A 144,179-nucleotide genomic window follows, 5' to 3' on the forward strand; every position below is an offset into this window, starting at 1 on the left:
TCTCACAGACTCTGGCAACACTGCCTGTGTGTGCTGAAATAGAACGCCGGCTAAAAACGGCACGCCGGTGACGCCGAAAGGGGTCAGCCTGTCAATGTGTCACCAGCTATTCCAGGAATGTCAAAGCCAATTGGAATGTTCGACATCATCATCAATGCATGTTCTTCTGTGTTTCCATCCCCCTTGCCCCCACATTCTTCCGTTCATTGCATCACACACCACACCGCCAAAAAAATGAAAAACAACAATAGACCATGGTCTGATTTCTTACTAGGTTTAGGTTGGGTTCGTGCCTTATTTGGTCATGCTGTACGGAACCAGGTACATGGTACGCCAGCAGTGGTGGAAAAGGTACAAGTATACTATAATGTAGAAGTACGCTGTCACAAGTAAAAGTCCGGAATTCAAAATGGACTTGAGTAAAAGTACAAAAGTATTTTGATATCAAAATGTAGCCTACTTAAAGTACCAAAAGTTAAAGTACAAACATTTTTGAAAATAGCAGATCTACAAGCGCTTTGTAGATCGGCTATTTTCAAATAGCCGAGGTTTAAAATAGGGCTAAAGTGGTTAATGTATGTTTTATATAATTTAATAATTTATATCTGCAAAGTAACTAGTAACTAAAGTTTTAAAATAATTGTAGTGGAGTAAAAGTATAATATTTGCCTCTGAGATGTAGTGGAGTAGAAGTAAAAGTATAGACAATTGGAAACACTCCAGTAAAGTAAAACCAATACCACTGATGGTAGGCCTACACGAGTGATTCAACGCAGTTATATGTTAAGCATTTGTTGTTAGTAGTGCTTTTCAGAAAGCATGTGTAGTCTGTTCAGACAGTGTGTCAAAAATGGAAGATGGATAATTGACTACTTTATTATATTCCATTATGAGCTACAGTATTACTACCCTAGATCAGTGTGTCTCAACCTTTTTAATCTCAAGGACTCACAGCTCAACATTAGGCCACGGTGGACCCCCACCATTTGATATGATTATTTATCACTGGGACCCCATTCCACACTGTGAAATCCTCATTTAACTCAGCGTGTACAACCAAATGGACCTGTAAGCGTCCGTTTGGGGACCCCTGGGGGTCCCAAGACCCCACACTGAGAGCCAGTGCTCTGGGTTATGTTGATAAGCAAGCACTTGTCCGTTGGTTCTCAAAGTGGGGTCCGGGGACCCCCAGGGGTCCTTGGGGGGGGGGTTCCAGGGGGTCCCCAGCAAAATGTGTTAATATAGCATCACAATGATTTTAACCACTTTATCCTTTTATAATTTGGCTATTCAAAAATAGCAGATCTACAAGCTCGTAGCGCGGCACCGAGTGCCGCGCTACGAGCTTGTAGATCTGCTATTTTTGAAAAATCGTGAAAATGTGTGCAAATCTTTGAATATAATATTTTTTGAAGCGAACATTTGTAACTCAAATCTTTGCTTCTGGGGGGTCCCTGGAACTAAAAAAAATTACATGGGGGTCCGCGGCCAAATACATATCATTTTGGGGGGTCCTTGACAAGAAAAAGCTTGAGAACCACTGCACCAGTCTACATACATAAGGGATTCTGTCTCACACTATACTGTAGTTTTGCTCACATTAGAACAATGCATTCAGAATCAAAGTGTCCCTTTAAGCACTGATCTGTTTTGACACACCGGTATTTGTGTTACACTATAGTATTACATTTCAAGTATTACACCATTTCATACGCAGCATGATACATTTTAGAGCTATTTCCAGTACCGGTGAGTCACTATAAGAAACGGGAACGTCTCCCTCCTGATCCTTAAAAGCACCATGTCTCTGAGGATTAAGAATGTTGTCATTATGTTTTAGGTGTCACAACACAGCACATGTTGTCTCTGACATGGGGTTATGTCATTTGTGGGAGGCAAAGGGTATACTAGCCAGGTGAGCAACTACTTTTTCAGAATAGGTGTCGCCAGGACATGTCCCCAGCTAAATGACTGATAGTTCATCTTCACCGTTATGTCATGTTCAAGTAATATACAACCATTTCTATCAGAGTAAAAGTGCAGACAGTAAATGACCAAATGACAGACCATATCAGACAAAATCATGCCTAACAATACAATGGTCTTGGAATATGGGTTCAGAGATAGAATTCTTATCAAATGGGGGTCTGCGACTGCAGCCCAATGCATATAAAATTGGGGGTCGTTGAAATTAAGAGGGTTGAGATTTTTTTTGAAAATGTGTCCTAAATAGGGACACAAGGGTTAATGTGGTTAACATCGACATTGACTATCAAACCATGTAATGGGCCAACCTCCCACAGTTTGTTTTTTGGGTGTCATCTCCATAAGATGGCATATCTGACGGAATTGACATCTGACGGAGTCTGACGGAGTGCTATGTTTTTTTCATTCCACAGCACAGTCGTATTGTGTTGACAATTTATTTTTCAAAGTTGCTTTGGTTCTACTAATGCTAATAGAATTGCACTTTTTTTAATGTATTTTTTTTATTGTTTTTTGTTTGGATTTAGAAGGACTGATGGAGTTCACATGTTATGGTTGGGACACACCAGATAGTAATATTATTTAGTGCATTTATCAAAAAATAAAAGCTTACCAGATTGTTGACCAGATTCAAATATGAATCCTTGTCTTAGACAAGGCTGTTTTCTGGCAGAGTGCAAGTTTAGATGTAAAAGAAAACAGAAACCAGACCAAAACATTGTATACATTTTATGTAATTCACATATATAATTATTGTAACTTTTTTTCTCAGTTACAAACCCGTAAGGGGCCATTTGGAACCCCCTCAAGGAGCCATGAGGGTCCCTGGACCACACTTTGAGACCCATGGTGTAGCAGAGTGTTTCCAGTGAGCCAACATGCACAATATCAGCACCCTGACTCTGTTTGACCAGAATAGAGCTTTAATTAGTATAATTGGTAAGACCTGTGTCTGCATGTGAAGGAAGTAGCTAAGGAAGAGGCCCAATGTCTTTCCAATATGGCTGCTGTGCATAGAGCCTATCAGTGTCTGGTTGGATATCTCTTGGACACTGATTAATGTTGGGAGAGAATTGACATTTCATTGATAACCTGTGTTTGGAGAAGGTCAACTCACTGTCTGTATAGCCACTGGATCTCTGTTGTTGTTGAAGTGTGTGAGACTGTTGGAATGTGAGAATGTCAGGCAGCAATTAAGTTTAAAAATAAGGGAGTCTTGGCTTTTTAATCATTGTTAACCAAAGGTAACGAGGTTGTCTGTGCATGAATGGACAATTGGTAGATGAGCAACAGGTGAGCTGGGTTTGAATTAATAATTAATTTGAACTAACTAGCCCCATTACAAACACCATCCTGTCCACGCACACACACACACACACACACACACACACACACACACACACACACACACACACACACACACACACACACACACACACACACACACACACACAGTGATCAGAGCTGTAATGCCCATGATCATGATCTGACTTAGTGTAATCATTTCCTGCTTCCAAACCATATACCAATGCTGCCCTCATGTGGACAAAATATGTCACAACAAAGAGCCATGGCCTATTTAAACACAGGACTGTATTATCTTTCACACACAAACCCCAAATGTGACTAGATTGACACATAATCATGAATGTATAATAAAACATACAGTTTTCTTTTTCTTTTATTAAAGATGCACATTGACCCATTCAAACTTGCAGTGCAGGGAATGCGTTGGATTAGTGCAAACAGCCCAGTGTATGTTGACGATGCCCTGAGTCCAGTGGTGGAAAAAGTACTCAAATGTTTTACTTGGTATGGTATCAATACTGCAATGTAGAAGTACTCTGTTACAAGTAAAAGACCGGAATTCAAAATCTTAACCACTTAAACCCCACATGGATAACCGGAGTCCCTCGGGCTCAATACTAGTATGTTTTCTGTTATTGTGGGGAAAGCTTTCGCTGAAAATAGCTGATCGATCTGCTATTTTCAGCTAAAGCTTTCCCCACAGTACAGATGATGCTGCATGGGGTTGAAGTGTTTAAGGTTTCTCAGCTAGACTGACCCGGAGCAAAGCCCCAAGGGTGCTGGTAAAGTTTACCAATACCGGGTCATCGGTGTTAGGAAAGAAAGCTCACACACAGACAAGCCAGTTTGAAATGTTTAAAGCTGTAGTACTGAAGACCAGTGGTTCTCAACCTGTAGGTCGGGGTCCCCACATTTTTTTTTGGGGGGGGGTGGGGAGGGGGGGGGGGGGGGGGTAACCAACATACTATAATATAAAAACTGGTCAAACATTGGCCAAATTGCGAAATAACATAAGAAAGAGGCAAAAATGGTGACGTGCTTGTCAGCGTGGGGGCCTCCCAGTTCAAATATGATTCTTTTTGGGGGGTCCCCAGTTCAAATATGGTTATTTTGGGGGGTCCCCAGTTCAAATAGGATTATTTTGGGCGGTCCTCACTTCAAATCTGATTATTTTGGGGGGTCCTCACTTCAAATATGGTTATTTTGGGGGGTCCTCACTTCAAATATGGTTATTTTGGGGGGTCCCCGGTTCAAATAGGATTATTTTTGGGGGTCCTCACTTCAAATCTGATTATTTTGGGGGGTCGAGAAGACTGTTGTAGACATACATTGCTTGTTTGTTGTCTGTGTCCAACAGCTTCAGCAGCAAAACAAGCAAAACTGAAGAGAACTCTTTGATGAATAAGATAAAGGGGTAAATGTGTCGTTATGTAGCAGCCAGTAACAGGATACAGATGTCGATAGAGTCAAAATAGAAGCAAGAGGCGTTTATTCTAGGTTGAAAATGTTAATCTGTCAAACTGCAAAGCACAACTAAATCAATATAATTGTAATACATATCACAGTCTCTGAGCAGGGGTTCTGCAGTGCATTAAGTACAGTAGCCAGTGTTGCCAGATTCTGTGAGAGAAACAAGCAACCAGGTCTAGGAAAACCAGCCCAAAAGAAGCGACTATGGGCCACATGAGTAGCCTACTTTAACATGTATATCAGCTATTTGAAAATAGCAGATCTACAAGCTCACAACGCGTCGCGATGCGACGCGTTGTGAGCTTGTAGATCGGCTATTTTCAAATAAAATTTTGCGGGGAAATTATAATAAGCAGATCTGGCAACCCTGACAGTAGCCTATATCTGTGCAAAACAAAATAGATGTTTTTTATTGAGATGGATTGGAATCGGATGAACAATTTAACCGCATGAACCCCATGTTCATGTGGCTCCCTCAGGGCTCTATGGTAGTGTGTATTTTCTGTTTTCTGTTATTGTGGGGGAAGCTTTCGCTGAAAATATAAAAGCTTGTCGATCTGCTATTTTCTGCAAAGGCTTTCCCCACAATATGGACACTGGGGTTAAAGTGGTTCGAATCAAATGGCAGACAAGTATAGTTTTCAGGTTGTCAGTCTAATGACTGGGAATAGTGTGCAGTGATATTGATCAACTATTAATTATTTTAACTAGATGTCAGGGCCAGGGCAGATATGCTTATTATAATTTCCCAGCAAGATTTTATTTGAAAATAGCCGATCTACAAGCTCACAACTGGCCTCTCCTCTCCTCTCGGCTCCGTGTGGAGGTGTCCATGCTCTTCTGAAGTCTCTGTCCTTTTTTTGTGGTCCTTTTACGCTTTACTCTCTTGCTTTTGCAGCGTGTTGCGTTTCGATGTTCTCCTTGCGCTTGGCGTCTCGGGTCCGACGGCCCAGAGATGGTTTTCTTTTCCGTTTTCTTTTGTCATTTATAGTAGACCTTAGTAATAGACTTCCTGTATCTGGTTGCTATGGCAACCTGCCAGATCAGGCTGAGGGTCTGATAGGCAAATCAGAGAATCAATCAAGCCGAGAGTCTGATCACTGATCGAGGTGGGTCACTCTGCACACACGTCATGCGAAGTCCGGCCCCTCTGGCCTCTCCTCTCCTCTCGGCTCCTCTCCTCTCCTCTCCTCCCTCCCCGCTTTGCTTTGCGGCCCTAATAGCCCTCATGTGATAAAGAGGTCAGACTTCCTGTATCTGGTTGCTATGGCAACCTGCCAGATCAGGCTGAGGGTCTGATGGGCAAATCAGAGAATCAATCAAGCCGAGAGTGTTATCACTGATCGAGGTATGCCTAAAACATAGCCAGAGCTCTGATCAACAGTCTGTGGCGGGTCTTGGAGGCATGTGGAGTGATGCTTGCGAATCCCGGACGAACTTTCTGAGCTTTTGTCAATTATATAGTAATAAGATATATATTTTTTGCATTCTATAGCAGAAAAGAAAAGAAAAAACATCAAAGCTTCTAGTTTGAGTTAAGAGTCAAAGATGGAGCATAATACAGTACCAACTGCAGCCTCAGTACAAGACATTGATCGCTCGCTCGCTCGCGCGCACACGCACGCACGCACGCGCGCACGCGCACGCACACACGCGCACGCGCACGCGCACACACACACACACACACACACACACACACACACACACACACACACACGCACACGCACGCACACACACACACACACACACACACACACACACACACACACACACACACACACACACACACACACACACACACACACACACACACACACACACACACACACACACACACACACTCACACACACACACACACACACACACACACACACACACACACACACATGCGCACTTATTCTCAGCCAACTGCTCATCTGCCCATGTATGTTGCACGAGACAGCGGTTGTAGAGAATGACATCATTGAAATCTGATGCCTCACCCAATTATACCTTTTTCCATCTCTCTCTCTGTCTCAATCTCTCTCTGTCTCAATCTCTCTCTCTCTCTCTCTCTCTCTCTCTCTCTCTCTCTCTCTCTCTCTCTCTCTCTCTCTCTCTCTCTCTCTCTCTCTCTCTCTCTCTCTCTCTCTCTCTCTCTCTCTCTCTCTCTCTCTCTCTCTCTCTCTCTCTCTCTCTTAGTCTCCCTCTCTGTCTCTATATCTACTGTATATCTGATATACAGTAGATATAGATACGGTTGGCCTATGTTTATATGTATAATATGTATGTATGTATGTATGTATGTATGTATGTATGTATGTATGTATGTATGTATGTATGTATGTATGTATGTGTATGTGTATGTGTATGTGTACTGTATGTGTATGTGTATGTGTATGTGTATGTGTATGTGTATGTGTATGTGTATGTGTATGTGTATGTGTATGTGTATGTGTATGTGTATGTCTGTCTGTCTGTCTGTCTGTCTGTCTGTCTGTCTGTCTGTCTGGTCTGGTCTGGTCTGGTCTGGTCTGGTCTGGTCTGGTCTGGTCTGGTCTGGTCTGGTCTGGTCTGGTCTGGTCTGGTCCGGTCCGGTCCGGTCCGGTCCGGGCCGGTCCATCCATCTATCTATCTATCTTATCACTCAACAAATAATCTTTCAGTTTATGCTTGTTCTTCATTCATGATATGAAACTATTTAAACTATTCATCAAGTTCAACACCTTGTCAGTAGAAAGTTCAATCATGTTGGAGGTGGTATAGGAACTGAAATAGATGATCCCCAAGATAGAAGTTTAAAAAAATAAAATAAAATAAAATAAAATAAAATAAAATAAAATAAAATAAAATAAAATAAAATAAAATAAAATAAAATAAAATAAAATAAAATAAAATAAAATAAAATAAAATAAAATAAAATAAAATAAAATAAAATAAAATAAAATAAAATAAAATAAAATAAAATACATTGTCGGGGTAATATTTAAATAAATAACTTATTCTGAGATGGGAGCTGCAGTTGAAACTAAAGTCCCTCGAATGCAGTTGCAATACGTCACCTATGGCAGAGTGTAGTGCTGATAAATAGCAGATCTACAAGCTGTGTGCTTGTAGATCTGCAATTTTCAGCGATTGAATGACGCCGTAGTGTGGCTTTAACTCACACACCCCTCCTTGGGAAAAAGTCAATGACATCACTGCGCGGAGAAGCCAATGAACGAGCAGCATGCCCCAAGCCGAGAGTACTATGCGTGTGTGTTCGTCATGTAGATTGTGTGTGTGTGTGCAGTTGTTGGTTTGTTGTGTGCGTGTGTATGTGTGTGAGTGTGCGTGTGTGTGAATGTGTGTGTGCGTGGCCGTGGTGTTGGATGCGTGTGAACAAGTTGATTACAGTTTTTTTTTTTTTTTTTTTTCCTGATCATTCTTTTACAAAAATCACGTTTTTTTGTCATTTGAAGTAAAAGTCTGGGGGAGTGAGATCTGAGACTGATCACCCGGGTTGAGAGCGACCTTTAACGGACACGATCGCAGCGAAAAAACTCCCCAGGAACGCTCAACAACAACAAGCCACTGATCACTTGATCACTTGATCACTCGATCACTATGATCACTGCCCGGGCAGGGCAGCCAAAAAAAGATACGTATACACGCTTATCACGCTGTTACAACGCTGTTATAACGCTGTTATGACAAAGTAACGGATTTTCAACAAGACATTTTCTCTATGTAAACGAGGTCGGATCACGGATTGCTTGCATGTGGCCGACAAAAGTACAATCGGCTGCCTTTACAGCACTTTGTCCAAGAGAGCTGTTTCATATTTCCTTTGGTATGATGTTTTGAGCCTGTGTGTTACAGATATCAGGCTGATTATGGCTGTTTTGCGGCAGTGATCAGAGTCCTGCATGCCTTTTTTTCTTATTTATTTTTTTACGTGCGAAGAAAGAAAGTTGTCAATTTTTAAATGAGTTGATTGTGTGGTTGTCACCTGGCTTCAGCCCAGTTTAAGAGCAAAAGCAACAGAACAACTGTAAGAGGATCATAAGCCATACAAGCTGATAGTCAGGAGGGAGGAAAACAATGCTGAAGACCTTGACTAAGAAGTTGAGAAGACACTCACTGAATGAGATTCACCCCTTTCAACTTAAGGTAAGTTATTTGGATGGGATATAGCCCAGTGTTTCTCAAACTTTATCATTTCAAGGACCCCCCCCCACAACTCTGAGAGTTACAGACCAGGTAAGGGTCCATTTGGAAGCCAGAGAGTCCACTGTTATAGCCTACAGTAGGCTAGAATAGATCAGTGGCTCTCAAGCCTTTTCATGTCAGGGACCCCCAATAACACGTAGGCCTGTTTGGCCTTGGACCCCCCCAACTGAAAATTACAAGATGTGTGTTGTTAAAGATTTCACAGTTTCCCCCAAGATCTTTTGGAAAATATTTTTCAAATAGCCTTATGCATCATAGGTTTAAATTGTATACAACTTCTTTGGATGCTATATTAGCCTATTAACTCGTTTAGCCGAGGACCCCTTGGAACCTCCTCAAGGACAGGCTGGGGGTCCCCGGACCCCACTATTTGAGAACCACAGGGAAAAGATCTTCATTTCATTGCTGCAGCGCAATCAACTCATATAATGAGCTCTCATTGTCAGCAGCAGCCACATGTCACATAATAAAACAAAAGAAGATGACCATGCCAGTGGAAGGTGTGTTTATCTTTGCCTTGTGATTTTAAGGCTATATAGACGTATTACACTAAGGCCATAGACGTTATTACATTAAGGCCATAGACGTTATTACATTCAGGCCATAGACATTATTACATTAAGGCTATATAGACGTTATTACATTAAGGCTATATAGACGTTATTACACTAAGGCCATAGACGTTATTACATTAAGGCTATATAGACGTTATTACATTAAGGCTATATAGACGTTATTACACTAAGGCTATATAGACGTTATTACACTAAGGCCATAGACGTTATTACGTTAAGGCTATATAGACGTTATTACATTAAGGCTAGGCAGACTTCAGTGTATTCTCACTATGATCATTGCATTGGCCTTGAATGAAAGTGTTTGTAAGAGTACTGTGTGCACGCACGCACGCACGCACGCACGCACGCACGCACGCACGCACGCACGCACGCACGCACGCACGCACGCACGCACGCACGCACGCACGCACGCACACATAAACACACACTCACAACAAGTCTGGAGCATCTGAAATAGTCTGTGTTTTGGAAGTATGTGTTGTGTTCTTCTCAGGGAGTGTATACGCCTTCCAAACCATCTATTACGGTGGTATAAAAAGGAATTATACTACATGCCTTTTTGTAGCCAGACATTTGCAAGAGGAATGCACCGAATTATACAAACAATGCAGTGAAAACATGAATTATACCATTTAAACATACTCTCTCATTCACATACACAAACACAAACACACACACACACACACGCACACGCGCACGCACGCATACACACACACACACACACACACACACACACACACGCACACACGCACACACGCACACACGCACGCACACGCACACACATTCGCTTACACAATTTATTACACATCTGTTTCTCCTCAGAGGGGAAATGTGGAGTTTTTGTGTGTGTCTCTATACAGTAATGTCTCCACATTATGTTGTTCAAAGTGCTTTTGTACGCATGCGTGTGTGACACACACACACACACACACACACACACACACACGCACGCACGCACGCACGCACGCACGCACGCACGCACGCACGCACGCACGCACGCACGCACGCACACACACGCACGTTTGTGAGTGCTGTGTGCGGTCTTTGTGTGTGTGTGTGCATGGGGAAGCTTCATAACTTCAGCATATGTAATTACACAGGATGGATATCCAGTCTTAAAAAAACTAAGTTTAGTAAAACTTAAGGAACTAGAGTTTTCTCGACCCCCTCTGACAATACATGATGGGGGGTCAACTTAAGTCCCTAACAGTTGTTTTCTGAATGTGTTTACGGCTCTGTTTTGCATAAGGCCCTTTTTTGTCGGCAGAAGGGTGTATTCACTGTATTGCATTGCATTGTGGTATGGGTCACTATAACTTGCCCCATCCACACTACCTTTGTGTGCCAACCAGTTGGGGAGTTGCACACAGGAGCCATTTTGTGCCACAGCGGGCCGAGTTCAATGGCCTTGCTAAGGATACAGGTGGAAGTGTGCCATCTCCACTCTCTGGCTCTGCTGTTTATTTATGTGTTAAGTGGGGTCCGGAGTCACCCACAGGCCGTGTTGCGATGGATTGTGAGCTTCTAGAGCTGCTATATCTTTTTTTTACAAGTAAAATAAAATAAAATAAACTGGAAGAAATTGAAACATTTGGAATACGCTTTAAAACGTTTAACGATATAAATCTGCTCTTACTGTATATGTGGGACCCCGGCACAAAATCTTTGCAGATGATGGGGGTCCGTGGCATAATAATGCATAACCATTTCGGGGTCCTTGAGATGAAAATGTTTGAGAACCATTGATTTTACATGCTGTGCAGCTAACCAATCGGACTCCCCCCCCCAGTATATGTAAGCCATTAAGATGGGGAAAGCATCCATGTCATTTTAAATTTCTTTGGCTATTCAAAAATAGCAGATATACAAGCTCATAGCGCGGCACCGAGTGCCGCGCTATGAGCTTGTAGATCTGCTATTTTTGAAAAATCGTGAAAATGTGTGCACATTTTTGAATATATATATATTTTTAAAGCGAACATTTGTAACTCAAATCTTTGCTTCTGGGGGTCCCTGGAACAAAATATTTTGAGATGGGGATCCGCAGCGAAAATTACGTGTTCCTTGACATGAAAAAGTTTGAGAACCACTGATATAGCAACAAAAAAAAAACTGTTCGGATTTAGAAGACATTTGTAGAATCGGCCTCAGGTCTTAATGGGATGTGGCTATATAGTGTGAAAATAAAGGGAATTGTATGCAAACAGCATGGCCTGCATCCTACCTTGGTGTGGCACACATGGAAAACTACCGGTATGTCAGTAAGTTCTGCATCCCCAATGGCTTCCACAAAGAGAGGCAGCTGACAAAACCCCCGGCGCTGTAAAAAAAAATCCCCGTGTTCATTTAAACTCTGACGGTGTACAAAATGGAACCATTTCAGAGTTAAACGAACACTGAGGGTTTATGCGGTGCGTTTATGAAGTAACTTAGACTAACCATAGTGGTATGCAGCTGTCATTTCTTCCAAACAAACTCCTGATTAAATCAACACAGCAGTTGTGAAAAATGGGGGATTTCTGTCTTCCTCTGCAAGGTAGCAGCGCTAAGCACTGTAAACCAAGCTACCATCCTGTATATACCATTGGTTCTCAAAGTTGAGTCCGGGGACTCCCCAGCAAAATGAGTTAATGTAGCGTCACAATCATTTGAACCACTTTAACCATATTTTATACTTTGGCTATTCAAAAATAGCACCATTGATTTTACATGCTGTGCAGCTTACCAATAGAGTACAGAAGTCCTGACGTCACTCGTTCATCCCCAGGTTCGTCAGGAGGGGCATAACATTGGGTCATCTTAGAATCGTCTCATATAAGAATTGTGGTCCAAAAATAAACAAACTGTCTCGGCGATATTGTCAGGAGGTTCTGTATCGTTTATGGTAGTCAGTCACTTATATTTGATACAGTCTGTTTCTGGCGAAAATTTTACTAATTCGGCGGAAGTAACATTAGCGTTTTCTCACCGTCAGGTGATGCTTCATATTCATAAGAGTAAAACCGCCGGGGTCATTTGTTTATTTTTGGAACACAGTTCTTATTTGACGCGATATTAAAAACGTCTATGGGGATTCAGAATGGGGGTGAGTCGAACTGACTTGTCTTCAACCAGTGTGTTGTTTTACAATTGACAATTTAGGCCTTTAGCTCATTTGTCAACTAGCTGCTCTTATATATGTCGTACAGAATTTACTGTATGTCGTTTTCAAACATCTTCATCTCAAGGACTCCCAAATGGATTATGCATTTGGCCACAATCTCCCATTTGGAATAGATGTTGTGCCAGGTACCCCCATAGAAAGATCTACAAGCTCACAATGCGTCTCAGCGATACAGACTGAGCTTATAGATACAGCTATTTTTGAATAGCCGAAAAATGCAATAGGACATTACGGGTTTTAAACTGTTCCTCATTTTGCTGGGAATCCCCCAGAACACCCGCGAGGGCCCATTGGGGGGTCCCCGGACCCCACATTGAGAACGATTGCTGTAGTTATTGTAAGGTGTGTCTTATCCTTCCATGGATCTCATGAATGAGGGAAATGGAAAATGCAGTGATTTTATTTTTGTTTTGTTCAAAAGCGGTGCGGTTCTTCAGAGGTTCTTTACTTGTGCTTAATTTCAGACGAATAACATGATACACCACATTTATTGGTGTAATATTCTATGCATCTGTGTGTAGTTGGCGACTTTTGGCCTAACTTTGACCCTAACCTATTTTAACCCATTAAGACCTGAAGCCGATTCTACAAATGTCTTCTAAATCCCAAAATATTTCTGAAAAACGTATGTCTCTACATCAGTGGTGCTCAAACCTTTTCATGTCAAGGACCCCCAAAATGATATGAATTAGGCCGCCGACCCCCATCTCAAAATATTTAGTTCCAGGGACCCCCCAGAAGCAAAGATTTGAGTTAAAAATGTTCGCTTTAAAAGAATATATATATTCAAAGATTTGCAAATTTTCACGATTTTTCAAAAATAGCAGATCTACAAGCTCATAGCGCAGCACTCAGTGCCGTGCTATGAGCTTGTATATCTGCTATTTTTGAATAGCCAAAGTGTAAAATAATGCTTTTTAGCTCAAATAAAAAACTATACAGTACAAACCTAAATAATCATCAATTATCTATAATGAGTAATAATCAATCATTCGTTTGTACTGGAGAGGTGACCGTGTTCACCTGAATACGCTCCCCACTGATTACATGTAGCTACTTTCTGGCAATAACCAAAGTTTCCTCATTTCCTTCAGAAGGAAAAAATGGAAGGGTTTCCCTGCCTTCATGTTTGAAGCAGTATTTCCGGTGGGAGATTCAATGCCAACGACCGTTGCAGATGGCGTTGCCAGATTGTGTGAGAGAAATAAGCAACCAGGTCTATGAAAACAAGCCCAACAGAAGCAATATACATAACATCAGCTATTTGAGCAGCTTGTAGATCTGCTATTTTCAACAACTGGTTTAAAATACATAAGTAAGCAAGCCCAAAATAAGTAACTACACTTTAGAAACAAGCCCAAAAAAAAACGCAACCGGCAACTAACTAGCAATATTTACAAGCGACTTTCCAGAAAAATAACCCGAAAGTCGCTTATAATAAGCGGACATGGCAACACTGGTTGCAGTGTAGTTTTCAAGTCTGGTCTGACCGTGGTATATTTCTGCTCCTGAGAGCTCGTACGCTAAATGAATACTATTTACACAAGTCTAGGATGGAGATCCCTTTTTGAGTGCTACAGTAGGAAGAGCAAAGCTGCACCGTGACCCTGCAATGGGTTTGCATGAGTGTGGGAGTTTGTCAGAGGATGAGGGGAATGCGTTCATGTCAGTGTGTAGGACAGTGCTGTGTGTGTTCGTGTGTGTGTTCGTGTGTGTGTGTGTGTGTGTGTGTGTGTGTGTGTGTGTGTGTGTGTGTGTGTGTGTGTGTGTGTGTGTGTGTGTGTGTGTGTGTGTGTGTGCGTGTGTGTGTGTGTGTGTGTGTGCGTGTGCGTGTGCGTGTGTGTGTGTGAACTGGACAGCCTGTAGGCCTGTATACACTGACATTGCGAGTTCCAAGATTTCCATTGATCCAGCTTAGCAAGCTGCTCAGCGAATGGCGAGTGAGTGACAAGGATTTCATTCAAGCGCTCCTGACACACTAACATGCAGCAGCCATTCTCACTCCAGGCAGTTCTTCATTTGACCCATCAGCTTGTCTCTCCTGCTGTGATCCTCATTAACCCAAATAAGACCTGAGGCCCGATTCTACAAATGCTACAGTTCTACAAACTTTTTTGTGCCAAGGACCCCCAAATATATAGCGATATTAAGTGAATTGACCACTTTCAACCTGTTGTCCCTGTTTGAGGCATTTCATTATAGGTGAAAATTCTCACAAATAACCCCTTAAAAAAAGTTTTTTTATTTAAAAGCTCAATCGAGAGCTCAACATGACACCATGACTTTCATGTGCTGCACATGTTTTTTTGTAAGCTAGCTACTAGGCACCAGACACTTGGGAAGTAAGCCATCCATTAGTGCAGTGGTTCTCAAACCTTTTCACGTCAAGGACCCCTAAATTGATATGTATTTAGCCGCGGACCCCCATCTCAAAAATAGTTTGTGAGGGACCTCCAGAAGCAAAGATTTTAGTTAAAAAATGTTTGCTTTAAAAATATACATTAAAAGATTTGCACACACTTTCACAATAAAAAAAAAAGTGTGTTGTATTGTCACAGAATCCATTGACTCGATTAGGAACTTTCTGAACGCACAGCAGCCATATTGTAAAGAAATTAGGCCCCTTCCTTACTTCCTTCACAGGTGTTACCAATGATACTAATGAAGGCGCTGTCCCATTCAGTGTAGCACAGTGGTTCTGAAACTTTTTAATTTCAAGGACCCCCATAACTCTCAGAGTTACGCATCCGTAAAGGGGCCATTTGGAACCGCCTCAAGGAACCATGAGGGTCCCTGGACGGGCCCCACTTTGAGACCCACTGGTGTAGCAGAGTGTTTCCAGTGAGCCAACATGCACAATATCAGCACCCTGACAACACCCCTGTGTTTGACCAGAATGGAACAGAGCCTTCATTAGTATCATTGGTAACACCTGTGAAGGAAGTAAAGAAGAGACCAATTATTTCTTTACAATACGGCTGCTGTGCGTAGAGCCTATTCCCCCATTCAACATCCACATTTACTGGGCAGATGTACATGCAAATTCTACAATGCATTTTGTCATACGGTCTTATATGACAAAGTAGGAATTAGGCTTAAGTCTGTGGTGGAAGGTTGGTTGGGCAGTTGGATGCTATTTGTCTGAAGACCTGCTGTACTGGCTCCTGCTAACACGTGTCTCTCTTGCTTTTAGTGTCATTTATTACACTTTAGTGACAATTATGAAGTGATTGTATGTCCGCACATCCAAAGCCAGGTGCCGGGTGAAAAATAATCAAATAGAAAAGGGGAAACAACTAGACTCTGCTACACACTACTGCTACAACAACATTCAATACATCAAATGATCTTCATCTGGTAATTACCTTTAGGCTTCCTCTTCCACTTATTAAATGCTACAGCATATGACATAATAACTAAGTTACAAACATGCGACAGTACAATGACATACACTCTATGCCTGTATATAAAGAGTGCCAAATCTCATACCAGACAATACACATACACAGTTTAACAATCATTTATCAAAATGGTGATGATCATTCATGAACAGAAAAAGTCCAGTCCATAGTCCACAAAGCCTAGCTCATATTTTATGGAAAATATAAACGATTACAGCATTGCCTCACAACGTTTATTTTGATTGGCTGAAGTTGATTTGATTTAAGGTGGGGCTGCCTCATAGTCGATTAATTGATTAATTGGTTTAAATCAGTTAGGTCGACCAAGACTTTGTTAGTTAATTAGTTTAATGCTTTTTCCATGCACACTATCATGTAAACTCTAGATATAATATATTATATAACCCTTTAATTCTGCCAAACTATAACTTTCATAGTCGTGTGAATTGCAGTTCTTAACCTCACCGACCTGAAAAGGCAGGTGTCTGTGTGATGCAGCAGACACAATTTGACTGATTTGTTGATTCCATCAACTAACCGAACACTGAACACCACAAGAGACATTGCTGCTTAACCACTTGTCCCTGAATCTGGGGGTGAACATTCTGCGAACTTTGCCAAAATCTACAAGCTTGTAGATGGGCTATTTTTGGCTAAGAGATTTTGTGTGGAGTGGACCTTGTATAGAGCTCTGGGGGATCTCAGTCAACTAAGATAAGGTTGAAATGGGTGAGGTGGAATATCAAATTGGCAGGCCACAGTACAATATATGCAGTATTGTCTGACCAAACCAAAGCCAGATCCGTACTGTACTTTGTCGCACGACGGCGTTGCACACCGAATATAGCCGACCTACAAGCTCACAACACGCCACGGATGAGACGCATCGTGAGCTTGTTGTATAGGTCTGCTACAGTACTTTCAGCGCGCAACGCGGCAGCTCACGGTTAGCATAACAGTAGCAAACTTGCAAATGTGGTCCGACTTCTGTCACAATCTTTAGCAATTGTTTCACAACAATACAAACGTGTGTGTGTGTATAGCGTCGTTCAGTTTTGTTTGCGGTTAAACAGTGGCTCAGTTTCTGAGTCAGCCTCCCAAACAAACACCTTTCAATTTACAGTGCCTCAGTTCCCTTACTCAACAGGTTACCAGGGTATTATCAATACTACTGCTGACCAGTTGAGTAACAAGTCTGTTCCACAATCTGATGAACCACCAGGCACGCACACAGTGGTATGTCACTGGGCCGTAAAAACAAAATAAGAATATGCAAATCTCAACTGGGTGTGTATGTTAAAGGTGTGTGTGTGTATGTACAAGTATTTGAATAGGTTTTTCTCCCATAAAAACAAACTGGCAGGCCGTCAGTCAAGCATGGACTAACTACAGAACATCAACACAAATGTGATTTTTTTTTAAAACACCATACTTAACACATTAAGACCGGGAACGCATCTGTGTCATTCTAGATTACCATTATTTTATACTTTAGCTATTTTTTCAAAAATCATGAAAGTTTTTGCAAATATATATTTTGAAAGCAAACATTTGTAACTCAAATCTTTGCTTCTGGGGGGTCCCCGGAACAAAATATTTCGAGATGGGGTTCAACGACCAAATACATGTAATTTTGGGGGTCCTTGACATAAAAAAAGTTTGAGAACCACTGATATTATTACAGCAACATACGGTTTTCAGAAAACTGTTAGGATTTAGAAGACATTTGTAGTTGTGTCTGTACTGGGCCTGTGCACATTCTTCTTCTGCAAATATCATTACTGCATATTGCAAGGGGCACATGCTGTGGTACAGACACAGCATGTCCGTCAGCAAAAATGAAAGAGAAAAAAAAGAGAGAGCTTTGCATTTGCTATTCGGTGAGGCACAACTGATTTGCTTACTGTTTTAGCAAGGTACTTCAGTTTCTACTAGACTTACAGCCCTGAATAAAAAAACAAACATGTATAAAGCTGTGCCTAACCTGCCTAAAACACAATGGTTCTCGAAGTAGGGTCCGAGAACCCCCAGGGGTTCCAGGGGGTTCCAGGGGGTTCCAGGGGTTGCTCAGGCAAATCATTAAAAACCCTATTTAATACTTCGGCTATTTAAATATATCTCAGACCTGCTGTTAGAAAAAAGAAAAACAAGAATAATAACAATAAAAAGTAAAGAAGTAAATTTACGAATTTTATTTATAATTATTAAATTTTTCTACAAAGCTATTTATTGTAGAGTGGAAAAAATGGGGCCTAATATAGGCTAGAATAACTTTCAGTATAAAATAGGGTTAAAGCAGTTAAACTGATTTTGATCCAACGGTATATATTAACTCATTTTTGCTGGGGACCCCATGGAATACCCTCAAGGACCCCTGGGGGTTCCTGGACCGCACTTTGAGAACCAGTGCCCTAAATAGACCCACCTGAAAAGGGAGGAATGAGTACAACAAAGTAGACGTATGTCAATCCAGACAGTAAATACTTGTGTGCAATATTATCAGAGACTTCTTGCACTTTCTGAGGAAACTGAGATCAGACTTTGAAACGAACCGCTATCCTCGGGGTGTTTGAATGACCCGCACTGACCTCTCATGGATCCAAACATCTAACCGTTTCAGCTCAGAAGAACTGAATTGATTCTGCAGTCAACACAACACAGACTTAGCATTTATTCAATTATTCAATTATTTGTTTACTTTTTCTTTTGTTAACAACTAGTGCTTTCTGGAATGAGATGCGAGGGTTTGTTTTATTTTACAGTTTTAAAAATTTTCAACTAACTAACCCATCTAAAATTGCTGGAGGAGTGGACATAGCTGGAGGAGAATGCAATGGATTCCTCCTATCACTATGTTCACTTTTTGAATGTGAAGAAAATTCTGGAGTAGACCAGCAGGTCAGGCCGAAACGCCAAATAACCCATTAAGATCCGAGGCGATTCTTTAAAATGTTTTCTAAATCCCCCCCCCCCCCCAAAAAAAAAAAGAATTCGAGATTTTTCAAAAATAGCAGATCTACAAGCTCATAGCGCTATGAGCTTGTATATCTGCTATTTTTGAATAGCCAAAGAAACCTAAAGTGACACAGATGCGTTCCAGGTCTTAATGGGTTAATAAAAGCTGCATGTAGAGCCAGAGTGTGCGACACTTTTCCCTTCGCTTTAAGTTTGTTCCCGGGGGTCATCACCTCACCACAGCCTTTGGTGTGCGTTAGCGTTACCTTTCCCGCTGCGCTTGCTGAACGTGAGCATGGGAATCAAGGATGTGTCCTTGACTATAAGATCTGGAGCGTGTTAGTTTAGCCCTGAAAGTGTAATGGAAAAACAGACCTGAGCCATTTGCTGTGCAGCATGTGAACCAAAAGCGCCACAGGTCCATGAGTCTTTCTGAGGGGGTGTTAATGTACACCTGCATTCAACAAAACCATGTTTACCACTTCATCACAAACGTTCACATATACACACACACACACACAACGCCAAGGCATAAGACGCACAATCTACTTGTGTGAGCAAACCCAAAGGACCACCCACCACCATCACCTGGAATGCACACACCCACTTGTATATCAAGCTGGAGAAAAACGGTTTTAACATGACCTTTAAAAGCTAATTATGACAAACGTATGACAACAACTTCAATATTAGAGCACTTATCATCAAGGAGAGGCTGCTAATTTGCTCTCTCTCTGCCTAATAATAGGCTCTATGCACAGCAGCCATATATATCCTTACTTCCTTCACAGGTGTTACCAATGATACTAATGAAGGCTCTGTTCCATTCAGTGTAGCACAGTGGCTCTCAAACCTTTTAATTTCAAGGACCCCCGTAACTCTGAGAGTGTACAAATGGAACCAAATGGACCCTTGCGGGTCCATTTGGTTCCATTTGTACACTCTCAGAGTTACACACCCGTAAGGGGCCATTTGGAACCCCCTCAAGGAACCATGAAGGTCCCTGGACCACACTTTGAGACCCACTGGTGTAGCAGAGTGTTTCCAGTGAGCCAACATGCACACACCGTGACTCTGCTTGACCAGAATGGAATGGAACCTTCATTAGTATCATTGGTAACACCTGTGAAGGAAGTAAGAAGTGGCCCAATTTCTTTCCAATATGGCTGCTGTGCATAGAGCCTATTGTTGGCTGAGATGAAACTAAATAATAAGTAGACGATCCCCCTGGCATTCACCGTTTGCCTTCAGTTTACCCACACACAGGCGTAGCTGGTGCATTCAGGCCGAGGTCAGCAGCAATTGTGTCTGGCAGCCACGCTTCGTACATGTTTCACATGGCAAGGTCCTTAAAAACCCTATATACTTATACTTATACAGTAATTGGTCCCCACTAATGCTCATCATAAGATTGCACTATTTCTGTCTACTCACTCAGTGTCTCATTTTTGGGCTGTAGACAGTTCAGAAACCTGCCTGCCAATGACATCATCGACATCTTCCTGGAAAGTTAGCATACTGAAATAGAAGCCATTGTTCTTGCATTAATTAAAAACCTGTTTGAAATCGTGTTGCCAAATTACCAAACCTGTCTACCGACGATGTCACTGGTAGGCAGGTTTCTGAACTGTCCACAGCCCTCCGCCGAGGCACAGAGGGCGAGTAGAGATAAATGGTGCCATCTTATTAATAACATTAGTGAGGACCAGTTATATGAAGATAGGTTGAAAACAGGTGAAGTGCTCCTTTAACATGGAAGCATATTGCAGAAGAGTCTTGTAAAAACATTTGAGTTGGGAATCATGATAATGCAGTCTGCCCATGTCAGGGCTTTGAAGCCTTGGATCCTTTCTCCTCTTTCCCTCTTTGTGAAGTTGCCAAGAGGAAGAGGAGGCGTGTGTGTGTGTGTGTGTGTGTGTGTGTGTGTGTGTGTGTGTGTGTGTGTGTGTGTGTGTGTGTGTGTGTGTGTGTGTGTGTGTGTGTGTGTGTGTGTGTGTGTGTGTGTGTGTGTGTGTGTGTGTGTGTGCCTCCATGCACACACGAGCACAGATGGCAGCTGCACGGCCGGTCCTCAGAGTGGTAATTACCAAGTGTGATGCACATTACTTAACTCTTAGCATTGCAGTCTGCTGGGTTTCATGGGTTCAATCGAGGAATTGATTTTTTTTTTAAAGAGATAGTGTGGTTCAGGTTACACAAAAAAAAAAGGTTACCGTAGCTTAACAGTTGGCTTCTGAGTAAACACATTAGCTAAAGAAATGCAAGTACGTTTGGTCGTCATTGGAAGCACATCACATTCATGTGTGGTAGTTCAGTTCATGTGTAAAAAAGCAGTGGTGTAAAGTAACTAAGTACATTTACTCAAGTACTGTACTTGAGTACAATTTTGAGGTACTTTTACTTTACTGGAGTATTTCCAGTTGTCTTCTACTCCACTACATCTCAGAGTCAAATATTGTACTTTTACTCCACTACAATTATTTGAAAACTTAAAGGGATATTTCACTTTCAAATAAAATAAACATTAAAAATAAATATTTTAAAAAAATGAAAAAAGTTATGGCAAAATCACGGCCCCCTCACACATTAGTAGGACACTCTAATGCGTGAGGGGGCCGTGATTTTTCCATTACTTTTTTCATTTATTTTTTATATATTTTTTAAATGTTTATTTTATTTGAAAGTGAAATATCCCTTTAAGTTACTCTTTATATTGCAGATATAAATGATTGTATTATAAAACATACATGAACCACTTCAGCCCTATTATATACCTAGGCTATTTGAAAATAGCCGATGCGTTGTGAGCTTGTAGATCGGCTATTTTCAAGCATTTTTGTACTTTTACTTTTGGTACTTTGATTACATTTTGATACCAATACTTTTGTACTTTTACTTAAGTAAAACAGAGTACTTCTAAACTGCAGTATTGATACTTTTACTTAAGTAAAACATTTGAGTACTTTTTCCACCACTGGTAAAAATGTGGGTTCAGAAAAATACATTGCAGCTTTGTGCAAGGTTCAGTATGATTTGTGCCAGTATTTGTTATGTTTTGCAACTTCGGTTTAGCCGCTTGAGTCATTTGTATTCGAAATGAACTATCGGTCATATATAGTAGGCATGGCTCCTGTAGGTAGGCCGTTTGTGGTTTAAAATCTTTAAAAGAAACTGCAAATCTTTTCATGCAAAGACTCGGCTCGGCTTCAATATTCAAAGCGAGAGACTTAAAGGGATACTTCACTTTAGGAACGGGGAAACATTTAAAAAAATTATTAAAAATAAATGAAAAAAGTAATGGAAAATTCATGGCCCCCTCACGCATTAGAGTGTCCTACTAATGTGTGAGGGGGCCTTTATTTTGCCATAACTTCTTTCATTTTTTTTTAATATATATTTTTAATGTTTATTTTATGTGAAAGTGAAGTATCCCTTTAAACTCTCCTTCTATCGTGGCTTTGTCTCATTTAGCGGCGCTGCGGCTCCTCACCAAAATAAAGGATGTCATGGTTAATTTAATGGGTCTTGCTTCATGCCATATCTGACCTCTAACCAGTGGTGTAAAGTAACTAAGTACATTTACTCAAGTACTGCACTTAAACACAATTTTGAGGTACTTTTGCTTTACTGGAGTGTTTCTAATTTTCAGTACTTTTACTTCTACTCCACTACATCTCAGAGACAAATATTGTGCTTCTTACTCCTCTACAATTATTTGAAAACTTTAGTTACTAGTTACTTTGTCAATTTGGTAATTATTACAAAACATACAATACCCACTTCAGCCCTATTTAAACTTTGGCTATTTGAAAATAGCCGATCTACAAGCTCACAACGCGTCGCATCGTGACGCGTTGTGAGCTTGTAGATCGGCTATTTTCAAGAGATTTTATACATATGATACCTTGTAAAACAGGACATTCTGCATTAGTGAGTACTTTTACTTTTGGTACTTTACGTACATTTTGATAACCAACACTTTTGCACCTTTACTCAAGTAAATATTGAATTCCGGACTTTTACTTGTAACAGAGTACTTCTACATTGCAGTATTGATACTTTTACTTGAGTCAAACATTTTGAGTACTTTTTCCACTCGCCTCTAACCCCCAATCCTCTTGCAGATCTCCTACCATGGCAGTGGAGAGGGAGGGGAGAGTGACGACTCGGAGGGTGAGAACCAGGAACTTGCACAGATCGACAGAGGTAGGTGCCTTTCCCCCATTATTATTACAACATCACGTCTACAAAGGAATGTTACTGCTCGCTCTTTTACTCTTGGCACGCATTGCTTATTATGGTCATCCTTAATAAAAAATCATGTGAAAATTGTTGTTTTATTACATACTCACATGGCAGCTTATGAAGCTGAAATATGTGCATGTTTACAGTATCCACAAAATAAAATGAAAGTACACACTTTTCTAATTAACCCATTAAGACCTGAAGCCGATTCTACAAAATGTCTTCTAAATCCCAACAGTATTCCGAAACAAACGTATGTTTCTATATCAGTGGTGCTCAAACCTTTTCATGTCAAGGACCCCCAAAATTATATGTAGTTGGCTGCGGACCCCCCATCTCAAAATATTTTGTTCCAGGGACCCCCAAGAAGCAAAGATTTGAGTTACAAATGTTCGGTTAAAAAATATATATATTCAAAGATTTGCACACATTTTCTCGATTTATCAAAAATAGCAGATCTACAAGCTCATAGCGCGGCACTCTGTGCCGCGCTACAAGCTTGTAGATCTGCTATTTTTGAATAGCCCAAAGTGTAAAATAATGCTTTTTTAGTTCAAATCTAAAAATGACACAGAAAAATTGGCCGGTTACACTCAGCAAAGATGCTTTTGCGCTTGGCATCCCGTCTCTCATGTTGCATGCACACACGTGCACACACCCACCACCTGTTTCTTACATCAGTGGTTCTCAGAGTGGGGGGGTTCCAGGGGGTCTCCAGCTAAATATATGTATAACTCTGAGTATACAAATGGAACCAAATGGATCCTTAAAAGGGATAGTTCACCCCCAAAATGACTTTTTTTCCTATCGATTACTTGCCCCATGGAGACTTGAATTCATGGAGATTTTTTTTGTTTTTGTCGCATTTCTAAGCCAATAATTTGATGACCGGCGGCGGCTCCGGTAGGAGACTCAGAGTGTCAACTTTGAGTCTCCTACAGGAGACATTAGCATCTTTCTGCCTATCATCAAATTATTGGCTTAGGAATGCGACAAGAACAAAAAATAAACAAATTCAAGGCTTCATGGGGTGTGTAATTGATAGAAAATAAGTAATTTTGGGGGTGAACTATCCCTTTAAGGTAGGGCTGCAACTCACTCTTATTTAATTAGGGACAGACTATAGTGAAAAAAAATCTACAAGCTCACAACGCACCGTGGATTAGCTAATTGCACTATTTAGAAAGTTTTAGATTATATATTTTTTCCGCATAATGACATGCCCAAAATAGGGATGCGTAATGCGTGCTGAACGCGACATTACAAAGTCTATACCAGTTGCGCTATAAACACGCCCCCTTCTGTGGCCAACGCGGAAGTGCCTCTGCCTACAACAACTGCGGGCTATTTCTTTAGCCCGTATAGTTTTGGACCGCAACGGACTGAGGCGCGCCGTCTCAAGCGAACTTGAGCCACGCGAGGCACGGCCGAGCGAGCTAAAGCGAGCGAGTTGCCGTGCCGAACGTTGCGATGTTCGCTTGGGCCGACTCAGCGCCGTTCGAGTTACGTACCGATAGGGACAGAATAGTAAATCATGTTTTGGTGAGAGAGTTTGCCCCAACTGCCACTCAAAGTGGCTACTGGCCAATCACAGCGCGTCCTTGCGCAAGCTTTATTGGCCAATCATGCACAAGTGGTATAGAGATTGCGATGACGCGTGCTGAACTGGGAGGGTTCCTTGATGAATGAACTCGCTCTCTCTTCCATCTCTCGTCAGAGAGGCGGAGGAACGGCGCCCTCACCCCGCTGGCGACCAGCCAGCAGCACAACCAGGGCCCTCCCTCCCCGGCTCGGCTGCGCCGCCTCCGCCTCCTCCTAGACGCCAACCTGGACCGCCACTCCTCCGAGGAGGAGGAGCTGGAGAGGATCGGGGACAGCAGGAAGTGGGCGTCGGCGTTCCACCGTCTCCACGGCGACCATCAGAGCAGCGCGTCCAGCGACGAGGAGGTGCACGACCTGTGCGGCTGCGGCGGCGGGTCTCCCGCCCCCGCTAGGCCGCAGCCGGTGGAGGCGCCGGCGCCGGCGCCGGCGCCGGGGCCTCGACTGGCCGCCGCCGCCTCCTCTCCCAGCCCGGTGCTCTTCAGCTCCAGCCCCCCGCGCAGCCTCAAGGCCCCTCCTCCTCCCATGCGCTTCCAGCTGCAGGTCAGTGGTGGGAAAAAGTACTCAAATGTTTCACTTAAAGTAAAAGTATCAATACTGCAAAGTACTCTGTTACAAGTGAAAAGTCCGGATTTCAAAATGCACTTGAGTTAAAGTGTAAAAGTATTGGTATCAAAAATGTACTTAAAGTATCAAAAGTAAAAGTACTCATTATGCAGAATGTCCCATTACAAGTTTTCAAATGCACACAAATCTTTTGAAAATAGCCGATCTACAAGCTCACAATGCGTCGCATCGCGACGCATTGTGAGCTTGTAGATCGGCTATTTTCAAATGGCTGAAATGTATATAGGGCTCAGAATCAGAATCAGAATCAGAATCAGTTTTATTGTCACATCACAGGTTTACAAGGTAAAAAGTGGGTGAAATTCTTTTTTGTACATCGTTCCCATCGCAACGTTAGTTTCCATAGAAAGAAGAGGGGGGGGGGGAGAAGAAGAGGGTGGGGGGCAGGTGGGAAGGAGATCAAAAACAAGAGAGCAACAGAAGGCCAGACAAGTTATCTACATATTTACAAATTACCTGAGATAATAAAAACTAAAAAACTAAACTAAGGTGCCTGAGCGTAGCAGCAATGTATTGTACTGTGCATGTTATACTTATACTGTGCATGATAGACAAAGGACGTTAAGGTGCTTAGAGGAAAAGGTGCTTAGAGGAAAAGGAGCACAATAAAAAGACCCAAAAAAAGTCAGTGCGTTATACAAGGGATTAAGGTGCAAAAGGTCAGTGCGTGTCCACCTAGAGTGGACTGACCCTAGTATAATCCGCATGTAGCTCCATGAGGGAGTGCAACAAAAAGTCATTTGTACCTGGTGTAGTCCACAGGTGTGTCCGAGGGGGGGCTAAAGTCCAAGTCATTGTCCCTGGTATAATCCACAGGTGTGTTCAGGAAGAGCCAGAAAAGTCTGCGCCGCCTGCTGTCAGCAGCAGGCAGGCTGAAGTGGTTAATGTATGTTTTGTAATAACAATGAAAATATGCAAAGTATTTAGTAACTAAAGTTTTCAAATAACTGTAGTGGAGTAAAAGTACAATATTTGCCTCTGAGATGTACTGGAGTAGAAGTAAAACTATTGGAAATTTGGAAATACTCAAGTAAAGTACAAATACCTCAGAATTGTACTTAAGTACAGTACTTGAGTACATGTACTTAGATACTTTCCACCACTGCTGCAGGTGGTGCAGCAGCCGGCGGCGCGGCCCATCATCCTGACCCACTTTGACCAGTCGGCGGCCCCCTACAGGAGGTACCACCGGCACGGCTACGGCGGCGGGGAGTCCGTCAGACCCAGCCTGGATCTGGAGAAGATGCAACAGGTTAGTAAGCACTGGGCCTCCCAATCAATGGAAAACCCCAGTTGGTCCCCGGCATCCATACTCTGGGGGGGGGGGGGGACGACGACAATATTATAACTATTATAACATTCTTTTTTTTTTTACAACTTTATTTATAGGATTTTCAATTATTGAGCCATATAACCCCAACATATACCCCACCCTCCCCGGTTCCCTCACAGATGATACAATTACAACAATAAAACAACATTTATAAATGGGAGAAAATAAATAAAATACGGGAGCAGTAAATATTTGAAGCAGGAATTGAAAATAAAATAGACAAAAAATAAATGAAACTATTATAACATTCTGACGCGTTGTGAGTTTGTAGATCTGCTATTTTCGAAAACATTCGACACAATTTGGGAAAAAGTTAACCTTGGTACCACAAGCATGCCAATACTTTTGAACATTTATTCAAGTGAAATATTTAATGCAGGCCTTTTACTTGCAACAGAGTATTTCTACATGTGTGAGTACTTCTTCCACCGCTGTTAAGTTTAATCAAAGACCAAACATATCGTTATTTCTTTATGGTCGTATTAAACCTTGCACACTGCCAAGGCAAACTATATGGTTCATCACATAGAGGACAGGATTAGACCCCAAACTATAATGATGCCCCCCCCCCCTCCCCCAGCCTTATACCCTGTATGCACACACACACACACACACACACACACACACACACACACACACACACAAACACACAATGCGACAAACCCCCCCTGCCCATAGCCCTGGTCGCCTGCCCCACCACGGTGGTCCGCGGGCTGGAAGGAGATGAAGGCGAGCGGAGGCACGGCGGACGGCAGATGTCCCGTCCTGGGTTTTCTCAACAAAAGCTAGGGGGGGGGGGGATGGAAGAGGAGGCAAAGGAGAGGAGGAGGAGGAGGAGGAGGAGGAGAGGATTAAATAAACAACAGGAGAAAAAAAACGACAGCCACTAATGAGTCATGGAGAAGCTGCTGCTCGGCGCTGATCGTTGATGATGAAGAAGCCCCCCCCCCCCCCCTCCCCCAGCGGACTTGTTGGCTCTGGGCTAGTAGATGGGGCGGGGGGGGGGGGGGGGTTGAATATGCAGTGGTGTAAAGTAACTAAGTACATTTACTCAAGTGCAGTACTTAAGTATAATTTTGAGGTATTTTTATTTTACTGGAGTATTTCCAATTGTCCATACTTTTACTTCTACTCCACTACATCTCAGAGGCAAATATTGTACTTTTACTCCACTACAATTATTTGAAAACTTAAGTTACTAGTTACTTTGCAGATATAAATTATTACATTATAAAACACACATTAACCACTTTAGCCCTGTTTTATACATAGACTATTTGAAAATAGCTGATCTACAAGCTCACAACGCGTCGCATCGCGACGCGTTGTGAGCTTGTAGATCTGCTATTTTCAAACATGTTAGTACTTTTAAGATACTTTAAGTACAGTTTGATACCAATGCTTTCGTACTTTTACGCAAGTTCATTTTGAATTCCGGACTTTTTACTTGTAACAGAGTACTTCTACATTGCAGTATTGATACTTTTACTTAAGTAAAACAGTACTTTTTCCACCACTGAGTGTAATAATAATTATGTGTGCTCTCGTGGAGACTAAACTACAGGTTTCAAAGGTCCATATGTCGGTGGGTTTTTTTTTCACAGAGAGCAGATGATCAACACACAGCAGGCAGTGAATGAGAGCTGGGGGGGTGGGGGGGCAGAAAGAACTAACTGGAGCGCGTATTCTTTCTTTTCTTTTCTTCTATCTTGCCTGCCTGCCCGTGCATGCATGGAGATATAGTGTGTGTTGATCTTTTAAGTATTTTTTTTTTTTTTGTTTGCGCTTTATCATTGGGTATGAGCAGTGGTCGAAAGTAACTAAGTACATTTACTCAAGTACTGTACTTAAGTATACAATTTTGAGGTACTTTTACTTTACTGGAGTATTTCCAATTGTCTATACTTTTACTTCTACTCCACTAGAGGCAAATGTTATACTTTTACTCCACTACAATTATTTGAGAACTTTAATTACTAGTTACTTTGCAGATATCAATTATTACATCATAAAACATACATTAACCACTTTAGCCCTGTTTTATAACTAGGCTATTTGAAAATAGCCGATCTACAAGCTCACAACGCGTCGCCATGCGACGCGTTGTGAGCTTGTAGATCTGCTATTTTAAAACATTTTTGTACTTTTACCTTTGGTACTTTAAGTACATTTTGATACCAATACTTTTGTACTTTTACTCAAGTTTTGAATTTTAGATTTTTACTTGTAACAGAGTATTTCTACATTGCAGTATAACTTTTACTTAAGTAAAACATTTGAGTACTTTCTCCACCACTGGATATGAGTGTATCTGTGTTTGTGTGTGTGTGTGTGTGTGTGTGTGTGTGTGTGTGTGTGCGTGCGTGCGTGCGTGCGTGCGTGCGTGCGTGTGTGTGTGTGTGTGCGTGTGTGTGTGTGTGTGTGTGTGCATTCAGTCAAGTGGAATGGGAGGTGCTGTGAGGGAATACAATAGGGGGCCTACAGAGGTAGAAAGGCAGACGGTGCTCAGCTCCACCATTAACCCCTCATATAGCTCAGCAACGTCCACACAGTAAAGTCCTCCGTGTTTTGTGTTTTTTTTAACCCTCAGGGTTAAATTAACACTGAGCATTTTGCCGTGCAGTCACCCAGCTCGCCCTCTGCTAATGGACCATGTCCCTGAAATGTCCTTCGTTACACTATAACAGTATCCTTCATTAAACTATAACCAGTGGTGGAAAAAGTACTCAGATGTTTTACTTAAAGTTATACAATGCAGAATCCCAAATAACGATTTTTAGCAACCTCTGCTGGTCACTACCGTCACTGCATACAATTTCCGTAATCCTCGATTACCCAGAATTCCATTCGTTTTCACCGGAAGCCGGAAGCGTTTCAAAAAGCGATCTTTTAATTGTTTTATACTATCTACGGATCGTTTCTCTTAGCCAGTGGAGCATTAGTTACCATGAGCTGTGCTTTCTTTTTCTGTTCTTTTTCGATCTTCCAATCCTACATTATCTTAACATCAGCGTGAGGTTCCTTTTTGTTATAGCGCGGTAGTTCCTGGCCAAACAGGAAACCGTTGCGGTAGTTCCTGGGGACGTCGGCCACGACGTCATGACGTTGGCCAGGAACGTCATTTCCCCGGGAAAGTCCCCCCAGTCCACTTTCAATAGAAAATATATAAATAAAAGGCTTCCGGGGGTGAAATTCACGGAGTGGGTGTTGTGAAACTTTTGCCACTCGCAAAAGATATACAATTTAACTTTAGTTTTGTTGAAAACGTTACCTAGTATTACTTTAAGTAAAAGTATCAATACTGCAATGTAGAAGTACTCCGTTACAAGTGAAAATCCTGAATTCTAAATTGACTTGAGTAAAAGCACAAAGGTATTGGTATCAAAATGTACTTAAAAGTACCAAATGTAAAAGCACTAAAATGTTTGAGAATAGCAGATCTACAAGCTCACAACGAGTCGCGATGCGACGCGTTGTGAGCTTGTAGATCGATTTCAAATAGCCTAGGTATAGAATAGGGCTAAAGTGATTAATGTTTTATAATATAATAATTGATAATTGCAAAGTAACTAGTAACTAAAGTTTTCAAATAATTGTAGTGGAGTAAAAGTACAATATTTGCCTCTGAGATGTAGTGGAGTAGAAGTAAAAGTATTGGAAATACTCAAGTAAAGTACAGATACCTCAAAATTGTACTTAAGTACAGTACTTGAGTACATTTACACCACTGCTATATAGGTTTGTCAAAAAGCAGAACAGGAAACAGCAAATTTACACTTTATCTTATCCAACCTGAAAGGCTTCAGGACTGGCTCTCGGGGAGGGAAAAAGGTTGGAGTTCACAGCCCAAATGTAGGACACGTCCATACAGCCAGTGTGTTTGACAAACATGAAGTGCAGCCGTGGCCCCGGGCGTGCGAGAGCAGCGTGAGCTTTCAACCTTGTTGATACATTTATTTATCTGATAATATTCTTAAAAGGCGCGGTCAAGGGGGCCAGCGGGGGCTGTTTTCTTTCAGCCTCTGTTAATCCATCATGCATGCTAATCCTCGGCCCCAATTGCTCAGATGTGGGCCCTCCATTGTTTTGTCGGCCTGATTATCATGGATGACAAACAGTTTGCGTGGCAGATGTCCATTTTTTTTTGCTGATCGGGTTCACAAGTTTGGGAGACACTGATCTTGTGAGTGGAAATGGGCGTGTCCACAAGGGGGCGGACACTTGTTGCCAAAGTCATCAAGTGGCTAGGTTTGATTGGTCAATGACGATTGGACGAAAAAAATGGAAATCCCCCGGTTGGACAGCTTGGGAAAACAATTGGCACATACGGAGCCCGTTGTGATTTCATACGATACGCCACAGGTTGCTCCTGGGCAGGGGATGACATCGAGCTGCAATCTGGAGCCTATTTTAATGACTTAAACGTGAGTTTTAACCCAGTGGTTTCTCAAACTTTTTCATGTCAAGGACCCCCAGAATGATGTGTATTTGGGCGCGGACCCCCATCTCAAAATATTTCGTTCCAGGGACCCCCAGAAGCAAATATTTGAGTTACAAATGTTCGCTTTAAAAAGCGATATATTGAAATATTTGGGCACATTTTCACAATTTTTCAAAGATAGCAGATCTACAAGCTCATAGCGCCACGCTATGAGCTTGTAGATATTTTTGAATAGCCAAAGTATAAAATATGGTTAAAGGGGTTAAAATGATTGTGACGCTATATTAACACATTTAGCTGGGGACCCCCTGGTACCCCCCCCCCCCCCCCCCCCAAGGACCCCTGGGGGGGGGGGGGGGGAACCATTGGTGAGAACCAGTCTGTATGGTAGAGTATGCTAATGCAATATAACTAGCACATCTGCAGTGGTTTGAGGTGGGCCTCCATTGACACGTAGACCCTGGTGTCGGGGTGGGACGGATGGGTCTGAAGCCCATAAGCAAAGATATCTCCCCGTACCAAGCTACGATTCCTTCCGGAAGAGTGGTAGACATTATGGGTTTCCCATGTGAGAGAGGGTTTTTGAATTCCAGGTGGGACATGAAACCTACGGATTGCAGCTTTAAATAAACTGTAGTTTACATGAAGGGACTGTCTAAGCTATGAGAAATAGCTTAGACATGTACAAGTACATGTACTCAAGTACATGTACTCAAGTACTGTGTGTATGTGGGGGGGGGGGGGGGTTACAAGCGTGAGGGCAAGTGCACACGCGCACACACACACACACACACACACACACACACACACACACACACACACACACACACACACACACACACACACACACACACACACACACACACACACACACACACACACACACACACACACACACACACACACAGGCTCTCCCAGTTTGGCAGCAGCAGGGGTCTTGTGCTGGCCTATTCTTCCCAGGGCTTCCCTTCCCCCTTTTTTTGGAAGCCTAGTAGTACCTCCCCGACCCGAGACAATTCCTTGATTGTGAGCCGCCTCCACACACCCCCATGAGCATGAGCGGGTGCTGCGTGGAAGGCCAGGGGAGCCTATAAAGACAGGATATTACATAAGCCTCATTGACCCACTGTTTGGGTTTTAGTGAGACGGCTGGAATCGCGGAACTTCCTCGATCAACCCTGATTCAGCATTAGTTGACGTTCAGTGTTCAGTCCCCTGAACCACGCACCGAATACACGACATGTACCCTGTTTGATGTTCGAAATTACCAGTGGTGTAAAGTAACTAAGTACATTTACGGTCATTAAGTACAATGTCGAGGTATTTCTACTTTACTTGTCCAATTTCCAATATTTTTACTTTTACTCCACTACATCTCGGAGGCAAATATTGAACTTCTACTCCACTACAATTATTTGAAAACTTTAGTTACTAGTTACTTTTCAGATACAAATTATTATATTATAAGACATACATTAACCACTTTCGCCCTATTTTATACATAGGCTATTTGAAAATAGCCGATCTACAAGCTCACAACACGTCGCATCGCGACGCGTTGTGAGCTTGTAGATCTGCTATTTTCAAATATTTTAGTACTTTTACTTGTGGTACTCTAAGTTTTTATGCACTTTTGTACTTTTACTCAAGTAAATTTAGAATTCTGGACTTTTACTTGTAACAGAGTTTTTCCATATTGCAGTATTGGTACTTTTACTTAAGTAAAGAATTTGAGGTCAGTATGTCGCCTACTTAGCCCATTCAATGGTCTGATAAAACGGGATAATCTCCCATTCAATGCATTGATAGCATCCGAATGGGGTGCACGAAGCCTAAAAGGCAAACAGGGATGTATATTTTGTCCCAACGTTCAATGCCAAAGGACAGGATATATGTAGAAACTATATCCATGGTGAATATATGAATTAATTCACTGCATGTGTTTTTTTTTGTTCCCCCACAGAAAATGCTGCTGAAAAAGAACTGCGGGGGGAAAACACGCACAATAAAGATTCGGGTGAGTTCAGTTGTTATTGAAGCCGTTACACGTTCCCACATGAATAAAGCAACATGTTGTATATTGTACTAAAGTACCATACATGTGCCTCATGTACTGTATACTGTATGGTACTTTTTGATCATGCAAGTGGTATTAACCCTTCTGGATTTCTTCAGGCTATTCAAAAATAGCAGATCTACAAGAGCTTGCAGATCTGCTATTTTAAAGAAAAAAACGTGAAAATGTGCAGATCTACAAGCTCATAGCGCGGCACTCGCTATGAGCTTGTAGATCTGCTATTTTTGAATGGCCCAAAGAAATCTATAAAACGAAAGATGCTTTCCCGGTCTTAAAGGGTTAATCTGAATACTCTCACTCACTCACACACACACACACACACACACACACACACACACACACACACACACACACACACACACACACACACACACACACACACCACACACACACACACACACACACACACATACACACACACACACACACACACACACACACACACACACACACACACACACACAGAGTGAGTCCCTTTCTTTTATGCAGTGCCACAATAGGCAGTCCAGATCTAGGTATCCATTACAGTGGCGATAAGGTTGCAAGGTTGACTCGGTTTCCGCGAACAGGCCAGTCTAGTACCTTGATGCCCCTCCAACGGCATGCTGGGAGACAGTATCTGGCAATGATGTTTTGTTCCCATGCCCTTCTGGTGACAGAGCCATGCTTGAGACATGTGACAGTCCGTCGTGAGTTTGCTTTCGCACACATCAAAGCCAAGCCAAACAATGCTACGATACAATGTCTGACAACTGTCAGGCATTATTGCGTCTGACAGTTATTACACTAGCTTTCTTGCGAGGGAACAGGAGTACATTCATAAGCCTCTAATACAGTGGTTCTCAACCAGTGGTCCGGGGACCACCAGTGGTCCTTGAGGGAGTTCAGGGGGTCCCCAGCTAAATGATGGATAGGAACCAAATGGACCCTTATGGGTCTGTAACTCTGAGAGTGTACAAATGGAACGGGTCCATTTGGTTCCAATTGTACACTCTCAGAGTTACATTAATATTGATTTTATAATATAAATTGGGGTCCCAGAGATAGAAATACCATTAAATGGGGGTCCGTAGCCCTAATGTATGTTAAACTGGGGTCCTTGAAATTAAAATGGTTGAGAATCACTGCTAGAGCCGTAAAAAAATCTTCTCTTATCGGGGGTCCCCGGCATATCTTTTCAAATGGGGGTCCGTGGGCTAATATGTCTCAATTTGGGGGGTCCTTGACGCGAAAAAGGTTGAAAACCACTGCTCTAATATATTCTCAGACTATTTTCTGAGTGTTAATTGAACTAAAACGACTACTTCTTACACTTGCAGAGTTAAATTAAAGCCGCAATCTGGAAATAATTTGAATTAACAAAATTTGGCACGTCTGCAGCGGTTGGAGGTGGTCATGCTGCTCTATCATTACGAAATGCAGACCTGGCGTCGGTTAAGACGTCTACCGTTTGACAATTGGTACTGCCTGAAGCTTAGGAGCAGTATATCAACCCCCCCAGGCCAAGTGAAGTGAAGTTTGGTCTCTGCCAGTGGTGGAAAAAGTACTCACATGTTTTACTTAAGTATAAGTATCAATACTGCAAATTGTAAAAATACTCTGTTACAAGTAAAAGTCCCTGAATTCAAAATGTACTTGAGTTAAAGTACAACATTATTGGTATCAAAATGTACTTAAAGTACCAAAAGTAGAAAGTACTCATTATGCAGAATGTCCACTTTCACAAGTTTTCAAATCTTTTGAAAATAGTAGATCTACAAGCTCACAATGCGCCGCATCGCGACACATTGTGAGATTGTAGATCGGCTATTTCAAATGGCCAAAATGTATATAGGGCTGAAGTGGTCAATGCATGTTTTGTAATAATAATCCCAAATCTATAAAGTAACTAGTAACTAAAGTTTTCAAATAATTGAGATGTAGTGGCGTCGATTTTTTTCTGAGCCACAGAAAATTGGAAATACTCAAGTAAAGTACAAATAGCTCAAGTACAGTACTTAAGTAAATGTACTTAGTTACTTTCCACCACGTGGTCTCTGCACTATCATAACCAGTACACACAGGATGTGCACTGGTTTGGTTTTGTTCGCTGGTATAAGGGAAGCGGGTTGGAGAGCTCACATCGGTTGGAAGGAGCCTGCCTGGGTACCTTGGCACAAACCATGGCCGCTCCAGAAGGACATGCTGTGTTGGTGGTGAGAAAAAAAGCGACGTTATTATCACGTTGTGTGGGACGGTGTCTGTTGAAGCTTATGACGCCCCTTGTTTGTGTCACGGACATCCGTCTGTGCAACCACGAACACGTACAGTACGGTATACCGACAGCACAACCTCGGGTATACCAATCCAGTCGCATCCAGTTGACCGAGAGGCACCACTTAATCCATCGAGACCGCGAAAGCGTCATGAGTCATTTTAAGATTTATTTGGCAATTACAAAATAGCAGATCTACAAGCTCATAGTGCGGTAGATCAGTGGTAGAAATTTCTTGAAAATCTTTGAATATATAGCGATTTGTTTTTACTCAAATCTTTGCTTCTGGGGGGTCCCTGGAACAACATATTTTGAGAGGGGGGTCGCGGCCAAATACATATCTAAAAATGCTTTCTTAATCCTAACAGTATGCTGCTATATCAGTGGTGCTCCAACTATTTCATGTCAAGGACCCCCAGATTTAATGTATTTGGCCGCGGACTCCCAGCTCAAAATATTTCGTTCCAGGGACCCCCCAGAAGCAAAGATTGGAGTTTAAAATGTTCGCTTTAAAGAAAAAAATATATATTCAAAGATTTGCACACATTTTCATGATTTTTCAAAAATAGCAGATCTACAAGCTCATAGCGCGGCACTCGAGCAGCAATGAGACAGAGAAGAGCCGGAAGAAGAGGAGGTATAGGGTGTTATGCGGTCCCTTGTGGCGCATTCGCCAGGATGAAGTCATTTTCCATTTTTAGCCCCTGCCGGCTGCTATAGCTGTGTTGCTCCGCTGATACGGTGGAGATATTGCTCATTATCTCCCGTTCCTGCTGGTCCTGTTAGTAAGCGTTGTTGTCGCTGTGTCAGTGACGTCTATGGGCGGCTGGCCACGTTCCAGCTGAGACATTTTTCTAGGTCTGGGGGGATGAAGGGGGGCTTCCACCGCCGCAGTGGTGGAAAAAGTTTGCACATTTTTTACTTAAGTAAAAGTATCAATACTGCAATGTAGAAGTACTCTGTTACAAGTGAAAGTCTGGAATTCAAAATTGACTTGAGTAAAAGTACAAAAGTATTGGTATCAAAATGTACTTAGAGTACCAATAGTAAAAGTACTAAAATGTTTGAAAATAGCTGATCTGCAAGCTCACAACGCGTCGCGATGCGACGCGTTGTGAGCTTGCAGATCGGCTATTTTCAAATAGCCTAGGTATAAAATAGGGCTAAAGTGGTTAATGTATGTTTTATAATGTAATAATATATATCTGCAAAGTAGCAACTAAGGTTTTCAAATAATTGCAGTGGAGTAAAGTACAATATTTGCCTCTGAGATGTAGTGGAGTAGAAGTAAAAGTACTGAAATTGGAAATACTCCAGTAAAGTAAAAAAATACTCTGAATTGTACTTAAGTATACGGTACTTGAGTAAATGTACTTAGTCACTTTACACCACTGATGAGCCGTGTGGGGCCCCCAGGGGCCCCCCCGGAAACCTCTGTGACCCCGTTCTCTTTTGTGCACTGTGCGCTGTGATATGCCTCTCTCTCTCTCTCTCTCTCTCTGCACACTTCATCCTCTCTTCATCTCCCCCCCGTCTCTCTCTCTCTCTCTATCCCTCATAACTTCACCCGTTCTAGCTTCTCCTTTTTTTGCCGTCTTTTATCTGTCAGCCCCCTCCTCAGTTTCCTGGCCACAGTCCAGAGGAGAGACACCGGATCATGGAAGGGGGCGAGGGATGGATGGATCGATGCCCCCCCCCCCCCCCCGGATTGGGGGGCAGGGGGGGGCGTCTCAGAAGGCAGCTGGGAACGCAGAGGGATGGGAGTCGTTATGGGGGCCCGTATAGCAGCGGGTGATGACAGTGGCGGTGGGGTGATGATGGTGGTGGCGGTAGCAGGGGGAGGCAGCGGGAGTTAGTGGTGGAAAAAGTACTTGAATGTTTTACTTAAGTAAAAGTATCAATGCCGCAATGTCGAAGTACTCTGTTACAAGTCCATAATTCAAAATTGACTTGAGGGCAAAAAGTAAAATTTAGTACAAAAGTATTGGTATCAAAAATGTACTTAAAGTACCAAAAGTAAAAGTACTAAAATGCGACGCGTTGTGAGCTTGTAGATCGGCTGTTTTCAAATAGCCTACGTATAAAATAGAGCTAAAGTGGTTGATGTATGTTTTATCATGTAATCATTTATATCTGCAAAGTAACTAGTAACTAAAGTTTTCAAATAATTGTAGTGGAGTAAAAGTACAATATTTGCCTCAGAGATATAGTGCAGTAAAAAGTAAAAGTACAGAAAATTGGAAATACTTCAGTAAAGTAAAAAAAAAAAAACTCACAACAGTACTTAAGTACAGTACTTGAGTAAATGTACTTAAGTTACTTTACACCACTGGCGGGAGGACAGTGCAGAACCTTGGCTGGTGTGCTGCGCTGTAGGGGTTTTTGGAGATGAACGGCAGGGCGTTCACCATAGGATGTAGCAGTGGAGGGTGATCCTATCTACTTTCAGCCAGCATGGGGGGGGGGGGGGGGGGGGGTGGAGAGATCGTTGGTCGAGACAGAGCATGAATGGACGTAAAAGCCGGTGAGATAAAGGGATAAAGCAGAATGAAATCGATTGTTTGATCTGCACTATCGGGCCCTGGAGGTATAGTTGGGAATGCTCCAGATTTCATCAGGCTGATAGAAAATGTATTCCGTTTTCAAAAGTTTGCGGTTTGAAAACGTTCCAGGTGCCGTGGGTTAAACAAGGTACTTCAGTGCAGGGCTGGGCAATTAACCGGAAATATACCAAAAAACCGATATTTAGGACCAATAACCGACTTATAATAATCAAGACGCAAGATTTTTTTGGGGGGGATATTTCAACTAAATCGATTAGTCTGATTAACCATCAGACTAATCGCCAGGCTACAAGTTCACAACGCTACACGTTGTGAGCTTCTGCTAATTTCACCCATTTTTCTTTTCTTCTAATAATCGCTCATTAACCCATTGAGACCTGAAGCCGATTCTACATGTCTCCTAAATCTCAACAGTTTTCTGAAAAACGTTTGTTTCTATATCAGTGGTGCTCAATCTTTTTCATGTCAAGGACCCCCAAAATTATATGTATTTTGGCCGCGGACCCCATCAAAATATTTTGTTCCAGGGACCCCCAGAAGCAAAGATTTGAGTTAAAAATGTTCGCTTTAAAAATATGTATATTCAAAGATTTGCACACATTTTCACGATTTTTCAAAAATAGCAGATCTACAAGCTCGTAGCGCGGCACTCGGTGCCGCGCCTATGAGCTTGTATATCTGCTATTTTTGAATAGCCCAAAGTGTAAAATAATGCTTTTTAGCTCAAATCTAAAAATGAGACAGTTCCAGGTCTCAATGGGTTAATCATGATCGAGGCAAAAGTTTGAAGTAATCGTGATATTGATTCAAAGTCCCAATCGCCCCAGCCCTACTTCAGTGTCTCAAGAGCGAAAAACAGCACGACAGGCTTTGTGGGTGCTTGATTAGCGACCAGTGGGCTGGACTAAAATAGGTTAATCCAAGATGTCCTCTCGAGCTATAACTTGTTGACACTAGAGACCGTTTTCTCTCTCAAACTAGTTGAGAAACAAGCTCCGTGCGAAGAACGGCAGGAATGTTGCGCGCTGCGTTAGCACAGACACACATACACTCCTTCAGCCTTTCATCTGGCTCTTATAGTGTGTAATTAGCAGTGGTGGAAAAAGTACTCAAAATGTTTTACTTAAGTAAAAGTATCAATGCTGCAATGTAGAAGTACTCTGTTACAAGTGAAAGTCCGGAATTAAAAATTACTTGAGTAAAAGTACCAAAGTATTGGCATCAAAATGTACTTAAAGGGATACTTCACTTTCGGGTCGGGGAAAACATTTAAAAAATATATTAAAAATAAATGAAAAAAGTAATGGAAAATTCATGGCCCCCTCACGCATTAGAGTGTCCTACTAATGTGTGAGGGGGCCTTAATTTTGCCATAACTTCTTTCATTTTTTTTTAAATATATATTTTTAATGTTTATTTTATGTGAAAGTGAAGTATCCTTTAAAGTACCAAAAGTAAAGTACTAAAATGTTTGAAAATAGCAGATCTACAAGCTCACAACGCGTCGCAAGCTTGTAGAGCGGCTATTTTCAAATAGCCTATGTATAAAATAGGGCTAAAGTGGTTAATGTATGTTTCATAATTTATATCTGAAAAGTAACTAGTAACTAAGGTTTTCAAATAATTGTAGTGGAGTAAAAGTACAATATTTGCCTCTGAGATGTAGTGGAGTAGAATTAAAAGTACAGAAAATTGGAAATGCTCAAGTAAAGTACAAATACCTCAAAATTGTACTTAAGTACAGTACTTAAGTAAATGTACTTAGTTACTTTTCCACCACCGGTAATTAGCAGTTGGTCTGCAGTGACTCGGCTACGCGTCTTGAACTCGGTCTGAACACTTTGGGCCTTACATGTCTGTCAGTGTGCGGTGGTGAGTACACAGGACGGCTCTGTGGGGAACGGTAAACATGCTCAGTGGAACACGTGAACAGGGATATCCAGCTTTAAAGAGGTGCTCCTCTTTTCCCAAAGCAATCGTATTGACTTACAGCTACAGTACCATAAGGAAAACATCTTAACCAGTCATGTCTATGGGGCTGATACCATCGTTAACTCTTCCTTAGCACTTTAAAACCTGGCCTCGCTGTGTTTGAGAGGTCATTTAAGCCGTTTAAACGGGGGAACGCATCTGCGTAACAACTTAAAACCATTATTTTATACTTTGGCTATTCAAAAATAGCAGATCTACAAGCTCATAGCGCGGCACTCGGTGCCGCGCTATGAGCTTGTGGATCTGCTATTTTTGAAAAATTGTGAAAATGTGTGCAAATCTTTTAATGTATATGTTTTTAAAGCGAACATTTTTTACTCAGTTCTTTGCTTCTGGGGGGTCCCCGGAACAAAGTATTTTCAGATGGGGGTCCGCGGCCAAATACAAATTTGGGGTCCTTGACATGAAAAGGTTTGAGAACCACTGATATAGTAACATGAGTTCTTCAGAAAACCGTGTAGGATTTAGAAGACATTTTGTAGAATCGGAAACCTCAGGCCGCCTCAATGGGTTAAAACGTGAACGTCGTCAAAAACAGCAGATGCACAAGCTCCACAACGCGGCCGCGTTGCAACGCGCCGTGAGCTTGTAGATCGGTTGCTTTCGCTGTCCCAACACCACCGTATGACGAAGCATGAAATAGGGCTTTAAGTGGTTAACCCATTAAGGACCGGGAACGCATCCGTGTCATTTATTTGACTATTCAAAACAGTAAATCTACAAGCTCGCAGCGCGGCACTCTGAAAAATCATGAAAAAGTGTGCAAATCTTTGAATATATCTTTTTAAAGCAAACATTTTGTAACTCAAATCTTTGCTTCTGGGGGGGGGGGGGGGGGGGGGGGTCCCTGGAACAAAACATTTTGAGATGGGGGTCCGCGGCCAAACACACATCTAAAAATGTTTTCTAAATCCTAACGGTATGTTGCTATATCGGTGGTGCTCCAACCTTTTCATGTCAAAGACCCCCAAAATGATATGCATTTGGACCGCGGACCCCCCCCCCCCCCCATCTCAAAATATTTAGTTAGAAGCAAAGATTTGATTAAGAAATGTTCGCTCTAAAAATATATATATTCAAAGATTTGCAAAAAAAAATCAGGATTTAAAAAAGGAAAAGAGCAGATCTACAAGCTCATAGCGCGGCACTCGGTACCGCGCTATGAGCTTGTAGATCTTCTCTTTTTGAATAGCCAAAGAATAGTGTTTTCAGAATGACATCGTCGGCATCTGTGATACACCTACTCCGACCTCGGTGTGTCAGACACCTCTTAAATGGCACAGGGAATTTGTTGCCGTGCTTGCTGGCCCCAGTCGTCAGCATCGAGTCCCTATTGGCTGAAGTCAATAGCAACAGCGCTATTAGCCTTGTAACATAGAAGCTGCCTACGGCGCTGCTGTGCCCACATATGGCTCTGTGCCACCCCGGTACTTTTCCTATGACCTGCGCCCAGCGCTTCACAAACAGCAGCGCTGCACACAGCACGGTGCAGGAGCAGCTGCAGGTGAGCGAGGTGCATGGACAGATGGCACTGGAAATCAGCATTTCTCTCTCTCTCTCTCTAAATAAGTGCATGTACTCAAGTACTGTTTTACTTCTACTCCACTACCTCTCAGAGGCAAAGTGTACTTTTTACTCCACCACAATTCTTTGAACACTTTAGTTACTTTGTAGATTTTGATTATTATTACAGAACATGCATTAACTACCTCAACCCTATATTCATTTTTTGACCATTTGAAAATGGCCGATCTACAAGCTGTAGATGCGACGCATTGTGAGCTTGTAGATCGGCTATTTTCAAAAGATTTTTATACATGAAGAAAACTTCAAATGGGACATTCTGCACAATGAGCACTTTTACTTTTGGTACTTTAAGTACATTTTGATACCAATAGTTTTGTACTTTTAAGTACATTTTGAATTCCAGACTTTTACTTGTAACAGAGTATTTCTACATTGCAGTATTGATACTTTTACTTTCTGTAAAATAATTGAGTATTTTTTCCACCACTGTCTCTCTCACACACACACACACACACACACACACACACACACACACACACAAACATGTAGGGTCAGTTTCTGATTATTACTACTGATCCATCTCAAGGCCTCAATCTCTCCCAGCCCACCTTTCCACAAGCCCCCCACCCCCCTCCCCCCCTCTCCCGCAGCAGGGAACGGGGGGGGGAAAGTGCTACTACCTCACTGTGCCAAATCACACAAAGCCATTTCCTGTCGGGAGGGAAAATGACCAGGGCTAATTTTAGACGGTCAGGTCCTGCAGAGAGCTGCTAAGAGTGAGACTCTACCGGGAGGGGAGGAAGAGGGGGGGGATTGGGGGGGGTTGGCTCTGTGAGTGGAAAAGCATTCATGTCACTGAACTTACACCATGAATGAAAAGTCCACTATTGTAACAAGAAGCACTCGTTTTTTTCCTCCCCCTCGGCGTGTACTTGTTGCTCTGCTATAGTGTCGTTTTCAGGCACTTTTCCCGCATTCTCATGACTTTGACTGTTAAGCCTAAAGACGTGTGCTATCAAGAAAAAAGGATACAAAAAAAAAAAAAAAAAAGGGCACTACACGCAGTGTTGCATACCTAGCAGCAACAGTAACCCAAGTGCTGCTGACCTGTAAATGAGCAGTAATGATGTTGACCTGCCGTTTCGGTCCATGTTAGGGCCCCTATTCTGGGACAAACATTCGGCGAAAATAGGTGATCTACAAGCTCGCGTCGCGTTCATTGTGAGCTTGTAGATCGGCTATTCTCGGCAAAGGGATTTGGCATAGAGGGAGAACGGGAGTGGACATAGTACCAAGCCCTGGGGGACGCCGGCCAACTAAGGGGTTATGGGGTTAAGTGGTTAACCCTTGGCCTCCCACTTTTTGACCCCATCAATCGGTCTCATTAACCCATGTTTTTCCCTCTCCCCTCCCTTGTCTCTCTCCAACAGAATCTGACCGGCGCTCGTCCTCCGCCCAGGTACACCTACGATCCCTCCATCTTCGCCTTCCGCTCCCTGAGCACGGCGCCCCCGCGTAGCCCCATGACACCTTCCGACGATCCTCCCTGCGCGTAAAAGGAAGTCGCTGGCCGGATAGAACCCCCCCCTCCATCCAACCCCCCCCCCCCCAACCCCCATTTCGGGACTGCTGCTTTGTTGCAGCTTCTACGACGAGACCAAGAAGTAACTGTCTTAAGAATGACTGCTATAGGGGAAGGAAAGAAAAACAAAAAAAAATTTCGATGATGTATGAAGGTTGAATATTTTTGCACACTCAGGTAATTCCATTCTGTTTTCGCCGTCACTTTGATAACTTGCTCGACTACTACGGGAAACCAGCAGGAACCAGAGCCTAACGTCGTCAAAACCACAATATCAGGCAATGTGGTTTCAATGATACTTCAGGTTTTGCATACAAACCGTTCTCTCAACACTTCCTGGTAGAGGAGTACTACACATCCTTATGTGCGGAGCGGTGACGCAGACGACATGGTACAAAACAAAGGGACAAAGACAACGGATAACTTGGTTCATGTTCAGACTGGCAGCCCCAAAATCAGATTTTTGGCCCAATCCAGATTGGAATCAGATCAAGTCTGAAGAGCAAAAAAAAAAAAAAAAAACACACACATGAAAACAGATTTTTGACACTTGTCGTATGACAGAGAATAAACAGCAACCACTGCAGATCGACGATGTCTGAACATACAAATCCGATCTGATCACTCGCAAATAACAGAGAATAATAAAGATCAGATTTGAGAAACAAATCGGATTTGTCTGCAGTCTCAACAAAGCCCCGGGGGTTTAGTCTGGGGTCGGATACTTTCAAGAGAAATGCACGTACGACAATCAAAAGTAGCCTGGCAGCGCCAGACTGATCGCGCAGGGGGGTCAGGGTTGCCAGATCTGCTTATTATAATTTCCCCGCACGATTTTATTTGAAAATAGCCGATCTACAAACTCACAACGAGCTTGTATCGGCTATTTTCAAATAGCTGATGTATATGTTAAAGTGCTCATGTGGCCCATAGTCGCTTCTTTTGGGCTGGTTTTCCTAGACCTGGTTGCTTGTTTCTCTCACAGAATCTGGCAACACTGGTGGGGGTCACAGGCCACGTTTGTGATCCCGCGTGATCAGTCCGGCGCTGCCGGGCTAAATCAAACGGTTCACAGGTTTTGTTTTCGATGGGATTTCTGGACATGCTACATGGTTCTTGGTAACGTGATGTGCAAGGGCAGTGGTCACATTGCTGTAATGTAGAACTTGCTTGCCTGAATAGCTACGTTTGTTGGATGTGCTATTTGAACACGCAGTACACAGTGAGCTATAAGGAAATGTACGACTGTAGTTAAATAGTTAACCTTTTGATGTATCCTTATTAATGAATATGTGACTATTAGTACAGGTCAAAACCTTTCCCTGCATGAATTCCTCTGTGTGTTGCAGTAAACGAGGCGTATACTGCAACTAAACTGGGAAGTACAAGATCCGGTACACTAAATATATGACATGTCAGACTGGTGGTATATGTCCAGTGGTGGAAAAAGTACTCAAATTCTTTACTTGAGTAAAAGCACCAATACTGCAATATAGAAATACTCTGTTACAAGGAAAAGTCCAGAATTAAAAATTTACTTGAGCACAAAAGCATTGGCATCAAAATGTACTTAAGTTCCATAAGTTAAAGTACTCAAATATTTGAAAATAGCAGATCTACAAGCTCACAATGCATCGCATCGCGACGCTTTGTGAGCTTGAAGATCGGCTATTTTCAAATAGCCTATGTATAAAATAGGGCTGAAGTGGTTAATGTATGTTTTATAATGTAATAATTTATATCTGCAAAGTAACTAGTAACTAAAGATCATTGTAGTGGAGTAAAAGTACAATAATTGCCTCTGAGATGTAGTGGAGTCAAAGTAAAAGTATTTGAAATTGGAAATACTCAAGTAAAGTACAAAGACCTCAAAATTGTACTTAAAGTACAGTACTTAAGTAAATGTATTTAGTTACTTTCCACCACTGGGTATGTCACGCATATAGGCACTGTGTACAATCCAGTACTATACCTTCCGTTCTAGGTAGTACAGGGCCACAGGTATGTCCGAGACAACGCTTCCAAAAAAAGCTCTCATCTCTCGATGCCTTGAAAAGACTGTTGTACTGAATGTAATCTTGAGGCGATACAAGGCTCCGGAGACAATGGAAGTACGGCGCAAACACTGCGAGAACACTTTTTACTCAAATAACAGAATGACCTGCAGACGACCTACAAATGCATATGAATGTATCTCTTGCCGTTTGTTTTGTTTGTGAGATCAAACACAATGTCACCACAGTAACAAAGGTTGGCTGGAGTGAATGTAACATTGTGACATGTCTTTGTCCCTGGTTGCATAAACAATAAAACGCCCCGTGGCCTCCGATTTAGGAAGTGAGTTTCATTTACATCGATGCACAGTTCGCTATGTAATGTTATATCTGACGGTTACTGCTCTCGATGGCAGCAAATAGCAGATCTACAAGCTGCGACGCATTGTGAGCTTGTAGATCTGCTATTTTCAAACAATTTTTACACATCTTATACATTTGAAAACTTGTAAAATGGGATATTCTGCATAATGAGTACTTTCTACTTTTTGTACTTTAAGTAAATTTTGATACCAAGGCTTTTGTACTTTTACTAAAGACGTGGTGCCGTGATTTTCAGTGATCCCCCCCCCCCCCCCCCTAAAACATAATCAGCAGGTATTATGGTTATACTAGGAGGAAGATTTTTTTCAAAAAAGTGTACAGAAAGTGTTAAAATTATGTTTTTATGTGGCACGCCTCCAGTTCATTAAATATACCTGGTTCTCACCTTAGCACCTCCTCCACCACCTTAGCACCACCCACCTGTCCTAGTCCCTCCTCCTCCTCATGCCCACACCTGTTGTGTTATGATAATGAGGGGGAGGGTATATTTTTACTGTGTCATTAAATGGCTGTTTTTCTATTGGCACGTTTGACCCTCAAGGTTTCAGCCTCCAGGAAGAAACTCAAAATAGTCAGAGAAGACATAATACACCATAAAAACACCACCAGGGGGCTTAATGAAGTTCTATCAACCTCATAAACACATGCAAAACAGAAAAAGTGCAGAACCATGGCACCACCTCTTCAAGTAAATTTTGTGTTCCTTTTTACTCGAGTAAAGAAATTGAGTACTTTTTTCCACCACTGGGTTTATGAGATTCAGGCAGGGCTACTTGTGACCCAGTAGATCCTTAACCAACACCACCATGGGTCTAAATGTCTAAAAAGAGACAGCAAGGAGACCACCTCCAACCAGGGTGCAGATGTACTAGTTCTATCCGTCTTAACATACCACACAGATTGGTTAAAACATCTTGCAGCTTTAAGTTCAACTCCTCGCTGGGACAGTCGAAAGCAGAACATTTACTGTTCAGTATTTCTGATGAAGAAACATAATCTTTTGCATGAGGCAACCCTGTTGATATTGTAGATCAGTTACAGCGAGTGGAAAAAACAATTTACGGCTACAAATGTTCTGGGAAAACAAGCCTGCATCTGCAGTTTGACTCATTTTAGATTTTTTGGGCGTGCTGCCAACATCTAGCCCCCTTTTCCACACAGCTATACGAGTCGCATAGCAGTTGGTCCGACTCCTAACTGTACCATTATCTCATTCTGTTTTGCATCAATTCGTTGATATGACAAAGACAAAACGCACTCCTCGAAAAAGGTAATCGATAGTATCGTTGCTAAGAAGATTATCAATATAGTCGCAGCCAGTGGTGGAAAGTACAATTTTGAGGTATTTCTACTTTACTTGAGTATGTCCAATTTCAAATACTTTTACTCCACTACATCTCAGAGGTAAATATTGTACTTTTACGCCACTACAATTATTTGAAAACTTGTAGATTTTGAATATTATTACAAGACATACATTAACCACTTCAGCCCATATACATTTCGGCCTTTCAAAAGATTTTATACATTTGAAAACTTGAAATGGGACATTCTGCCTAAATGAGTACTTTTACTTTTGGTACTTTTAAGTACATTTGGATGCCAATGCTTTTGCACATTTTGAATTCCGGACTTTTACTTGTAACAGAGTATTTATATATATTGCAGTATTGATACTTCTACTTAAGTAAAGAAATTGAGTACCTTTTCCCACCACTGACCACGCAGAGCCTCAGTACAGCAGGTGTCCAGGACAGCAGGATACCCAGCTGCTAAGGGTGTGGGTCAAACGTAGGAGATTTTAAAAGGATCTGTCAGTATAGGTACTAACCGTTGGGCCACAGTACATGAAGCAATAGCCTTGCAGACACACCAGTCAGCTCCTTAAATCAATTTGCTTCACGGATATGAATTGAGCCTCTGCTAAACCGTCCCATTGTTTTATTTCGGTATGATGTAATACATTAAGGGCCAATTTCCTGGATAAGCTTAGACTAATGCGAATCGAGATTACCCACTGAAGAAAAAGAAGAAATAAAAAGACTGTGCACTGTACATTTAGATTTAATCTTCGTCTCAGGGACAGGCCTTTAGAGAGCTCATGATTCGTATCTGGGACATTGATGTTTGTGTCTGTGTGCGTGTGCGTGTGTGTGTGTGTGTTTGTGTTAACCATCTGCCTGGTGAATTGGCACAGGACTGGGTTGGTCTGGTTGGACTGGTTGCTTCCCTCATTACTAGGTCACACACCAGAATAACCCACCGAAGATCACGTTTCTTAAAGCTAGATCACACACACACAAATGAAATGCTGTGGGTGTTAGTTATGCTGAGCTGAATGAACAAACTCAAGACCTTTTGCACGGATGGATTCTTGAAGAAACGGGGCCCTCATGAACAGCATGAGAGGTAGACATGACAACAAAACATGGGTCATATGTAGGGCTGCCTGCAACAGTCAAACTATTCAATTTAATCAATTATAACTAATTATTGATTTTAATAATAAAATAATTGCGGTTTTAATAATTTCTAAAAATAGGTGATCTACAAGTTCACGTGTTAACTTGTAGATTGGCTATTTTTGTGCCATTGTACTAAAAAACTATGTGCTTAAAAACGTGTTTCACATTATTATTCAATTCATCAATTGATTAGTTATTGATAGAATAATCGGCAAGAAAAGAACCAACGGTTACAGCCCTAGTCAACAGGCAGCGCTGAACATAAAGAACTGATCGCACCCTAAATGCTATGTACAGACAGTTTTTTAATACAAATATATGAAACCAAATACATACTTTTTCTTTTTACATCTCTAAGCCCCCGAAGTTTAAGAGGCGGAGATGTGAGCTGAGAAAAGGACTAGAGGAGGAGGTTTGGAAATAGAGATGGTATGAAACCAACGTGAACATCGGTGCTGTGTGGGATTTCACACACACGGAGTAATCCTGCCCTTGACAAACACGCCACCCGCACACCCCCGACCGCTGAGTCACCCGTAAAAGACAAATCTTGTTAAAAGGAGAACTTCGAAGAGGGACATGCGTGTACATGCACACAAGCGCTCGCACATGCACAGACAGACACACACACTACACTTAGCTTGACTCATTATCAGCTTGTGTTTCAACCATTAAGCTATCCAACTGACCAGATGGTCAGAAAAGCTGCTTCACTGCTCTCTCTTTCTCCAACACACACACACACACACACACACACACACACACACATTTAGCAAAACCAGAAAAGGTTATGCTAGCAGTCGACTGAGGCCAACTAAGGAAGGGATACAGATTGGATATTGGTCTATCTATAGCTGCGAGGGCAGCGACGAAACGTACAAAAAGGCCGACTCGAGGTCAGTTCAAATGTAACACTCCTGTGTGGTCCTCGACTATTTTTCCCTGTGCTTTTTGGCTGACGGCCGGGGGTCAAACAAGGGGGCCAAAATTGAAGTGCCATCCTTTCCCATTATTTCCACTGATCATCCGAGTGCCAGCGGGCCCGTTTCCCAGTGACTGCACCAAGGAGTACCGTTCCTCAACCATTGCCAATTTGAGCTAATGTGAATTGAAGAGCTGGGTCTATGTTTATCACGCAGCCTGAGAGTACAAACACATCTGAAAGCTGGTTTAAAGTGACAAACGGTAAAAGGACGGTGAACGCTCGTCTCTGCTTCTCCATCTCAGAACCCCACACAGCCCACATTAAACAACAGTAGGGACATTATGTTCAAGTCTACTGCAGGCTCCAGAATTCCCTTTTTACGGCGTGGCTCTCCAGGTCAGTGTGTTTGTCTGTGTCCGTTTTGTCCGGAGCTAATCTCGCAAACCGCTGAACCCATCACCGTCAAAGTTTCTTGTGCACACTGCCGGTAGGCTAACTTAGTACCTCCACTCATTTTGTTTCACATAATTATGTTTTATATCGTCTATGTTGGATGGAAACATCCGTTTTGGACATCATGTCCAAAACCGTTCAGGATTCACATTCAAAAGGATAAAAAGTAGCAGATCAGCGAGATTGTAGAGATGCTACTTTTATACTTTTGTGTGACACTGTAGTGTGATCAAGTAGGGCATTAAATTACAAAAAAAACTAAACTTTAGAATATGGAGGTAAGAGGTTATCTGCCTGACAGCTACAATATTTTTTTATATTTTTCAATGGAAGTCAATGGAAGTCAATGGCAGTCGGATCAGGCTGAAACCTTGCCCACATTCACAGTCAAATGTCACAGACGACGTCACAGGCTGGCCACGTGCTGTCCGAGATCCACACTGGAGCCACACAATTCTATTTTTTTTCTTTTTCTTAGGCTATAGACCACCGAAGTCCTGACGTCATTCGTTCATCCCCAGGTTTGCGGAAGTAATTTCTCTATGGAGAATAACATTGGGTCATCTTAGAATCGTCTCATATAAGAATTGTGGTCCAAAAATAAACAAACTGTCCCGGCGATATTGTCAGGGAGGAGGTTCTATATCGTTTATGATAGTCAGTCACTTATATTTGATACAGTCTGTTTCTGGCGAAAATGTAACTAATTCGGCGGAAGTAACATTATCGTTTTCTCACCGTCAGTTGATGCTTCATATCCATAAGAGTAAAACCGCCGGGGTCATTTGTTTATTTTTGGAACACAGTTCTTATTTGACGCAATATTAAATACGTCTATGGGATTCAGAATGGGGGTGGAAAACTGCGAACCAGGTAGACAAACAAAGGATGTGTAAATTACGTCAGACTTCGGTGGTCTATAGGCTCTATGCACAGCAGCCATAGTATCACTTCCTTCACAGGTGTTGCCAATGATACTAATGAAGGCTCTGTTCCATCAATTTCCACGACCCCCATAACTCTGAGAGTGTACAAATGGAACCAAATGGACCCTTATGGGTCCATTTGGTTGCATTTGTACACTCTCAGAGTTACACATCCGTAAGGGGCCATTTGGAAACCCTTTAAGAACCATGAGGGTCCCTGGACCCAAATGTTAGACCCACTGGTGTAGCAGAGTGTTTCCAGTGAGCCAACGTGCACAATATCAGCACCCTGACTGTTTGACCAGAATGGAACAGAGCCTTCATCAGTATCATTGGTAACACCTGTGAATGTCTTCACAATATGGCTGCTGTGCATAGAGCCTATTGTGATATCTCCTAAGGTCTCCTAACGTGGTGGTGGTGGTGCATCGTGATAGTACAACATTACAAGAGCTGCAATGGGGGCTCAAGGACAGTTCATAACATAGATATGAGATGGGCTGAAGGATTGGAGAACGTCACTGGTATGGAGACTGAAGGCTTGGTGTTTGCTGCAGCTATTCCCGGCGGTATGAAGTTCGGTGAAACGGGCGGTTCCCTTAGTAGCCAAACTTGTCGTTTAGATGAGTGCGACCATCTCCAGACTGATCTGTGGATGTAGAAGAGCAAACTTGGTTCCAGTGTTGATTTTGACCACAAATTTTGATTTAGTTTTCAGTCACAGTCTTTTGGATAAAATTCCATTTAGTTTTAGTCATATTTTAGTCATCTGAAAATAGTTTGTCTAGTTTTAGTTGACTAAATATAAGATTATAGTCGACTAAATCTACAGTTGATTTAGTCGACTAAAATGTATTTTTGCGGGCCTTGATGGCGTGGTAATGGCTGATTTTACTCTTGGTTGCATGCTGAAAATAGCCGATCTACAAGCTCACAACACGTTGCGAGCTTGTAGATCGGCTATTTTTAGAGTGCAACACCCAAGTGCAACCAAACATAAAATGACTCTTCTTTTAGTTCTACTGGATCTCTTCTCCACTAGTCCCTCCCTAAAGTTTTTTTCCCCCCCCTAACGTTTTAGTCTAGTTTTTATTTGTTGACGATATTGTCAATACATTTAGTTTAGTTTTATTTAGTTTTTAATTAGTTTTCGTCAGTGAAAAAAGGTAGTCGACAAACATTTTTCGTCATAGTTTTAGTCGACGAAATCAACGCTGCTTGGTTCTCAAAGGAAATCACAAATATCATACAGCAATTCAATTATATAGTTATATTAAGTATGAAACTGGGATGCATACTATCCCGATATGATGTAAACAAACGGCAAATGCATGCAAAAGTTTTGGCCCTGAATCCACGGCTGCATTTGGCAGCCATTTCAAAGTTATTTTACTTAATCTCATTGCTTTGACTGAGATTTAGATTCCTAGGCGGCTGACAAAAATGCCGCAATACTCCTTTGTACAAACGGGAGATAAAAGCCTGTTTATTTCACTCCCTCCAATTCTCATCACTCTTTTCCCTGAAGAGCAGAAACATGCGGTCTCAACAGCGTTCGGCGAGTCTTTTTTTTGTTACCAAGAGAGAGGAAAAATACGTTCTTGACATGATGCACCTGGACGGAAATAAATAAAGCGACATGCACCTGGATGGACGCCACAGGATAAACTTCCAACATCAAGTTGACATTTACAGGTAATCTACCTACGGACACCGCATTGGAACACGACGCACAAAGAGGCTCTCGTCTCCTGAGGAGTGGACCCTATGTTCCAAACAGGAACGTTTGCCCTGCTGTAAAGGTCATCTCTTGGTATCAGAAATATACCTCATTGAAGTGTGTGTTACACACTCGAGGTTTAACCCATTAACACATTAACCGCCAAGACCGTAGTCCTACGGGCCGTTAAATCCAACTGTTAAGCGCCGAGACCGTAGCCCTACGGGCTGTGGTGCTTTTTCCTTTTTTTCGATTTTTTTTTTTTTTTCAATTTTCCAGGGGGACCATTTTCAGTGTAACACCACCCGAAATCGACCGGAAGTGCGATCACGTTTTTTGTTTCCCGTCTGCCTTCATTCTAAGTCGTACACAAAAACCCCTGTAAAAGCTGTACAGGACATGTAGTTTTTCATCCTCGCATTTCCCATGTTAACATAAACGATCAGAACTCAAACATGGCGGCTCCGTTTGACACGCGGTCTCGACGAGTAGACACCAGGACATGTGCCCGTTGTTTACAAACAGTGGATCGGGCAATCTAAAGGATTTTAACGGGGCCTATGGCGACCTGAAAAAAACAAAAAACAACAATAAAACCTTGGCACTGGTGAGTACATTATGAGATTAGCCCTTGGCGGTGGATGTGTTAAGACCGGGAACGCATCTGTGTAATTTCTTTGGCTATTCAAAAATAGCAGATATACAAGATCATGGCTGAAAAAGATTTGAGCTAAAAGGCATTATTTTACACTTTGGCTATTCAAAAATAGCAGACATACAAGCTCATAGCGTGGCACCGAGTGCCTCGCTAGGAGCTTGTAAATCTGCTATTTTTGAAAAACCCGTGAACATTTTGAATGTATATATTTTTAAAGCAAACATTTGTAACTCAAATCTTTGCTTCTGGGGGTCCCTGGAACAAAATATTTTACAAATGTTAGCTTTAAAAAATATATATATTCAAAGATTTGCACATATTTTCACGATTTTTGAAAAGCCAAAATGACAGAGATGCATTCCCGGACTGAATGGGGTTAAAGCTGCAATTTGTAATTTCATGTCCTACCCGGGATTCGAACGCGGGTGTCTGTCCTGTGTGAGATTATACACTTCTACCAGTCTTCTACCTGTCAGTCACCAAGACAAAATGCCATGCTTGGCCATGGGAGATAATGACCCCAGTAAAACCAAAAGGTTTCCTACCCGACACCAGGGTTTAGATTTCTCAATGAAAGCGCAGGGAGACCACCTCCAACCACTGCTTGTTATATCGTATTAGCACGCTCTACCTACAGGTTGATTAAAATAATGTTTTATTCATTCAAATAGGTTCTGTATTGCAGCTTTAAAAAGGAATACTTCTATCTTGCTAGTTGGTTTTGACCTGGGCTAAATAGGATATGTGAGCAGTCTTGGATCCAAAGCATTAACAGCAAGATGCTAACTATGCACAGTGGTGTAAAGTAACTTTTGAGGTATTTTTACTTCCAATTTTCAGTACTTTTACTTCTACTTCACTACAATTATTTGAAAACTTGAGTTACTAGTTAATTTGCAGATTTTGATTATTATTACAAAAATACATTAACCACTTCAGCCCTATATCTATTTTGGCCATTTGAAAATAGCAGATCCACAAGATCCACAAGCTTGTAGATCTGCTATTTTCAAAATATATTTTTTAACTGGGACATTCTGCATAATGAGTACTTTTACTTTGGGTACTTTAAGTAAAAATTGTATGCCAATACTTTTTGTACTTTTACTCAAGTACATTTCTAATTCCGGACTTTTACTTGTAATGGGAGTATTTCTCCATTGCAGTATTGATACTTTTGCTTAAGTTCAACATTTTTGTAATTTTTCCACCACTGAGTATGCACCATGTCAGCAAATAAACAAGGCCGGTTCACAGTTGTACCTGAAGGAGGCACCCAGACACAGTAATCAGGGTCATCTTCAGGGTATTGAGCAGACAGGGACGCTGGAGGCTGTGGAACAGAAGGAGCATAAGAGAGAAATGTTGACACATCACCAGTAGGAGCCACTGCCTCCTAGTGGTGTGTATGGAGAATACAGCTTTCCTTAGTGTCCCATTCATGTTTACACAGTGCAATGCTCAAAGTTAATTTCATTTCAAAGTGTACAAATGGAACCAAATGGACCCATTTTAACCCATTAAGACCTGGGACGCATCTGTGTCATTTTTGGCAAAAAAGCATTATTTTACACTTTGGGCTATTCAAAAATATCAGATCTACAAGCTCATAGCGTGGCACCGAGTGCCGCGCTACGAGCTTGTAGATCTGCTATATATTTTTTTAATCATGGAAAATGTGTGCAAATCTTTTAATATGTATTTTTTCAAAGCGAACATTTTTAGCTCTTTAACAACTGTTACAACTTCTGGGGGTCCCTGGAACATAACATTTTGAGATGGGGGTCCACGTCCTGATACATTTTCAAAAAAACTCTTAGGATTTAGAAGAAATTTGGTAGAATCCCCCAGAAGCAAAGATTTGAGTTACAAATGTTCCCTTTCAAATATATATATATTAGAAGATTTGCACAATATTTTCACGATTTCTCAAAAATAGCAGATCTACAAGCTCATAATGCTGCACTCGGTGCCGCGCTATGAGCTTGTAGATCTGCTGTTTTTGAATAGCCCCAAAGAAGAAAAAAAAAAGACCCGGTCTGAATGGGTTAACACTCAGGGTTTGACTGTGTATGAGGGCTTACCCTGGCAGGGCCAATGGCTTTCTTTTTCACGCTCTTCTTTGCAGTGGGTTTGGTCTGTGGTTCTTTGTCCTCCCCTCTAGCCGTGGGATCTGCAGAGCCGGGCGAATGAGAACCTCAGCGTCAGTGTGACCAAAGAGCGCGCAAGATACACACACAAACAAGATACACACACAAACAAGATACACACACAAACAAGATACACAGTGGATAACAGTGGAGTGGCTCCCATGAGGATCTCGTACTTCATGTGGCCAGTCTGTGACGTCAGTCGTCCATGATGTATTTATGACTACAGATTTGGGCAAGATATCAGCCCGATCCAACCACCATTCACTTCTGTTATAAAGTTAAAGTTGTACAATGCAGATTCACAAATAACAATTTTTAGCAACCTCTGCTGGTCACTACCGTCACTGCATACAATTTCCGTAGTCCTCGATTACCCAGAATTCCATTTGTTTTCACCGGAAGCCGGAAGCGTTTCAAAAAGCGTTCTTTTAATTGTTTTACACTATCTGCGGATCGTTTCCCTTAGCCAGTGGAGCATTAGTTACCATGAGCTGTGCTTTCTTTTTCTGTTCTTTTTCGATCTTCCAATCCTACATTCTCTTAAAATCAGCGTGAGGTTCCTTTTTGTTATTAGCGCGGTAGTTCCTGGCCAAACAGGAAACCGTTGCGGTAGTTCCTGGCTAAACAGGAAACCAGTGCATTTCCGCCTCCGTTTTCCGGCCAGATGACGTCATTTACCCGGGAAAGTCCCCCCGTCACCGTTCAATAGAAAATATATAAATAAAAGGCTTCCGGGGGTGAAATTCATGGAGTGGCTGTTGTGAAACTTTTGCCACTCACAAAAGATATACAATTTAGTTTAACTTTAGTTTTGTTGAAAACGTTACCTAGTATTACTTTAAACTTTTTTGTTTATTAGTTAAATATTTATTTATTTATAAATATTTCCAATATTTTGGAAATACTTCCTTGACCTACTGGCAGCGTGCAGATGAGCCCTGGACTCTCAAAGACACACCATTTCCCATTTCTAGTGAGCATTGTGAGCTCGCAGATCAGCTATTTTTGGCGAAGAGATATGGTGTAGACGGGAAAAAAGCGGTCCAAGTACAGAGCCAACTTGGGTCTAGTGTGTATAACGGAGGACAATTCCACAATAAATTAAAATCTCTGCGGTATGACATTTTAATACATTACAAATGCGCACCGAACGTGCAAGTTTATGTGCATAAATTACCTCAAGGGTTAGGTGGGGTCGCGAGTCAATGGCCGCATTATTTTGTGGTCGCGGGCTGAAAAGTTTGGGAACCCATGTCCTACAGAGCCATGCCGTAAAAATAAACAATTTAAACGTGACACCCACCCAGACCGGAAGAGGCCGTGGTCTTCTGGCCAGGTATTCCTTTCCATTCCATTGCTTTAGTCGGCACCTCGTCTCCTGTTGGTTCGTGACTTTGCGCTGATGAGAAACCACAAGAACAAGTAAGGTAAATAACGTCTGTAATCAGAGCCAGTGTGAAAGGTACATAAAACATTAACCTGGATTTTTTTAAATGGTTCTTTTGTTGTATGTAATAGCATGCACAATACATGGCAGCACTGAAGAAAGGCTAACATTTAACTTTTTCCCCCTGACCTTAGTATCAAGACTAAGAGTAATATTCGTTTAACAGAAAGTGCTCCTTGGAGCACAGGTCTCCACCAGGTCAGGTACGTTATTGTGGCCTCCTGGTGGCGCTATAATAGGCCAATGCGAAAAGGGTGTGCAAGTTTTTCCTAGGCCTCTCACGGCAATCGGATGCTCCGTTCATGATTTGAGGCCTGCTGGTGGCGCTATAACAAGCCAATGTGAAAAAGGGTGGCATTTCTTCCTCGGCCCAGTGGGAATGTGTGTGCAAAGTTTCACGGCCGCATCGCACGCTGACCATGATAAGGTGTTTCAATAAAAGGTGTGGGCAAAGGTCTGGCTAGGTGAAACTACCGTATAAGAAATTATATTTTTGTAATTGTCAATACTTTAGTCCCTGGAACAACATATTTTGAGTTGGGGGTCCACGGCCAAATACATATCCTTTTGGGGGTCCTTGACATGCAAAAAATAATACCGGTAGACAAAACACACACGTACACATCACAAATACCACACATCTACCGTTTGCTTCCATTATCATTGGCCGCGTTTCCCAACGAGATTCGTAGAGATGCTGCGTTGAGATCCTGCGCAGGTTGTACGACGGGTCTAACGTGCGTCCACACAATCTGCGCAGTACCATAGCAGCCACGTAGATTTCAGCTCATGCGCTGCCTACGCAGCCTGCGTAAGAGCCTGGGACCCGGCGAAACCAACGCTCTACCCTCATTAGTAGCAGCTGGTTCTGCCCAACGTGCAATCGCTTCACACGTCCACGGCGTTACGTTTCTGCTAAAACTACATTTGGGAGACAGAATGGCGTATCCTACTCTCCTCCTACTTCTGCGAGAGGCGTAGCCCTGCAGTGCTGTCCTACGAAGCAGTTTGTTACTAGCGCCCTGGGGCGGTAGTAACACCGATCGTAGCGAAATAGATCCATGAAAAGACCGACCGACCACACACACACACACACACACACACACACACACACACACACACACACACACACACACACACACACACATTTAATTTATATATATATATATATATATATATATATATATATATATATATATATATATATATATATATATATATATATATATATATATATATATGTATATGTATATACACACACTCACACACACACACACACAACGCGGGCAGCTGCGCTGCTTCTAGCCCTGATTCAGAGCGTTAGTGGGTACAGCCACACATCCGTAAAGCGTCCGTCAAGTTTCCGTACGGTCGCCGGAAGTCCCATCCACTCCCATGTTAAGTTTAAAACCGGAAGTACCGTTCCGTTTGTTTTTTTAACATGGGAGTGGATGGGACCTCCGGCGTCCGTACGGCAACTTGACGGACGCTTTACGGACATGTGTGGCTGTAGTTCACTAACGCTCTGAACCAGGGCTTCGTCCTCTATATGCATGAACCCGAAGTTTACAAATTGTACTCTCACGGATGATCCGATCGTCTGATAAAAATATTAAGCATATGCCAAGTTAACTAAAGGTATATAAATGATGCTGAGCTAAACATGTTTACTTAATTTTGAAGTTTTATAGTTAAACGTTATGATGAAAGTCCCCAGTTCCTCTCACAAAGTGACAGCTGTTGCGCTCGCCATGTTTATGAATGGTTAAAACATCTTTTGAAACTAGCAGATCTACAAGCTCACAACGCTTCACAAGCTTGTAGATTTGCTATTTTCAAAAGATTTTAATACATATTAATTTTGGGAAATGGGACATTCTGCATTCCTTTTGGTATTTTAAGTATATTTAATTTACTTGCATAATGGGGACACTTTAGTGTTTTATTTAACTTGCAGATGTCAACTCACCACTGTAATTTCATTCATAAATATAGTATTCAAAAGTTGTATTTGGAGTGGACTGCTTCAGGACATCTGACAGTTGGCTCTGGTATTTTTATGATCCATTTCACTTTCGCAAAGGGTGTTTAAACTGCAGTGTAGCGTATGACGGCCCTACGTAGTTTACGTCGGCCTTACGTAGACTTCGTCCAGGAGGTCTTTACGTCTATGCTGTCTCGCGAATGTAGTTTTAGCACACACGTAATGAGAACCTGCGACGATGGTGCCTCCTGAAGCCAGTTTAGATACCACGTAGAGCACACACAGCTGCTACTAATGAAGATAGATCGTGGCGGGGTTGCTACTGCGCAGGTGCGTGGAGGCTCTCACGCAGCTTCTAGGCTGCGTCTGAGCTCAAAGTCGTTTGGGAAACCTGGCCATTGCCTATAGTTGTGTATATAGATGTTAAATCATTATGTTGTCCTTACCTTTAGGTGAATGCTGTGTCTGCTGTTCACTCTCCTGGCCTGAGGAGGCGCTCTCTGGCGACGTGGGTGCGTCATACTGCAGAGGATGCTCACCGTCCAGATCAGCGACATCTTGACCGTTTCTGCTTTCGTCCTCCGCGTTTCTCTCCTCTTCGTCGTCGTCGTCCTCCTCCCCCCCTGGCGGAAGCTCTTTCATGTTGAAGAGCTCTGCGGGCAAGTTGGGACGCTTGGGGGGCAACTTCTGCAAGGGAGGCGGAGAGAAGGAGAGCAGTGTTGACAGACTTTTCAGCACGAAAAACAAGCGGACAGGTCTATGAAAACAAGGTCAAAAGAAAGCGACGAGGCCGCACACACTCAAAATGAGTTAAAAAGAAAATCCTGAAAAAATAATGGAATGTTTTAAAACACAAATCTAATAAGGGACACAAAATACTTTTTGATGGACATCCGTGGCCAAATACATATTTACTTGGGGGTCCTTGACATGAAAAGGTTTGAGAACCACTGGTTTAAATAACACCAGGAAGGAAGCTCAAATAAGCAACTACACTTTAGAAACAAGCCCAAAAAATGCAACCCGCAACTAGCAATGTTTACAAGCGACTTTACAGAAAAACAAGCCCAAAGTCGCTTGTAATAAGCGGACTTGGCAACACTGAATGAAAGACATAAAGGTAAATCTTGTCAGCAGGGAGTAAGGGAAGGACGTGAGTGAAGTCAGAAGAGTCAAAACATGACAAGACAAGGGACAACAGAGCCTTACATGTTATACCAGAGCGTACCTAGACTACCTACCCCGATAGTACCGGTCTTCAGTTTGAACTTGCTGCCGCCTTTCATGGCCCCGAACAATGGCAAGGACTTCTTAGGCTTCTGTTCATTTGCGGCGCCACTGCAGCTTAAACAAACAACAGTTTAAGTTCCATGTATCAGTAGCAGTATTATAATCTATACATCTATATATATCCATATAATTTTCAACGCATGTTTGCAAAACATTTTATGGGGGAAATGTTTTGTCGACCACACACATACTTGATTTATAGTTCAATTTCACAGTTGAAACGAAGTATATTTAAATATACAGCATACTAATAAATTGGCAGCCTTGAATAGGAATATTTATAATAAAATACATTTACAACACAGATTTCTGTTGATTTTCTCATCAATGTAGTTTAAAAGTATTTCTCTACACATTTTGTAAACGGAAGCACAGCCTCTATCTGTTGGCAGAAGCTTAACCCATTAAGACCTGGGACGCATCCGTGTCATTTTTGGATTTGAGCTAAAAAGCATTAGTTTATACTTTGGTTATTCAAAAATAGCAGATCTACAAGCTCATAGGTGCCGCGCTACGAGCTTGTAGATCTGCTATTTTTGAAAAATATGCAAATCTTTGAATATATATTCTTTTAAATCGAACATTTTTAACTCGAATCTTTGCTTCTGGGGGGTCCCTGGAACAACATATTTTGAGATGGGGGTCCAAATACATATACATTTTGGGGGTCCTTGACATGAAAAAGTTTGGGAACCACTGATAAAGAAACATAGTTTTTTTATTTAGAAGACATTTTTGTAGAATCGGCCTCAGGTCTTAACACTACCACCGCCAGGCCCGTAGCCTACGGGCCGATAAATCCAACCGTATAGCGCCGATCCCGTAGCCTACGGGCTGTGGTGCTTTTTCCTTTTTTTCCGAATTTTTTTTTTTTCAATTTTCTAAACGGCACATTTCATTGTAACACCACCGGAAACGGAATTATTCTGGATCACGTTTTGCCGATCCCGTCGGCCTCCATTCTAAAGCGCACACTGAAAAGCCATTTTCTCGTTTGTAGTTTTTCTCTTCGCTGATCACTGTTTCACATAAACCGTTCAAACTACAACATGGCGGCTCCGTTTGACACGTGGTTTTCACTGGTAGACGCAGGGAGATCTCCGCGATGTATACAAACAGTGCACAGCTCAATCTTAAGGATTTTAACGAGGTCTATGGCGATGTGAAAAAAACAAAAAACAACAATAAAACGTTGGCACTGGTGAGTACATTATGAGATTAACCTTTGGCGGTCAATGTGTTAATGGAGTCAAGGCAATCCATTTTAGTAAAAATCCCCGGCATGTTGTTGTGTTGCGTCGTGGCCTCACCTTGGTTGCAGCGAGGGCATCTGGGCTGGTCGCGTGAGTTCGACCAGCTTCCGCAGCCGCTGGGCGTCTTTGCGCAGGTCGGCCACGTGCACGTGCAGCTTCCTGCGCTCCACGCCGTCCATCGCCGCGTCGCTTCGGACGGCGCTCATGAAGGCGTCCAGCGGGTCCTCTGTGGACGAACTGGAGGAATCTGGGACATTATGGGACAAACGGGAGGCATTTTGACCGGGCATGAGGAGACTCAAGACAACGGACAGAGGACTTGACTGTTTTAACCCATTAAGACCGGGAACGCATCCGTGTCATTTGAAGATTTCTTTGGCTATTCAAAAATAGCAGATCTACAAGCTCATAGCGCGGCACCGAGTGCCGCGCTATGAGCTTGTAGATCTGCTTGTAGATCTGCATTTTTTTTGAAAAACCGTGACAATTTGTGCAAATCTTTGAATATATATATATTTTTTAAGCATTTTTAACTCAAATCTTTGCTTCTGGGGGGTCCCTGGAACTAAATATTTTTTGATTGGGGTCCACGGCCAAATACAGTTCATTTTGTGGGTCCCTTGATATGAAAAAGTTTGAGAACCACTGATATAGCAACATATGTTTAAAAAAAAAAAAACGCAAGAATTTTTGACATGTAGAATCGGCCAAATTACACAAATTGTCAAGATAAAAAAAAAAAAAATTGAATAGCCAAACTCAGCTCACCTCTGCCTCCGGCATTAAGCTTTTTCTGGGTCTCTGCCAGCTCCTTCTCCACCTCTGCCAGTTTAGCCACCTTGTTAGTTAAACAAATACAAAACGCAAACAGCATTAGTGTCATAGAATAAGCCTCGTAGAGGCAGGCTAGGCCAAAGTACTTTCTACATTGGAATGATATTTGCCGTGTCCAATGCTTGTACTTTCTATTCAGTAGACATCAGTGGTGGAAAGTAACTAAGTACATTTACTTAAAGTTGTACAATGCAGAATCCCAAATAACGATTTTTAGCAACCTCTGCTGGTCACTACCGTCACTGCATACAATTTCCGTAATCCTCGATTACCCAGAATTCCATTCGTTTTCACCGGAAGCCGGAAGCGTTTCAAAAAGCGATCTTTTAATTGTTTTATACTATCTACGGATCGTTTCTCTTAGCCAGTGGAGCATTAGTTACCATGAGCTGTGCTTTCTTTTTCTGTTCTTTTTCGATCTTCCAATCCTACATTCTCTTAACATCAGCGTGAGGTTCCTTTTTGCTATTACCGCGGTAGTTCCTGGCCAAACAGGAAACCGTTGCGGTAGTTCCTGGGGACGTCGGCCACGACGTCATGACGTTGGCCAGGAACGTCATTTTCCCGGGAAAGTCCCCCCCTTCACCGTTCAATAGAAAATATATAAATAAAAGGCTTCCGGGGGTGAAATTCATGGAGTGGGTGTTGTGAAACTTTTGCCACTGACAAAAGATATACAATTTAACTTTAGTTTTGTTGAAAACGTTACCTAGTATTACTTTAAGTACTGTACTTAAGAACAATTTTGAGGTATTTGTACTTTACGTGAGTGTTTCCAATTTCCAATACTTTTACTTCTACTCCACTACATCTCAGAGGCAAATATTGTACTTTTACTCCACTACAATTATTTGAAAACTTTAGTTACTAGTTACTTTTCAGATATAAATGATGATATTATGAAGCATACATTAACCACTTCAGCCCCATTTTATACATAGGCTATTTGAAAATAGCAGATCTACAAGCTCACAACGCATCGCATCGTGACGCGTTGTGAGCTTGTAGATCTGCTATTCAAACATTTTAGTACTTTTACTTTTGGTACTTTAAGTACATTTTGATGCCAAAACGTTTTTGGCATCAAACTTTTACTCAAGTAGATTTTTTATTCCGGACTTTTACTTGTAAGGGCGCGCTCCCACCAAGAGTTGGCTGGCCGCTGTTTGCAGAATCTGCCAATGCATTGTCAATGCAAATGCGTTGATTCACGCAAGAGCAGATTTTTCCGCTAGTCGCGCAGACCTTGCGTTTATCTGCTCTCCGCGACTAAGCAGAAAACTGCTGGAGGCAGGCGCTGATTTTCTCCCTCTGTCCAATTGGGTGAGTCGAAGGCGGACCGTCTCAAGACTCAGGAAGCAACATGGTGCTCAAGGCAGCAGGCACAGGCGGTGCGGGCTGCGGGGAGGCTCCTGAAAGTGAGTGACAGGCGCGACACTCCCGTTTTTTAGAATCCGCTGGCTGCAAAAAACTGTGGCCGCGCACAACCTGCGTTTAACAGCGGCCAGCCAACTCTTGGTGGGAGCGCGCCCTAACAGAGTAATTTCCACATTGCAGTATTGGTACTTTTACTTAAAGTAAAACATTTGAGTACTTTTTCCACCACTGGTAGACATGCAAGTATTCTAACAATAACACAGTACAAGGAGAAGAGCTCGGTTTCGTTAAACTCAAATTAATATATTTAAAATATGGTTATTACCAGTGAGTCATAGGTCTCAGGACGCTCCTCTATCTTGCCTGCCTTCTTCATACGCTCCACCCTCTTCTTCTCCACGGCGCCGGTCCGATCCAGGAAGGTGTCATCGTCACTGTCATAGTAGTCTTCGTCTTCCCAGTTCTTCTTTTTGCGCTTACGCGACACTAGGGTGGAGGTATTGGAAACCGGGAACAGAGTAACTCAAATTCAACTAGGGCGGAGGTTACAAATGCTCAAAAAGGTAATAATGCAAGAAACAACTCTCATCCCAAGCCATACAGCACTGTTAATTTACCTCAGAAGAGAGTACACCTGGTCCATTTGGTTCCCAATAGGGATGCACCGATATGGAAATTCTTGGCCGATACCGATGTTTAAAATAACAATTTAGCCGATACCGATATTTGTTCATTTCGTTTTTGGTGTTATTATTTCCCCCTTTTGTGCCAGGTAAACAAATACATCTTTATTATTATAAATGACTGTTCTGTTCTGCAGAAACACAACATTATTGCCTCCCAACTCCTGTAACTTAAATAAAAAAATAAAAAATGTAAAAAAATAAAAAGCGATGTTGACCGATAGTAGCAAATATCGTCCGATACCGATATGCGGCCGATATATCGGTCCATCCATAGTTCCCATTTGTACTCTTCTGACATTATTATGTACAACCTGTTCAAGCAGCAGTTCAAGCCTTTCTGCTAAGAAACCCTAGCCTGGCACGGCCGGACTAATATCACTGCGTAGATATTAGTCTGGAATCTCTGTGTGGAACCTGCATTTCCAATGGGCGGATTTAAAAAGATGTCTCTGGTGTCCCGCCCCATATTTGCATTAGTGAGGGCCCTGATTGGTCCCTCACTACTTCAGAGGGAGTGAAATCCAATCACAACTGAGCGGTGCCAGAGCAAATCTGCCGGGGGCAGTGTTTTTTTTGCAATTGCAGATTCGTCTGGTTGCAAGGGTAAAAAAACCCTCCCTTTGGTTTGGAGACACACCTGCTTCCTGGCGCAGCAGCCCTCGGGCCTCCAGGATCCGACAGGCCTCCAGGCAACACTGCACGGCGGCGTCTTTCTTCTTCCCCGTGAGGGTCACCTCGGCCACCAGCTGCCTGCCCAAAGCATCGTCCACCGGGAGCCTAAGAGGGGAAGAAGGGGGTTATCATCATCATGGCATCATGTGATACCAACTGAACAGGCAGCAATGTTTTATTTAAAGGATGGCACCAGACCATTCATTCTGAATTCTAAATCACATCTACAGTATGCAGTACTTAAAATGCTTTCCATCCCAACTATTAGTAAAACAGTGTGCGCGTGTGTACGTGTTTGACCTTTATTATTAGAGCTTTATAAACTAGTAAAAGATTGTTTTAATCAATCCTAAAAACAACCGGGAGCCAGTGTAGTGAAGCTAGAACTGGAGTAAAGTATGTTCTCTCATCTTAGTTTTAGTTAAAACTCTGGCTGCCGCATTTTGAACAAGTTGTAATCTGTCAGTTGTTTTCTTTGGCAGGCCAGCGTAGAGTGCTTTGCAGTAATCAAGCCGAGAGAAAACAAAAGCGTGGATCAACGTTTTTGCACCGTCCAACGACAGATAGGCTCTAATTCGCACAATATTTCTAAGATTAAATTAAGCAAGCTTGGTAACATGATTAATGTGTGTATTAAAATCCAATTCAGAATCAATAATAACCCCAATAAATAATCAATAAAATATAACATGTATGATGTAAAGAGACAGTTTTTGCCACGTACTTTATTCTGCAGAGCCAAGTGCCATGGTTTTGGTCTTCATACTCGAATTCCAGCTCCTCCCCTGAGGAAAAAGAAAGCTGCGTGGTCAGGGACAAGGATTTAAAATGTAGAAAACTGACTCAGACGTAATCAAGTGCTGCTAGATCAAGGATCACAATGGAAAAGTTTTTTGACTTTTCACACTATCCTTGACAATTACCGTATCTTTTTTTGTGTGTTTTTTTTAAACAATTCTTTGGAGGCTTTTCTGCCTAGTACAGTGAAGAATGTTAGAAACGGAGAGAAAAACAGGGAGTGACATGCAGCAAAGGCTGCTGGGCTCGGGAATCGAACCAGCGACTCACTGTCTCAGACTGCATTAGAGCCTATCTGTGGTATGTGCCTTCACCGCTAGGCCATCGGCGCGCAATTATATTCAGTCCAAATTTTAGAACGATCACAAGTCCATAATGATCATATGGGTGCATATTACAACAACGGATACAGTACCATCTATCTATCTAGCTCATTGGTTCTCAAAGTGGGGTCCGGGGACCCCCAGGGGTCCTTTGGGGGGTACCAGGGGGTCCCCAGCAAAATTAGTTAATAAAGCATCACAATCATTTTAACCCCTTTTTCCATATTTTATACTTTGGCTATTCAAAAATAGCAGATATACAAGCTCATAGCGCGGCACCGAGTGCCGCGCTATGAGCTTGTAGATCTGCTATTTTTGAAAAATCGTGAAAATGTGTGCAAATCTTTGAATATATATTTAAGCGAACATTTATAACTCAGATCTTTGCTTCTGGGGGTCCCTGGAATAAAGTATTTTGGGATGGGGGTCCGCGGCCAAATACATATCATTCTGGGGGTCCTTGACATGAAAAAGCCTGAGTGAGAACCACTGATCTATCTTATCACTTTACCACAGCTGGGCGGTTCAGAGAGCCTTCACCTTCTCTGTCGTAGAAGCCCTGCAGGGCCTTCTTGGGGTCTTTGAGGTACGCGGCCTCCTGGTCTTCACGGAACTCGGTGGCAAAGGGGTTCTCCTCGTTTTCGTCTTCCTCTGGAACGGGGTCTTCACCTACAGGGAGTTGTGGAGGAGTTGTGGAGACAGATAAGAGGGGAAATGACAGGAGGAGAGAGAGAGACGTGAGATCGCTTACTCTTGTTTGTGGACTTCCAAAAGACAGCCCAGTAGAAGTCGTTTCCTGTCGATTCTAAGATCTAACTTGGTGGTTCTCAACCTGTTGAGGCCGCGACCCCCCCAAAATGATCATATTTGAACAGGGGACCCCCCCCCCCCACCACCCTGACCATCACTTGGAATTGTAGGAGTTGAGGTTTGACTCAGTCCCACAGATACATAGAGTGAAAGTAGCAGATCTACAAGCTCACAACGCCTCGCAAAGCGGCCATTTTCGCAATATTTGCCTCTTTGCTCTTCCTTATATTGTTTGACAATTAGGCCAATGTTTGACCAGTTTTTATAGTATAGTTTGTTGATTATTCTTGAAGCAGTAATGGTATTTTTCTTTTTTTTTGGGGACGTATTAAAAAGATCTTCAAAGTCCTTAAAGGGATAGTTCACCCAAAATAAATACTTTTTTTCTATCGATTAGTCACCCCATGGAGACTTGAATTCATGAATCTTTTTTAGTTTTTTATGCATTCCTAATCCAATAATTTGATGACCAGCGAGACTCTGTGTCCCCTACCGGAACCGCTGCCGGTCATCAAACTTTTGGCGACAAAAACAAAAAAATATCCATGAATTCAAGTCAGCATGGGGTGACTAATCGACAGAAAAAAAGTCATTTTGGGGGTGAACTATCCCTTTAAATTGCACTTAACTGTCATCTGGGGACCCCTCCAAAATCACCCACAGGTTGAGAACCACTGATCTAACTAGCCAAATACCGCGAGCAGCACAATCTGGCAGACTGACACCATTTCCATTCATGGACATAAAGCTTACCCATTCCCCAAGAGCAGCCAGAGTCCACGCTCGGCGCTTTCCTCTCGCCCTTGTCGCCGCTTCCCTCTCCCTCGGCGGCGTCTTCGCCGTCGTCGCCGTCAGAGCCTTCCCCCATCATCCTCTTCTCCAGCTCTGCTCTCTGCTTCTGGGCGCGCTCCCTCAGCTGTGTGACCGACAGTTCAGACTCCTCCTCCTCGTCAAATTCTGGACCCTGAGAGAAAAATGGGATTGGGAGCATTGGAGAGATGCTCATGAGATGCTCTTGTAGATCTGCTATTTTTTTTAAAATATTTAGTTCCAGGGACCCCCAGAAGCAAAGATTTGAGTAAAAAATGTCTGCAAAACAAAAAACTAAAAAAATCAAATATTTACACACATTTTTATGATTTAAAAAAAAGATAGCAGATCTGCAAGCTCATAGCACGGCACTCTGTGCCGCGCTATGAGCTTGTATATCTGCTATTTTTGAATAGCCAAAGAAATCTTAAAATGACACAAATTATGCTTTCCCTTAAAGGGTTAAGTAAAAGTATCAATACTGCAATGTAGAAATACTCTAGTTACACGTAAATGTCCGGAATTCAACATTTACTTGAGTAAACGTTCACAAGTATTGGTATCAAAATGTACTTAAAGCACCAAAAGTAGTAAGTACCCATTATGCAGAATGTCCCATTTCACAAGTTTTCAAATGTATAAAAATCTTTAGAAAATAGCAGATCAACAAGCTCATAATGCGACGCATTGTGAGCTTGTTGATCGGCTATTTTCGAATGGCCGAAATGTATATAGGGCTGAAGTGGTCAATGTATGTTTTGTAATAACGATCAAAATCTAAAAAGTAACTAGTAACTAAAGTTGTCAAATAATCATAGTGGAGTAAAAGTACAATATTTGCCTCTGAGATGTAGTGCAGTAGAAGTAAAAGTATTGAAAATCGGAAATACTCCAGTAAAGTAAAAGTACCTCAAAACTTTACCTACGTTAAGTACAGTACTTGAGTAAATGTACTTAGTTACTTTACACCACTGGTAGTATAGTACAATAATATGTTTTACCTGTAGAATAAAAAGCCTAGTGCTCCCTCCGAACTTCAAAACGTGCCCGACTCGGAGTCGGACATAGGTTTTGGGGGGAATCTTGCTTTTATTCACAACGGTGCCGTGCGTGCTCCCCAAGTCGTGGACATAAAACCCTCTCTCCTCGCCGACGCACTCCTCCTCGCCGGACTGTCCGCGGTACTGGATCACCGCGTGATACCTGCAGTGGTGGGAAAAGTACTCAAATGTTTTACTTAAGTAAAAGTATCAATACCGCAGTGTAGAAGTACTCTGTTACAAGTAAAAGTCCAGAATTCAAAATGTACTTGAGTAAAAGTAGAAAAGTATTGGTATCAAAATGTACTTAAAAGTTCCAAAAAGTAAAAGTACTATAATGTATGAAAATAGCAGATCTACTGTACAAGCTCACAACGCGTCGCATAGATCGGCTATTTTCAAACAGCCTCGGTATAAAACAGGGCTGAAGTGGTTAATGTATGTTTTATAATGTAATCATTTATACCTGCAAAGTAACTAGTAACTTAAGTTTTCAAATAATTGTAGTGGAGTAAAAAGTACAATATTTGTCTCTGAGATGTAGTGGAGTAGAAGTAAAAGTATCAGACATTTGGGAAACACTCCAGCAAAGTAAAAGTACCTCAAAATTGTACTTAAGTACAGTAACTTGAGTAAATGTACTTAGTTATTTTACACCACGTGGATACCTGGAGATGGAGGGATGCTCCAGAGAGACGTCGCACACGGGCAGCCGTCCCACCACGAAGTAGCTCTTCTGCGTGAGCGGGACCGTGTCCACGATGGTGCCGTTCTTGAGGATCTCCAGGGCGTAGGGCATGGTTTCCTCCGCCGCCAGCCCGCCCCACGGCGGCTCCGTGTACGGGACAGGGGGGTGGGCTTTGAACCCCGCCGCCGCGGCGGGGGGTACTGCTCTGACGGGAAGGGAGACCCTGGGTTTGGCCTCTTGTCGGGTCTTCTTGACGGCTCCGTCGTCGTCCTTCACCTAGTGTTGATTTTGACAGCAAGTTTTGATTCAGTTTTAGTCAAAGTCTTTTGAATAAAATTCCATTTAGTTTCGGTCATATTTGAGTCATCTGAAATGTGTTAGTTTTTGTCTAGTTTTAGTCGACTAAATATCGTAAGATTATAGTCGACTAAATCTACAGTTGATTTTGTTGACTAAAATTCATTTTGGCGGTGCCTTGATGGCGTCGTAATGGCTGATTTTACACTTGGTTGCATGCTGAAAATAGCCGATCTACAAGCTCGTTGTGGACTTGTAGATCTGCTATTTTCAGAGCGTAACACCCAAGCGCAACCAACCCTAAAATAACTGGTCTTAGTTCTACTGGATCTCTTCTCCACTAGTCCCTCACTAACATTTTAGTCTAGTTTTTATTTGTTGACGAAATTGTCAATATATTTAGTCTTAGTTTTAGTCATCGTAGCTTTGTCTTTACTTAGTCTTTATTTAGTTTTCGTCAGTGAAAAAAGGTAGTCAACACTACCTTCACCTTGTCGGGGTGTTCCTCCTCCCCATCGTTGTTGGCCTCTTCAGAAGTGTCCTTCTCGTCCGAACTCGCAGGGCCCTCGGGTGGCGCCTGCTGAGATGCTTGTGGCTCTGTTGTCGTACGGCTCGGTTCCGCTGCAGAGCCCGTGGCTAGGGCTGTCACGATCACAAATTCAAGTTGACGATTAATTGTCACACTGATAATTGCGATTAACGGTTTAATTTGTGTTTTTGGCATTGAACATTGGAACATAATATGAATACAAAAATAAACATTTGTTTGCCTCGTAATAAAAAAAAAGCACAGGGGCAGAAAAACTAAATGATATTTCTTTCTTAATCATTTCACCCAAAACTTTTATAACAAATTATGACTATTAACATAAAAATAACACTGTCAGTTATGTAACATAAGAGATTAAAAAAATAGGTTTAAATAGGATTAAACCTGACTTAGGCCAAATGATTTACTCCATACTCAAGTCACAAAAACATGTGACTTAGTTAGGCCCAAAAAAAAAAAACTATTTTGGCCCAAGTCACAAGGGAGTTAGGTCATTATATAGGGGAGGAAACAACATGATCCCTTTCAATTAGGAGATAGGCGATTTTACCAGAGGTGGCCAGTGTCATGAGGAGCTGACTTAGGCAAAAATATAATTTTCCTCAAAAAATGACTTAGGCCATTAGTTCACTTCACTTCACTTTGCAAGTTTTTATTTTTGGTCATTTGTACACTATGCAAACAGTATGCTCTATTTTCTTAAAACAACATCAGCAATAATACATGACATAGTTGTGACCAAAAAAAGGTATAGGCTGAAGCTACATAGCTTATATTGCCTACCCTTTCAACATAAAATACATCCATGACAATCAAAGAAAAACAATGTAATTCTCACAAAAGTTAAATTAGAAGGAGAAGAAAGAAAGAATACCGAGAAAAACAGGACAAAGATTTTGGCTTCATAATACAATGCATGTTCACACATATGGTTATACATGTGAATACATGATTTGTTATTTTTACTTTCTTTTTTGTATTTATTTTTGTATCTTTTTTTGTTTTATTCTCTGTTTTATTTCTATTATTATTATTATATAACAATCAAAATAATACATGATCACAATAGCTCTTTATACTTATTTATAATATTTGTTTTAAACATTTTTTTAAAGACAAAGATCGATCTACACCTCCTCAATTCATTATCGCAACAGCTCCACAAACTTACTCCTTTTACTGATACACAGTGTTGTTTAGTATTGGTTCTTGCCCATGTTGTTTCAAACATACCAGTGTTTCTGAGTTCATAATGGGTGTTTTTGGTCTCGAACAGCCTCTGAAGACAGTCTGGAAGTAAGTTATTGTGAGCTTTGAACATAAATAACAGGGTTTGGAGAACAACCATATCCCAAAATTTTAACGTGTGTAGATTTATGAATAATAATAATAGAATAGTTTAAGAAGGTGACGACATGGAAACGATTAAGACGATTATAAAAACATAATTGCCAAATAGTTGCGATTAGACCAGTGGTTCTTAACCAGTGGTCCTTGAGGGGGTTCCAGGGGGTCCCACTGTCCCCAGCCAAATTAATAGTTAGGAACAAAATTGACCCTTATGTGTCTATAACTCTGAGAGTGTACAAATGGAACCAAATGGACCCGTTACATGCGTACAGTCTCAGAGGTAAATGAACACAAATGATTGATGATACAGTAGCTATAGTATACAACCCTCGTAGACGTATTTATGATTCTGACGTCTCAGATTGAAGACGTCAGAATCAATACGTCTACGAGGGTTGTATACTACAGCTAATGATACAGTATAGATTGGGACCCCCCAATAAATCAAAAATGGTTGAGTCCCTGGCATATCTTTTCAAATGGGGGTCCGAGCTAATAATATGTGTCAATTTGGGGGTCCTTTACGCAAATAAAAGGTTGAACTTGAAAACCACTGGATTAGACGAGTATGTGATCATTCTTGTGACAGTACAGGCCTACCCGTGACTAGTGTCTTCTTGGACGGACCGCGCTGTCTAGAAGGAGCTGCAAACAGCGCTGGTTTCTTGAAAGGATCTTCTTTCTCGCCTTGATCCACCTCGCTGCTGTTCGCAGCTTTGTCTTCGTTTAGATCGCCGTCGTTACGATCAGAGTCGCCAGTGTTGTTGATCATCACGTCTGTGTCCATCTCTTCTTGATCCGTGTTGTTTATTATCTCAGACACTGGCGGCGAGGAGGCTGCCATGTTTATTATTTGGTGTAACCGTTAAATCTGACCCGGCCGGGCTCTTCTTCCAAACAGTGTTGCCAGATTTTGTGAGAGAAATAAGAAAACCAGGTCTAGGAAAACAATCCCAAATCGATTATGTTGTTAGTTAAAGTTGATTTCGGTCATAACTCATAGTCTTAAACCATACACACATATGGCATTTGTGTAAAAAAATATATGAATATAAATGTTTTAAAGACTAGAATCAAGCCACCCAGGCTCCGCTCCTGGTAAATCTTGTTTTTTTTAAACCACAAAACAAAGGGTCATGATTCTTCTACTAAGGCTTACAATAATTGATTTTTTTTTTAAATCTCTACGGGGAAAATGAATGGGCCTTTTTGAGTGGAACCACAAAATATCCGCCACTGTATACAACGGCTTATTTTTTTTTTATATTCTGTTTTCAGATGGGCGGGTCGGGACAAATAAATATTTGACATGAAAATGTTTGAGAACCACTGGTTTAAACAACATTAGGAAACAAGCCCAAAAAAACGCAACCCGCAAATATCAATATTTACAAGCAACTTCACAGAAAAAGAAGCCCAAAGTCGCTTATAATAAGCGGACATGGCAACACTGCTTCCAAAAGCAATCGCATTGCGAATGTAGTTAAAAGACTGCAAAACACACAAATGTATTTTACATTATTTTATATGTCAGAGTGTCTGTGGTTAAAACTTTCCCTAAAATAAGACGCACAACATTGTTCTAATTCAACCGCCTGCATACACTTTGTTAGCCCTGATACATGACTGTCATATGTTCTATATGACAGTCCTGGATGAACTTCCACATAATGTTTGCACCTTTTCCCTGTTTGACCCGTACATCTACATAACTTTCAAATTTCAAATATAAAGTGCTTAACCTATGGCCACGGATGTTATAATTATGTATGGGTCCTCACAATTACCCCTCTCTTCCGTACTGTTCCATAAAAAGCATTTAAATCTGACTGTGGCCATTTTCTTCATATTTCCTCCATATGCTTTCAACTACGCGACCCTATCGGTTGGGAGGTGTATTGCACTATGGTATTATAACTCTATGAGAACATGGATTAAAATGCTTTTTATTGAACAATACGGAAGATACAGGTATTTATGAGGGCCCGTACAGAATTATAACATCCGTGTCCATGGGGTAAGCACTTTATATTTTAAATTTGAACGTTGATGTAGATGTACGGGCCAAAATGGAAGAAAGTGCAAACACTATTTTGAAGTTAATCCACGACGGACCGTCTTGGATCCATGGCAAGTACTTCGTTTGCTACGGAACGTTTACAAGTCGTTCATGTGTCATCACGGAGTCTCTTTCTGATCGGAAAGCTATACAGCTTATGGATGCATATCGTTTGATTTCCCTCTGCAATAATGTGAGTGTTTAATTCTTCTACGTTTAGGCCTGTGTGCATTTTGTAGAGTATTAGCCTTGAATCAAGACTAGCATAGATGTATTTTTTATCAATTTTGACATTTGATTTTTTTAAATGTCAAAATTGATCAAATACATCTATGATAGTCTTGATCCAAGGCTAGTAGAGTGTAGCCGCAAGCAACTCACCTATTTTTAATATCTGGAATCTAGAGTTGCAATACCAACCCTTAACAGCCCATACTAGCTGTAGAATACAACTCTCGTAGACGTATTTATGATTCTGACGTTTTCAATCTACGAGAGTTGTAGGGTTCACCCCCCATGGACACAGGGACTGTCAGCACTATACCCCGTAGACACTCCAAACATGTACAAATTGAAAATAAAGGTGCTTACCCTCACGCCCCAAATGTTAACTCTCGCTATGGGGGAAGTAGTTTAATGTCATAATCCATATCTTTTAATAAATAAGTGTTTTAATGCCGTCTGTGGCCGAACGCCATTATTTCACCCTCGTTTACTTCCTGTTTACATTGAGTGTAATTCTGGGTTTCACCAGATGGGCGCGTCACTACTGCCCATTGGGAACTTCCGACAGAATCGGCCACAGACGGCATTAAAACACTTCTTTATTGAAATATATGGATTATTACATTAAACTACTACCCCGTAGCGAGAGTTAACATTTGTTGCGTAGGGGTAGGCACCTTTATTTTCAATTTGTACATGTTTGGAGTGTCTACGGGGTATAGTGCTGAAAGTTCCTGTGTCCATGGGGGGTGAACCCTACAACTCTCGTAGATTGAAAACGTCAGAATCATAAATACGTCTACGAGAGTTGTATTCTACAGCTAATCTGATTGTATTAAACGACGTTAAACTCACCAACATTGCATCTGTACGGAAAGCTTGAATTATCCTCTTTCTATCTGCAACGTTTTTGTTTCATAAAAATCCACCGTAGACATGTTATGAGCTACTTTCTGTCTATTATATATTTTTATATATGTTTTGTATTGCAACTACGTTCCAGATATTATAGGACTCTAGGATCTAGAGTTGCTTGCGGCTTAGTAGAGTGAGTGTATAACTTTGGTTTGAAGTGGAAATTGTCCAGCTGAAGTGTAATCGAGTCTGGTTTAATTCATTTCGTTTTGACAGCCGACAATCCGACATTTTATAACATGATTAAACTTTATATTCAATTAAATATCGTTGACTAAATGCTTATCAAAAACATAAAAAGGTCGTCATATTTGAAATGCAAAAGTCATATCAGGTTCTAATGCTTTTCAAGATTCAAGAAGTTTTACAAGCAGTGAAATGTTGGGACCTGCTGATTGATTGATTGATTGAATACTTAACAGTTTGCAAAAAAGCAGAGGTACAGTTCAATTACATAAGTATGCTAAAAGTGTTAAACCCAAGAAAGCACTATATGGCTTGTTTCCATTGGGGTCCTGTGTATTCAATTCATCGAAACATAGAAAGACAAACTATAATATGCAAAAACATCATATAAACGAGTAGTAATCAAAAAGAAAGATATGTACTGTACAGTAAACAGTGGAGGCGGGGCTGATTTCTGGTGATAAGCTTAGACTTTTTACAGGGGTCAGTTCCGAATTGCAGCCGCCTGTAAGTGCTCCTTTAGGGTATCAAGAAGACTCACTCCAAAACCAACTCACCCCGGGGGTAGGAAAACTCACTCCGGAAGACTCACCCCACAGGGTAGGAAAACTCACCCCCAAGATTTTGGGGGGTAGGAAAACTCACCCCAGGACCTGAGAAAACTCACTCCGGAAAACTCACCCCAATGGTTTTTAACTTTGTGGAAAACTCACCCCAATGGTTTTCACAGAATGCTTTCATAATGTGATGGTGAAAAATGTTTTTTAAAAAAAGAAAACCTTTCTTTGAAGGTATAGAATTACCAAATTATGTCTAATCCTGTCTACATGGACAATGATGACAATATTTTAAACACAAAAATATAATTGAACGACATAATTTGGTAATTCTATTCCTTCAAAGAAAGAATTTAATCCAGTATGGATTAAACATGTCTCATTATGAAAGCATTCTGTGAAAAAGGAAAGCTCACAAGCCGGTAGATTAACTTTTTTAAACATACAGACTTGGTGTAGAGGGGAAAAGTTAAACCCACCCACAAAACAAAAACTCACTGTACTTTACACCATTGAGTTTTTCTGGGGTGAGTTTTCCTACCCCCGGGGTGAGTTTTCCTACCCCCGGGGTGAGTGTTCCGGAGTGAGTTTTCTCAGGTCCTGGGGTGAGTTTACCCACCCCCCGGGGTGAGTGTTCCTAGCTCCGGGGTGAGTTTTCCTTTTTGAGTTGGGGTGAGTTGGTTTTGGAGTGAGTCTTCTTGTATTCCTCTTTTAGAGCTTTTAGAGATTGTGCTACATACATATACAAATATATTAACATAATAGAACATAAAAAATACAATAGAATATAGTTCATGTGCTCACACTACCTTCCTCCAGTGGTGGAAGAAGTACTCTGTTATTTTACTCAAGTAAAAGTACCAATACCAGAGTATAAATATACTCTGTTGCAAGTAAAAGGCCTGTGTTCAAAATGGTACTTGAGTAAAAGTACAAAAGTATTGGCATCAAAATATACTTAAAGTACCTAAAGTAAAAGTACTAAGGGACCAGTCGAAATTTACATAAGGGGGGGCATGGAGGAAATGTATGTGCCCTGATCTAAAATGCCATGACCCTCCCTTTGACAAAAAAAATAAATCAATGACCCTCCCCAAGTGATTAAAAAAAAAAGAGTAACCCTCCCCGCCTAGAAGTGTCACGATATATTGTGTCACGATATAGCCTACCGTGGTATTAAAATGTGATGATAGGTATTGTCATGATGTCATACTGTATCGTAATATTTTTTAAATTGTTTTTTTAATACAAAAAAAAAACACTTTTTTTTTTTTGCCGGTGAAAGTTAGGATTTTTTACTGTATGATATGAAATGTAAAGCTTATCATAATCATAGTAATTATTAATCATGTCCTCCATCATATTCAAGGTATTTTGGAGAGAAATGAAACAGACTCCAGTCAGTCACTTTCAGTTTAAAGCACTGCAGAGGGGAGGTGTTGTGTGTCAGCTGATGCTCGTTGACGCTCGTTAATGTGACATGCATCTGCACTCTCAAATAGGCCTACATCTAATCTAAGATTGTATTATACTGTATCTGGTATTATAGATTTTTTTTTGCTGTTGGAAATAACTAGGCTGCACTTGGTTGGTAAAGTCCAGATGACAAAAATATGAGGTTTGTGGAATTTATAGTTATGCAGTCTTATATTATATTATATTTGTTATATTAGTGTCTATCTGTCCTCTGAAACAATGGGTTTATAGTTAGTGAGAACTTCACTTCTCCATTAAGCTTGCACAAATGTATTTATTTGTGTGTACAAAGCACTTTGTAATTGTTTCTAACTGGCTTTATAACGTTATTTATAAGATGATGGCCAATGTTGATGATACATGAGAAAAGAACATTAATAATATATCATATCGATATCATGCCCAACATCATGTATCGTATTGTGAAATTCTTGAAACCCCTAACCCTCCCCATCAAATACAACATGACATTTAAAACTGATATGTCCAATGTTTTGCTTTCCACATTGATTAGAACATTGCTGTAGTGTAGTCAGTCTTGTTAAATGCACAGTGTATCTGTAGTAGTGGTAGCAGAATGGATAGTGTTCTCATCTTACATGTGGGAAACCCATTGAATCCTGGTCAGATTGAAGAAAGTTGAATATTTGGTAACCAGTAGTTTAAAACTTTTGTCACTCTGCCCTTTTAATTATCAACTACAGTGACTACAACTACACTGTTGCCTACATAAAACAAATTAGGCTATCAATTATGGCCTGATGCTTCTGGTTTTACTTGTGGAGCTAGGCATCTATACACAACTGTCCATATAGATCCACATTAATCACATGCACAGAATTACTTCAAATGATTATGAATATCCAGTTAGTAGGCCTATTTATAATGCATCTCTCCAATAACGCCTGTTGAAGTTTTGCTTAATTGTTCAACCACCATCGTTAAGACGCTGAATAGATTTGACTGGGTCGTTCACACTCGCTGTGCGTTGATGGCTTGTTAACGACCGTCATTGATTCTAAATAGACAAGGTGTTACTTTATTTGAATTCTTTGTATCCTTTGAAATGGAGAGGGGTCATTGACCACTGTTCTGCTGTACTAAAAAGGTATATAAAAAACGGACTATTTTATCAATTCAAAATTGCATGACCCTCCCTTGGATTCAAAGTAAAATTAGCTGACCCTCCCTTGGACCAAAATTAGAAAGGCATGACCCTCCCCTATTTTCCTCCATGCCCCCCCTTATGTAAATTTCGACTGGTCCCTAAAATGTTTGAAAATAGCCGATCTACAACGCGTCGCGGTGCGACGCGTAGTTGTGAGCTTGTAGATCAGCTATTTTCAAATAGCCTAGCTATAAAATCGGGCTAAAGTGGTTAATGTATGTTTTATAATATAGTTATTTATATCTGCAAAGTAACTAGTAACTAAAGTTTTCAAATAATTGTAGTGGAGTAAAAAGTACAATATTTGCCTCTGAGATGTAGTGGAGTAGAAGTAAAATCTACGGAAATCGGAAATACTCAAGTAAAGTACAAATACCTCAAAATTGTACTTAAGTACAGTACTTTGAGTACATGCACTTAGTTACTTTCCACCACTAACCTTCCTCATATCCCAGACCCGAACGTGTATGGGCGACCGGCGGCCGACGACGACATCATGATGCGATACTGGGGTGAGATTCCGGGGCCGGCGGGCGCCCCGCCGAGCCGCAGCTCCTTCGACCTGCTCCAGCGGGAGTTCCGCTCGGTGGAGATGCAGGACCCGCCGCTGCACCAGCCCTCGGCGCAGCGCCCGCGGCCCACCACCATGCTGGACATCCCCTCGGAGCCCTGCAGCCTCACCATTCACACGGTCCAGCTGTGCCAGCACGCCCGCCGCCTCCGCGGCCTGCTGGCCACCGCCGCCGCAGGGGCGGCGCCCTCCTCCGAGGGGGGCGGGGGCAAGTCGGAGGAGGCGGATGCCAACTTGCCCCTGCGACCCCCGACGCCGCCCGCCATGCCCGACGACCTGTTGCCCTTGGACAGCAAGGCTCCCCGGCAGCCCTTTCAGCTTCGCCACAGCGACCCCGAGAGTGACTTCTATAAGTGAGTTTGCTGAGGATGGTACTCCTGGCCAGGGTTGCCAGATCTGCTTATTATAATTTCCCCGCAGGATTTTGTTTGAAAATAGCCGATCTACAAGCTCGAAGCGACGTGTTGTGAGCTTGTAGATCTGCTATTTTCAAATGGCTGATGTATATGTTCAAGTGCTCATGTGGCCCATAGTCGCTTCTTTTGGGCTGGTTTTCCTAGACCTGGTTGCTTGTTTCTCTCACAGAATCTGGCAACACTGCTCCTGGCCAGGGATGCAGAGGGGGGGGGAAAGGGGGTGTTTGAACATACTCAGTTATCAAGGACTCAGGGATATCCCCCCCCCCCACTTTTGGGATGAAGGAAAAAAGAAAAAAACTCCCACATCTACAGTTCATGGAGTACATTTTTTGTACTGAATTAACCGAAATAAAGTAACAAAAAAAAAGAAAAAAAGTAGCAAACCCGGAAAAGAATTCCGCACGCGCGCTAAAATTACCCTTCGGTTCTAAAATACCCTCTGCGTCCCTGCTCCTGGCGTTCTCAATAAATGAGAATGTGTATCTTGCGTCCTTTATTTTGGAGTGCCGCTTTTTCCACTTCGGTGGTATTTGATTGATGGTTCTCCTGGTATCTCCATAATATTTTTGTGTTATTTCCCCACCGCCCATACATTTATATCCTTTTTTTAATACTTTGTTCTATGACATTGTTGGGCAAAAGCAGCGTTGTGAGCTTGTACCTCAGCTATTTTTGAAAAATCTTGATTTTATTTTATTATGTTGGACGAAATTTGCCTTTAATGACATTAAAGTGGTTAAGGCCGTCTGTGGGTTTTATAAATATTGAACTAACGAAAAGTATGGCTTGCGACTAAATAATATCTGCTTTGGATCAATTGGAACACAGACTGAAAAGTAAGGGTTTTGGACATACAGTACAGTACAATGTTTCTGCCCAACAGGGACGATATATACCAGAATTGTGGATTGTAAAGGTACTGTAATTATACATACTAGATCTGTGCTCTGAGTTTCCTCAAATGTCGGCTCACAAAACACTCACAATGCAGGCCTTTGTAAATGACTAATTACTAGAGCCTGACCAATGCTATGTTTTTGTGTCCAGTGCCGATCCCAATTTTGGAGTCCTAAACCACCAATTACCCATGCTTTGACCGATATCTTGTAAAATTTCATTTTCTTTAACTACTTTTTTTTTTTAAATTGCCGATATTGATGTCGTCAAAAAGGTCAAATAATGTCCGATGTATCGTCGGGCTGTACTATTTACTGTAACACGCCATGTAGTTTACCCTTTAATGTCACTGCTATCATTTCTGTTTAAAGTTAATATCTGCCCTTATCGCTCCTCCCTCCTAAAAGGGGTAAAGGCGAGCCGGTCACAGAGCTGAGCTGGCCCTCCTGCAGGCAGCTCCTCTACCAGTCGGTGGCCACCGTCCTGGCCCACGCCGGCTTCGAGTCGGCCCAGGAGAGCGTGCTGGAGACCCTGACCGACCTGGTCCACGAGCACTACCTGCGCCTGAGCCGCCTGCTGCGCGTGGCGGTGGACCGGGAGGCGCGCCTCGGCGCCAGTCCCTTCCCGGACGTGATGGAGCAGGTGTTCCACGAGGTGGGCATAGGCAGCGTGCTGGCCCTGCAGCGCTTCTGGCAGGTTCGCATCAAAGACTACCACAGCTACATGCTCCAGGTGAGGATCTTTGGTTTTTTTTTGGTTCTTCGTTTGATTTCTTTTACGTGAATATTTATTTTGAGTAGAAATGCAACCTGAAACGGAGTTTCTTCTCAGATTGTCGATCTCTGGTTTGTCTTCCGTCTTGTACTTGTTCCTGCTCCCAAATATCTGTTGCATTCGGAAAGAAAGCAAATGTTCTGAATGTATTTAACACGATAAATAGCAATAGTATAACAATAAAGTGTAATACATAAGCAGTATGTTCATTCCTTACATTGCCTGTAATTGAAGACGGAAAGACAAACTTTGTAAATGTATAGTGGAAAGAAACCACATAATAATCAAAAAATGCTTGAAACAAATACGTCATTGAGTTAATCAGCTAGGAATCGACCTTTCTGTGTTCACCAGACCATACCTACGAGACGGGAACCTTTTTGATTACATCGGTATTGGCAATTGTGCGACCGATAGGTTGAACAACTTAAACCTGGTGTCCCTATTTTGGGCATGTCGTTAAAATCTTCAAAAATGTCACAACGTGAGGTGAGTGGTGAGCTTGTAGATGGGCTATTTTAGAATGAGTTTTAATAGGGCTTAAGTGGTGAAATAAAAGACTATTGACTATCGATCAAAACATCCGTAATCAGTGGTCTAGGACTCTCCAAAATCGGGATAGTACTCTAGATAATACTGTAGTAATTGTCCACCTTCAGGTCAGCAAGGATCTGTCGGAAGAATACGAGCGTCTGGTGAACCCAGAGAAGGCCCTGGAGGACTCAAAGCCACCAAAGATCAAAGAGGAGCCTATGAGCGACATCTCCTTCCCCATCAGCGAGGAGCCTGAAGCAGACCTGGCCTCCGGTGATCAGGCCCTTCCCATGGGGGTGCTGGGGGCCCACGGCGAGAGACTTGCCTCTGGTCTGGAGGCTGACCAATCACCACATGCCTCTGGTTAGACTAGCCTTTACATTAAGATTCATTAATAATTTACACTAATTATACAAGAGGTATTTGTGAGCCTGACCAATGATTTAATATATTAAATATTAAAGAGATAGTTCACCCAAAAAACTCATTTTTTTCATCGTTGTTCACACCATGAAGACTTGAATTCATGGGTATTTTTTTTGTTTTTGTCGCATTCCGAAGCCAATAATTTAATGACCAGCGGACCGGTAGGCAGCGGTTCCGGTGGGAGACACAAAGACACCGAAACCGCTGCCGGTCATCAAATTATTGGCTTAGGAATGCGACAAAAACAAAAAAATATCCATGAATTCAAGTCTCCATCGAGTGACTAAACGATAGGAAAAAAAAATCATTTTGGGGGTGAACTATCCCTTTAAGTGGTCCATTGATAAGTTGGCACTTGGCACTCATTTAATTTCACACTTCATTCATATTAATTCTACTCTTGCGTCTCTCTCTTTTCCCCACTCTCATCAAGGTGGCGGCGCGGGCACTAATTCTCCCTTGTGGCCACATGTGAAAATGGAGCCTCAAGATGGGGAGGAGGGCCAAGGCTCCGGGCACCACCACCACCACCTCGGGGGCGACGTGTTCGAGGAAGGGGATCCCATGTCCACCATGAGCGAGTCTGGAGGAGCCATGGCACCGTCTCCTGGAGGCGCGGCGTCAGACGCCAGCTCCACCTCGCACTCGCCCGACTCCCTGATAGGCACCTCGCCTGTCTTCAACCAGAGACCCAGGAAACGTGTGAAGAAAATGTGAAACCCCACTATGGGCTCTATGCACAGCGGCCATAGTTTCACTTCCTTAACAGGTGTTACCAATGATACTAATGAAGGCTCTGTTCCATTTTGTGTAGCACAGTGGTTCTCAGATTTTTCAATTTCCACGACCCCCATAACTCTGAGAGTGTACAAATGGGACCAAATGGACCCTTACGGGTCCATATGGTTACATTTGTACCAATGTTTTTGTCCCACTGGTGTAGCAGAGTGTTTGGAACAGAGCCCTCATCAGTACCATTGGTAACACCTGTGAGTGTCTTCACAATAATGTCTGCTGTGTATTACAAGCTTCGTGAGGAAGACGGCCATGAGGGTCATCTTGTCTAGCGCCAGATCCATAACAATCCTTTCAGTGGAGGAGAGACCATGGACTCCATCAAGCATCTTTTTTTTTATCCTTCAGGGAGACTTTTACAAAACAGATTTTTACAAAAAGAATAGGCTCTATGCACAGCAGCCATATTGGAAGGAAATTGGGCCTCTTCCTTACTTCCTTCACAGGTGTTACCAATGATACTAATGAAGACTCTGTTCCATTTAGTGCAATCTGGGAACCCAGAACCAAATGAGAAGGAAAAACAGCGCCCTCTGCTGTTTGTACTATCTCACTTGGCTCTGGGACAATGACGACGTAGCACCCGTGCGCAAGGAAACCAGGGTTTTGGTCCATAGACATATAAAGGTAGACGCCTCATTCGGCTCTGAAGCGTCTGTATCTCGGGCGCGCTTCCTGCTTCTGCAGGGCTGCCGTGTGCGTCACACACGCGGAAGTTCGGTAGGCCAATCAGAGGCAGGTGGGGGCGGGTCATTTTGTAACCCAGCTTTTAACCCTTTAAGAGGCAGCAGCTGTGCGCAGCATCTAGTTAGTTGGAACTTGGCAAACTCCACACTCTATTTGTGAAATTCAAATAAGACATGGTCGCTTCGTGTGGAAAATGATTAGCCCGTATACAAGCGTCACGTGAACCATGGCTAGAAAATGATATGCTTCTGGTATTATTTTATCTTTATTGCCATTATGATATTCTGCTCTGTGACTTTGGAATGATATTCTTTTGGCTGTCTTGGAGTATTTGTGTTATATGTTATACTTTCAGTGCCATTAAAATATGGAACACAGACTTTTCATTTATAGTTGCTGTTTTTGGAAGAGAAAATTCTCAAATGAACAATTATTTCAGTCTTTCAAAGTTGATAGCTCTGTTCTGACCTGAATAGCTAACATGAAGGATGTTAGATAAAGGCAATTCTGCAATGTGGCCAGCATATTTCATGTAGTCTGTCAGTGAATGGAGACAAAAATATTTTGTGACTATTACTGTTACTTGAAAGTATTTTGGTATGAAAATATGCAATTTAGATGTAACCAAATATAGGCCTACGCCTACTGGATCCATAACTCCATGTCTCGCATTTGTGACAAACTTTACCGCTTGAAAATAGGTTGAAAATTCAGGGAGTTGTGATGATTTTAATTGTGGAGAGACCGTCTGCTTCAATGGACGTAAATGCATTAGAACAGTGGTTTTCAACCTTTTTCATATCAAGGTGACAAGGTCCATTATTTATTCAGCATTTGAGTCACGGACCACCGTTTGATAAGCTTTAGCCTCTCACACCCAAAACTTAGAATGTTATCATTCGATTAGATGTTGTCAAAATAACAATTATTTACGTTCTCTAATTGTGTACTTGTTTAGTAAGTAATGTAGATGTTTAACAATTTGACTCTTCTTGACAGTGTGAAATGTTATACTCAAGATTTAAAGATCTATATAAGGGTCCATTTGGTTATCAACTCTCCATCATTTAGCTGGGTACCACCTGGAACCCCCTCAAGGACCACTGGTGGTTCCCGGACCACTGGTTGAGAACCATTGCATGACAAGTCCCGGAAAAGACGCACTGTGATTGGCCAGTAGTCAACGCGCTGTGAGCGCTGTGATTGGCCAGTAGTCACTTTGAGTGGCAGGTGCAGCCGTGCAGGGCGGAAGAGCCGTGTGTATTGCGATACAAGTCGCCCCAATGAACTGCAGAGGCCAATGAGGTATCTAGGTTTCTAATATCTATGTTTTGGTCTGCCTTCAGCGTTTCACTTCCGGTGGTGCGACTATGTTTTCATTCCCACTAACAATATGTCTACACGGAACACTAACACCACTTCTCCCAGAGAACATCGTTTTGGTTATAAGCCCACTTGTTTCTATGATGAAAGAGTAAGTTAAAATGTGAATATCTTTTCGTGGTTTTGTCTGCTCCGCGGACGCTATTGTTAAATTAGTTTCGGTTGGTTTAGAGTGGGGAATGATCGGCGGACACGTAAATCCCGCCCACTACATTTGATTGGGTAAAGCGCGGCCTGCTTCCTGATCTGAAGGCACGCCCACTTGTAGCCCAGTGTGTACACGTTATGACGAACCTTCACGACAGATTCCAACGCAGAGCAGAATCTGTTCTTGAGAGATTACATTTAGTGTAGCACAGTGGTTCTCAGACCTTTTAATTTCAAGGACCCCCATAACTCTGAGAGTGCACAAATGGAACCAAATGGACCCTTACGTTCCATTTGTACACTCTGAGTTACACACCTGCAAGGGGCCATTTATAACCCCCTCAAGGAACCTGAGACCCACTGGTGTAGCAGAGTGTTTCCAGTGAGCCAACATGCACAATATCAGCACCCTGACTCTGTTTGGCCAGAATGGAACAGAGCCTTCATTAGTATCATTGGTAACACCTGTGAAGGAAGTATGAAGAGAGGCCCAATTTATTTCCAATATGGCTGCTGTGCATAGAGCCTATTACAAAACAAAAAGTCATACACAAAGCTTGCACAGCTGTTGTAACATCTAGGATGTGGCTTCATCCACTGGCCCTGCATTAAATCGCTGAGCATAACTCCATCCTAGATCCAGCAGATGGGCTTGCGGAGTATATTGTAATAAGTTTGGCCACAGATGCTCGTCAACCATACAATATGCCGAACAGGGCCGTTAATGAGACGAAAGAACTGTATGAATGCATTTTGTTTTGTTTGTGATTTATATAAAAGAGTAACAATTTGTATCCTTACTTTCTAATGTTTTCACTGAAGATATGAATATGATTCAATGTCAAATTAAAATATCCTCTTTTTGTCAGTCACATATTCATTTGAGGTATTGGTGATTTGTGGTAAGGTGTGGTTAGACTACATCTTTTAGAACTAGGAGCCTAAAACTACAGTACAAAGAGTGTTGCTGCCCTAGGAAATCAAAGCATTTGGTTACTTCATAGTTTACTTAAAGACGGGGTGTCGTGATTTTCAATGATTTTTTCTCCCCCTAAAACATGATCATCAGGTATTATGGTTATACTAGGAGGAAGATTTTTTTCAAAAAAGTGTACAGAAAATGATAAAATTATGTTTTTATGTGGACACGCCTCTAGTTCATTAAGTATACCTAGTTCTCACCTTAGCACCTCCCACCTGAACCAGTCCCTCTGCCTCCTCCTACAAGACCACCCACCTGTCATAGTCCCTCCTCCTCCTCATGCCCACACCTGTTGTGTTATGATAATGAGAGGGAGGTTATATTTTTACTGTGTCATTAAAGCGCTGTTTTTCTATTGGCACGTTTGACCCTCAAGGTTTCAGCCTCCAGGAAGAAACACAAAATAGTCAGAGAAGACATAAAACGCCATAAAAACACCACCAGGGAGCTTAATGAAGTTCTATCAACCTCATAGACACATGAAAAAGTGCAAAACCATGGCACCACCTCTTTAATATTTGAACAGATTGCTTTGTTTATCACATGTACAACATGGTTATCCTCGTATATGATTAAAAATAAACTACAGTATTCTATGAATGTGCATCACCAACAGTTTATTCCTGTTGTGGTCGTCTTACTGACGATGACACAACAATCCCCTGCACTAATCTTTACATCATCACAACAGTAGAACACCAGGCTGCCACTTTTGGAGACGCACTTGACACCTGTCAACCTGACGCTGCTCTGCTGAATGAGCATCTGTTGCTGTAATGAAGCAGAGCTGCGAACGCAAGTCCATGGGCAATTATAGCTTGGCTGTCTGCATCAGAAAGGGGACATCAATCCAGACTTAACCCATTAAGACCTGAGGCAGATTCTAAAAAAATTATATAAATCTTTTTTCTTTTTTTTTTTACATGAAAAACATAAAAAATATAATAAAAAAAGAATATAAAAAATCTCAAAATATGTTGTTCCAGAGATCAACAGAAGCAAAGATTTTAGTTAATGTTCACTTTAAAAAATATATATATATTCAAAGATTTGCACAAATGTTCAAGATTTTTCAAAAATAGTAGATATACAAGCTCATAGCATGGCACTCAGTGCTGCGCTATGAGCTTGTATATCTGCTATTTTTGAATAGCCCAAAGAAATCAAAATGCCACACAGCTGCGTTCCCGGTCTAAATGGATTAATGACAAATTAATTACAGTACGCATACATTTGCATGCTAAATGAGCAAGCTTGAATGCATGCGAGTTTCTTCCTCGCCTCTTTTGTTTCCGCAAATAGTCAGGTGATTGTCCATATGCCACCTGGAAACTAGCTGATACTCAGTTGACACCAGACACTTGCTTTCAGCTACAGTCTGAACAGTAAACTGTTCAGGGTAAAATCTTAACTGTCGTGTCCCATGTGGAAGTGGCCACAGCGGGATAATAGGAATAACTTTACAGACAATACTGTTCCGCTATAGTCAGGTTTACCGTGGATTCAGATTATGACTGTCATCTTGCCTGCTTTGATTACAGATATGAATCTTCCACTTTCAACCTTGCATCTCTATTTTGGGCTCGTCATTATAGGCTCCCCCCCCAAAAAAGGGGGGGAAAAATATCTAGATTGGCTATTTTCTCATCGCACCATCATGTACAATGAAGTAAAAAAAGATAATTGGCCCCGGGGCCCCTTTGAGTCTTAACACTTTAAGCATCTTTTGTTTAAAAAAAAATAGCAGATATACAAGCTCACAGCTATGAGCTTGTATATCTGTTATTTTTTGGAAAAATCGTGAACATTTGTGTTTTAAAGCGAACATTTTTAACTCCAATCTGTGCTTCTGGGGGTCCCTGGAACAACATATTTTGAGATGGGGGTCCGTGGCCAAATACATATCATTTTGGGGTCCTTGACATGGAAAAGTTGGAGCACCACTGAGATAGCAACATATTGTTAGGATTTAGAAAACATTTTTAGATAATGTATTTGGCCGTGGACCCCCATCTCAAAACATGTTGTTCCATGGACCCCTAGAAGCAAAGATTTGAGTCACAAATGTTCGCTTTAAAAATATATATATTCAAAGATTTGCACAAATTCTAACGATTTTTCAAAAATAGCAGATCTACAAGCTCATAGCGCGGCACTCGGTGCCGCGCTATGAGCTTGTAGATCTGCTATTTTTGAATAGCCAAATAAATCTAAAATGACAGAGATGCGTTCCTGGATTGAATGGGTTAATCAAAAGTGTAGAGTCCCTGAATCCTGACCTGTAATTTCTCATTTTTTGTCACAACTTAGCTGTGTAATCATGCTGTGACGTGTCAAGAGGAACAACGCAAGCCTCTCTCAACAGCCTTCGAGGTGCTCTGCGCTGGGGGAGAAAAGTGTAATTACAAAAATGTCAAGATGTGTTTTATTTGACATGACAAACTTAATGTGATTGGGACAATGGGATGGTGGGAGGAAAATGACTCGCAAATTAAATAACTTTGCAATGTGGAAAGTCTAAAAACTGGCTTCAGTCCCTATACTACTGCTGAGATTTAAGTTGATGGAGTTTATGGTTAATATATATTAATGTTAGTATACATTATGCCAGTCACTTGATTGAATAAGGTAGGGCACCCATGAAAAAACTAAATGTCATCATTCCTGATGTTCTTTCTTCAGTTTTGTCTATTTGCAAATGTCTAACTAACTAACTAACTAACTATAACTATAAATACATATGGGTAAAGTGAGGGAAGATTTATTGTGGCCTTGTGAAATTCAGCCAAGATGAGTCTAGAGTGTGACATGGCCGGTCAACTCTGTAATGACAGGCAGGCACAGAAGATGAAGCATGACAATGCACTGGCATGATCTAACGTTGCCAGTTCAGTGTCCTGCTGACATTTCATCATACAGTCCTTACAATTCTCTGCAACAAATACCGGTATGCCTTATTAAGTTATTAATATGGGTATTCCCCATGAATATTCCAATTGGGATCCCATCTAATGTAGATTACTTAAAAGCAGTGGTTCAGAAAGTGGGGTCAAGGGACTCTCAGGGTTCCTTGAGGGGGTTTTAAATCACCCTTACAAGTCTGTAACTCTGACAGTATATAAATGGAACCAAATGGACCTGTTACTTTTATATTTCTAAATTGTTTTAAGGTCTGTTGACAAGTTACTGCCAGTGTCCCAGGTACTCAAGGAAAGTAGGCAGGCAACATTTTTGCTCAAATCAAATTCAATTTAGTGACATACGTAATGTCACGCTGTCACTGCCTTTCTCTTTGGGTAGTGATTACAGTGGTTCTGTGGCATTCTGTTGAATGTATTTGCGAGGGGGTCAATTTGGGCCTGGGTTGAGGATTTCTGCTCCATAGGACGCCTTGGCAAGCAGAATCCGACTATACCATTTTAAAGCTATGCTCTTTAACAAACATGTATGGGTTTCTTTTCCAGGGTTTTGGACATATGGGAAAGTTAATCTATATAATGTGACATGTTTTTTATAATGTTCCCAATTTCTTTTAGGGTCGGCGTCATTACATGGGATGCTAACATAATGTTTTGATGTGATTTCATGTTGTTGTGTTATGAGTGTGTTTTATCTCATGTGTATTTTGTGACTAATGGCACGACTAACAAACTAATTAATAACTGACCTATTGGCATGTGCGTCGTGTCGGATGTATTGTATGTAGCCTAGTGCTTTTGCTAATGAATAATTGAGCATAGGGTTTGTGTAAACATATTTCTGTGTATGTATGATTTTTATTGAATGATGCTAATTCATGTCATGTTTATGATTTGTTTCTTTTTAAGATATGTTTTTGTAGTAAATGGTTTCTTCTAGTGACACAGAAACATGGCCAGGACTGCAGGACCACATCACTAAATAGCAATATCAATGTAATGATCCAAGTATGGTAATTGTGGGATCGCTAAAGCGATCACACTACTGTTATTGCCATTATTGTGGGATCGCTAAAGCGATCACACTACTGTTATTGTCAACACCGTTTTTTGACGGCTAACTAGTCCTTCATACTTTTAGCTACAAACTCCGTTCCAACTCTTCAACGTTCGGCCTACTCAGGACATGTCGGCTACCATTTGAATTTTTGAAATAATTTGTACTTTTAGAGATATTTCACTTTTTACTTCTAAAAAACTCCCATTCATTTCAATGGAGAAATTCATACTTTTAGATAGAAACTCCGTTCCAACTCTATAACGTTCAGCCTACTTAGGACATATTGGCTACCATTAGAATTTTTTTAAATAATTTGTACTTTTAGAGATATTTCACTTTTTAAATAGTAAAAATACTTAAAAGTTGATAAAAAGAGTAAAAATACTTAAAAGTTGTAAAAATTAGTAAAAGCTACTTTAAAGTAAATAAAGTGACTAAAAATACTTTAAAGTAAATACCTTGAGTAAAAATACTTAAGAGTACTTATATTGAGTAAAAATACTTAAAAGTACTCAAAATGAGTAAAAATACTTAAAAGTTGAAAAAAATAGTAAAAATACTTAAAAGTTGATAAAAAGAGTAAAAATACTTAAAAGTTGTAAAAATTAGTAAAAGCTACTTTAAAGTAAATAAAGTGACTAAAAATACTTTAAAGTAAGTACCTTGATTAAAAATACTTAAGAGTACTTATACTGAGTAAAAATACTTAAAAGTACTCAACATGAGTAAAAATACTTAAAAGTTGAAAAAAATAGTAAAAATACTTAAAAGTTGAAAAAAATAGTAAAAATACTTAAAAGTTGTAAAAATTAGTAAAAAATAATTTAAAGTAAATAAAGTGACTAAAAATAATTTAAAGTAAATACCCTTTAGAACCTTTCAAACCTTTAGAACCTCTTAAACCTTTAGAACCTCTTAAACCTTTCAAACCTTTCAAACCTTTCAAACCTTTAGAACCTTTCAAACCTTTAGAACCTTTCAAACCTTTAGAACTTTTAGAACCTTTACAACCTTTACAACCTTTACAACCTTTAGAACCTTTCAAACCTTTAGAACCTTTCAAACCTTTTGAACCTTTAGAACCTTTCAAACCTTTAGAACCTTTCAAACCTTTCAAACCTTTCAAACCTTTAGAACCTTTCAAACCTTTAGAACCTTTCAAACCTTTCAAACCTTTAGAACCTTTCAAACCTTTCAAACCTTTAGAACCTTTCAAACCTTTTGAACCTTTAGAACCTTTCAAACCTTTAGAACCTTTCAAACCTTTCAAACCTTTCAAACCTTTCAAACCTTTAGAACCTTTCAAACCTTTAGAACCTTTCAAACCATTCAAACCTTTAGAACCTTTCAAACCTTTCAAACCTTTCAAACCTTTCAAACCTTTCGAACCTTTCAAACCCTTCAAACCCTTCAAACCCTTCAAACCTTTCAAACCTATAACACTACTAACACTATCAATACTCAACACCAGCAACATTCTTAGCGATCCCACACTGTTTCTTCAGGAACAGTACCTTCTAGTTTATTATATCATCCGACCGTTTTTTGACGGCTAACTAGTCCTTCATACTTTTAGCTACAAACTCCATTCCAACTCTACAACGTTCGGCCTACTTAGGACATATCGGCTACCATTTGAATTTTTGAAATCATTTGTACTTTTAGAGATATTTCACTTTTTACTTCTAAAAAACTCCCATTCATTTCAATGGAGAAATTCATACTTTTAGCTAGAAACTCCGTTCCAACTCTATAACGTTCAGCCTACTTAGGACATATTGGCTACCATTAGAATTTTTGAAATCATTTGTACTTTTAGAGATATTTCACTTTTTAAATAGTAAAAATACTTAAAAGTTGATAAAAAGAGTAAAAATACTTAAAAGTTGTAAAAATTAGTAAAAGCTACTTTAAAGTAAATCAAGTGACTAAAAAGACTTTAAAGTAAATACCTTGAGTAAAAATACTTAAGAGTACTTATATTGAGTAAAAATACTTAAAAGTACTCAAAATGAGTAAAAATACTTAAATGTTAAAAAAAGTAAAAATACTTAAAAGTTGATAAAAAGAGTAAAAATACTTAAAAGTTGAAAAAAATAGTAAAAATACTTAAAAGTTGATAAAAAAGAGTAAAAATACTAAATAGTTGTAAAAATTAGTAAAAAATACTTTAAAGTAAATAAAGTGACTACAAATAATTTTAAGTAAATACATTGAGTAACAATACTTAAGAGTACTTAAATTGAGTAAACATACCCAATTTAACCCAAAATAACAATACAAATACTTTAACACCTTTCGAACCTTTCAAACCTTTCAAACCTTTCACATCTTTCAAACCTTTAGAACCTTTAGAACCTTTAGAACCTTTAGAACCTTTAGAACCTTTAGAACCTTTCAAACCTTTAGAACCTTTCAAACCTTTTACATCTTTCAAACCTTTAGAACCTTTCAAACCTTTAGAACCTCTTAAACCTTTCAAACCTTTCAAACCTTTAGAACCTTTCAAACCTTTAGAACCTCTTAAACCTTTAGAACCTCTTAAACCTTTCAAACCTTTCAAACCTTTCAAACCTTTAGAACCCTTCAAAGCTTTAGAACCTTTCAAACCTTTAAAACCTTTCAAACCTTTAAACCTTTCAAACCTTTAACTCTACTAACACTATCAATACTCAATACCATCAACATTCTTAGCGATCCCACACTGTTTCTTCTGGAACAGTACCTTCTAGTTGGTAACTAGTATTGGTTTAAGAATGGATTTGGCCTCATTTTGGAAATAGATCCCTTGCTAAAATTCTGTCCTTCATCATCAAGCATTAGTAAGTGGTGTGCCTCTAAGGCCATACATGTAAATTAAGGTGATAGATAAATTAGGTTTAGTCAGGGGTATGTTGAGGACCCCCTGGAAGACGAGATGCTGCATCTCAAGGGGTTTATCCTCCAATAAAATTTTCAAATCAAATGTTAAAATGCTATTGTGAGTTTTCCTTTTCAGGTCCAGCTGAGCACTGCATGGGGCGACTCTGAGAGAGAAGAAAAACGACATGGTGGAGGCATGCTGAATACCTTTAACGGCTTGTGTGGTATAAAGTATCGGTGGTTTGCTATGAAACATTGAGGTTTTTTTAATATGGAGGGACATTATGTGTATAGCGACACTATTTGGACAGATTTCATCTTTGTATTGAATAGATGTTGGCTAATCTACCACTACAATATGTTATATACTTTTGACAGATGTGATGACAGATTATCTGTCATCAATTGTAAGGGATAATTTGTCTGTGAGGGTTTGTTAGGAGTGTCATGATACACAAATTGCACGATGTAGGGCTCACAATATCGATACGATATTATTATTATACATTTTTTCAATCATCATCAACATTGGCCATCATCTTCAGTTTAAAAGTGCTTCATTATAAAGCACATACAAAAAAGTGAATACTGCATCTATAAATTCATATTCTTGTCATCTGGACTTTACCAACCAAGTGTAGCCTAGTTATTAACAACAGCTTGAACAAAATAGAGCCAGTTATGAAAAATCTATGGCTTTGATGCAATCTTAGATTAGATGTAGGCCTATTTGACAGTGCAGAAGCATAATTGCCTTGATGCGTGTAACAAGCGTCACCAAGCGTCAGCTGGACAAAGACACACCTGCCCTTTGCAGTGCTTTAAACTGAAAGTGAGTCTGTCTAATTTCTCTCCAAAAGCCCTTGAATATAATGGAATATGATTAAGGATTACTGTGATTATGGTAAGCTCACATTTCATATCTGTTACTGCCCTTCAAAATTGGCTCGAACACCAAAGGGCCCACATCATAATAAGACAAAGTCAGGTAAAAAATACAATGATTATTTTATTTTAAAGTCAAAATCAAACATCAAGTGTTTTTATTGCTTGGCAGACAACAAAACACTGAGCAGCTGACAAGAATAAGACCAAACTAACACCTAACTAAATATCCTAAACAACAAAAGAAACAGATGGGCTGGTCAGAATCAAAAGTGGAGAGTCTGGTGAGCCAAGCACTATGTGCCCGTAGTCTCACCAGACTCCCATAAACTACCAAAACACAAAACTAAACTAGCCAATAAAGGAAATACGCCAAACTTACAACCAGCCCATCAGAACTGAAATAAAGAAAGTAAGATAATCTAAGGGTTCATACTAAGGGCTATACATGATTGGAACCCTTCAACTTATTGTTCTTATACCATAATGACATCCACAGGTTTTATAACAATTGTTGAAATTAGGCCTTAAATGTGAAATGTTCTACAAGCATGTTCAAATCGGATACAGGATAGGTGGGCACTAGGGACATCTGGGCACCTCGATGTACAATTGGCTATTGTCCACAATGTTAAAATTATGTATATTTGAAAAATGGTGTTAAAGGGATAGTTCACCCCCAAAATTACCTTTTTTATATCAATTACACACCCCATGGAGACTTGAATTCATGGAGATTCTTAGTTTTTTGTCACATTCCTAAGCCTAATAATTTGATGACCCGGCTGCGGCTCCGGTAGGAGACACAAAGTCAATTCTTAACTTTGAGTCTCCTACCGGAGACATTAGCATCTAGTATGTAGTAAGCCTCAGTGGTGGAAAAAGTACTCAAATGTTTTACTTAAGTAAAAGTATCAATACTGCAATGTAGAAGTACTCTGTTACAAGTAAAAGTCCGGAATAAAAAATGTACTTGAGTAAAAGAACAAAAGTATTGGTATCAAAATGTACTTAAAGTACCAAAAGTAAAAGTACTAAAATGTTTGAAAATAGCAGATCTACAAGATCTTGTGAGCTTGTAGATCGGCTATTTTCAAATAGCCTGGGTATAAAATAGGCCTAAAGTGGTTAATGTATGTTTCATAATATCATAATTTATATCTGAAAAGTAACTAGTAACTAAAGTTTTCAAATAATTGTAGTGGAGTAAAAGTACAATATTTGCCTCTGAGATGTAGTGGAGTAGAAGTAAAAGTATTGAAAATTGGAAATACTCAAGTAAAGTACAAATAACTCAAAATTGTACTTAAGTACAGTACTTAAGTAAATGTACTTAGTTACTTTACACTTGTACAATGTTTTGACAGTCCAAATATCGGTATTTCGTCTTAAGTTCGTTGCAACTAGGCTCAAGGAACGCTCCATGGTGCCGGATGATAAGACGGGGCAGATTGGACTTGAGCTCAGTGAAATAATCCTTGACCTGGTTGTTGTTTTCAAATTCTAGGTTGATGTACAGATTGCGATACTCAGAAAAAAAATGACGGCTTTGTTCGCAACTAATGATCACCTCCTTCTGCGTTTCCAGGTCCTTCAAAATGCACCTATTTAAACAACTTTCAATTTCAAACACACTTCTACACGGCCTACGGTCTCCATACTGTGCAAATGTGACAGTGTCGAGTTTGTACTGCTTATATTTGTCCATTAGCCCGGTCAGTTTCTCCAGGTAGAAAGTTACGCTGTTAAGAGCAGCCGTCTCATAGGAAGCCGAGCAGGCGCCACACTCTGTGTGCTTCATGTTGGCGATGTGAGCCAGCAGCATCACGTGGAAGGCTGCTCCGTTAACCCAGTGCTTCAGGTGCTGGCTTCTCATCTCTCCCCCCATCATGACTGCCCGCAGCTCGACCAACTTGACATTGAGCTTATGCTCAGCCTGTTGTGCTGCTTGCATCAACTTTACCGAGTCATGGACATGCAATCGGAGGTCCTTCCTGTAAATATCCATGGTGATGAGGATGGCGTTGGACCTCTCGTTGTTGAACAGGCGCTGGAGGATGTCGCCACTGTTCTGTGCAGGTCGTGTGTGGCCAAAGTCGCCAAACACTTCCAGGATGATGTGCATGAGCACTGTCACAAGCCCTATAGGGGCCGCAAACTCCGGGCCGGTAAATGGAGCCAGGGCTTGACTCACTTCGATGATATACTTTGGGTTTAGTATACTGTTCTCATGCGCCTTGGCCATGGTTTCGCTGCAGTACTGCTGTAGAACCATGTCGGAATTCGGAAAGGAATACTTCTGCAAGCTCTCATCGATGCCCACGTCAGGCATGAAGTTCATGCTGTTGAACTGATTAAATAGTTCATTAGGATACCCAATGTCTACTTGAGACTCTATAGTTGCCATTTGCCCCATCTTGCTTTCTGCTGTTGTGACAGGCGATATGGAGAACAGGCAGTCGGTCTGTTTTTTATAGCAGGGGAAGGCACATTTATTCCATGCAATATTTGTTTTTCACCATTCCCGAGCAGTTCACCCGATTCAGTCCAACGGTCATATTGTGAGTCAATAAAAAAAAAAATACATCACACGAATACGTGCGTATGTGTGGAGGCGGTAGACAATGCTCTCAATAAAAACAACATGATATAATAATCTTCAGTGTTAAAATAGTCTACCAGACAGATTGAATAGAATATCGTTTTATTCATTAAAAGTCCTGGGTTGTAGCTTTAAGACAGTCAAAGGTACAATTATTGTCTTTGAAAAAGGAGTGAAAGTCAAAAATACAAATACTCAAGTAAAGTACAGATACTCTAAAAATGTACTTAAATACAGTACTCAAGTAAAAGTAGCCTACTTAGTCACTGTCCACCACTGGGTTTACTTTAGAACAGCCCGATGTGTGTGTTGTAAAATCAAATACACACCGTAATCGATGTTTGATTACTTAGAGCAGTGGTTCTCAACATGTGGGTCGGGATCCACATGATTTTTGCGGGGTCCCCAGATGACAGTGAAGTGACAATTTAAGGGGGGCCCCCCCCCCCCTTAAATTGGGAGAAAGAGAGGAAAAGGACCATTACTGCAATACTGCATCAAAAGTAATCAACAAACTATACTATAAAAACTGGTCAAACATTGGCCAAATTGTCTAATATAAGAAAGAAGCAACATTTAAAAAAAATAGAGGCGAAGAATTTGAGGCGTTGTGAGCTTTAGATCTGCTATTTTCACAATATTGATCTGTGGAACTGAGTCAAACTAAATGCATCTAATAATAAAGAGATTTGTAAAAAAATTAATAAATAAATAAATGCATCAACTCCTACAATTCTAAGTGCTTGTCAGGGTGGGCGGTCCCCAGTTCAAATATGATTATTTTGGGGGTCCCCAGTTCAAATATGATTATTTTGGGGGGTCCCCAGTTCAAATATGATTATTTTGGGGGGTCACGGCCTGAAAAGACCATTGACTAAGAGCGCCTAATAGTTCAAAGATGACATGCCCCATGTCTATTGTAACTTAAAGGGGTAGTTCACCCCCAAAATAACTTTTTTTCTATTGATTACTGACCATCTGGAGCCTTGAATTCATAGATATTTTTTTGTTTTTGTCACATTCCTAAGCCAATAATTTGATTATAATAAATGTGTCCCCATTGATTCCGGTAGGAGACACAAATGCATTTGTGTCTCCTACCGGAATCAATGGGGCTAAATTTATTATAATCAAATAATAAAGGAAGGAATGCGACAAAAAATAAAAAAAATCCATGAATTCAAGGCTCCATGGGGTGAGTAATCAATAGAAAAAAAGTTATTTGGGGGGTGAACTACCCCTTTAAGTAACCGGTGTCCCCCATCTTGCTTTCTGCTGTTGTGACAGGCGATGTGGAGAACGTTCGTTTACGTTCTCCACTCAGAGAACTTTGTTCTCTGAGTGAAGAGACTATCTCTCCACCCAACATATTTCATATGTATGGGGAATGACCCCACCTCGCATAAAACGTGGATATTTCTTTAAGACACACCAGTCCTACTGGCATGCCCACCCAGCTCTATATAAGACCCAGGTGTGCGTGATTACACTGGTTTTACTTTGATCGACACCGCTGACGAGCGACATCAAGGTGGAGAGATAGTCTCTTCACTCAGAGAACAAAGGTTACAATGTAACCGAACGTTCTCTATCGTATCGAGACTATCTCTCCACCCAACATATTTCATATGTATGGGGAACTCTGTAAGACACCTCGTGAGGAAGCGAAGCAGTCCCAGACCCCCAGAGCCAACACCAGTGGGCTCCGACACATACTGTAATTAAAATGTACAATTATGTTTACAAGTATGTTCGATTTAAAATGTTTACAATTATTGCACAATGTAAAATATTTACAACCCCTGGGGCGGCTGGACAGCCAGACGCCATCCGCCGCTAAATGCCCGGGCGCAAGACGCTGCCCAGAGCCTGGCCCCGCAAGCCGCCACGGCCGGTGACCACAGGGGAGACTGGCCGCTCAAGCCAGCCCGCCAGACGCAAGGCAGACTCAACTGGTGAAGGTGACGGTGACACCTACCGCTGAGTAGTGCATAAGACCGACTCCCCAAAGGGAGTGGATACAGCCACGTTCAGTCGGTAGAACCGGGTGAATGTAGACGGAGTCGACCATGTTGCTGCTGTGCGGATCTCCGTCAGAGACGCACCATTCCACAGCACCCAGGAGGCCGCCGTCCTGGGAGAACTTTGGGGAGAAAGGCCAGGTTGGGGCGTAACACTGCACCTCGATCATCTTGGCCTGACAGAGCTTGCAACTCCACAATTCTCCTTGCAGATACGACTGGTGAAGGCCATGTCCTGCTGCGGAGCCCAGCACGCACTCAGTGATAGGGGTGCTGGCTACCACACCCATGCAGTACAACCTGATAAATGCGGACGGCGTCAAACAGGAGCCGTCACACAGATCTCAGATAGAGGGGCACCTCGCCAGAAGCCCATGAGGATTCCGTGTGGAATGTGTACACATTCCTGTTGGGGCTGGTCTGCCTGCCCACCTATATTGCTGGATTGTTTCTCATCCAATTGAGGGAGCCCAGCCTTGGAGACCATCTGCCCAAGGCAGTTCGGTCCATACACACTTTCAAGGCCCTGACAGGGCCCAACAGTGACTGCAGCCCTGCTTCACTGCCCTGAGGGGGGGTGGGAAGGGTGCAGTTCAATAGACTGACTCGTACTCTGATCAGGCCATAGAGTGGAATGCAGGGATTGATACCAGCACCACCCCAGCATTGCCATGTAGGAAGCGGCAGCATCCCTCATGCACGACAGGGACATTCTTGTAGCTGAGACAGTTAACAGCAAGAATGCTGCCTCGAGAGAAGCCATTGCAGCCCAAGTGTTCACGGGCTCAGATGGCCCATGCCGCAAGGTACTGAAGGCAGATGGTACCACCTCCCGTGGAGGGACTGCTGGCCTACCGTGAGAGGGCCACGAGCCCCCTTCGGCAACTGGGTAATTTACATGTTGCCCTTGTTTGGGACCGCCGTGTCACCGGCCGATCCCCAGCGCAGCGACACAATTATTTTGGGATGAGGAGGGAGCTCACTCCGTGGCTCACATGACCACGCCGGCTTCCGCCATGCAGAACTACATTTAGGTGCGTAACTGGGCATGCCGTAGAACACAAGTATGGTGCGTTCTGCTCACCCCTGACAGTCTCTGCATGCTCCACTGTGTCACCGTACTGACGGAACTATATACCCGAACACGTTAGCTGACCCCGCCAGCAATACGCCCGTGGTGATGTTCAGGAGAGCCGGAGGCACAATGTGTGCCAGGGACGTGCTGGCCACTGGGAAATTCGGGAAAATTCCAGAACGGCCGCGCCATTTACGGGCCGCCAAACGGCCGGTGGGCCACCCAAAATAAAATATTATTAAAAAAATCCCAGAGCTGAATTTTGGTCCCAGCACGCCCCTGAGTGTGCCGTGGTTGCCATCAGCCCCAAAGGGCGGAGGCACAGCCTCCAGGTCAACCTGGCCCTCAACTGAAAATCTGGATAAGCCCTGAGGGTGGCCCGTCCCACTGGAGCAAGGGACAATGTCCCTGCTCTGGCCTTTAACCCATGCCGAGGATCCTCGACTGTGAGCGATGACGCCTGCAAACTCTCTTGTCGAGGCGCCGGCCTAAGTGCCCAAAGTGCTGCCGGAGCCTGGTCACATCGTTGTGGCACTGCTCCTCTGAGCAAGCACACACCAGCCGGTCATCCAATTTTGGATGCAGAGGCTCTCCCGACGCCAAGGTCCCAGGACTGCGTCCAAGCACCTTGTAACATGCGGGGGGCTACTTTTGCTCTCCTTTAGGATTTTGTTTGTTTTACCTATAAACGAGCCGCAACAGCAACCCCAAGAGGGGCGACACAACGCCAGCTCTCTGAACTGCATACTGCAGTGGGTTAAATAGGCTGCCAACACTCGTAGTCTTCTCATATACAAAATCCATCTCTACAGACCTGTCCAAACCAGGCAGGGTAGGTAAAGAGGGGGAGCCATAGCCTGAGCTTGGCTCTCACAGCTCTGCCGCCCTCGGACGTTTAGTCTGTTGGGCTGGAGTGGAAACGGCAACAGACCATATATGTTGCGCTCCGCTCGTCCCTGACAGTACGGATGTGCCCCGCTGGAATCACCAAACCCGGTTCTCCAGCAAACTACGCCACAGCCGCGTAAACCGACCCAGTCTGCGATACGTTGTATAGCGTTCAATGACTGATTATGGGGACCCCTGGCAGACCCAGCGCGTTCTTTCTTGCGTCACTGAGACCAGATCCACAGACAGAACTCCGCCACGGACGCGTAAACCGACCCAATCGGTGATACGCCGTATAGCGGGCTATAATGGCCGCCCAGGTTGTGTTTGACAGACCACCAGCTCGCCCGCCAAGTGTTTCCACTGACGGAACTCCGCCACGAACATGTGAACCGGCCTAGCCGGTAAAACGTTGTATAGCGGGCTCTAATGGCTGCTTTATGTTTGTTCTAACAGACCACCAGCACGCCCCGCCCAGTGTTTCCACTGACGGGACTCCGCCACGGACGCGTAAACCGATACAATCGGTGATAAGCCGTAAAGCAGGCTATAATGACTGTCCACACCAGTGGTGGAGAAAGTACTCTATTACTTAGGCAAGCTCACAGCCCTGCCGGAGCATTCCTGCCATCACCTCCCGTGCACATCCACGAGCCTCCTTAGCTCGTTGTAGCCGGGCACTGGCCTCTTGGCCTAACATGGCTGATGGCTCAATAGGCCGCTTCATCGGACAAGCTCGGTCCTCCTGCCGCAGCTTGGACTAGGGCCGCCACCGATGGCGCCTCACCGACTGGAGAGCAGCCATAGCCCTGCCTGTTCCTCAAACAGCCTGGGGAGTCTGCGAGCCAGTTGCTGCAGCTCCTCAATAAAGGTCAGGGCTATTATGGTCACGCAAGCGCCGTGTAAGCGGTCGCTGATACAGTGACGGAATAGCCTCTGTGTTGGCTAGCTGCGTCCGGATAGCCATGGCTCTGTGCATTCTCGGGATGAGCTAGGAGTTTACGCGGCCGACTGGGCCGCGTAAACCGACTCAGTCGGCAATACGCTGTATAGCGTGCAATGACTGTCCGGGGGACCCCTGGCTGACCAGCGTGTTCTGTCTAGTGTCACTGCGAACAGATCCACAGACGGAACTCCGCCACGAACGCGTAAACCGACACGATCCGTGATACGCCGTATAGCGGGCTATAATGGCCACCCAGGATATATTTCGACAGACCACCAGCGACCAGCGCGCCCCGCCAAGTGTTTCCACCGACGGGACTCCCCCACGAACGAGTGAACCGGCCTAGCCGGTAATACGTCGTACAACGGGCTATAATGGCTGCTTTATGTGTGTTTAACAGACCATCAGCACGCCCGTCAAGTGTCTCCACTGACGGGACTCCGCCACGAACGCGTGAACCGACCAAGCAGGTAATACGTCGTATAGCGGGCTATAATGACTGTCCACACCGGTTCTAGTTCTAGTTTGATATTACTCCTTAAGATTTTGTCCAAAAAACACGCAAATCGGTACACAGTATCTCTATAGTCATATGATCAACACGATTCTGTCCGATTTTACATATTCCATCTTGATTGGCTATGATTGGCTACCAAAGTTTGCAGGATTGGTCCGTTTTGAACAAAATGTCTCAAATCATGAACGCAGCTTGCGATTTCCGTGAAATTTGCACGCACATTCCCACTAGGCTGAGGAAGAAATGCCCCCCTTTTCACATTGCCCTGTTATAGCGCCACCAGCAGGTCTAATTTAGCAAAAACACATTTTTGCAACCAAATGCCTCAAATCACGAATGCACGCACATTCCCACTAGGCCGAGGAAGACATGCCACCCTTTTCACATTGTCCTATGATAGCGCCACCAGGAGGCCACAATAACCTACCTGACCTGGCGGAGACCTGTGCTCCGAATAGCACTTTTTCTAGTTTATATTCCATCTTGATTGGCTAAGATCTAAAGCTTGCGGGAGTGGCCCTTTTTGAACAAAATGCCACAAATCATGAACGCAGCGTCCGATTGAGGATGCACGCACATTCACACTACGTTGAGGAATAAATACCACCCTTTTAACATTGTCCTATTATAGCACCACCAGGAGACCCATTTTTGCAAAACTCTTTTTTAAAATATTACTCCTACAAATGTATTCCAAACATCACGCAAATCTCTAATTATAAAGCTCACTGCGAGGCGTTGTGAGCTTGTGGATCTGCTATTTTTAGCGAATGTTCCTCTCAGCATAGGGATGCTAGGGTTCAAGTGGTTAATGTAAAAAAAAGAAGAACAAAAAGTCCCTATCACACAAAGATTTGGCGGCCCAAACAAATCTATATCTCTATATACACATACAGTAGCAAAGACCAGCATGTTCAGTATGTACATGAGGTTATACATAATGTCTTCATGTACATGAGGTTATACATAATGTCTTTATGTACATGAAGTTAGACATAAGGTGTTACACAGGCATGCAATGCTCATTTGGTATGTTCTTGCACTCTATTTCAATGACGCACACGTCGCTTAACACCTACACTGCAAGTCACACAATGGACAATTGATATGCATCTAGGCTTATTCCTATGTTAATTCGATAGGTGTGAGTCGGGAGCCTTTGAAAACTTTGTTGAGGTGCGAATTTAAAGTAGTTTTAAATCTATGCGTGTGCCTGCGTGTGCTCCTAGTCAAATAGGTTCTGGCACGGCGTGCAAGGCCGTCCAGTGAGCATTGCACCCCTAGTGTTACATGTTCAGTATGTACTTGAGGTTATACATATGGTGCGAGGTGGTGACACTTTTATAGGTACAAATTAATAATAATAATAATAATAATAATAATAATAATAATAATAAGGGTAATAATAAGGGTAATAATAATAATAATAATAATAATAATAATTGTTATTATTATTATTATTATTATTATTATAACTTATATAGGTCCACATTAATAACAATGATTATTATTATTATAACTTATGTAGGTCCACATTAATAATAATTATTATTATTATTATCATTATAATAACTTATGTAGGTCCACATTAGAAGCAGGTATGTACAGACATTATGGTGCAAAAAAACTGTTCTCTCTGTCCTTGTATGATCTGAATCACGAGGAGGTCTCATGTGCAGACAATATGTGTTATTTGGACATAAAACTCAGCCAAAGGCCGTTCAGGACGTTCAGGTCAATGTCCCAAAACTAGCAAAACATTGAGTAATGGAGAAATTGGTAAAAGCATCACGGATACCCCATATCAAAGATGAACCTATTATGGAAAATATTAATATCCAGACAGCTAGGGTGAAGTGTTGACAATTTATTGACGAATATCTGAGCAGAAACAGCATTTACAGCCTCCTGGCCTGGGGGACAGAAGCTCTCCACTGAGGTGTCATCTGGGACAGGGATGTTATCTTTAATGGTCATATAAGGATATTTGCTATACTAAGTGACAATACAATATATAGTAATGCTGACTGGTTAAGTTAAGAACGTCCATGTATGTAGTCAACTGAAAACATTTCTGCCTACAGTGTATAGGAGTCCAGTCCATGGGGGGAGTCAGCTGTTGAATTGACAGCTTTTTTTAATTGATATATGATACATGATACTTCATCAGTCAGAAATGTAAACAGCGCGTGATAACACAAAAAAGTCCTGCCACAGTCAAGTTAGAATGAATTACATTGGTGTAACTAGTGGCTGACTAGACATTCAAAATGCAAATGTTTGACTTTTGATGTTTGTTGCGATGGTGCCATTGATTAATAACATGACTCCAAGTTACCTGTTTTCAAGTACAATTCCAAATGATATTGCCTCATTTAGTTTCATGTATATGCAAACTTTTTCAACACATACTGTACAGCGACTTTGGTTCTGGTTCACATGTTAACAGCAGTAACAGTGCGCTTAAAATGTTGTGTCTAGGGTCTCAAATCAACAACTGCCCTTTGTAACAAACAATATTTTGGTAGGACAAGAGATCCAAATTTCACGCAAATGGGTACATATGATCTCTATAGTCATGTGATCAGGACGGATCTGTTCGATTTTTGTCTACGCCAGGCCGAAAGGCATGGCGAGAGAGTATGTTTTGCCCCCCGTCCCGTCCGTCCGTCCGTCCGTCCGTCCGTCCGTCCGTCCGTCCGTCCGTCTGTCTGTGACCAGCTAATCTCCGCCACCGTTGGCCCGGTCACTGTGAAACTGCACACACACACTCCTTGGATAACACAGCAGAACCTCTGACCCAAATTTTTCAGATCAGCCTGTCATAGCGCCACCATGAGGCCGACTTTTGCAAAACACATTTTTGTGTCCACCAGGCCGAAAGGCATGGCGAGTGAGTATGTTTTACCCCCTGTCCGTCCGTCCGTCCGTCCGTGTGTCCGTGTGTCCGTGTGTCCTGTCCGTCTGCGAGCAGCTAATCTCCGGCACCGTTGGCCCGCTCGCTGTGAAACTGCACACACACTCCCTGGATGCCAATTCAGAACCTATGCCCCAAATCTTTCACATTGGCCTGTTATAGCGCCACCAGGAGGCCGATTTGTGCAAAACCCATTTTTTAATATTACTCCTACAGATTGTATCCAAACGTCAAGCAAATCGGTACACAGTATCTCTATAGTCATGTGATCAACACGGATCTGTCCGATTTCCCATATTCCATCCTCATTGCCTAAGGTTGGCTTCCAAAGTTTGCAGGATTGGTCCATTTTGAACAAAATGCCTCAAATTATGCACACAGCTTTCACACGCACATTCCCACTACGCCGAGGAAGGAAATGCCACCCATTTCACATTGGCCTGTTATAGCGCCACCACCAGGTCTAATTTAGCAAAACAAATTTTTGGAACAAAATATCTGAAATCATGAATGCAGTGTCCGATTGCTGTGAAAGGCCTCAGAATAAATGGCACCCTTTTCACATTGGTCTATTATAGCACCACCAGGAGGCTACAATAGCGTACCTGACCTGGCGGAGACCTGTGCTCCGAGGAGCACTTTTTCTAGTTTGATATTACTCCTACAGATTATGTCCAAGATTTTGTCCAAAAAACATGCACAAAAATATTTCTATATAATCATGATCAACACGTCCGCAAATCAGGAACGCAGCGTCCGATTGAGGATGCACGCACATTCACACTACGTTGAGGAATAAATGCCACCCTTTTAACATTGTCCTATTATAGCACCATCAGGAGACCCATTTTTGCAAAACTATTTTTTTAAAATATTACTCCTACAAATGTATTCCAAACATCACGCAAATCGGTACACATTTTCCCTATAGTCAAGTGATCAAGAGGGATCTGTCCGATTTTTCATATTCCATCCTGATTGGCGAATTCCGTACATTGCTGGCCCACCATAACCTAGCTGACCTGGCGGAGACCTGTGCTCTAAGGAGCACTTTTTCTAGTTTGTTTATATCTTTTCTATTAATATGTTGGATTTGTGTTAACGTATATTTTCAGACATTTAACCAGTTAAACCCTCAAAACTTGACCTTTGGCTCTGTACTTGGTCTGCTATTTTTTCCCCTCTACACCAAACCTTTTAGCCAAGAATAGCAGATCTACAAGCTCACTGCGAGGCGTTGTGAGCTTGTGGATCTGCAATTGCGGCGAATGTTCCCCTCAGAATAGGGATGCTAGGGTTCAAGTGGTTAATGTAAAAAAGAAGAACAAAAAGTCATAATAATAATAATAATAATAATAATAATAATAATAATAATAATAATTATTATTATTATTATTATTACTTATGAAGGTCCACATTAATAATAACTATTATTATTATTATTATTATTATTATTATTATTATTATTATTATTATTATTATTATTATTATAACTTATGTAGGTCCACATTAATAATAATAACTATTATTATTATTACAACTTATGTAGGTCCACATTAATAATAATAACTATTATTATTATTATTATTTTTATAACTTATGTAGGTCCACATTAATAATAATAATAACAATTATTATTATAATAACTTATGTAGGTCCACATTAATAATAATTATTATTATTATAACTTATGTAGGTCCACATTAATAATAATAATAATTATTATTGTTATAATAACTTATGTAGGTCCACATTAGAAGCAGGTATGTACAGACATTATGGTGCAAGAAAACTGTTCTCTCTGTCCTTATCAGCGCTGCACATGTGAAGCGATCACCCATTCCTCCCTACATAAACAAAAATATTTATCTTTTAACTTTTGTCCAATTAAGGGACATGCTAGGTTTATGGTGCTGACACTGGTCTCCAATAGCCGCATGCAACTTAGATGCTACAAATGCTATGTTCATCTAAGTTGCAATACCCTCCCTTGACAGCCCATTCATGCAACAGAAAAGACAGAATAGCTCACAACATGTCTATGGTATGTTTAATTAAACAAAAACTTGCAAAGAGGATAATCCAAGCTATCCATACAGATACAGGTGCAATATTGTTAAGTTTATCGTCGATTAAAATCAGATGAAAGGAGTTTTTCGGTTTCATGAATGAACTGTCAAGGGAGGGTATTGCAACTTAGATGCAGATAGTATTTTTAGCATCAAAGTTGCTTGCAGCTAGATCTCCAATAATTAAGGAACAGTATATTATATATTCAGTATTTGTTTTAATTGACAATGTCAAGAATTGTGGATATGTAAGTCATTGTCATACTGCAGTAGGCTACTTACCTTACTTATATTATTATCATCACTGCACATACCGTACCTGTACATGATGAGCATATGACACACTAGCCCCATAAAGAACCTTACCCTCCGCTATTAGCTCCGAGATGAGGTTCTATATGGGGCTAATGACACACAACTTTGAATCTTGAGACATTAAAGGTTAGTGCCTAAATGGAGATCAAAGTATCTAGGCTACTATTAGTAGTACAAAATATCTATCCAAAACTGGTAGAAATGTGTGTTTATTCAAACTGCTGTTTGTAGGTAATAGACCACCAGACCACCACAGAAAGCTCTCATATCAAACCACTTCCTGTGGACTTAATAACAGTGGATACTGAAAGATGATCCATTCCCATTCCAGGTATAAAACAACCATTAACATGACTCATGCCCATCTTTGCTAATTTCATTTCCCTCAGCATCCACATACATCCTTTTTTTCCATCAGATGGCAGTATTGTGCTTCACACATCCTGTGACAGCCGGCCAGCACGTTAAATTGTATGTATTTTCAGCAGATACTCCCTATATGCCTCTGAGCAAGCATCAGTTTTACAGAATCACAAAAAAAGCTGTGGGGGTATTTCACAAAGCATCAACACCACAAGCAACCCATAACATGGAATGTTATGGATCCTGAGTGGATGCATTGGGAGAACTAGTGAGTGAGTGAGTGAGTGAGTGAGTGAGTGAGTGCGTAAGTGTGTGCGTGTGTGCGTGCGTGTGTTTCTTCTCTCTCTCTCTCTCTCTCTCTCTCTCTCTCTCTCTCTCTCTCTCTCTCTCTCTCTCTCTCTCTCTCTCTCTCTCTCTCTCTCTCTCTCTCTCTCTCTCTCTCTCTCTCTCTCTCTCTCTCTCTCTCTCTCTCTCTCTCTCTCTCTCTAGCCTTGGTGGAGTCTTTGAGAAGGCGGTTTGTCTCGTATTTGTCATTTGCAGCAAAGGGATAGGATAATCAATTTAGGATTATGCCTGAAGAGCCGGCATGAATACATATAAATAGCACTATCCCTTTTCTTATTCCATTCCACCACAACTGATATGGCTGTATTTAATGTATTCACATCGTCAAGGTGCTGAAAGCACTTTAGATGATGGTATCGGTATCATACGGCGCCCCCTCGATGACCATCAACAGTCAGTGGTGGAAAAAGTACTCAAATTATTTACTTAAGTAAAAGTACTAGTACTGCAATATAGAAATACTCTGTTACAAGTAAAAGTCCAGAATTCTAAATTTACTTGAGTAAAAGTAGGCCTACAAAAGTATTGGAATCAAAATGTATTTAAAGTATCAAAAGTAAAAGTACTAAATGTTTGAAAATAGCAGATCTACAAGCTCACAACACATGCGAGCATTGTGAGCTTGTAGATCGGCTATTTTCAAATAGCCTATGTATAAAATAGGGCTAAAGTGGTTAATGCATGTTTCATAATATCATAATGTATATCTGAAAAGTAACTAGTAACTAAAGCTTTCAAATAATTGTAGTGGAGTAAAAGTGCAATATTTGCCTCTGCATGGCGGACTTCGAGGTCGCAGCAAAGGAGGAGATTACTTACTTGGCCTATATCCAAGGCAACAAGTTGTCAGGTGAGAACATGGCAAAAAGTTATCTCTAAGATAAACCAGAGAGTGAAGTTCCTAGTGAGAATGTCCAACTATGTGAACAGAGCTGCATTGGAGATATTGTCGGGGGCCCTGGTTCAATGGCATTTTGACTATGCCTGTACGTCGTGGTACACAGGCATAATCGCATAACCAGGTGCCTCAAAAATAGACTCCAAACTGCACAAAATAAATCAGTCAGGTTGACTTTACATCTCCATCCCAGGACTCAACTCCTCCCACCTCACTTTGATCAGCTCAAGTGGCTCAGGGTAGAAGAGAGGGTGTCACTGATTAAGTTGTGCAGAGTGCAGAAGATGGTCAGCAACTCAGTTCAGCAACTATCTCTGCGATTACTTCACAAAGGTCAGAGGATGTTCACAGTCACGCCACCAGAGGGAGCCCCACCGACTTGGTGCCATGCAGGTACAAAACATGTATAGGAAAAAATACATTCAGATTATTCTGCTGTGCTACTGTGGAATGGTCTACCTGCTTACCTAAAGTACTGTCTCATATGTCACTTTTAAGTCCCCCTTAAAGAGCTGATTCAGTAGTGTCTGATGTAAATTCATCAAAAGTAAAGTCTCAGAAAGGGATCTTTGATATCAAATCAAAGAAAGAGGTCCTGCACACTGTCTGGAACTTGCAACTTGTTTGTCCTGATGAAAGTCTAATGACCCAAAACATCGATTTTTATAAAAAGCATCCTTTTTGCAAGTTCCAGACAGTGTGCGGGACCTCTTTCTTTGATTTGATATCAAAGATCCCTTTCTGAACATCTGGACCTTCCTGGTTCTCCTACTTACTTGTCACTAACCAAAAAAGTGAATTCAAAAGCATAGTATTATAAAAGTACAAAGGTATTGGCACCAAACAATACTCAAAATACAATATTTTTCTTTAAAAAAAATAGCCAATCTACAAGCTCACAACGCGTCATATTATTTGCCTCTGAGATGTGGTGAAGTAGAAACAGAGTACATAAAATGGAAATACTCAAGGAAAGTAGAAGTACCTCAAAAGTGTACTAAAGTACAGTACTTGAGCAAATGTATTTAGTCACAACTATCTTGGGTATACTATTTAGGAGTAATAGTATTTCTGTTGGTAATGTCGGGCCATCCAGTACTGGCCCCCAGGACAGTCTGTGACAAATGCAGTTCTTTCTGCTCACCCAGCCTTATTAAAACTAAACTTTTAATAATAATAAAAATACAAAATAGTTGTAGTGGAGTAAAAAAGTAAAATATTTGCCTCTGAGACGTAGTGAAGATAGAAACATAGAGTACATAAACAGGAAATACTCAAGTAAAGTACCTCAAAAAGTGTACTTAAGTGCAGTACTTTTTTTCTTTTTTTTTTAAAATTTTTATCCCACGATTTTGTAACCCTATTTTTTTTACACCCAGTGCCAATTGTCTATGTAATCCTGGGCACTACCTTCCCTCTGCCAACCTAGGGAGGCCAGGGCCGAGCTCATGCCTCCTTCAATGCATGAGAGCCAACAGACCTTCTTGTCACCTGACAGGGGAGAGTTTCCCTGGTTGGACGTAGCGCGTGGAAGGAACACGTTATTCCAACCAGTTCCCTTCCCCTCCATCAGGCGCCCCGGCTGGCCAGGGGGAGGCAGTATAGTGACCAGGATTACTGCATGTTTTTGTGAGGGTATCTACCCTCGGAGACACGGGGAGAACATGCAAACTCCACACAGAAAGGCCCTTTCGCCAACCCCACCTAGGGTATGGGCACTGATGACGCGGAGGAGAGAACACGCCCCCAGCGCCCACAGCGTCCCCTGCGGGAATCGAACCCAGGACCTTCTAGCTGTGAGGCGACAGCACTACCGACTGTGCCACCGTGCCCCACTCAAGTACTGCACTTAAGTGCAGTACTTGAGTAAATGTATTTAGTTATTTTCCACCACTGGACACAGCGTTATAAGCAGCGCTGGGAACATGGCTATTGTGCAACTGACACTTTGATAAGGCCACCATGTTGCTTTGTTTATACAGTGTACATGACTCCATGGCGTCTCCCTATCTGTTGGCAATTCTACCCAAACTGTCAAAAATACTGTGAGCATTTGAAAACTTGAGTGTGCGGCGGAATGGATGGCAGTGAACGGCGCCACAGCTTGGGCTCCAGGCCTCCGTGTTCCCTGTTTGATATGATATCCGTGACACTATTCTATCATGCCTGCTTTTTGTACTATTTGTATTTTCTCCAAAACTGTCGAACAAAATGTTAGGGTGTTGCAAAACCGCTCTATTCAAATACAAGAACTGATGGCAAAAAGGAGGATCTCACGCTTGCTAACTTGGGTTGATCATCATATTTTTTTGTAGTCTATAGTTCCAAAGCACAGAGGTCAATTGGATGACAAGTTTATGTGCACACATTGAATATGGAGAGAATGTTTACTTTACTGCCAATCTTTGTCACACAAAAGTAGCAAAAATAGCCGATCTACAAGCTCAAAGCGCGTCGCAGCGCAACACGTTTTGAGCTTGTAGATCTGCAATTTTTTAATTGGAATCCTGAAAAGTAATATTTTTATTTAATTTCATATGCATTTAGTTATACTTATGTTAACTTTAAATACATTGGACATAAAAAAGACAATAGAATTTTGATACTAGTCATTAAGCTACTAATATAGACTGAAGTAATTAAAGCGGGTCATGTTACAGCTGAAATCAATAATATGTCAGTATTCCGATATTAACCTAAGGGCCGCATTAAGTGACGGTGGGGGCCGCATTAACTGAAGGTGGGGGCCGCATGTGGCCCCCGGGCCGCCAGTTGCCCATGTATGGACTAGACCACAAAACAATGATCTGCAGTAGCACTAAACTTATCACAAGTAGGGAAAAGATAGGAATGGGCGCTGTTTGGTCCCCTTTCAGGAAAAAATACAATCATTAACATCATGGTCAATTATACAACTGTGTTCTGTACAATGCAGCCGAAGCATACTCCCCGAGTCTCTCTCGCAGAAGTTACTAAGCGCTTTGGTTTTCAGATTTGTGGCCTTCAAATGCCTTTGCTACACAAATGATTCAATTTACTCCACCTTTTAAGTGTGCAAGCGGAGATAGCATTTCGCTGCCAGAGAGTGGGGGAGAGAATGAAATTAACCTCAGCTAACTTCGTATGCCCTCGACACTTGCATTATGAATTTCCATTAATGCCCTATCTCTTCCATAATGAATTCAGCCCTTGTATAGGAGACGGGTTATAGCAGCATGTCCGCAAACAAATTGTGTTTGTTTGTGTTCCAGGTGTAGCTTACAGTGAGGGAATTACTGACAGCATGACACTGATTGCTATGAAAGCCCTGTTTACATTGGACTCAATGTACTTGGACTTACATTGACGCCAATCAAGCCGGCCACTGGCATGACAATTACCATCAAATTGGATAGTTTCTTTTTTTAAAGTATATGGGAAACAGACCCTGTAAAATAACAGTTTGATATCTTGAGCAATGGTGTCAATGACAGTTTGATAACATGGGAACACAGATAACTATTACACAGTGGAAATGGGTTGCATTAATGCAGGCCAATAAACAGGCCACATAGCTTGTTATTTTCCACTCACGGTCATTCATGCATTTATCCTATCAGATTTAACACAGTAATGTGCCATGACAAATATAAATGGATGTGTTTGTGAGGTGTATAGCTTGGTAAAAGCTTGGTATGCAGAGCAGCATCCTAGCCGGACCAGTGGAAGTGGAGAGACAAAGCGAGCTTAACCTTGCTCCCGTCATGGTAGCCAATAGTTCTCCCCATTTTGTTGGTCAAACGCCAGAGCATTGCTATCTTCTGATCATCCAAATATGATGTGTTATCGATGGACCTAGACAGAAAATCGTTACAATCTCCCTGTCCAGGGTAAGAGTTGAGTTGGGGAGTCCTGGTGTGAATACTGCTTACAGAAGCAGGTACTGTAGCGCTGAGGGCACGTTGCCAGAGACAGGTGAAAAAGGGTATATATCTAATGCCTGGCAGGGCGACAACAATGAAGAACAGGGCAAAGTATTTATCTACTTTGCCCATGCAGAATAGGCTCTATGCACAGCAGCCATATTATCACTTCCTTCACAGGTGTTACCAATGATACAAATGAAGGCTCTGATCCATTTGGAGTAGTGCAGTAATTTCCACGACCACCATAACTCTGAGAGTGTACACATGGAAGCAAATGGACCCGTAAGGGAGTTACACACCTGTAAGAGGCCATTTGGAATCCTCTCAAGGAACCATGCGGGTCCCTGAACCCCAATTTTAGACCCACTGGTGTAGCAGAGTGTTTCCAGTGAGCCAACGTGCACAACATCAGCACCCTGACTCTGTTTGAGCAGAATGGAACGGAGCCTTCATTAGTATCATTGGTAACACCTGTGAATTTCTTCACAATATGGCTGCTGTGCATAGAGCCTATTCCAAGTCATTTATCAAATGAGATAATGGATTTTTTTTTAAAGAAAGAAAGGAACGACATGAATATGACCGATTTGAAAGGAAGTAGACAACAATAGCGGTTCCTTAAGGGAGGGGGGACAGCAGGGGTTGTTTCCATGGATCCAGCTGCTTCTGGAAGGACTCGATAAACAAGATCAGATTGTACAGACAAGACGGGAAGAGATGAGCTGTTGCCATGGAAACGGCCCCCACAACACTCCTCCCCCTCCTCCTCCCCTCCCTGGAAATGAGCAGCGATGATGGAAGAAAGAAGTACTCACATGTTTTACTTTAAGTCAAAGGATCAATACTGCAAAGTAGATACTCTGTAACGAGTGAAAGTCCTGTATTAAAAATGTGCTTGAGTCAAAAACGTATTGGCATCAAAATATACTTAAAGTACAAAAGTAATAGGCCTACTCATTGTGCAGCATGTCCCATTTCACATGTTCAAGATGTATACAAATCTTATGAAAGTAGCCAGAATATAGGGCTGAAGTGGTTAATGTATGTTTTGAAATTATAATACAGATCTACAAAGTAACTAATAACTACCGGTAAAGTTTTCATATAATTGTCGTGGAGAAAAAAGCACAATATTTGCCTCTGAGATGCAGTGAAGTAACATTGTAAATACTCAAGTAAAGTAGAAATACCTCAACATTTTACTTAAGTACAGTACTCGATTAAATGTACTTTGTTACATTACACCACTGGAAATGAGATCGTTCATTCCTGGACTCCGATCCTCCAAGACAAGTTGCTATACTCGCCATCGGTGATCCGGAGTGGGTGTCACTCGAAAGGTCATGACCCCTTAGCTACATTATAGCTGCAGGCTTGGTGGATATACACGGGTCGGTACGATTATAGAGCAGCAATAGCTGGGAAACGGGGTGTCATGGAGAGACAGAAAGACTGGGCTAGCAGCAAAGCAACAACATTAAAGAAAAGGCGGGATTATTTTGCAGACTTGCAAAGAGACGAGGGTACAGCAGATGGGAAAGGACAGATGGGAACGTGCAATCTGTGCATCTGAAGATCTAAGAGAGCATACACACACGTCGTCCTGTGCGCTCATACATTGATGAAAAGACGATAATGCGCGTGTATATGATACCGTACAGGTGTGCCGGCTCTCTACTGTATTCCCCACTCCCTGCCTTCTCACAAACACACACAAACACATATCACATGGACACATGTAGAAAAACACACACGCACACTATCTAAATTTCCATATCTCTCTTTTATTATAAAACATACATTAACCACTTTAGCCCTATTTTAAACATAGGCTATTTGAAAATAGCCTATGCTATGTAGATCTGCTTGTAGATCTGCTATTTTCAAATATTTTAGTACTTTTACTTTTGGTACATTTTGATGCCAATACTTTTGTACTTTTACTCAAGTAAATTTTGAATTCTGGACTTTCACTTGTATATGAGTATTTCTATATTGCAGTATTGGTACTTTTACTTAAGTAAAGAATTTGAGTACTTTTTCCACCACTGATGTACGTATAGTAAACACTGTGAAATCCCGAGTGTAGGTTTGCCTTCCAGAGTGTATAAATAGTCCATTTGTTCACTCTCAGCGTGACTGAGGATTTTACTTTGTATTTGAACGCTGTCATGTGTATCTGTTTTTCCAACCCGGGCAATTTCAGTACCTCTAATGAGGCTCGTTACTGTGCATCATTTAATTATATTCTCTTTCATTTTCCCCCTTTGAATCACACACCAAATGCAACTCCTGTCTCTCAAAGCTGTCTATCTGCAGACCAAGGGTCTGCCTTTGAGGTGGAATTCTACAGGAATGAATGAAACATTTATAGCGCTGTCAATGACTGTAAAGACATGATAAAGATTGGCTGTCATTTCAATGCACAGAGAGACGTGATTGCACACAGAGACAATGGAATTATGCACAGGTGGAGTTGACGCACCTTTCTAGTTGACGGCAATCACAAGCTCCCTTTTGTTCATAACCAAAGGTGTTAATTTAAATCAGTGTCATGCACAGTAAAATCGAATATAACCAAATGCCCCCTGGAAGATCCATTTTATTACTCTTATACTTGTATAGCAAATGCACTTTTGAGATGTATTCCCGTTCTCGTTGAGGTCTTTTAATAATACCAGACCGAGTACCTGTTGTAACTGTCTATCTGTCTGCGTGCCATATGGATATCTCTGTTTCTGTCTGTCTGCCTGGATATCTCTGTATCTGTCTGTCTACCTGTGTCCTTTTTATGCCCATATGGGGGAATTGGAGATCTCTATATCAGTCTGTCCTTGTCCCTTTTATGCCCATATACAGTATGGAGATGCCCGATGTTATCAGTATATGGCCATATATGGGCATACCCATATATGGGCATATGGGGGGGATCAGCGGTTCTGGAAAGTCCTTGTGCAGTGGTAAAAGTCTGTGGAGAGTGTGTAGTGTGGAGAATGTCTGAAGAGTGCAAACTGACTGTGGAAAGTGGGCTGACTAAGCAATCAAATGGCAGGTGTGGGGAATTCGACAGGTGTGGGGAATTTGGCAAATCAAGCTTAGGCTGGGGTTTCCATGGCAATCTATTCACCTGTTTCCTAGGCTGTGTGTTTTCCACTTCCTGTCGATTTGATCCAATGAAATCCAATGAAACTGGTCAGATGACCAATGATATCCAATGAAATCGACAGGAAGTGGAAAACACACAGCCTCGGAAACAGGTGAATAGGCTCTATGCACAGCAGCCATATTGGATGGAATTTGGGCCTCGTCCTTACTTCCTTCACAAGTATTACCAATGATACTAATGAAGGCTCTGTTCCATTCGGGCCAAACAGAGTCAGGGTGAGGTTGTGCATTTCAATTTCAAACTGCAAACAGCCGAAAACCAATACATAGATGGAGTATCATTTGACTGCAATAAACATGGCATTTTCAAAGATGCCGAAAAAAAAATGCATGACTTAAAACTGGCGAATATTAAGAAGCAATACAACAAACGTAAGTTTACCCATATATGTATGTGTGTGTGTGTATATATATATAATTTGATGATTTTCATTGATCTTTTATTAATGCTATTTCATATGGTTTGGGCCTCTACTGCCCTATACAAAGCAGCCTTACAAAGCAGTATAACTACGTTTTTGGACACACCGACTTATTTGTGTATCTCAAAGGTCAAATTAGCCTTCATGATTTTAAGGGATAAACAAATTTCAATAACAGATGTAGCCTACAGTTAATGCAAGATCACTTATATGCTGATATCTCATTTGCCTGACCAGTTAAATCACTTTTAATCCCATTATGTTTCTTTTGTTCCTACATAATATTACCATAAGAACTAAATGTCTTTATCTAATATTTGTATTACAGACACACAACTACTCAATGTAATGGTCAACTCATACAGCCAAGTTTTATCAGCCACAGCCACCTTTCTAAGAATGAACCCGAGAACCGAGGACGAACCATTCAATATCATGGACATTGGAAACCTGCAACTAAATCAAAAAGTAATGAATTCATGCTTCATCATTAGACTTATTATAGAACGCACGTTGTCGTCAAAGTTTAACTTCGATGTTCTGCTAACAATTGCTATTCAATGAGAATGTAACTGCAGTTTGGTGTGACTACGCCCTATAGTAATGTTTGTAATTTGTGTGGAAAAAGATGTGTTTAATTGTATTTGCACTTTTCCCATTTGTATCTACATAAACGTTCCGATTTCAAATATAAAGTGCTTACTCCATAGCACATATGTTATAGTTAAATCCGATCCCCCAGAAGTATATATTTGTCTCCGCCAGGCCGTAAGGCATGGCGAGAGAGTATGTTTTACCCCCTGTCCGTGTGTCCGTCCGTCCGTCCGTGTGTCCGTCCGTCCGTCCGTCCGTCCGTCCGTCTGTCACCAGCTAATCTCTGGCACCGTTGGCCCGGTCGCTGCGAAACTGTGCACACACACTCCCTGGATGCCAATTCAGAACATTTGCCCCAAATTTTTCACATGGGCCTGTTATAGCGCCACCAGGAGGCCGATTTGTGCAAAACCAATTTCTTTATATTACTCCTACAGATTTTATCCAAAGGTCATGCAAATCGGTATACAGTATCTCTATAGTCATGTGATCAACACGGATGTGTCCGATTTCCCATATTCCATCCTCATTGGCTAAGGCTGGCTTCCAAAGTTTGCAGGATTGCTCCGTTTTGAACTAAATGCCTCAAATTATGCACTCAGCTTGCGATTGCCGTGAAATTTTACACGCACATTCCCACTAGGCTGAGGAAGAAATTCCACCCCTTTCACATTGGCCTGTTATAGCGCCACCAGCAGGTCTAATTTAGCTAAACACATTTTTGGAACAAAATGCCTCAAATCATGAATGCAGTGTCCGATTGTCGTGAAAGGCCTAAGAAGAAACAGGCACCTTTTTCACAATGGCCTATTATAGCGCCACCAGGAGGCCACAATAACCTACCTGACCTGGCGGAGACCTAGTCCGTATTGTTCTAAAAAGCATTATAATCCGATCAGTGGGCATTTTCTCATACAATCACAATGCAGTACATCTTCTAACCCAGTGTTTATCAACCCTGGCAAACGTCCCAATTTTGGGCCGGGGCTACTGCTGAGGTGTGCCGCGCCATTTGAAGAAGGTTTGAAAAAATATAATTTTAATCAGGCATGCAAACAGCCCCGAGGTGAAAAGGGTGACAACATGCTGTTTTTTTTGGGGTCAGGTGTCACACTATTGCCCTATTTGGATTCAAAACGGCTAGTGGAAGCTGAAAAGCTACAAGTTTGCATGTCTGAATAATGCAAAAACAGAACACCCCTAGTGTGTGTGTGTGTGTGTGTGTATATATATATACCGTATATATATATATATAATTATATATATATATATATATATATATATATACCGTATATCTAGGTGTGCCCTGTGATCTTTTGGCTATGCCAGGTGTGCCTTGGCACAAAAAAGGTTGATAAACACTGTTCTAACCAATAAGGTGTTTTACTTGAAAGCATTATGGAGAAAATGGCCACTAATAGGATTCAAATACTTTTTTATCCAACAATATCAAATATATGGATACTTCTGAGGGCCGTATACACAATTGTAACATCTGTGAGACTGTGAGCATGTATTATTAGCATGTAGATGTAGTCTACAGATCAAAATAGGAGACGGTGCAGCAAGTATTTTGAAGCTCATCCATCAGTAATGCATCGGAAATAACTTAATATAACCTAATATCTTGTCTTTTCTTTTGTCATAAGATTGGAGAAATCAAGTGCACAGTTCTAAAGATCTACACCGAAGAAACTGCCCATACATCAAGAGGACCCATTCATTTACACAATGCCGAAATAGCCGACCCCACAGGGAAATGTCACTTAACCATCTGGGGAACTACAATGGATCAAGTGCAAGAAGGATCATCATACATCATCACCCATGTTACATACAAAAACTTTTCACACCCATCATTAAGCACCACACCAGACAGCACCATCACTGCACAGAGCACCAATATTCACATTCCCCAATCAGTATCATCACACTCCCCCCAAAAATATCACCATCACCGTCACCGCACCTGTCACTGCATGCACCCTTAGTACACAGATGGAATGTTCACACTGCCACAAATATATGGACACTTTTCTACATAACAACCCCACAAACAAATTCAGTGTAACGATAGTTCATGTAGACACGGAAGGCAGAATGTTTATATACTTCATTCACTCTCCCCGGACCCCCCATTCGCTTACAAGCTTATACAGTTGTACTCCTTTAAGGCAGGACGTTCAAACTCTTGTCATTCGCTACAAGCCAACTCACTCACGCCCTCATACCCACAGTGCAACTCAGGCGAGTAATTTAAGCAGCCTCTGTTCTCTGTTCAGTCTACAATCTACATGCTTAGCTGTCTTTGCAGGTTTGTACAGCTGTAGGTTTTCAAATTCCCTCCACCTCCCCGGCCTCCTCCCTGTGTCATTTAGTTCATATTGTTATAGGTTGATTCTGTGTACAATGCGTAAAAAAAACAACACTTACAAAGCACTCACATCAGGCACTATTGTAATAAAAACACAATCATCCGAACAACAACTCACTTTCCCTCACTCCGCCGTCACCAAGTATTTATCATCACAACCACAACTCGCACGCACACGCACACTCACCAACTCCAACACAATAGAAGAGCACCTTTTGGACAGGGAGCATTTCACCTCAATAATCCCCTCTACCGCTCCACAAGGATCATCAAGCCATTCACCACAGTTATCAGTTGAAGACCACGAAGGAGGAGGACCACGAGGAGGAGGAGGATGAATAAGTCTATATCATACACATCCTATCATATCAAATACAATTGTTTTTTGTTGTTTTCTGTAATTTTATTATTTATAAATAAACAGTTATTTAAGAAACATGTTTTCATTCTTTAAAATTGTTATATGAATGTTATTGTATAGATGCATTTTACAATTATAGAAGTTATAAAATGCTGCACTTTAGATTTTGACAGAAGAAAATATGTTTCAACGTTTCCTGTCAAATTAATACTTTGTAAAAAGGTCCATATATGTCCAAGGGACTATAATATACTATAAGACTATAATAAATATCTTTAAAAACATTTAGCCGTAATGGCACCTTCACACCAACATTGAATATTACTTTCATTCACCATCATATATACTGTAATGGTGAATGAAAGTAACCAACGCCATGACAATTCTCAAACAAAAACTAATGCCTATAATATACAATTAGATAATTAACACACGGGTGTGTAATTCTCAGAATTATGGTGGTCCTTGAAATTAAAAGGTTTGAGAACCACTGTGCTACACTAAATGGAACAGAGCCTTCATTAGTATCATTGGTAACACCTGTGAAGGGAGTAAGGAAGAGTCCCAATTTCTTTACAATATGGCTGCTGTGCATAGAGCCTATTGGCTCATTTGGGCCACGGCCAGAGCCTTTTCTGCCGGTTCTGGACAACCACCTATCCGACCGACTCGACGCTGTGCACATCTCTTTCTCGGGTTGCCTGCGACCTGAGTGCCGAATTGGAAGGCGGTCGGTCAAACGGTTCTGGAGATGCATGAACTACAGACATACGTACGTACGTACGTACAGGTACGTACAGAGATTTCGCGCCTGGGCCCTGGATTCAATCTCTAAAGTGTATGCGGCCCACCTGTCTGACCACTTAACATGGCAGCCATTCAGCTGCTGTGTTAAATGGTGAAATAGGTGACCGTGGGCCGTGTGCATTTTCAGTTCTCTTCAACAGGATTTACCTGGATATCTAAATCCTCTTGAGAAGATGCAAGATCTTTTTCTTTGTAAAACAATTCATGCCAAAGCAAAACACAAAAACAAAATGAATTGCATGAGTGTCTATCTGCTGTGATGTATTGGCGGATGTGATTTGAGTGAAGGCATAAATCTCTCAAATTGCAAAGAACCAGCATTTCCACTTCAGATCCAACTAGAAAAAGTGCTCGTCGGAGCATAGGTCTCCGCCAGGTCAGGTTGGTTATTGTGGGCCAGCAATGTTCGAAATTCGCCAATCAGGATGGAATTCAAGCGGCATTTCTTCCTCGGCCTAGTGGGAATGTGCGTGCAAAATTTCACGGAAATTGCATGCTGTGTTCATGATTTGAGGCATTTTGTTCAAAATGGAGCACTCCTGCAAACTTTAGGATCCAAATTTAGCCATTCAGGATGGAATATGAAAAATCTGAAAGACTTGACATACAAAGAATGACATACGGACGGACGGGCGGACGGACAAACAGGGTGCAAAACATACTCTCTCGCAATGCCTTCGGTCTGGCAGAGACAATTAAAGGAATATTTCATGGAACCCACTGCATTGTGGGTATTGTTGGATAAGCAAAGCCATATTTATCAGACGAGAAGGGCGGCACGTCAAATACCTTGTCAGACTCAGAACCAACCATGCATCATGCTCTCTACCCGACAACAACACCGATTTCTTCGAACAGGCATGTGCTACTGTACACTGCATTCCATAAGGAGTTGAAGTGCTCCATCTTGCTCCATTTAGATTGAATAGATGTGAAGCGGGGCCAGCACTGACAACCAACTGTGGCGCAGGGATAGATCATCGCTCAGACCTCCTCCCTCCTATAGGGCTGTGGTTCTTTAACTGGGCTGCAACATCGCTTTCTCACTCAACTGTAAACAAACCAACATACAGTAAGTAAGTATATACAGGGCATCTGCACATTTCTAAAGTGACAATTAACCTTACTACGACTATAAATTGCTACAAATTGTGAAAATAGTCGATCTACAAACTCATTACGAAAATATGTATCTGTGGAACCGAGTCAAGCTAAATTAAACGCCTCAACTCCTAAGTCCAAGTGCTTGTCAGGGTCCCCAGATCAGATCATTTTGAGGGGTCGCGGCCTGAAAAGTTTGAAAACCACTGCTCCAGGGCAGCATGCATCGCTCTCCTTCACTTCGTCCCCCAGCCTGCTCTCTGCTGCAGGTGCTTTGGATGAGCAAGCTAGAGGAGAAATAACAACCAAAATAAAAAATACCTAACCATCTCCCATGTTGAATATATATGAGAGAGAGAGAGAGAGAGAGAGAGAGAGAGAGAGGGGAATGATTCATGTGAAATGCCCAAAGGACTGTTCCATGAACAAAGCCGTGCTAACATCCTCCCTGAACAAGTTAAAAGGTGCACTGACTCAAATGAGGAGACTGGAGAATACTGTTTCTTTGAGGTCTTTCAAAACTATTTCTTTCTAAGAAAGCACACAACTTAAGTTGTGTGCTTCCTGTCCTGAAATCACTGTAGCCCAATACTTGATATTTTATTTATGTTACTTATAGACCTGGTTTCCTAGCAGCTGTTTACTTCAAATGGTTTATTATCCTGGGAATTTAGTAAGAAAGAGGGTCTCACATGAGTGATTATACTATATTTAAATTGGTACTAACCATTTTGTCTATCTTCTCAGAGTGGTTGAGGCATGTGAAACATTCACCACACCCTGATTCAATGAATGCCCTTTACGCAAACTCCTTGACTGAGACTTCAAGTCTCCATAGGCTTTGCTATATCATAATAAGCCAATGTGCTTATAGTGTCAAAATGACTTGGTTTTCATAATTTCATGTTTAATAGTGGCCTTCAGTCCTGAATACACCACAGTTGCAGTCAGTCTTATTTTATTTAGAATATAGATTTTTTTTCTTACAAAAAAACTCAAATGAGGAGACTGGAGAATGCTAACTGTTTCCTTGAGGTCTTTCAAAACTATTTATTTATTATTATGATTTTACTTAAGTTGCAGTCGAATTAATTTTTTTTTCACAAAACACAAAATACTACCCCCCCATCGAAAAAGTTAGTGACACCCACGGCCACGAAACTAGAGGGAGCGTAAACAACAATCTGGTACCACCCACCCATAAAACAAACATGGGCAAATTCTCCTTCTATAGCACAGCCACCAAGGAATGGAATAGTCTAACCCCATCCCTCAAAAAATGCAGTTCGCTGGGCTCATTCAAAACAGCCCTAAAAACCCATCTTTCCGGAGGCCGAAAGAGGAGCTAGTACCAGTTTCCCTGTAGACAGACGACCCCCCCCTCCTCTTTTTGTACATATTTTGTATTTCCTCATGCTTTTTTTTGTATATAATTTTTATTTTTCCATGCCCCCCCCCCTTTTTTGTACATATATTTTTTAAATGCTTTTTTTTTGTACATAGTGGTATTTTTTTCTGTATTATCTGTATTTTCATGTTGATTTTTGAACTGTTTGGTTGCTACTATATATGTCTATGAAATTAACTCAAGGACCTCAACGGAAACAAGTCCGCAAGGACTTTTTTGGCCGGACCTTTTAGACAAAAGCATTATTAATGTAACTGTGTTGTTTTACATTCTTTTGCCTAATAAAATTTTCAATCAATCAATCAATCAATCAATCAATCAATCAATCATCCCACCAGTCCATTTCATACTAAACCTGTCATTCTGTATTTGATAATCTGAAAGTATTCCTGTGCTTATAAAGTAAAGTGAAAGCAAATTTGTGTTTAGGAAGCCTATATGAATCATCATACAGTCCCCTGAAGTTTATTTCTGGTCATTAGCAGACATTTCCCCCCAAAATGCACAGTGACAAGGAACATGCATACTAATGACTAAAGTGCTCATTTGGCAATCAGCAAAACAGTTCATCATTTTGTGCGATTTTTGTTGTGGCCCTTATTTCATCATCACTTCAGGATCTTTCCATAGAAATGTGCTTTCTCTAGTGGTATAATCTGTACACATTACTGGCTGAATTGATATTTATGGATTTGATTAGCGACACTAAGCTACTGTACGCAGTAAAAGCTTGAATATCTCCGGTGGAATTTTAAATAACATGCTGCACCTAAACTTTCTGATATGAATGTGCTTCTTTGTTACTTTGTTGTTAAATGAATGCCCTACTTTGTCATACTACAGTGTCACACAAAATCTACAATGGGTTGTGAGCTTGTAGATCTGCTTTTTTTCAATTGTTTGTGTGTGTGTTTTTTTTTAATAAATACTGAACCAAAGTATTAACAAGAGCTTGTGATTAAAATAATAGCTACATTGGATCCATTGGAACACAGTATTTCCCCCCCTATTTCCTGAAAAGTAACATACAAGATCCAGTGTTTGCACAGCTACCACAACATTACTTTGATTGTAATTACCACAAAATATTTAAGATGGGGGTCCATGGCCAAATTCATGTTAATTTGGGGGTCCTTGACCTGAAAATGTCAGAGAACCACTGACATATAAAGTCTTCCCTACAACTGATGCAGCCAATACAGCATTCACCCCAACTTCTCAAGTGCAAAGAGTGCTCCCTTTGTCATGTAGTTCAATTGTATAAAAAAGTCTAATGACTTACATCATTAGACTTTGACCTGATAGGAGAAACCACACTCACCACTTTATCCCACTGGTACTGTATGTTGCCCGCGTTGTTCCAATTTGAAATTGATTCCTGACACAGCACATAATAGCAGGCCAGGTCATTTCTGCTTGGTAGAAATAGAATACTATAGAATGTAGAAATACTCTGCTACAAGTAAAAGTCCGGGTATTGTTATCAAAATGTACTTAAAGTACCAAAAGTAAAAGCGCTAAAATGTTTGAAAATAGTAGATCTACAAGCTCACAACGCATCACGATGCGACGCGTTGTGAGCTTGTAGATCGGCTATTTTCAAATAGCCTATGTATAAAATAGGGCTAACGTGATTAATGTATGTTTCTTAATATCATAATTTATATCTGAAAAGTAACTAGAAACTACATTTTTCAAATAATTGTTGTGGAGTAAAAGTACAATATTTCCTCTGAGATGGAGTGGAGTAGAAGTAAAAGTATTGGAAATTGGAAATACTCAAGTAAAGTACAAATACCTCCAAATTTTACTTAAGTACAGTACTTAAGTAAATGTACTTAGTTACTTTCCACCACTGTGCATTATAAATATCTTATTTTGTAATCGCATTATTTAGCTTCCTTTATAGATGTTTGACCATGACACTCAGTTATGCATAAACAGTCATTTTCAAAATGATATAACAGCATTGCACACTATCAGTGAGACATACAGTACTCCTCAATATTGCTACAGCTAAAGCCACGTTTTCACTACAGTGCCAGAAATGTTCCAGCAGTAATTAGCATAACTTGCTGGAATGGCCATGGGAGAGACCATTTTCACATGCCCTCATTGGCAGCAAAAGTTCTGGTATTGCCTGATAAGCCACTGTTAAGCCATTTGTTTATTTTCCAACGGTATAGTACTCACGCAAATAGTTTTAGTTTTTCCTCACCACATTTTGTGATCGCAAACCCCAACTGCTGGTTTAGGGAGGGTGTAGAGACGATCACGTCTCCTCCGATACACATGGAGTTCGCTTACTACCACTCTGCAATGTCTTCAGAGCACACACAATAAACTTCCATTGGTATGCAGGTGACACTCATTTATGCATCTCAGTTGAACCAATCGAGACAAATGCTATTTGCTCCCTTAATAACTGTCTATCAGTTGTTATTAAATGGATGAAAAATTACTTTCTAAAGCCCCACATTAGCAAAATGACCGAGACAGCCTTCTATAATCTCAGAAACTTTTGCTAAGGTGAGATGTTATTTAAAAAAATGTTTCTATCTCAGTAGGATGCTGAAAAACGGATTCATGCTTTTATTTCAAGTTGACAACTGCAATGCACAGCTCTTTACTGGCCTTCCCAAGAGCTCTATAGAGTGGCTCCAACTAATTCAATATTCTACTGCTAGGCTACTGACAAAACCCGAAAGAATGCTGCATTTAGTTATGCTCCTAATGAGACTGCTGAACAAGCGCCGAGCCCTACTGCAATGACCGCCACTCAGGCATATCACTTAGTAAACATGACTATGTCTGCACTCTCAGCTGTGGCACTGAAACTATGAAACTGTGTATACTTTGCATTGATCAGTTTTTCTTCAACTATGCCACTTGAAACCATGATTTTATATCTGTTTTTATATGGATGTTTTTCACCTGCACAACAAGCTTTTCTGAATTCCTTAATGCCAGAGTTGTAAAGTAACTAAGTACATTTACTCAAGTACTGTACTTAAGTACAATTTTGAGGTACTTTTACTTTACTGGAGTATTTACAATTGTCTATACTTCTACCTCTACTCCACTACATCTCAGAGGCAAATATTGTACTTTTACTCCACTACAATTATTTGAAAACTGTAGTTAGTGTGGTTACCCGAATGGGCAACCAGACTATAGTACTCTACCGACTTTATTTCATTTTCTAGATAAACTTTTTTCTTACTCGCTATTTCTCCCACAGTTTATTTTTCCCAATTTCGTGCCATATGTCATAATGACCGGTTTCATCGGGAATAGACTGCTTGTACTTTGCTAAGAGATTGGTTGCATAGTTTTATTGATATTGATTTATTAGTGCATTAAATTTCCCCATCCACTTTAATGGAAAAGTGAAAAAACTCAAATTCAAGTTTTTTTTTCTCAGAAACCGTAAGAGCTAGAGTTACCAGATTTGGAGGGGAGGTTCATAGTTTATTGCCAAATTATTGAAACAAATATTACACCATTCGGCCTCATGGTGGCGCTATAACAGCCCACTTTACCTTTTGGCCTATAACTCTTGAACCGTAGGTCGTAAAATCAAAATTTCGTTTTCCCTGGATTCCTTGGGTCATTACGCAACTCGTCTGGATAGATTTTTATATTGATTTATTAGTGCATTAAATTTCCCCATCCACTTTAATGGGAATTGCAAAAACTCCCATTCAAGTATTTTTTTCTCGGAAACCATAAGGGCTACAGTTACAAGACTTGGAGGAGTTAATAGTTTATTGCAAAATGATTTAAAAAAATAATCACACCAGTCGGCCACATGGTGGCGCTATAACAGCCCACTTTACCTTTTGGCCTATAACTCTTGAACCGTAGGTCGTAAAATAAATTTTCTTCAAAACACACTTTTAGCTCCTCCTCCCACATATTTTGTCCAAATTTTACAAAAATCGGTACACATGATTTTGATAGTCCTTACCGTTTGTCCGTAATTGGCTTCCAAAGTTAGAGGGAGGGGCCCGTTTTACAAAGAATGCCAAAAATCACAAACGAAACGTCCGGTCAATCCCAAATTTGAATCACATGTCGAGGGTGCTTTACTCAACAAATCCCCAAAAGCATTTCCACTTTGACCCATAGGGGGCGCCACAAATGAGCAAAATGTCACCGTATGATGCAAAAACATGATTTTTGGGGGGATCAGTCCCTTCAAAATGAAAAGCAAGTGATCTCAGGAGTGAGGTGACAATATGATTGGGCCGTTACATTTGTGGGAGGGTCCTGTTTCTTTAGTGGGAGGGGCCCATTTCCTCAAATCAAAACGGCACGTGTCACGAACGCGGGATCCGATCAGCACCGAATTCGAATCGCACGTCACGCGGCCTCCGACGGTATACCTCCAAGCATATTCCTCGAGTCCAGACGGCCGCGACCGGCGTCGGCGCAACCATACTTTGCAATTGCCCTGAATTGCGACGCGTCTAGTTATTATTATTATCTTACTATCTTACTACTATATAATTGACAAAAGCTCCGAAAGTTCGACAGCGATTCGCAAGCATAGGATCAATCCACATGCCTCCAAGACCCGTCACAGACTGTTGATCAGAGCTATGGCTATGTTTTAGGCATCTTACCCCACCTCGATCAGTGATCGGACTCTCGGTTTGATCGATTCTCTGATTTTCCTATCAGACCCTCAGCCTGAGCTGGCAGGTTGCCATAGCAACCAGATACAGGAAGTCTGACCTCTTTATCACATAACCGAGGTTGGGAGGTTGGGAGGATGTGACTAGAGGTTAGGGCCGCAAAGCAAAGCAAAGCGGGGAGCCGAGGGGAGACGGACTTCGCATGACGTTTGTGCAGAGCTATAATTAGCCGTCACGCAAGCACAGGGTCACTCCACATGCCTCCAAGACCCGTCACAGACTGTTGATCAGAGCTATGGCTATGTTTTAGGCATCTTACCCCACCTCGATCAGTGATCGGACTCTCGGTTTGATCGATTTTCTGATTTTCCTATCAGACCCTCAGCCTTATCTGGCAGGTTGCCATAGCAACCAGATACAGGAAGTGTGACCTCCTGTATCTTGAAAACGATGGGGAATGGATTACCGCCATGCATGAGGTCTCGAGCTATGCATCCTCAAAGAAAGTCAGAGAAACCTTTGCCATTATCCTCCACTACTGTCAGCCATCAGAGCCCAACAATCTGTTTGAAACATTCTTGGAGCAACTCAGTGGTGACTTTATCCATGAGGAAGCCACTGCACATCAGTGCTCTACAGATGCAGTAGACAAAGCATTTATACACAATCAGGTGCTACTTGCCATTGATGATGAGCTGTCACAAATGGGAAGTAGTCTAGCCAACTACAAGGACATGCCACAGCCAAGACCGCTAACTGGACAAGAAAGGCTGGCACAAGTTTTCAGATCTGAACAATTCAACAAAACAGAGCAGGAACAAATTGTACAGTTGCTTAGTCCTCAGCTAAATGTGGAGCAGACTGAACTCTGTGAAGCTGTCTATCAGGCAATCCATGCACCAAAGGAGGACCCCATTACGAGACAGTTCATTCTGAATTCACCTGCAGGATATGGAAAAACCTTTACTTTTAAGGTACTGTAATTGCAGCTACGATTAGAGCAAAGAATGGCATTGTGCTATGTGTTGGCAGCACAGGCTTGGCTGCTCAAAACCTTGAGGGTGGTAGGACAGCACATTCAAGATTTAAGATCCCAATCCCATCTTTGAAGACTCTGTCTGTGATTGTGATATCAAAGCCGAGTCCTCTCTGGCTAAACTAATCAAAGAGAGCAACTTAATCATCTGGGACGAAATCTTCAACGTTAACCGCTTTAATATTGAGTGTGTGGAAAGAACACTCAGAGATCTGATGCAGTCAAAAGAGCCTTGGGGTGGCAAAACTATTCTACTTTGTGGAGGTTCTGTGCCCAGGGGCTCTTTGTCTCATAACCCGCCTATCAGGACTGCAAACACAGCAGTGTGCTGTGTTTACAAGTTATACTTATAACGTAATCAAAACTTAAATTTATGTCCAGTGTTTTCAACAGGCCATGACTGCAGGCCACATGCATGATTACACAGGCAGGCCATCAGGAAATGTCCCAAATATTCCAATGATGGCCTATTGGATGAGCTTAGTCCTTGGTTGAGCTTAGAGTAGCCAATTTGGCTACCATCTCCTCTGCGTCATAATTTACGTCCACCTAAGCGTTCTCTTCCTCTAGACTCTCCAGTTGCTGGGCCACCACCTCATCAGCGTTCTCTTCCTCCAGACTGTCCAGTTGCTGGGCCACCACCTCATCAGCGTTATCTTTCTCTAGACTTTCCAGCTGCCGGGCCAATTTTATCTCATCCGTCTCGGTCACCACTTTGGGCTTGAAAATAGTAGATCTACAAGCTCACAACGTGTCGCATCGCGACGCGTTGTATCGGCTATTTTCAAATAGCCTATGGTAAGGTCTCATGTGGCCTAAAAAGTCGCTTCTTCTGGGCTTGTTTTCATAGACTGCTTGTTTCTCTCGCAAAACCTGGCAACATTGCTATCTTGCCACTTTGCTTTGCTCTGATGTGCCACCTTAAAAAAAACTGCTCGGTGCGTTTTGTTTATGTACACAATGATCCTGTAGCGTGAAAGCAAAAACACCCAGAACCAAAGAAGAGAGCACATGATAAGTTAGAACTAGTTTGCAAGGTCTAAAATTGGCAAATAAACTGTGTAAACGTCTCTTCTGAAACGCAAAAGAAAGCTTGTGCGGTGCAAGTAGCTTGGTAGCTACAGCATAGTGTTGCCAGATTTTGCGAGAAAAATAATCAACCATGAAAATTTGCCCAAAAGAAGCGACTAGGCTACGGCTATAAAGTATATTTTCCAAAGGTAATAATTTTGGAACATTTTTAAAACAAAACAAATAACACAATCCCTGGCACAAAACATTTTTATATGGGTGTCTGTGGACAAAATTGGGGTCCTTGCCATGAAAATGTTTGAGAACCACCGGTTTAAACAACATTAGGAAACAAGTCCAAAATAAGGAACAGCACTTTAGAAACAAGCCCAAAAAAACGCAACCCGCAACTAACCAATATTTACAAGCAACTTGACAGAAAAACAAGCCCAAAGTTGCTTATAACAAGCGGACATGGCAACGCAGGTCTCAACAAAGACCTGCTACCAGCCTCATTCATCTGCGAAGAGAAGAGCCTGGTCACGACCTAAAGCAGCGAGTGTCTAGGAAGTCCTGAGTAGACAGGATTTCCGTTTCCCCCGGAAACGATATTTTTTGACCAATCACAACACTCGTTTCATTCACGGAGAATGTTAACAGATTTGTAAAGCATCAACGTCATTTCCTTGGGCAGTACCTCCGCCAAATTCAACCATTTCCGGTTGTCAACTTCCTAGACAACCAACATCCCAGGTCTTGCCCAGCGTGGCCTGCTACTTAGTACTTGCAGCCTGTAGCACCTGCATTACTGCGCATGCGCCACAGCAAATACAGCTGTTATTTGACGTCATGTAAACAGTAAAAAAAAAAAGGAGAAAAAAATAAGAATTGCAAAACAAGGGAACCAGGAGACCTGGTACTGCCAGACCCCTAGTGGTTGAAAGATCAGAGCACTACGTCACGCTAAGCTTGGCCAATCAAAAAGAGGACAGAAGACAGACCTCTTTTATGCCCATGTATGGACGAAAACGTTTGGAGAGGGGACCGACAAAGCCTCATGTAGGCCCGACCCCCCCCTCTTTTATGCCCATGTATGGACAAAAACGTTTGGAGAGGGGGACCGACAAAGCCTCATGTAGGCCCGACCCCCTGGCTCTGGCAAAAAGAACATAGTAGGCTACATCTTTTTCCCAGAGAGATAGTTTTCTTGTGCAAATTAAAAACAAATAAAATAGATGAGCAGGCCTGCTGGTGACATGAAACGCGAGGTTAGAAGGCTTGTTTGCAGGGGCGGTCTTTGCACTAGGCAAGGTTAGGGGACCGCCTGGGGCCTAAACAGTCAGGGGGCCTCATGAGATTTTCCCAAATAGTTTTTTTTAAAAATATAAATAATCCCTCAAAAATCCTGTGTGAAAATGCCACAACAAGCATTGTTGGAGATTATTTTATAAGCTTCACTTGTGGCCCCTCTCAGTTCAGACTGCAGTGGTCTATTCTATAGGCCACCGGCCAATTGCAAGCCGAGCTGCCCAGAACGTCACGGCACATTCTAGGAAATAAGCGCACTGTTGGTGGGTGTGTGTAGTTGAAGGGTGGAGATGAGAGATAAAGTTACGGTGAAAGAAAGACACAGAGAAAGTGAGAGAAACCCGCCTACCAGTGACATCATCGTTAGGCAGGTTTTTTTTTCAAACAAGATTTCAATTTTTATTTTTATTTTTACACGAGAACAATGGCTTCTATTCTATTATAGCATGCTAACCTTCCAGGAATAGAAAGCCTGCCGTTTCTATTAGCTCACTGGTAGGCAGGTTTCTGAACTGTCCACAGCCCTCCTCTGAGACACATACCGATAGACAAAAATGGTACCATATATCATCAGCATTAGTGAGGACCAATTATATGAAGATTGAAAATGGGTGAAGTCAGCCTTTAATGTAAATCTGCATAATTCCTTGGGTTTTTAACATGCAAATCGCCATGGCAGTAGGCCGCAGAAGTCTTCAACAGGGGGTCCGTGACCCCTAGGGGGTCCGCGGACGTACTGCAGGGGGTCCGCAAAATTGTTGTTTGATTAAAAAATATTTTAGTTTTTCAATTTTTTTTTGGTTTTTGTTTTTAAATGACAATTTGTCTTTAAACATAACATGATATATTTTAATAGCTTAGTATTGAATGCACAATAACATGGTATGTTTATACATATTTTGAAGAGAAACATGGTATGTTTATACATATTTTGAAGAGAAAGGACAACAAGGTCCTTTTGCACACCTACTGGGACAACCTGTAAGTAGGAGCAGGAAACAATTTTTTCATGTTTATACATATAAAACACAATTCTACATGAATATACGATATATGTGGTAGCCTACCCCCTACCCTAGGAGTAGGAGGTAGGTAGGGGGTCCCTGCTCCATCACCCCATCAGTTTGGGGGTCCCTGGCCTGAAAAGGTTGAAGACCCCTGTAAATTAATTTGATAGTTTTTTGTTGGAAGGTGAGCAAGGTCTCTCTCTCTCTCTAACACTCTGTCTCGCTCTCGCTCTCTGGGAATGTTTTACACTTTTACTGTCGCTTTATGTATATTATGTCTGGATAAACTCCAGTCCCACAAACAGTGTACACATACATTCCATGTATCTATCATGTCATGGGTTTTCAATTGGTGGTCCGTGGACCACTGGTGGCCCGTGAAGGTATTGCATGTGGTCCCTGACCATGCATTTAGTAATGTAGGAAAGTGAAGATTTGTATTTTATTTTATTTTATCGTCCACTAGTTGAGATGTATGATGACGCATCAATGTTATCAGTTGACGCATCAATGTGATCAGTAACTGGGAAGTCGGATGTCAAGAACTTCCACAGAAATCTGAGTTAGAATCTCAAGGGAAACTGTACCGGATTGTCTGGTTGAGTCACCATTATTAGGAAATGTGCCCATAATCCCCCCCACACCACACCCATACCCCCACTCCCAACACAACACAAGTGGTCCCCAGGTTTATTCTCAGTCAAGGTGGCGGTCGCTGGTTCATAATCAGTTGATCTAAGTGATACTCTCTTTAAATAATTCTGGGGGGGGGGGTAGTGACATTGAGCCAGGGACCTCATACTACGGTTCGCCTAAGGCCTCCAGATCCCTATGTCCGCCCCTGCTTGTTTGAAATGTCAGTCGCCCCGCCCACATCTATGATGTAAAAGAGTCTAAACATGGTCTCCTTTTCAAAGTTCACACTTTGCAGGTGCCATTGTTGACAACATCACTGAAGAATGGTGTGCATACAGTACATAATAATCAATTGACATACGTCACCCATTCTTGAGAATCAGGACAAAACGTTAATCTTTTTAATATATTGTTCAATTATGCCAGGAAAATATATTTTAAAATATCAAAGTGTTGACTTTTAAACCATGTAATGGGCCAACCTCCCAGTTTTTTTTTGTGTCATCTCCATAAGATAGCATATCTGACGGAGTTGACATCTGACAGAGTTTGACGGAGTTGACAAAATGCTATGTTTTTTTCAAGTTGCTTAGGCTCTATTAATGCTAATAGAATTGCCCCCTTTTTTTTAAGGACTGATGGAGTTGATATGTTATGGTTGGTACACACCAGATAGTAATATTATTTAGTGCATTCATTAAAAAAAAATGTGATGAGTTTACCAGAGCTTTCGCAGCTTTCCCGCCTTTCTTTAAACCCGGAAGTGAGACAGGGGACCATAGAAAAAACTTTTTATGCCTGATTGAATTATGTTTATGTAGAAATCTGACGGAGTTGTACACAACTTTAAAGAACAAAACCAAGACAAGGGTGTTTTATGGCAGAGTGCAAGTTTAGATGTAAAACAACGGAAACCAGAAGAAAAAAAAAGTATAAATCTTATTCATATATCAATCCTTTAAGAATATATTTTCACCAAACTTTTTTTGTATTATTGTGTTAATAAATAATAATTTGAAATGTTTTGGTAGGACATGATTTGTCCCAATTCTCAAGAATGGGTGTCATATACTGTATATATGAGGCACAGTTTACGGAGCTAGTTCAGGCCAGGCAACTCAAGGGATTGTGCCAACCGATCAGGTGACTAGTCACATGCACTCTTCTCCTGGTCGGTGGGTTATAACTAAGTACTGCTCTGCCTACCTGTTCATTCTGGTTGCGCTGTCTGCTGCGCTGACGTGCCGACGCTGCTGCTGAGATCCTGCCGTATCTTGCCTGCGTATGCTGCTAACCATGAATAGTCTCATCCCACCGCCTCCCCGGCATCCACCTGTAGGCTCTGTTTCTAGATCCCCATGGGGGTCTTTATTCATTCCCTGTAAATGCTATTTGGCATGTAACATTTATTAAAAATGTTATTCTTACAGGGAGTGAATGGATTCAGAGCCCTGACGCCAAAGTATGCTTCTTTATGCTTCCTATATCTATGCTCAATAAATATATATTCTAATCCAATCCAAGAGTTGTCTGACTGAAATATATTTACACACACACACACACACACACACACACACACACACACACACACACACACACACACACACACACACACACACACACACACACACACACACACACACACACACACACACACACACACACACACACACACTCATTGGGATGTTTCTTGTCACTGTATATGCATTGTGTGAGTGTGTGTGTGTGTGTGTGTGTGTGTGTGTGTGTGTGTGTGTGTGTGTGTGTGTGTGTGTGTGCGTGTTAGCGTGCATGTGTGCGTGCGTGCGCGTGTGTATGTAGTACATGTCCAGTGTTTTCAACAGGCCATGACTGCAGGCCACATGCATGATTACACAGGCAGGCCCATCTGGAAATGTCCCGAATGTCCCAATGATGGCCTATTAGATGAGCTTAGTCCTCTGCTTGGGCTACCATCTCCTCTGCGTCATAATTTACGTCCACCTCAGCGTTCTCTTCCTCGAGTCGTGTTTTGATATTGTCAATCAACACGTTCCTCTCTCTCTCCGTCAGGTCCAGGCCATCGAGGATTGAACGATCTGAATCAGCCTGTTTGAAGAAATCATACGCTCCATATCCGGGCCTCTTGTATTTCTCGTCGAAGACCCAGGCAGTGCGCTGAAACAAGCTCTCCAGCTCTTCATCCTTGGTGTATTGAAGCATCTTAGCCACGTGTCGAAGGATACTGTACACAGTTTTGGATTTGGTGAATTTATCTGCACACCTTGTGGCATCCTCTGGGGAAGCTCTTCTTTTTGATAAATCAATGTATCCTTTCTCGTTGTCTACATTGATGACCTGTACACACTCATTGCAACCTATGCGGATGAGCTTATTGATGGAGCGGATACGTCGACGTGACAGCTTAGTGAATAGGATCATGCCCTCGATGTTGTTGTACTCCAAAAGGCTGGCATAGGCACCCATCCCGTCAATAGACGTCACCTTCACCATCACAACATCTGTTACCTCTGGTAACCGGTGCTGGTAAAATCGACAGCTGAGTCCTGGCATCTCTGTGATGTATATGGTTACAGAATCTGTACTGGAAATGTTTATTTATGTGTCCTGGCTCTCCCTCGCTCTCTGACATGTTCTATCTCTTGCTGTGTCAATTAAATCTCTAGTTGTTATCTACAGGTGTAAAGGAATCATCACCCTTTATATGAGCTGACCAGCACTCTGGTCTGATGTCCTACACAACACAAGCCTTTGCCATGCATGCACCGATTTGTGCAGGTGCTGTTTCAGTTAGTACTTGCTTTAAAAACAATACTTGAGTGTTCAAAAGTACGAATTACAAAGTACATTTTATATCAATGTATTGCTGAATTTAAATATTTTCCAGAAATATATATGAGGTTGTTATAGGATGGGTAAATGCAGAGGACGAGTTTCACGTGTGTGCATATATGTACTACTGACGGTGACAGAGTTGACAAAATGTTGTTTTTTTCATTCCACAGCACAGTTGCAGTGAGTAGACAATACATTTTTTAAAGTTACTTAGAGTTCTATTGATGCCAATAGAATTACACATTTATTTATTTTTTTAATTTTAAATTTTATATATATATATATATAGGTGTGTGTATATATCTTATCTTACTACTATATAATTGACAAAAGCTCCGAAAGTTCGTCCGGGGTAAGCAAGCACAGGATCACTCCATTTGAACCCGAAACTTGCCACAGACTGTTGATCAGAGCTATGGCTATGTTTTAGGCATCTTACTCCACATCGATATGTGATCAGACTCTCGGCTTGATTGATTCTCTGATTTGCCTATCAGACCCTCAGCCTGATATGGCAGGTTGCCATAGCAACCATATGCAGGAAGTTTGACCTCTTTATCACAATTACAAACTCAAAGAGTGGCGGTGTACTAGCAGACATACTGTACCTGACCCACAGAAGGAGCCACTCTGCGTCACTCTGTGTCAATCCATGCTACATGGACCCTGTGGGACAGCCAGCCCTAACAGCCCCTGCATGGTCAATAACAGCTTCCCTAAAGACTTCTGTGACAACACTCGACTGCCTCATGATGGCCATGGTTACCCACAGTACAGGCGGCTTAATGACCGAGGTTGGGAGGTTGGGACTAGAGGTTAGGGCCGCAAAGCAAAGCGGGGAGGGAGGAGAGGAGAGGAGAGAGGAGCCGAGAGGAGAGGAGAGGCCAGAGGGGCCGGACTTTGCATGACGTGTGTGCAGAGTGACTAGGCCAGTGCTGTCTGGACCAACCTCGGATCGGGCCTAGATGTGCGGCCCTGACATCTAGTATATATATAGAGGGTATAGGGCCGAATTTCTAGTACATATATTTTCTTTATTTATACTGACTATATGTCATTCTGAACCAATTATTGTGCAATTAAAGACTACAGACCACCCAACTAAATAGGTTGCTTCTGAAGGTCACATACCAAATGGAATTGAGGTTTGTAAGAGAAAGGGGCTGTCTTTTGGTGTCCCATGCAATGTCTCCCCCTAGTGTTCACATTTAACCTCACATTTAGTTATTTTTAGCATTTAATTCTTTCTCCATTTCTGAACATTTCAACACATCATGCAGATTAATCTGATTTTAGGCTTGAGTGCATCTCAGTCCAGGGCCATACATATCCAGCCTAGGTGACATGTGACACTCAGACACGTCTTTGTTGTTTATTCATTAACTACCTTCAACCTAATCTCTCAAGAACCGATTCTGCTCTGCGTTTGAATCTGTCGGGGGGGTTCGTCATATCGCGTACGCACTGGCCTACAAGTGGGCGTGCCTTCAGATCAGGAAGCAGGCCGCGCTTTACTCAATCAAATGTAGTGGGCGGGATTTACGTGTCTGCCAATCCTTCCCCACGAGAAACAAACCGAAACTCATTAACAATAGCGTCCTCGGAGCAGACAAAACCACGGAAAGATATTCACATTTTAACTTGCTCTTTCATCATAGAAACAAGTGGGCTTATAACCAAAACGACCCATGTTCTCTGGGAGAAGTGGTGTTAGTGTTGAAAGTGTAGAAATATTGTTAGTGGGAATAAAAACATAGTCGCACCACCGGAAGTGAAAGGCTGAAGGCAGACCAAAACATAGACATATAAAGGTAGACGCCTCCTTCGGCTCTGAAGCGTTCGTATCTCGGGCGCGCTTCCTTGTTCCGCAGGGCTAGCCATCACTTCCTTCCGCTTCAGCAGGGGGCGTTCGGTAGGCCAATCAGAGGCAGGTGGGGCGGGTCTTTTCTCTCGTGCAGCAAGTCAGTTAGACGCGCTGTGATTGGCCAGTAGTCAACGCGATGTGATTGGTCAGTAGTGAAACAGCCCTGTGGAAGAGCCTTGTATTGAGATACCAGTCGCTCCAATGAACTGCAGAGGCCAATGAGGTATCTAGGTTTCTATATCTATGGACCAAAACCCCGGTTTCCTTGCGCACGTGTGCTACGTCGACTTCCTCCCAGAGCCAAGTGAGATAGTAAAAAACAGCAGAGGGCGCTGTTTTTCCATTTCATTTGGCGATGGGTTCCCTGATTGCCTTCAACCTGACATCCCTAGTTTAGGCATGTCATTATCGGCAAGCATTAACACAAAATAAATTTAAAAAAAATCTTCTTTTACTACTTTTTTGTATTATTTATTCATTAGTGTGGTTGCCCGAATGGGCAACCAGACTATAGTACTCTACCGAGTTTATTATTCCACTAGATAAACTTTTTTCTTGCGCGCTATTTCTCCCCCAGTTTATTTTTCCCAATTTCGTGCCATATGTCAAATTGACCGGCTTCACCGGGACCAGACTGCTTGTACTTTGCTAAGAGATTGGTTACATAGTTTAATTGATATTGATTTATTAGTGCATTAAATGTCTCCATCCACTTTAATGGGAAAATGAAAAAACTAAAATTCACAAAACACACTTTTAGCTCCTCCTCCCACATATTTTATCCAAATCTCACAAAAATTGGTACACATGATCTCTGGCATTTTGATAGTCCTTACCGTTCGTCCGTAATTGGCTTCCAAAGTTAGTGGGAGGGGCCCGTTTTACCAAAAATGCCAAAATCACGAACGAAACGTCCGGTCAATCCCAAATTTTAATCACATGTCAAGGGTGATTTACTCAACGAATCCCCAAAAGCATTTCCACTTTGATCTATAGGGGGCGCCACAAATGCGCAAAATGTAACCGTTTGATGCAAAAGCATGATTTTTGGGGGGATCAATCGTCTCAAAATGAAACGCAAGTGATCTCAGGAGTGACGTGACAATATAATTGGCCCGCTACATTTGTGGGAGGGGCCTGTTTCTTTAGTGGGAGGGGCCTATTTCCTCAAATCAAAACGGCAAGCGTCACGAACGCGGGATCCGATCGGCACTGAATTCGAATCGCACGTCGTGCGGCCTCCGACGATAGTCCTCCAGGCGTATTCCTCGAGTCCCGGCGGCCGCCTTCGACCCGCGTCGGCGCAACCACACTTTGCAATTTCCCAGAATTGCGACGCGTCTAGTTACTAGTTGCTTTGCAGATATAAATGATTATATTATAAAACATACATTAACCACTTTAGCTCTATTTTATACATATGCTATTTGAAAATAGCCGATATACAAGCTCACAACGCATCGCATTGCGACACGTTGTGAGCTTGTAGATCGGCTATTTTCAAACATTTCAGTACTTTTGCTTTTGGTACTTTAAGTACATTTTGATACCAATACTTTTGTACTTTTACCCAAGTAAAATTTTTATTCCGGACTTTTACTTGTAACAAAGTATTTCTACATTGCAGTATTGATACTTTTACTTAAGTAAAACATTTGAGTACCTTTTTCACCACTGCCTCAGGCATATCACTTAGTAAACATGACTATCTATGTCTGCACTCTCAGCTGTGGCATTGAAACTATCAGTTATGTGTATACTTGCAGTTGTTTTTCACCTGCACAACAAGCTTTTCTGAATTCCTTAATGCCATCTATCCATTGCAAATGTTTAATCATGCACCTTATGCCTGTACATTTGATTTGACTGTGCTTTCCTGTGTTATTTGAATTGTTCTGCCGTCTCTATTCTCTCTTCCCTCTTCCCTTTTCTGATCTCTTCCTTTAACTGCACTTTTGAGAGCCTGCACAAACAAATAAATATTTCACACAATATTTTACACATGTGCAATGGTGTGATTTGACAATAAAGTTGATTCTGAATCTTATTCTGAATATATTACTGCAAGACATCAGGGAAACAAGCTCACTATACCCCAAATGAAAACCTATTCATTTCATTCATTACTGTTTGCAGTATGTACACACAGTATGTACACACAACTATATAGGTAATATCTATAAATATTCATATTCATAGACCTGGAAAGATAAGCACACAGACTCGGTGAGACATATTATCCTCGAGAACACTGGCATGTAGAGGTGCATGTATCTATCTATACATATATACATATAGACCACAGTGAATAAGCTAAATAAAATGAACAGAAATGATATATAAAGAAGTCAAGAAATGGTGGTATATAAGTAAGACCAGACATGTTTGTATTATAAAATACCTAAATGCACCTCTCCCCTCCCAACACCACGTGTTCACAAGCAAAAGAAAGCAAACAAATATCAATTGGCTTAAACTAAAAAAGTCCACTGGTAAAACGTCTTGTAAATCAACAAAACCACGGCTCAACTTGTCCTACAGTGTAATTCAGTATTCACCGGCTGGAGGTTTAAAACTGGTTCACTAACCATATAAACAGACCATGATCCAAGGAAATGTTTTTGATGCACTGCAAGGCCTTCTTCGGCTCAGCAAAACAATGTTTACAGTAATAACTCCAAGCACAGTGAAGGATAGCACGGCAGGGTACCCATGCAGTGCCAAACAAGACCTATAGCTGAATGAAGCAATCGTTTACACTCCAGGAAGGACTGGCGTCGATCTTGTGTTGCCTTTGAGAAATCCTGGTAGAAGCTTATTTCCCTTTCAACTCACATCTCCAATTTAAGGTTCTCACATGTATCTTTGCTAAAATATCAGGAAACTATATGATAAAAGACCTCGGGGGTAGCCCTGATCTTGAATGGCGCCAGCGACCTGTGAGCTTGCCCCAAATCCAGACCTCCTGGAAATTCCACTTGGAGGATCCCCGTTATGTCATTATGCATAAATTCACTTGTCTATCGCTGTCCTCGTCTTCAGCCAATTTGGCATTCAGCAGAGGCTAACAGAAGGTTCTTCCAAATGTCTGTGAAATGTCTTGTTTGTTCCTCAGATAGCTTTTGGAGAAGGTAAATAATTGGTACAGTATAGCCTATAAACTACAGAGTCATCTTATAGGTTTTAGAAGTCTGTCCGTCCTGTCTGTGTGTGTGTGTGTGTGTGTGTGTGTGTGTGTGTGTGTGTGTGTGTGTGTGTGTGTGTGTGTGTGTGTGTGTGTGTGTGTGTGTGTGTGTGTGTGTGTGTGTGTGTGTGTGTGTGTGTGTGTGTGTGTGTGTGTGTGTGTGTGTGTGTGTTTTGGGGTGCCTGTTGCATCTGTCAATATCTGTCAATAGGTACAGTATGTATCTGTGCACAGTTTATATACTGTACGGTATTTGTTTGGGCTTTACCGTGTCTGTGTGTGTGTGTGTGTGTGTGTGTGTGTGTGTGTGTTCATGTACAGTACCGGCATGCATTTCTCAAACTTCCGTCCTTGTGTGTTCTGTGGTGCTTGAAACCCACTCAGCAGAGTCAACACTGGCCCTGCTAAGGTCACACCTCGAAAGAAAGGGCTTGTGACTCTCTTCTGGGGCCGGAGACACAGCTGCCCAGGCTCAGACATCATTCACACACCGATGATCATCCACTGGAGGCTCATTGTGCCTCACCTCTCTCTCTCTCTTTCTCTCTCTCCCTCTCTCTCTCTCTCTCTCTCTCTCTCTCTCTCTCTCTCTCTCTCCCCCTCCCTCCTGGTCAGGTATTCCGTTCAGGTCTCAGTTTGTCACAGACGGATGCTTCAGAGCTTCGTGTTGCTGAGCCTGCCACTGCTCAAATGAAAGTGTCAATGAGGTGAAGGGAACTTGGAACTTCACTTTGGCTCCAACTAGAAAATAAGTATGTGTTCTGGGTGTGATTAAGTTGTCCTGATGTTTGAGAGCTCTTTTTAAGCCACTCTTCACTCTTGTAGAGAAATGGATTGAAAAATGATTATTTTAGGATATGTGAAAGGCTAGTATTACAGGAAAGGAACATGTTGCATACTATTCATTATGATTATGCTAAACTAAACAGCATTCAGTATTATGTTCAATCCTTTAGTGCTTGAAGGGTGAATTGTGTGTGCAAGGACGTGGAGAGCCATTTTATGTTATCTGTCTCATTGACTAATGAATTCCTTTCATAACAAGTGTATACAGCATATTATTTATTTTTGTGGAGTTCTTCACAGGTGTTGCTCTTGGCAGCTTTATAGAAGCCTGAGTTATAGTTGCGTGCAGGAGTTGCTCACTGAAAATAGCACATGTGTAGAAACTCACGATACATTGCAGCGTGTGTGAGATTGTAGTCAGGCTTAAAGGGATATTTCACTTTCAAAAAAACGTTTGGTCATTTTATCATCTACTCAGGCCTTTGTGAGCCCCCCAGACAGTTTTTAAGTTGCTCGATTCAGTATTTATATATTTGATATTCATTTTATCAGACACGCCCCCTTCCTATACAAACCCATTGTAACTTCAAACTCCATTTTAACCATGTCAGATTCGTTGAAAACACCCGTCCTTGGTTCTGGTGACTCACCCTGCCCTCCTAATGCGTGAGGGGGGCGTGTTTTTCCGATTATTTTTTTCATTTATTTTATTTTATTTTTTTATTGTATTTTACTTTTTCAATTTAAAAAAATATATATTTAAAATAAATTAAAAAAGTAATTGAAAAAACACGGCCCCCTCGCATATTAGGGGGGCAGGGTGAGTCACCAGAACCAAGGACGGGTGTTTTTGATGAATCTAGCATGGTTAAAATGGAGTTTGAAGTTACAATGGGTTTGTATAGGAAGGGGGCGTGTCTGATAAAAATGAATATCAAATGTCTAAATACTGAATCGAGCAACTTAAAAACTGTCTGGGGGGCTCACAAAGGCCTGAGTAGACGATAAAATGACCAAAAGTTTTTTTGAAAGTGAAATATCCCTTTAATACTGTGACTTAGAAGTGTACCTCAAACTCACACCAAGAGCCCATGACACCTCCTCTTGATGGCTCATTAACTTCAAGAAAGAGCTTTCAGTTAGTTGTGGTGGCCACCTGCTTGTCCTGTCGTAATCACTAAACTGATTTCATTACCAGTTTAATTGGATGGTTTTGATGAGTCTCTGGAGGAATTCAAAAGTAGGGCTTCCTGACTTGCCATTGTTTGTATAATTACAGAAAAGTCAAGCAAGGATAGCAGGTAAAGAGACCTTGATTGAGAACTGCAAAAGTAAAATATAAATAGTGTGAACGTTTGGCAGAACAATTTAGATCCACAAGGTTTGTAAAATAATGCAGAACATGAAAACAGGACTACACAGAGAAAGCTAACTTTTACAGTACACACAGGCAAATTCTGTATTCCCCCCAAAAGTGGCATTATAATTTAAAAGAGAAGTCAGCTAATTCTCACACACGTGCCAATGCGTGTTTCCAGACAGTTGTTAGGCTCATTGCCAACACCAGGGTATATAGTCACAATAACTGACTTGGGGGTCCCGACTCCCGAGGCGTTCCTAGCGTGTATATAATCCCTCCACCTGGTCCTTGGTCTGCCCCATGGCCAGTGGTGAAAAGTAACTAAGTACTTGTACTCAAGTACTGTACTTAAGTACAATTTTGAGGTATTTGTACTTTACTCGAGTATTGCCAATTTCCAATACTTTTACTTGCTTTTTTCAAAAGATATGTATACATTTGAAAACTTGAAATGGGACATTTTGTATAATGAGTACTTTTACTTTTGGAACTTTAAGTACATTTTGATACACATACTTTTATATGCTTTTACTCAAGTACATTTTGAATTCCGGACTTTTACTGCCAGCCAGCTAAGCCTGGTAAACCCTCCCTTCAGAAATCTCATTTGTCATTTATTTCAGGAGTAAGTCTGGCATGATCGCCCATTCTGCAATTTTGGCTGTGGGCTGGAGTTGGGCGGGAGTAATACCGTTGACTGACAACCCCTTCAGCCAATCAGCAGTGTCCCACTTCAGCCAGTGCATTTTTACCAGCTCCAGACTAATGTGACGCAACGGGACTTTTGAAACGACCATGCCCAAAATAGGTTGCCTTATTCGGATCGGATACATGCGTGTCACTGCCCGCCACTGCCGGTTCTCTAAATTTTTATTTTAAAATAGGCTCTGTCATGATTAATTGACCACATATATGAAGTTAAACAACAAAATTCTATCCAAACGATATCTTAAAAGTAAATTCCGTGCCTCAAAAAAGAAGTTTGAGAGCGTTTTAAAACCGAAAGTAAAATGTTTAACTGCCCACAGAAACAATGGCGGCTCGTTCCATTTTTGTCGGCTGCACTCGGTCCCATTCGGGGCTCACTCGAATGATCAAATATGGTATTTTTTTTATGGCAATTTTTGCTGAATGTTTGCCCAAGAATAGGGATCCTAGGGTTCAAGTGGTTAACATGACTTACACGTTACCTGTGCCCAGAGCTTTGTGAAAGCATGTTTGTTGCAGCACCTTTAGGATACTGGCATCATTTTGTGCATGCCTGTGTATCATTTCATTCTTTTATCAAAACATTTAGAGTAGCCAATCCATCCTACTCCCCCCGCCCAACTGACAGGTCCCGCCCCATGTCCGTAGGAGTATGTGCAATGAATGACCAATATCACCATCCTCGCCCGGCTTCCCTCCCCCGAACACGGGCCAAATTGTGTTTGTGTAGACCAGGGGGTCTTCAACGTTTTTAGCCCAAGGGCCCCCTAGCTGAGAGAGAGATGAAGCAGGGACCCCCTACTCTATATTGTATAAAATTGTGTTTCAGATGAAAGTTTTTTTTTTGAACTTAGTATGCTCTTTTTTTCCCTCTACACTTATAGCCTCTTTGCCAAAAATAGCCGATCTACAAGCTCTCAACGCCTAGATCTGCTATTTTCGGCTAATATTCCCCTCAGGAAAGGAATTAGGGTTCAAGTGGTTAATCTAAAAAAACTAAATCCTATCACACAAAGATTTGGCGGACCCCCTATAGTAACTCTGAGGACCCCCTAGGGGTCCCGGACCCCCTGTTGAAGACCCCTGGTGTAGACACTTGACAAAGCCGGATGCACCGCGGTGGCTTCGAACCCGCAACCTCCGTGGTGGTGGGCAGGGAATTTACCACTGCGCCCATGTGTCATCTCTTTTGACCAGTGGTGGAAAGTAACTAAGTACATTTACTTAAGTACTGTACTTAAGTAATTTTTTTAGGTATTTGTACTTTACTTGAGTATTTCCAATTTCCAATACTTTAACTTCCACTACATCGCAGAGGCAAATATTGTACTTTTACGCCACTACAATTATTTGAACACTTTAGTTACTAGTTACTTTGCAGATATAATTATGATATTATAAAACATACATTAACCACTTTAGCCCTATTTTATACCTAGGCTATTTGAAAATAGCCGATCTACAAGCTCACAACGCGTCGCATTGCGACACGTTGTGAGCTTGTAAATCTGCTATTTTCAAACATTTTAGTACTTTTACTATTGGTACTTTAAGTACATTTTGATGCCAATACTTTTGTACTTTTACTTGAGTAATTTTTTTAT

General features: G+C 41.6%; 4 protein-coding genes and 1 long non-coding RNA gene across 9 annotated transcripts; 2 read left to right on the forward strand and 3 right to left on the reverse strand.

Moving 5' to 3' along the window:
• Positions 1-8,054: 8,054 nt before the first annotated feature.
• On the forward strand, positions 8,055-45,621 carry LOC308075229 (uncharacterized protein). The gene is made up of 6 exons (XM_080414941.1): positions 8,055-8,896; positions 23,178-23,259; positions 25,016-25,440; positions 26,636-26,776; positions 33,262-33,315; positions 43,143-45,621. The coding sequence occupies exons 1-6, from the start codon at positions 8,828-8,830 to the stop codon at positions 43,266-43,268; spliced, it is 897 nt and encodes a 298-aa protein (XP_080271067.1). The 5' UTR covers positions 8,055-8,827; the 3' UTR covers positions 43,269-45,621.
• A 2,801-nt stretch (positions 45,622-48,422) lies between these two features.
• slc4a1ap (solute carrier family 4 member 1 adaptor protein) lies at positions 48,423-72,026 on the reverse strand. Of its 5 annotated transcripts, none has more exons than XM_080414920.1 (17): positions 71,782-72,026; positions 69,766-69,923; positions 68,965-69,254; positions 68,258-68,459; positions 67,200-67,410; positions 66,177-66,305; positions 65,240-65,300; positions 64,481-64,620; positions 63,483-63,643; positions 61,715-61,784; positions 61,004-61,193; positions 59,645-59,747; positions 58,850-59,090; positions 56,276-56,371; positions 54,904-54,992; positions 54,083-54,152; positions 48,423-51,090 (listed from the first exon to the last, which is right to left on the reverse strand). In XM_080414920.1, the coding sequence occupies exons 1-17, from the start codon at positions 72,023-72,025 to the stop codon at positions 51,041-51,043; spliced, it is 2,505 nt and encodes an 834-aa protein (XP_080271046.1). In that variant the 5' UTR covers position 72,026; the 3' UTR covers positions 48,423-51,040. The 5 variants fall into 5 exon arrangements, 4 of the variants coding, with proteins under 4 accessions (XP_080271046.1, XP_080271045.1, XP_080271047.1 ...); XM_080414919.1 differs by having other exon boundaries at positions 59,645-59,741; positions 68,965-69,260; XM_080414921.1 differs by having other exon boundaries at positions 56,282-56,371; positions 68,965-69,260.
• On the reverse strand, positions 48,423-85,368 carry LOC308075234. The gene is made up of 2 exons (XR_013932179.1): positions 84,934-85,368; positions 48,423-50,439 (listed from the first exon to the last, which is right to left on the reverse strand). It is a non-coding gene; the product is annotated as an uncharacterized lncRNA (long non-coding RNA).
• Positions 73,373-85,274, forward strand: supt7l (SPT7 like, STAGA complex subunit gamma). Its single transcript, XM_080414936.1, has 5 exons — positions 73,373-73,433; positions 78,223-78,691; positions 80,062-80,386; positions 81,088-81,325; positions 81,822-85,274. The coding sequence occupies exons 2-5, from the start codon at positions 78,264-78,266 to the stop codon at positions 82,103-82,105; spliced, it is 1,275 nt and encodes a 424-aa protein (XP_080271062.1). The 5' UTR covers positions 73,373-73,433; positions 78,223-78,263; the 3' UTR covers positions 82,106-85,274.
• A 48,402-nt stretch (positions 85,369-133,770) lies between the features above and the next one.
• Positions 133,771-134,391, reverse strand: LOC308074120 (eukaryotic translation initiation factor 2 subunit 1-like; the record flags this gene model as incomplete). The annotated part of the gene is made up of 1 exon (XM_080413452.1): positions 133,771-134,391. The coding sequence occupies one exon, from the start codon at positions 134,389-134,391 to the stop codon at positions 133,771-133,773; it is 621 nt and encodes a 206-aa protein (XP_080269578.1).
• Between the last annotated feature and the right edge of the window lie 9,788 nt (positions 134,392-144,179).

The sequence above is a fragment of the Gymnoscopelus braueri genome (genome assembly GCF_963280865.1).
Source record: "Gymnoscopelus braueri genome assembly, chromosome: 19".
In the NCBI taxonomy this organism is placed as follows: domain Eukaryota; kingdom Metazoa; phylum Chordata; class Actinopteri; order Myctophiformes; family Myctophidae; genus Gymnoscopelus; species Gymnoscopelus braueri.

Coding starts and splice junctions, on each gene's coding strand:
- slc4a1ap (XM_080414918.1), bottom strand. CDS start 72,025: ATGGCAGCCTCCTCGCCGCCAGTGTCTGAGATAATAAACAACACGGAT. Junction 59,748..61,003: donor ATGCCCTCGCTGCAACCAAG/GTGAGGCCACGA, acceptor TGTTTGTTTAAG/CTGCAGTGGCGCCGCAAATG. Junction 54,153..54,903: donor AAGCCATTGGCCCTGCCAGG/GTAAGCCCTCAT, acceptor TCTGTTCCACAG/CCTCCAGCGTCCCTGTCTGC.
- LOC308075229 (XM_080414941.1), top strand. CDS start 8,828: ATGCTGAAGACCTTGACTAAGAAGTTGAGAAGACACTCACTGAATGAG. Junction 23,260..25,015: donor ACTTGCACAGATCGACAGAG/GTAGGTGCCTTT, acceptor ATCTCTCGTCAG/AGAGGCGGAGGAACGGCGCC. Junction 33,316..43,142: donor CACGCACAATAAAGATTCGG/GTGAGTTCAGTT, acceptor TCTCTCCAACAG/AATCTGACCGGCGCTCGTCC.
- supt7l (XM_080414936.1), top strand. CDS start 78,264: ATGATGCGATACTGGGGTGAGATTCCGGGGCCGGCGGGCGCCCCGCCG. Junction 78,692..80,061: donor CCCGAGAGTGACTTCTATAA/GTGAGTTTGCTG, acceptor CCCTCCTAAAAG/GGGTAAAGGCGAGCCGGTCA. Junction 80,387..81,087: donor ACCACAGCTACATGCTCCAG/GTGAGGATCTTT, acceptor GTCCACCTTCAG/GTCAGCAAGGATCTGTCGGA.